The 134,968-nt window shown below is 41.5% G+C and overlaps 2 protein-coding genes across 5 annotated transcripts; one reads left to right on the forward strand and one right to left on the reverse strand.

Moving 5' to 3' along the window:
- Positions 1 to 17,042: 17,042 nt before the first annotated feature.
- On the reverse strand, positions 17,043 to 75,560 carry atg4a (autophagy related 4A, cysteine peptidase). Of its 4 annotated transcripts, none has more exons than XM_087991903.1 (13): positions 75,296 to 75,560; positions 72,319 to 72,429; positions 60,972 to 61,043; positions 49,965 to 50,063; positions 47,078 to 47,179; positions 40,387 to 40,459; positions 36,486 to 36,565; positions 32,957 to 33,141; positions 31,810 to 31,888; positions 30,338 to 30,483; positions 21,792 to 21,848; positions 20,160 to 20,271; positions 17,043 to 18,410 (listed from the first exon to the last, which is right to left on the reverse strand). In XM_087991903.1, the coding sequence occupies exons 1-13, from the start codon at positions 75,324 to 75,326 to the stop codon at positions 18,346 to 18,348; spliced, it is 1,212 nt and encodes a 403-aa protein (XP_087848029.1). In that variant the 5' UTR covers positions 75,327 to 75,560; the 3' UTR covers positions 17,043 to 18,345. The 4 variants fall into 4 exon arrangements, with proteins under 4 accessions (XP_087848029.1, XP_087848031.1, XP_087848030.1 ...); XM_087991905.1 differs by having other exon boundaries at positions 60,972 to 61,039; positions 75,216 to 75,296; XM_087991904.1 differs by having other exon boundaries at positions 75,216 to 75,296.
- Positions 75,561 to 75,999: 439 nt separating this feature from the next.
- psmd10 (proteasome 26S subunit, non-ATPase 10) lies at positions 76,000 to 117,194 on the forward strand. The gene is made up of 5 exons (XM_087991906.1): positions 76,000 to 76,153; positions 88,911 to 89,009; positions 92,878 to 93,024; positions 111,244 to 111,410; positions 116,448 to 117,194. Exons 1-5 carry the CDS (start codon positions 76,040 to 76,042, stop codon positions 116,599 to 116,601), a joined length of 681 nt encoding a protein of 226 aa, XP_087848032.1. The 5' UTR covers positions 76,000 to 76,039; the 3' UTR covers positions 116,602 to 117,194.
- Positions 117,195 to 134,968: the final 17,774 nt, after the last annotated feature.

Raw genomic sequence — 134,968 nt, forward strand, 5'->3', positions numbered from 1 at the left:
TCAGAATCTTGTAAACCCGATCGGCAACATCCCGGGAACCGGGAAGGCAACATACCTTTCAGGATTCCTGTTCCTGACCACAAAATCTCCTGTCAGTCCGTCTAACTATTGAGTCCCCTACCACTAGCACTTTTATATTTCCCCCCCTTCCCTTCTGAGCCACAGTGTCAGGCTCAGTGCCAGAGACCTGACAACTATGGCTTTCCCCTGGTAGGCTGTCCCCACCAGCAGTATCCAAAACGGTATACTTATTGCTGAGGGGAACGGTCACAGGGGATCCCTGCTCTGAATGTCGGTTCCCTTTCCACCCCCTGACAGTAACCCAACTGTCCTTATCCTGTGTCTGGGGAGTGACCACCTCCCTGTACATCATCTCAATTTCCCCCTCAGCCTCCCGGATGATCCTTAGTTCATCCAGCTCCAGCTCCAGTTCCCTAACTCGGTTTTCGAGGAGGTGGAGTTGGGTGCACTTCCCGCAGACGTGGTTGGCAGAGACATGTGAAGTGTCTCTCACCTGCCACATTCTGCAGGAGAAACATGCAACTGCCCTAACATCCATATCTAGCTATTCTGAAAGCCTGCACAGAACTAAACAAAGGAAGAGAAGGAAAAAAAGAGAAACCTGAAAACTTACCTGGTTTACAGACTCTTAGTAAGGTTAGAGGAGATGGGTCGGAGGGAGGCCCTACGATGTAGGGTCTCGGGTTTAGATCTCACCCACTTAAAACCTTCCCAGAAGTCCTTTGCTCCTCCCTTGCACCTCTCGGCAATGGTAAGTAGTAAAGGATAAAAGGACAGGTAACAAGTTTCTCAAACTAAAATAAGATGGCATCAGAAATGGCTAAAGGTGTCCTACAGTTAGGAGAGGTACCTCTGTTAGACTTACAGGAATTAACAAAAGCCAGACTGACTTAATTGGCAAAATAAATTAGAGGTAGAATTGCCCGCTCGAACCAAGAGGAAAAGTTAATTAAAATATTGACAATGAGTCTGAAACTGGTAGACATACAAGAGATACACAAGGAAGGAGAGGAGTGAGTCACTTGAGTTGTCAAAGACGCACTTACAGTGAAAGCAATTTGAACATAAAAAGAATTGAGGCAACTTGAGCTATAAGAGGAATTTTTAAAAAGCAGATGATTGAGAGACTTGAACTTGAGGAAAAAGAGAGAGATTTAGGAGGCTGGAACTAGGCATTCAAGAGAGAGAAAGTGATAAAGAAAGTGAAAAGGATAATAAAAGAGAATTGAGGAAGGAATCCAGATTTAGGAGAATTGAGATCAAAAAGCAGAACACAGATACAGCAGAAGGCCTTAATGATGAAAAACTTAGTCACAGTCTAAAGTCCATTGGGAAATATTTATGTTTGTACAGATACTGCTAAAATATGAGGAAAAAGATGAGGAGGCATTCTTCACGTCTCTAATAAAATAGTGAAACAAATGAAATAACTGAAGGAAAACTTGACATCGCCTATGCAGCGCAAGTTGACAAGTGGAGCCAAGATGTTTATATGTTACTGTCACAGGAGCTTTCTGCTGCTAATGATCAAGTAAATGTAGCTATTCTAGATGTGGATGTGCTGGTTCTTCAAACATTCAGGCAAAAGTTTTGTAATTTGAAGAATCAGTCTGGGCAAACCTATATTGAAAAGCATAAACAGAAATTGCTGAGAAATCTCAGCAAGTCTGGCAGCACCTGTGGAGAGAAGTGAGATTGAACGTTCCAGATTCAGTTCCTTCAGAACTGATGGTAGCTTGGAAAAGGATGATATTTGTGCAGAAGATGGGGTGGAGGGATGGGGAAGAGTAAATGATAGGGGAAATAGAGCCCAAACAGAGGAAAAATAGTTGGACAGACAAAGGAGTAGGTAAATGTCAGACTGGTGGATTGACTATCTGTGAATGGGGACTATTAGTGGCTGAAAATGGGTTGTGTTTGGTAGATGACAAGGTTACGAGAAAAGACATGGGAAAAGATGCCTTCAGCCCTAAAATTGTTGAATTCAATAAGAAAGCCAGAAGGCTGCAGAGTTCTGAAGCAGAAAATGAGGTGCTGTTCTTCCAGCTTGCACTGAGCTTCACTGGAGCACTGAAGCAAGCCTGAGACAGATGTTGGCAAGAGAACAGGGTGGTGTGTCAAAGTGGAAGGCAACTGGAAGCTCAGGGTCTTTGACCCTGCACTCCTCAGGGAGTGTAAAGCAATCACCTAGTGTGCGCTTTGTTTTCCTAATGTAGAGGAGACCATATTGTGAGCAGCAATACAGTAAACTAGATTGAGTGCAAGTAGAGCATTGCTTCATTTGGAGGGTGTGGTTGGGTTCCTGAACAGTGAGGAGGGACAAAGTAAATGGGCAAGTGTTACATCTTCTGTGATTGTAGGGAAAGGTGGCGTGGGACTGTGGGGGAGGTTTTGGGAGTGAAACCAGTGGACCAGGATTTCACAGAGGGAACAATCCCTGTAGAAGGCTAACAAGGGAGGGGAGGGAAATACGTGAATGACCTGTATTGAATTTGAAAGGAGAAAGCAAAGTAGTTTTAACAGATGGATATGGGCATTAAGTACAATTTAAGCACATTCACAGAGAAATTATTTTCTGAGGAGAATTTAAAAACTCACTAACTTTGGTAAGAAGAACCCACGTAAGACCAGAGTGTTCCAACTGCTATACGGCCAGCAGAAATGGCTGACAATTATGAGCTGATCAACAAAATAAAGCCTTTTCTTTATCACCCCCATGAAATTGAGATTGATAGAAGGTAGGAAAATGAAAGGAAGCCAAATAACCAGGGTAAGGAAAGTACTGCAGGGCATGCCCCAAAAATCCCTTCCTCCTCAAACTAGAAATCAAGGTGCTGAGGATTGAGATAAAAATCAAAGGCCAAAATATTTCTATTGTACCAGAATGAATACCATCATCCCACCACCTCTAGTTGGCCTCTCCTATCAGTGGACAGGGTATACTTAGGGTTGATAATAGTCATGTTGGGAGATTATCTGTAAGTAGAATTCCATTGTTATACTCAATGTCAAGTTGTTGTTCAACAGGTCTGTGGGCCAGCTCTCCTAATATTGACACAAGCCCCTGGATGTTGGTAAAGGAAGACTTTGCAGGGTTGAGAGGACTTAGTTTGATATTGTTATTTGTGGTTCCATGGTTGATGTAAAGTGTTCTGTCTGCTATCATTTCTTTCTTTGGGATTTTATAGTGATTTGATACAACTGAATGGCTTGTAAGACCATTTCAAAATAGATTTAAGAGTCAAACAATATTACTGTGGACCTGGAGGCACATGCAAGCCAGTCCAGATAAGGCTGGCAGATTTCCTTCCTTAATGGATATCAATGAACTAGATCGTTTGTTAAGACAATTGACAGTGATTATCTGATTGCCACTAGGCTCCCCTTTAATTTCATGTTTTATTGATTTCAAATTTCACATCCACTTAAGTATGATTTGAATTATGTCCTTAGAACATCAGCTTGGGCTGCTGGATTATTGGTGCAATTACATTACCACAACGATTAGGAGGTAATAAAATTACCTTTTCTTTAACTCAAGGAACCTTACAATTGGCTCCTTAATCCTTACAGTGCGGAATATGTATTATTATTTTTGAAATCCAGATATTTAACATCAGAGTCAATTGGATTATTATCGGTTCTCTGGAAGCATTTCTTTTAATAAAGGTCAGAATATATATTTGGAACAGTGATCTCAGTAAGTTTATTCCAAGAAAGATTTTCAATGAATGAATGAAAGTAGTTTTTGGAACTCAGCACCTTGGAAGAACTCCTAAATTATAAATGAACATAGAACATAGACCATTGAATATAGAACAGTACACGCCCTTTAGCCTTCGATGCTGTGCCAACCTTTTATCCTACTCTAAGATCAATCTAACCTACCCACCCTTCATTTTACTATCATCCATGTACCTATCCAAGAGTCATTTAAATGTCCCTAACATATCTGACTCTACTACCACTGCTGGCCGTGCATTCCACGCACCCACCACTCACTGTGTAAAGAACCCACCTCTGATACCTCCCCTAAACCTTTGTCCAATCACCTTAAAACTCTGCCCCCTCATCCCCTCATGATACCCAGGCTTTTTCCTGTCCGGGACAAGGAGACACAGCGGAGGTAATGTGGAGACCAGGAGAATGCCGGGAAGGGAAGGACTGAGTATATATTTAGGCAGCGGCTAAACCTGAGATACTATATGTGTAGTATCTCCCTCCCATCCCCCCTTCCTCTAACCAGAAGAAAAAGACTCTGTAAGGTAAGGTTTTTATTTTTTCTTCTTTTTTCTTTTTCATATATTTAAGTGCATTGTTTGGTTTTAGTTAGTTGATACAAAGCTAAGCTTACAATGGCAGGGGACCTCAGACGCTCCTGACTCTTACACTTGCAAGAAGTGTGTCCAGCTGCAGCTCTTGTTTGACCTCATGACGGCTCTGGAGCTGCGGATGGACTCACTGTGGAGCATCCGCGATGCTGAGGAGGTCGTGGATAGCACTATTAGTGAACTAGTCACACTGCAGGTTAAAATTGCTGAGGGAGACAGTGAATAGGTGAACAAACGGCAGAAAAAGAGTAGGAAGGCAATGCTGGTGTCTGCTGCGGTCATCTCCCTCCAAAACAGGTCTATCATTTTGGATACTGTTGGGGGAGATGGCTCACCAGGGGAAGGTAGCAGTTGCCAGGTTCATGGCACAGTGGCGGGCTCTACTGTTCAGAAGGGCGGGAAAAAGACTTGTAGGGCCATAGTCATAGGGGATTCTATTGTAAGGGGAGTAGATAGGCAGTTCTGTAGCCGAAAGCGTGACTCCTGGATGGTATGTTGCCTCCCAGGTATTCGGGTCAGGGATGTCACCGATCGGCTGCAGAGCACTCTGAAAGGGGAGGTTTAACAGCCAGTTGTCTTGGTGCATATAGCACCAACGATATAAGTAAAAAACGAGAAGAGGTCCTGAAAGCAGAATTCAGGGAGCTAGGAGAGAAGTTAAAAAGAAGGACCTTAAAGGTAATGATCTCGGGATTACTACCAGTGCCACATGCTAGCCAGCGTAGAAATGAAATAATAGGCAGGGTGAATATGTGGCTTGAGGTATGGTGTTGGAAGGAGGGGTTCAGATTTGTTGGACATTGGGATTGGTTCTGGGGAAGGTGAGACTATTACAAAGTAGATGGTCTACATCTGAACCAGACTGGAACCAATGTCCTTGGGGGAGTTTTTGCTACTGCTGTTGGGGAGGTTTTAAACTAATGTGGCAGGGGGCTAGGAACCAGAAGAGAAAACAAGTAGGCAGCGAGTTGGAAACTGGAGACTGTAAGAATCACGAAGATAGCATTAATAAGGGGAAGAGTAGGCAGAGAGCAGATGAACATAAAAGAACTGGTGGCCTGAAGTGCATATACTTTAATGCAAGGAGTATAGTGGGTAAGACAAATGAATTGGTGCCTGGGAGTATGACATTATTGCCATCACAGAGACACGGTTGAAGGGATGGCATGATTGGCAACTAAATGTTCCAGGATATAGATTAGATTTAGATTAGATTAGATTACTTACAGTATGGAAACAGGCCCTTCGGCCCAACAAGTCCACACCGCCCCGCCGAAGCGTAACCCACCCATACCCCTACATTTACCCCTTACCTAACACTATGGACAATTTAGCATGGCCAATTCACCTGACCTGCACATCTTTGGACTGTGGGAGGAAACCGGAGCACCCGGAGGAAACCCACGCAGACACGGGGAGAACGTGCAAACTCCACACAGTCAGTCGCCTGAGGCGGGAATTGAACCCGGGTCTCTGGCGCTGTGAGGCAGCAGTGCTAACCACTGTGCCACTGTGCCGCCCACTCTCGGCCTGGGAGAGAGGGAATGGTTCAGGCAGAGAGAGAGAGAGAGAGAATGGTTCAGGCAGAGAGAGAGAGAGAGAGAATGGTTCAGGCAGAGAGAGAGAGAGAGAGAGAATGGTTCAGGCCGAGAGAGAGATGGCTCAGACAGGACAAGGTGGGAAGTAAAATGGAGGGTGAGTTGCATTGCTGGTCAGGGATGATATCATGGCTGTGCTAAAGTAGGACACTATGGAGGACTTGAGTAGTGAGGCATTACGGGTGGAGCTGAGAAATAAGAAGGGTGCAGTTACATTGTTGGGGCTGTATTACAGGTCTTCCACCAGTGAGCATGAGGTAGAAGAACAAATAGGTAAACAGATTATGGAATGATGTAGAGGCAATAGCGTAGTGGTGATGGGAGATTTTAATTTTCCCAACATTGACTTGGATACACTTAGCGTCAGAGGTCTGGATGGGGTAGAATTTGTAAGGAGTATCCAGGAGAGTTTTCTACAGCAATATGTCAATAGTCCGACAAGGGAAGGGGCCAAATTGAACCTGGTGTTAGGGAATGAGCCAGGGCAGGTGATAGAAGTTGCGGTGGGGGATTTCTTTGGGAACAGTGACCACAATTCTGTAAGTTTTAGAATACTCATAGACAAAGATGAGAGTAGTCCTCAGAGAAGGATACTAAAATGGGCCAAGGCCAGTGATATCAAAATTAGGCAGGAGCTGGGATACGTGGTTTGGACACAGCTATTTGAAGGCAAGTCCACATTGATATGTGGGAGGTTTTCAAAGATAGGTTCAAGGTAGTGCAGGATAGGTATGTCTCTTTGAAAATATGAGATAGGAAAGGCAAGATTCATGAACCATGGATGACAGGAGAAATTGTACGACTAGCCAAGAGGAAAAGCGAAGCATACATTAGGTCCAGGCAGCTAAGAACAGAACGGGCCCTGGAGGAATATCAGAAGAGTAGGACCAGTCTTAAACAAGGAATCAAGCGGGCTAAAAGGGGTCATGAAATAGCTTTAGCAAGCAGAATTAAGGTGCCTTTTATTCTTATATAAGAAGCAAGCGGGTAACTAGAGAAAGGATTGGTCCACTAAAGGATATGGAAGGAAGGCTGTATGTGACAGAATGAGTGAGATTCTGAATGATTACTTTGCATCAGTGGTCACTGAGGAGAGGGACATGATGAATGTTGAGACCAGAGATAGAAGTTTGATAACTCTGTATCACGTTGACATAAGTAGGGAAGATGTGCTGGGTAGGCTAGAGGTTATTAAGGTGGACAAATCCCCAGGACTGGATGGGATCTATCCCAGGTTGCTGAGGGAGGTGAGAGAGGAAATAGCTGGGACACTGACAGATATCTTTATGGCATCCTTAAACACAGGTAAGGTGCCAGAGGACTGGAGGTTTGCACATGTTGTCCCCCTGTACAAGAAGGGTAGTAGGGATATTCCAGGTAACTACAGACCAGTGAGCCTGACGTCAGTGATGGGAAAGTCAGTGGAGAAGGTACTGAGGGATAGGATCTATTTATATTTAGAAAATAATGGGCTTATTAGTGATAGGTAACATGGTTTTGTGCGGGGAAGATCGTGCCTTACCAACTTAATAGAGTCCTTTGAGGAAGTGACCAAGTTGATAGATGAAGGAAGGGCTGTGGATGTCATATACATGGACTTTAGAAAGGCATTTGATTAGTTTCCCCATGGTAAACTAATAGAGAAAGTGAAGTCACATGGTGTGCAGGGTGTTCTAGCTAGGTAGATAAAGAACTGGTTGAGCAACAGGAGACAGAGAGTAGTAGTTGAAGGGAGTTTCTCGAAATGGAGAAAGGTGACCAGTGATGTTCCACAGGAGTCAATGTTGGGGCCACCGTTGTTTGTAATATACATAAATGATCTAGAAGAGGGCATTGTTGGTATGATCAGCAAGTTTGCACATGACATGAAGATTGGTGGAGTAGCAGAAAGCATAGGGGACTGTCAAAGAATACAGGAGATTATAGATAGACTGGGCGGAAAAGTAGCAGATGGAGTTCAATCCAGGCAAATGTGAGGTGATGCATTTTGGCAAGTGTAATTGTAGAGCAAATTATACAGTAAACAATAGAGCCTTGGGAAAAGTTGATGAGCAGAGAGATCTGGGAGTGCAGGTCCATTGTACCCTGAAGGTTGCTGCACAGGTGGGTAGAGTGGTCAAGATGACATATGGTATGCTTGTCTTCATCGGACGGGGTATTGAGTATAAGAGCTGGCAGGTCATGTTAAAATTGTACACGTCTTTGGTTCGGCCGCATTTGGAATATTGTGTACAGTTCTGGTCATCACATTACCAAAAGGATGTGGACACTTTGGAGAGGGTGCAGAGAAAGTTTACGAGGGTGTTGTCTAGTATGGAAGGTGCTAGCTATGAATAGAGGTTGAGTAGGTTAGGTTTGTTTTCATTTGAAAAAAGGAGATTGAGGGGGGACCTGATTGAGGTTTACAAAATCATGAAGGGTATAGACAGGGTGGATAGAGACAAGCTTTTTCCCAGGGTTAAGGATTCAATAACAAGAGGTCACGCTTTCAAGGTGAGAGGTGGAAAGTTTAAGGGGGATACGCACGGCAAGTAATTTACACAGAGGGTGATGGGTGTCTGGAACGTGTTGCCAGCAGAGGTGGTAGAGGCAGGCACAGTAGATTCAGTTAAGATGCGTCTGGACAGATTCATAAGTTGGTGGGGAACAGAGGGATACAGATGCTTAGGAATTGGGTGACAGGTTTACACAGTAGATGTGGATCGGCTCAAGCTGGGCCTGTCCCTGGGCTGTAAATTTTCTTTGTTCTTTGACAGCCATTTCTGCAGTGGGAAAAAGTCTCTGGGTATCCACTCTATCTATGCTTCTCATCAACTTGTACCCCTCTACCAATTCACCTCTCATCCTTCTTCGCTCCAATGAGAAAAAGCCTTAGTTTCCTCAACCTTTCTTCTCTAAACTTCCACATCCTCCTTATAATAAGGTGACTAGAACTGAACACAATATTCCAAGTGTGGTCTAACTGGGGCACCAAAGAGCTGCAGCATAACCTCACGGCTCTTAAACTCAATCTCCACTGATGAAGGCCAACACACCATATGCCTTCTTAACAACCCTGTCAATGAGGTGGCAACCTTGAGGGATCTATGCACATGGACCCGAAGTTCCTTCACACTGCCAAGAATCCTGCCTTTAACCCTGTAAGCTGCATTCAAATTTGATCTTCCAAAATGAATCACTTCACACTTTTCCAGGTTGAGCTCCATCTGCCATTTATCAGCCCAGTGTTGCGTCCTGTCAATGTCCCATTGCAACCTACAACAGTCCTCCCCACTATCCACAGCTCCACCAACGTTTGTGTCATTGGCAAAATTACTAACCCACCTTTCACTTCCTCATCCAAGTCATTTATAAAAATCACAAAGAGTAGAGGTCCCAGAACAGATTCCTGTGGAACACCACTGGTCACTGAGCTCCAGGCTGAATACTTTCCATCTACTACCACTCTGTTCTGTGAGGAAGTTTAGACAATTGATAGGGCAAAGTTGCAGTCAGTATGATGGGTTGAAGAGTGTCAGGAATAAGGGTTATGAATTACAGTAAAGGTAATTACCAGATAAAAGCAAGAGAAACAAGAATGAATTACTGGTAGTAAATTTTATTTATACATACCAGTATGAAAATTTAACGTCAAACATTCATTGAAATCCTGCAAAATCACACTGTTCAACGTAGTCATGGCCTGGTATAATGGCTCACTTAATATTAAACATTTATTAAATTCTGAATGTGTAAGCATCTTGAACTTTCCTGCCCAATTCTTCCGTTTCTCTCCCATTTATTCTCGTTATGTTAAGAACCTCAGCAACATTAACAAAGATATTAAAAGAATTAAAGATATATGTAGCTAATATATCTCACTTTTATTCCGATATAATGGCACAAAAAATGGTTACCTTTTTAACAATATTAACTTTTGGATGTGTAGTGAACAAAGTGTAATAAGTACCATAGACTGAGTCCCGGTCTGAATGAATAAATGAATCAAAATGTGCTGTGTTAACCAAGTGGACTCAGGAGAGGGAGGGAAGGAGGGATGCATGGACGGAACAGTAAACAGAGTGATGAGTAGAGTTAACGGTATGAATGAATGAATGCGATTTAGTTTAAGTGGGTTAATGGGAACATGCAGTTTTTTTGTAAGAGGTGTATAATGCGATATAGTAGGTTCAATGTTCACACAAGATATATGGAAATACATGATTCTTTGGCCAAAAATAAGGGATCAACTTTTACATGAGATTGACTTTTACTTGAGTATATATGATATCTTACATAATTTGGAGATGCCGGTGTTGGACTGGGGTGTACAAAGTTAAAAATCACACAACACCCAGGTTATAGTCTAACAGGTTTAATTGGAAGCACTAGCATTTAGAGCGACGCTCCTTCATCAGGTGGTTGAAGGAGCGGCGCTCCGAAAGCTAGTGTTTCCAATTAAACCTGTTAGACTATAACCTGGTGTTGTGTGATTTTTAACTCGGTATCTTACATGTAATTGATTAGATTGATAGACTCAGTTTTGTTAATTTGTGAATGTCACCTTTATCATTTTATATCAGAGCATCAGAATTTATTTTTTCTACACTAAACCTTTCAATCCATTGATTTTATTGGCATTTCATTTCTACCCCAACTAACTGCAAACTCATAACCTTTGTAGAAAATCAGTAAGGAGATTTCAACTCATGATCTATTTTTGGAGAAAATGCTATTAACAAGGTTGTTACATTAAATGAATTGTATAATGTCTGGCAGGCATTCATCAGCCTTAAAGGGTAATGATTGTTTTCCACAGTTGAGCTGGTTTCTTCCCCTTATGTCACTGTTAGATGAGTTGCTAGATAGCTGGAATATTATTTCCAAGTTAGTAAGATATATGTAAGTATTAACTCCAGGCAGAAAGTTGCTGGAAAATACCCAATTTATCACCCCTGAAATATCCATGGAAATTAAGAAGAGCATTAACCAGTTCCACGTCTGAAATGAGCTCAATGAGGCAGCCTTGCATTTGTCATCAGTTGAAAGTCAAGCAGCCAGACTGCCAGCACTCAGGTACATAGGGTAGAGGCAGTGGCCAATTGTGACACTCTGTGGCAAAAATTCAGAACTTCCTTTATATAATCTGAAGGAAGTTATTTTTGAGGTCTTCATTAGGAGGTTTCACTGGTAGCAGTGGCCACAGCAGTAAGAAATTACATTGGGCTGCTTCTATTCAATGATTTGCCCATCACAGTTCTACAGCCCAGCCAAGGAGTTATTTTGCTGTCAGCCAGACACTCTCTGGCTTGCTGGATTTTGTACCAGCCTGCATTTGACAAGCTACATTGAGATGGCCATTTGGACTTTGTAACAGAAACTGGAGCCAAGAGCTGTGTATGAACAGAGCTTTGGCTGACAACAGTAACTGATGGGCCTGAGAACTAGTGACCACTTGTTGATGACAAATGCTTATTTAGATGAGACCCAACCTCACTGTCTTGTGTCCATTTGCTACAAAGCTGGTTTGTTTTATTAATGCATCAATCAACAGTCAATATACATTTCTTGAGTCATGAAAAATCCCTTAAGAATGTAGGAGAATGTTGATAGTAATAGTCAACATCCATCAGAATTTATTAAATGATTGCAATTGATGTGAATACAATTAAAAAGATGTCACTGATGATATAGTGGTAAATGGAAAACACGTGTCCTGCTGAAATTTAGGCAGAATCCTCTGGCAACCTGAACAATATGGGCTGTGGTGAGAAATGTGGCAGACTTAAACAACTGAACATCGGGAACAACTCACTGCATCTTTTAACAAGGTTCCAGGCATTGAGGCAAGATTCCTACTCAGCAGTAATGAGGTGCTTAATATGGATGGTTGTTGCTCGTTAAGGACTTGATTAAGTACAATCTTGCTTCAATAAAATGTAGTTTTCTATCGCACCCACTCACCAAACTAGGTGCTGAGAATTCTTCACATAGAAGTCAGAGCAGGTACCTTCAGTGGACCACTTTCTCCAAAGAGCCTCCACGTTGGAGAACGGGCATCAATGTCTCAGGATATGCTGCACGGGCACCAGCCACACACATCCAACCTTAAGATCATTTAAGTCTGATATACGTCAGCCTCTAACAACCCTTATGGTACAGCTCATCCACTTACATTGTGCTTCTGAATGTCATTGCTGTACTTCATAGCACTTTGCAACAGCAACTGTCTTGTATTACTGCTGCACAGACACTGGACTCAGAGTATTGCACCTAGCTCATGGTCTGGACCAGGCTGCATCACCAACCTGTTCACCGTTCTCTTAGCATTCATTCATTTTGTGCCTATCTGGATCTCACAGAATCTCTGCCTTATCTTGCTTTCTTGCACCTTGCCACCTCAGCCAGTGATGCCAGGCTTACAGTACAGCTGTATTACGTAAAGACAGTATCTATCCATTTCATTTTCTGCTTTTTTGATTGTGGGCTGAAATTGAGAAAATAACTATTTTAAAAGTCAAAAATTGTTAAAAGGTCTCTGCATTTTTTAAAAGCAAGTAACCTGACACTCAGGGTAGATACTGTTTGTACAGCTGCTTCTTCAAGCAGTAGTGGGAGCCTAGTTTACAGATGAGCTGGAGACAAGGCTGATGTATCAATGGAGCTTTTGCTGGCAAAATGTAGCTGATTGACCTGTGGACTAGTGGCCTGTTATTGATGACAAAGGTTTTCTGCTTGCTGCCAACTATTCTGTGATTTGTGCTCAGGTGGTTGAACAGCTTGTGGATGTGAATATTTTGTTAGAAGCAATTGGAACACTATAAATTCAGAAAATGTCTTTTTTTCCACAGTGATACAATGTTTCAAGCTAGAAGATAGCCAGTTTATTCCTTCTTTCCAATTGCTATAAGAAGTGACCATTAATTAATAAGTCAGAGACCTTTATAAGTATGAAGTAGTCACCCTTCTGCAAAGAGGTGAAAGTATTTGGAGAAGGAAGATCACAAAGCAGCATCACCACAAACCCTGTGGACAGGGATCACCAAATAATCTTCCCAGTCTTCCTGCCCATAACACCCGTGTTTTTTTTCCTATCTGGTGGTGTATGGGGCATAGTTCATTAGGGGGTTAAAGTTCATATTTGTTTACCCCTGTAGTGAGAATCAATTTATTTGTAATAAAATCATTCTTGTTAAGTACAGTATACTACAAAACTTGACTCTTGCTTTCTATCAACATGAATCTGAAAGACAGGTAAATTAGGGAATTCTGTGAACTGATTAATTTTTTTTAAAACTTTTGTGACTCTAGGAATAGCGGGGTTTGTTACCAGAATGCTATCCCAGTGAGGTATAATAATTGCTGTGCAATTTAGTACACACACACACACACACACAACCATAACAATCTTCTTGACTCTGTGTGTGTGTGTGTCAGTAGTCCTCAGTCAACTCGAGAATATTGCCTTTGGTCAAGGCATCCCAACAGGGTCAGTCAAGCCTGGCCTCCAATACCACTCCCAATGTCTTGGACATGGTCAATCTGGAACTTGGAGTGGTCAGAATCAAGATGCTTTCCACAAAGGGTGAGGAGTTAAATGTTGAATGGCTCACCAGACCTCTTGATTCATTCTGCCTTATTGTGTCTACTTTCCTCCTAGATTGAGAGAGGGAGAGATTGACAGAGAGATCGAGAGAGAGAGAAAGATTAAGGGGAATGAAAATTGGAAGCACAGTTGTAACTTTTGGTGCAGGTGGGGAGGTGTTCTGGGCAAGTGAGTAGGCAATGCAGAGAGTAGAAAGATTTAGTGGTGTTGGGGTGGGGCTGGATGACAGCAAAGCTATTGCAGGCAATAGTGAGAGTGATAAGGCTTGGTGCTAATTTGGAAGTGGGTAGAGTAGCAGAGATATAGCGAATGAGAGTTTTGGAAAGAGGTTGGGGGCATACATACTGTTTTTGCACTGGACTGGAAAAGTCATTGGCCTTCTTTCTACATTGCTGTGCATTCTTACAGATGGCTGAGACTTTAACACAGATGGTAATCTTGGCCGTGGTGAGTTGATCAGAGTATGGCAAACAGTAAAACGGAGCCAGCGCATGGGCATGGTAGGTAGTGAATGAAGTGAATTTGATAAGATGTGAAAACTTGCTCTGCTTCACAGAGAGAAATCTTCTGTGATAGTCAAAAAAACTGACACAGAAGCCAAAGAAAAATTTAGCCCTTCATCTATTTTTGAATACGTGCTGTATGAGGAAATGAAACCAAGTGCAATTGGGTTTTTTGTGGTAATGTTTCACATTCCTTTCACTCGGCTGACAATACTTATTTCATAACACAAGCTCTGAAAGATTAGAGAAATATTGCATTTCTAGCCTTCCATTATCCTGGAATGGAATTCTAACTATGTGTTTCAATACACTTGATCTCCCTTCCAACTATCCCAATCACATGAAATTGAACTTCTCAAATGGAAAGCTATAATTTTATCATGAGCATTTAGCAATTCAGGCATTTTGATGAGCTTCATCTGTGATGGACTGTTTGATCACTCTTTCAGTTCATCTCTCAAAATACCTGCTTCAAATTATTCATGTTCCTCAACACTACCTCAATTCTCCCTCCATGACCAGATTGGTCTCATAACACTATGTCAACTTCATTTGTTTGGATAGCTGCTCATTATTTTGGGACCAAAATAAGTATATTTCCATAACTTATTGACAGTGTCACGGTTGCATGTAGAGACTAAATATCTTTTTAAAAAGATGCAATTCTAAAATGACAAATGGAAATAACCAAAGACAAATTTAATATTTGAAGACTCTCTCTGCAACAAACTATTATCTATACAGATTACCATTAACTAATGGCAACTAATACACAAAAGTAAAGATTAGATACTTTTCCTTTAACAAGTTGCTAAATTGTAGCTACATTGCGCCAGAGTCACACAGAATGGCAACAGACCGTTCTGTCCAACTCATCTGCACTAACCAGACATCCCAATCTGACCTCGTCATACTTGCCAGTGTTTCATCTACATCCCTCAAAACCCTTCGTATTCATATACCCACCCAGAAGTCTTTTAAATATCACACTTGTATCCGCCTACACCATTTCCTCTGGCAGCTCTTTCCATTCATGCACCACCTTCTTTTCCTTCTCACCTTAAATCTATGCCCTCTACTTCTGGACTCCACCCCCCCCCCCCACAGATTTCACATTTCCTATGGGTTCTTGGTGCCACACTCCTTCAAATGCAGCTTTTAGAATCATAGAATCCCTACAGTTGTGAAAACAGACCATTTTGACCAAACAAGTCCACACCAACCCTCCAAAGAGTATCCCACCCAGACCCATTCCCCTACTCTATTACTCTACAGTTCCCCTGATAAATGCACTAACACATCCCTGAACACTATGGGAAATTTAGCAAGGCCAATTCACCTAACCTGCACATCTTTGGGTTGTGAGAGGAAACCAGAGCACCCGGAGGATATGGGGCAAATATGCAAACTCCACATGGACAGTTACCCGAGGCTGGAATCAAACCAGAGTCCCTGGTGCTGTGAGACAGCAGTGCTAACCACTGAGCCACCGGGCTGCCACACATTATCTAAGGAATCTTTGGAGGAGGGCAAGAAGGATCATCCGCTCAGTACTTTTTGCTGAAAATTGTTACAAATGCCTACCTTTAGCACCGATGTTCTGGGTTTTCCCATCATCCTCCAGCAAATTGTGTAATTGTCCACCACCATTCATGACTGGACATGGCAGGACTGCAGAGATTAGATATGATCTGTTGATTCTGACATTACTTCACTCTATCACTTGCTGCTTATTCTGTTTGGCATCGTTGCTTGTTTTACAGCTTCACCATGTTGACACTTCATTTTTAGATATGCCTGATGCTGGTCCTGGCATGCCCTCCTGCACTCTTCATTGAACGAGGGTTGATCCCCTGGCTTGATGGTAATGGTTGAGTGGAGGATGTGCCAGGCCATGAGGAGCTTGAGTACAATTCTGCTGCTGCTGATGGCCTATTAGCGCCTCATAGATGCCCAGTCTTGAGTTACTAGACCTGTTCAAAGTCTGTCCCATTCAGCATGGGGATTGAACCATATAACACAATGTAAAATATTTTCAATATAAAACACAGGACTTCATCTCCATGTGGACTCTGCGGGAGTCATCTTGCCAATACGGTCATGGACAAATGCAACTGCAGCAGGTGGATTGGAGAGGACAAGGTCAAATATAGCTTTCTTTTTTGTTGGTTCCAATACCACCTGCCACAGACCCAGCCTAGCAGCAACGTCCTTTACAATTAGCAGTGCTGCTACCAAACCACTCTTGGGAGATTGAAATCCCTCACCCAGTGTACATTCTGTGACCTTGCCAAGTTATGCTCAACATGGAAGACTTCTGATACATCAGCCGGGGTTCAGTACATGACAATGAGCAGGAGGTTTTGTAACCCATGCCTGGCCTGACGCCAACTGAACATAGGATGCTGGTGAAACGTAGGATCTTCTTGATCTATTGCTTATTAACATAATTTAACACAGCAAACTGCTGGACAAATGTAGTTCTGATTTATACCAAACAGGGAGTCACAAAAACAGGGAAAATATCTAAGTATTCAAGGTAGACAATGCATTTTTTCATTTTCTAAGGATTATTTTGCCTAACATTGAGTTGAAATGTTGTGCTTCCTGACACTTCACTCTAGTGGTATGTAAAATACCTCTCCATGCAAGGCATTAAAGTTCATTTTCACAATCCATATGAAACTGTAACAATTGTTGAATAAGTTGTTTCTTGCAATGATGGTATTTTCCAAACAGTGCGCAGTTTGATTATTATATTCCAGGTACTGTAGCATTAGCACGGATATTAATATAATATCCGCAGCCTTAACAGTAGTTTCTTTTCTTAACATGCATTTCACTACCTCTGCACCTTGATCACAGACCCAAAGATCATTTCAAACTAATCTGTTTTACTTCTCCTGAGCTAAATGTTTATTAAATATTATTAGCGGTACATCACCCCTTCAGAAATTTCTCAGCAAGGTTGACAGGGCTTAAAAATATTTCAGAAGCTGCTAAACACAGTTTATTTTGAGGTTATTTAATGTGTAGTCGCTTGCATCCAGCATTGTTTAAATAAGATAAATCCTTTTGCATTCGGAACAGCTAAAGCTGCCCAATACAGATAATGTATAGTACATACTTAGTAGCTGACTAATATTTAGATGCATGGTATAAAAGCATGGCATTATAAAGCCTAAGGACAATGCAATGCCAACTCTTGATTGCACAAACTAGTTAATTTGCATGTCCATCTTAAAAATGGAGCCAATATCTTGGGTTAGGACAGACAATGCTGTCATGTGAAAAAGCTGGAGCTGATAGCTAATATCTGAAAAGCTACATGGGATAAGTTTTTTTTAAAATGGCTGTGTATTTCCTATATTTTCAAGCTGACATATAGCTCTTATATGACACTTGCTTTGTGCAGGCATCACTCTAAAATAAATAGTTTTGTACTGGACAGGACTGGTATATTGTTAGTTTCTAAGTTCACATTAATCAAATGAAACTTAAAAGTTTTTTTGAGGGAAATTTAAAAATTAAAATGTTACAATGCACACTGCAATGTTGTGGCTTACACAAAGATTTGGACTTTTTGGGGCAGTCAAATGAATGCACAATACTAATAGTACACAAAAACAATACTGGGCATGAAGCCATAAATACATTGGAATTTTATATTTGACAAAAAGTGGAAAAGTCCATACATGAAGTTGAAAATCACAATGATACCCTCAAAAAAACCCAGAAGATTTGAAGTGGGAATGCAGCATTGACGATAGACTCAGTTATGGGACACACATCCCCTATTTCAGGTGGATAAAGAACAGATAAATAGGAGGATACTCATCTCTCCAAGACATAGGCTCCAGACGATCCGTAGGATAATTAACAGTCAGAAGCATTGAGTAGAGCATAATGCTACCATCTTGTGCATGAAAGGTTCTCTTCATCTAAAAACCAGTCACTTTCTTTGAATGTTGTCCTGCTCATATTGCCACTTCCTCTCAACAACATCTTTTTCTAAATAACACTTGCTTCCAGATGATCACCAAAAATGAGGAAGATCCATTTGTTAGAATTTTCTGTCTCTTCTGGTTTTGTTCAAAAAAAAAATGAGGTTGCGAGTCAACTACGTGGAAGCAACTTGCTTGTTAAGTGGGAGTTATTTCATTATTTTCAAGTGTGCTGCAAATTTTCCCATGTCCTTATGAAATCAGGCACTTGTCTTGTTAAAAAGGCTGCTTGAATGATAAAAATGGTTGACAGTCTCTGCTGTAATCATTCAGCAGCAGTAATTGGAGGTCCAACCGGCTGCTTTAAACGTTGAGAATTTCAAATTCTTCCTCTGACTCAAACAGCTTGTCAGCTGGCTCAACAAACTCTGTGGCCAAAGACAAAAGAAAATTATTAATGGTACAAAAACAAACACAGATTATTACTTCATTATAAGACCTATAGGAAGGGTTTGGAGGGATACGGGCCGGGTGCTGGCAGGTGGGACTAGATTGGGTTGGGATATCTGGTCGACATGGACAGGTTGGACCGAAGGGTCTGTTTCCATGCAGTACATCTCTATGACTCTATGACCTCAAGAAATAGGAACAAGAGTAGGCCTTTTGGTCCCTTGAGCCTGCTCCGCCCTTTGAAAGGATCATGGGTGATCTGACATTCCTCATGTCCACTTTCCTCCCCCTTTCCCCATAACCCTCAATTCCCTGATGATCAAGAATCTGTCTATCTCAGCCATAAATATACACAAGGATTCTGCCCACAGCTGTCTGTGGCAAGGAATTTCAAAAACTCTCAAACTTCTGAGAAAAAAAAATCTTCCTCGTCTCAGTCTGAAATTGGCAACCTTTCATTTTGAGATTAGGTACTCTGGTTCTCGACTCTTCTGTGAAGGAAATATCCTCTCAGCACTTACCCTGTCAAGCCCCTTAAGAATCTTGTCTGTCTCAATGAGATCATCTCTCATTCTTTTAAACTCCAGGGAGAAGAGTCCCAATCTGTTTGGCCTTTGCTTATAAGATCATCCTTCCATCCTAGAAACCATCTTAGTGAACCTTCTTAGTGAACCTTCTTAGTGAACCTTCTTTGAACAGTTTCCAATGAAACAACACCTTGGCTTAAGTAAGGGGACCAAAATTGCTCACACTATTCTAGACAGTCTCACCAGCACTTTGTACAGTTACAGTAAGACTTCCTCATTCTTATACTCCAACTCCCTTGAAATAAAGGCCTGATTACCTGCTGTGCCTGTGTGCTAGCTTTCTGTGTTTCATGCACAAGTACCTCAACGTCCCTTTGTATTGCAGCTTTCTCCACTTAAATACTAAGACAGCAGTGAAATTATCGAAAGGCAAACTTTAGAACAGATAAAGGTAAAATATTTTGATTCAAAGTCAACAGTAGAGCTTGAACAAGGACACAGAGGTAAAATCATTAGGATTATTCAACATACAATTAGATACGATGGAGTCATGATGCACCACAGCACTGAGCTTTAAGTAGTCATTTAATCAAACCTTGCTCAGCCCTAATTTTTGTTCATAATTGTTTCGATGCAGCAAAATAGAAACAATTTTTGTGTTTTAAATATAGAGGTATGAAAGGAACACAGTCACAAAAACAACTTACAATTGTATTGAATCTTTTATGTAACAAACTATAACAATGCATTTTAATGCAGAAAATATAGAAAACTTAAGAAAAGCTAAGAGATGGGAAAATAAAAATATTTTTGGAAGGCTTCTGAAGGAGAATAAAAGAGCAACAAGCCAAAGATACTTAAGGCACAAGTTCTGCCAGGCTTTGTGGAGTGGAAATAATACTTCAGACCAGAATTAGAAGCATGCAGTGCTTACAGAGATGTGGTAGTGGAAAGAGAACTGAGCCGCTGTGGATTTAAGTACTGAAGGAAGTGAGAATTCATAATCCTTTTTCTGGGGAGAAGACAGTGAGCTAGTCAGGCCAGGATAATAGGCCAGATATTATACAAAATAGGATGTGAATGCAATGCTAGTAAAGGCTGAAACCAGGGAGATTGGTACTGAGGCTATAGGGAGCGTTGAGGTGACCATTGGGCTTGCAGGGATAAAATTAAGAAATAAAGTTTTAGCATAAATCTTACCTGCTCCTGTGGTCTGCACTTCAGGTTTGGTCGCAGGGACAAAAGGAGGCCAGTGTGGAGGGTGTTTCTCAACCAATTCAAACATTCGGAAGTTACGCGTCTTCAGAATTTCCTATTGTTTTGTACGTTAACAACATTAGGCATACGTCAATACACTTTTTATGTTACAGCCCTCTCAGATGTCAATGCTTATGACATGAACATAGAAAATCCCACAGAAGATCCTTTTTCAAAGGTAAGATCTCTATTTTTGAAAAAGACTTTCCCTTGTCATTAATGCAAAGAACTAATAATTATGCCCAATGAACAAGGCGGCTGTAATCTGCTAAATGTTTTCTCTATTTTAAGAAAAATAAAATTACCTGGAAGAACATGGAGCACAAATAACACAAATCTCAGTGCTAAATTAAATCAATATCAAATTCACCCTGTGGATAAACCTAAAAACTTTCCAAATGGAAAATATGACATCATCTCAAAATTCACACCTAAAAAGGATTGCATTTTCTACAAAGTTCTCACATTGGCAATTTTTAAAATGTTTTCATGGGATGTGAGCCTGATTGGCAAAGGCCAGCACACATTGTTCATCCCCAATTGTCCTTCAGAAAATCCTGGGGAACTGCCTTCTTCAACTGTTGCAGCTCATCTGGTGCAAATTCACCCACCATCCCATTATGGATGAGAGTTCTAGGATTTTGACCCAATGATAATGAAAGATCTGCAATACAGTTCAAAGTCATGTGGAGTCTGGCCTGGAGGTGAAATTGTAGGTGGTGTATTGAGAATTAAATAAGATTCTAAAAATGAGTGTTTCAAACAGAATAAGAGACACTTTACAAGCTAGTATTGTACGGTATATTTAGCAGGCAAAAACATTGAAGACCCAAAGCCCCCATGTCAGCAGGAATTACTGGAGAGGAACTTTGTATCCCCCAAAGACTATCAACCTTGGGAGCAGACTAGAGAGTATAAACAGATTTCTGCCATGGAAGATTTTATGTTTATTGCATAAGAATGAAATGTAAATAGTGTATGTGCATGTGGTCATGGAGGGAAGAATATAAAGGTTGATGGTTTTCTGTATGTGTTGGACAGAAGTTAGACAGAGTATCAAACTGAATCTGGTTTAGACAGTCAGGCTCTCACTCTGAAGTTGTTTGAACAATAACAAAGTTAATCAGCATTCTCGAATCTTCTTAAGTTCTGTGTCAGAGAATTAACTAAAACAACAGTGTATTCAACAAGGATAGTTGTATTGGATCGTTGGGATAGTATTATTGAGTATTGTTATGTCCAAGTGTCCAATGGAAACAAATATTGGCATTGGGCACAGACATCTGGATAAACTAAATTGCCTTGGCACTTATATCTCGAGGCAAAATAAAATAATTTGCACATTTTAAAAAATAAATAAATGATCTTCTAAGCCTTGATGTTGCACAGTAACAGATTATTCAAACATGGGAGGATCATGGTTACTTCAATTCATTCTTAATTCATTGCCTTTTTGGTCTTAACCGAATTTCCTTTGATCGCATGTAATCTTCACAGATTTCACCTTGAAGTTTAATTCATAAAAGAGGTATCAGAATTCAGAATAAAACTGAAAAAAAAAGTTTAATTTTGTACCTTTTGCACAGAATTGCACCAGCTTTCAAAATCTCTTTCAGTGTTGCAAAAGAATCCCTGCAATGAGAAACAAACATCGTGGAATACATTAAAAGGAAGACGGAGTGTAAGCTCATGCAATTAGACATGAAACATATACAGAAAAACACTTTGACTTAAAGTGTTTTAAGTTTGATAATGACTTGGATGAATGTTCACTCTGTCTCATAGACAAATTCCCAGCAAGGTGCATTTATGTAACAGAATTGTTTACCCCCAGGAAGATAAGTGGGAAATACAAAGATAAAGAACAATAAACTCCAAGTCAATCTTTGATCTCAGCCCTCGCTTCAAAGTGATATTTTTGAAGATCTGAAAGCAGTTAATGATCGTTTTTCTTGAAGGTACCCATATAGAACAAATCTATGGTGCATAATGTATTTCTCAACCAGGTTTCCTCATTGCTCAGAACTGCTCAAACTGTGATAACTCTACATGTTACAGGGATTTTTAAAAAATTCTTTCACTTGATGAGAGCCTCACTGATGAGGACAGTGTTTATTGCCCATCTCTAATTGCCAAGAGGGCTGTTAAGAGTCAACCACATTGCTGTGCATCTGGACCAGGCAAGGATGGCAATTTCTCTCCCTATAGAAAATTAGATTGTTCTGTAAGTTATGGTCTAGCACATAGGGTTTTCTTTGTTGAAGAAATCTGCAGTTTCCCATTATTTGTCCACTAGACTTTATTGTTCTCTTCCTTCATTTGTGGTTTGTGGGCAGTGTCAAGAAGGCCAACATGTATTGCCTGTACTAATTGCTCTTGAACCATGCAGTCCATATAGAATAGGTACACTCACTGCTGTTAAGAAGGAAGTTCCAGGGTTTTAATCCAGCAACAATTAAGGAACAGTGATAAAGTTTCAGGTCAGATCGTGAGTGACTTGTAGGAGAGAGGCCTTTTTTAAAAAAAAAATCACTCATGGAATGTGGACGTCACTGGTTTGCCAGTATTTATTGCCTATTCCCAATTACTCTTGAGTAGGTGGTCATGAGGTGCCTTCTTGAACTGCTGCAGTCCACATGCTGTAGATTGACCCACAATGTCTTTAAGGACGGAATTCCAGGATTTTGACCCAGTGACAGTGAGGAAACAGTGATGTATTTCCAAGTCAGGATGGTGAGCAGGGCTTGGACGGGAGCTTCTAGATGCTGGTGTTATCATGTATCTGCTGCACTTGTCCTTCTGGATGTAAGTTATTGTGGGTTTGAAAGGTGCTTTCTAAGGATCTTGGTGAATTTCTGCTGTGCATCTTGTGGATAGTACACACTGCTAATACTGAGTGTGGGGGCTGGAGGGAATAGATGCTGGTGAATGTGGTGCCAATCGAGAAGACTGCTTTGACCTGAATGGTTTCAAGCTTCTTGAATGTTGTCGGAGCTGCAGCCATCCAGGCAAGTGGGCTATATTCCATCACACTTCTGATTTGTACTTTGTCGCTGGTGGGCTGCTCTTGTAGCTAAACTATGTTTATGTGGCAAGAGTCCAGTTGAGTTTCTGATTAATGGTTACCCCAAGTATATTGATAGTGAGGAATTCAGTGATGGTAACACCACTGACTGTCAAGCAATGGTTTGATTGCTTCTTATTGGAGATAGTCAACATCTGGCTATCACCAATGTGTTGTGAAAGATGGCAGTAGCTTGGAGTTTGTAAAGTACTGTCAAAGGAGCCTCAGTGAATTGATGCAGGGCATCTTGTAATGGTATATCCTACTGCAATTGAGAACTGATATTGGAGGGGATTAAATATTTAAGGTGGTAAATAGCATGCCAATCAAACCGGTTGTTTTATCCTGAAAGATGTTAAGCCGATAGTGCTTTTGGAGCTAGATCAACATCCAGTCAAGTGGGAAAAATGCCATCAGAGACAACTTGTTCCTTGCAGGTGGCAAACAGATTTTTAGAATTCAATAAGTTAGTTGCTTACTCCAGAATTCTCAGCCTCTGACCTGCTCTTGTAGCAACAGCATTTATGCAGCTGATCCAGTTAAGTCTTTGATCAATGGCAACTTCAAGGATATTATTGTGAGATTTTGTGATGGTAACGTTGTTGGATATCAAGAGATGGTCATTGCCTGGCACAAATTTTGCTTTCTGCTTAACAGCCTGAATGTTATCCAGGACTTCCTGCGGGTGGGAAGAGACTGCTCCATTTTGTAAGTAGTCATGAATGGATTTGAAAACTGCAATTATCAGCAAAACTCCTAACTTCTGACCTTAAGGTAGACCAAACGTTTATTTGAGAGACAGCTGAAGATAATTGGACATTGGAGACTGACCTGAGGAATTTCTGCAGTGACATATTGGTTGAGATGATCGACTTCCAACTACCACAACCACCTTCTTATGTGCTAGGTACGACTCAACACAGTAGAGAGCTTTTACGCAGATTTCCATTGACTTCAAATTTATGGTGTGAAAAGCTGATATATTTGATTATAATGCTGCTTTGCTATCAGGAAGATTCACACTCACCTCACCTTTGGAATTTAACTCTTCTGTCCACGTTTGGAACAAGACTGTAAAAGGAAATCTGGAGCTGAATTATCCAGGCAAAAACTACTGAGGACTAGTGATCATGCTGTTGATGTCACTGTTGTCAAACCCATCATCATTCTTATGAAAAAGTAGACTGATGGAGTCGTAACTGGTCAGCTAGGATGTGTACTGCTTTTTGAGAACAGGATACAACTCCAGTTTTCCACATTCTTCCAGTAGAATGGCAATTTGACTAAGGACACAACCAGTTTTGAATAATATCTTGAGTACTATTGCTGGGATATTGTCAGGGCAATCAGTGTTTGCTGTATTCAGTGTACACAGCCATTTCTTGACATCACATGGAGTAAATCAAATTGAATGAAGAGGCAGAGATGGATTATCTACTTAGGACTTATGGCCAGACATTGTTACAAGTGCTTTAGCCTTCTCTTTTGGATTGACTTGCTGAGTTCCTCCAGCATTGAGCCTCTTCCTCGGACTAGTTATTTAAGTTGTTCACCTTCATTCGCAAACAAATGGAACTAGTTTAGTTTGGGAAACTTGGTCGGCATGACTGAGTTGGACTGAAGGGTCTGTTTTCGTGCTGTATGACTATGACTGAGTGCAGCAGGCTTCAGAGATTTTTTTGATACCTTGATGGTAAAATTGCTTAGTTCTATATATTGCATGCATGGGACCTTGTTTTGTAGAATTTCATATTTTGATATGCCTGTTGCATACTCTGTCAGGGTTAGTTCCATGGCTTGATGGTGATGGCAGAGTGAGGGTTGAGCTGTGCCTTTAGATTGTAGTTGAGTAAAGTTCTGCTGCTGTTGATGGTCCCTAGTTCCTCATGGATGCCCAGTTGAGCTGCATGATGAAGAATGTCCGCAGTGTGAAGACAGGACTTATCTTCACAGGACTCAGTGCTGGTCAGTCCCATCAATACTGTAACAGACATCTGTTACAGGTAGATCAACAAAGACAAAGTCAACTATGCTTCTCCTTGTGTTGTTGCTTTTCTGTCCTTGGCCAGCTCAGTCAGTGGTAGTCCTACTCAGCATTCTTGGTAATAGACGCTAACGTTTCCAACCCAAGTATTTTCTGAACCTTTGCCACTGTCAGTGCTTCTTCCAAGTACATTCAGCAAAAAGCATGGATTACTAAGGTGAGGCTGAGCATTAGTTAGTTTTCAGCCCATGTTTGCTCTGTTGCTTTGAGTTTTTAAATGGGGTTTGAATTCAGTGTTCAGAACTTCCAGGCCATTCCTTCACGACTGCCACATCAGATGTGGAGACTTAGAAGTCTGAGCAATTGGCTTAAGTTATAATTCTGTGTATATGACTATGTCAGACTTGGAGCGATACAGGGAACGTCTTTATTGTTTTGGAACCTGTCAATGATGGGTGGCCCATCAGCTTTTATTCTGACTCAACATTTCTATCACAATTTGATATAACTGACTGGCTTGGTCGTTAAACCAAGAGTAAACCACATTGCTGCGAGTCTGGAAGCATTCATAAAGTAAACATGGCAGATTTTTTTCATAAAGGACATTAATGAGACAGAGACTTTTTACAATAATCCCATAGTCCAAACCAACAGATTAATTAACAGTTTAAATTCCCAGTGTCTATCATGAGATTTGAATTACTATCTCCACTGCATTAATCTAAGCATCTAGACTGTTCAATGACATTATCATCTTGCAACTGTCTCTGATAGAAAGGTTGTGATTCTACATTATTCCACAAATGGGAACATTGTTCCTTGATTGTTGCTGTCTTGTGTTCAAATTGTTTAGGCTTACTCAATAGAAAAAAACAGTATACACTTCATTTTGAGCACTTCATTTTCTCAGTAACTTAGAGCAAAAGCTTCCCTTTCATAAAGTTTCACTGGGGTTGGGGGGTGGGGGGTGTGTGTGGAGTAGGCATATTAGGAAGCAACTAACTTGCCACCGCGTGATGGAATAATGGACCAGATCACCAGAGTCTCTCGCCCTATCACATGCCTCAACACCAGTGACCCAGACCTACTCTTCAAAGGACCCAACTGCAAGAAAATGTCATGCTTTTCTTCTTGATGTGGGATTGGGCTCATGGGGAAAGGGGTCAGGGATAGATGGAACTGGATCAGGAAATACACGGCAGCTCCCCAACCAAGATAATCTGTGCTTACACCAGGATTGTTTCCTAGTCAGGAAATTAGCCACTTTTGTTTGCCTGCTGGGAGAAGGTATTTAGGAAGATGGTGAGTTGAGGACCTTAAGTGGCTATTAATTGGCCAATTGCTGACAAGTCAAGCAAGTGCCCAATGGACCTTCTCACCCAGCACTTAACTGAGGTGATGGTGAGAAGGGTGGGAATTGCTCTTCAGGTCTGACACATCCAATTATTTCTCCTTCCACTATCTTTGGGGAAGGGAAAATTGCACTCTTACCACCATGACTCTCGAGCTTAGTGAAGGGTCTCTTTATAATCAAACAAATGGTTGGAAATGGGCACTTATTATCACCACATTTTCAGTATTGACATGTGACTCAGATAGAAAAGCAGACAGAATTTATCCTCAATGCTAGGACAAAGTAAAGAACATTCATTTGAGAATATTCATTTTGTAGGCCACAAAGTCTTCCTGTGGAGATTTTCTTGTTTGTAACTGGGCTGTGTGGCTGTTCTCAGACCAAGAACATAGGAAGCAAACTTGCGGCAAGGTGCTTTCCCAGGGAGTACTTATTAAAATCTGCTGTAAATCAACTGACCCTGTACTTCCGAACAGCTGGTGTGCAATAACACTGACAGAATGTAAACAATGGTGTTCCCCAAGGGTCAGTGTTGTAACAGTTACAATATGTATCTTTTTCGTATACAAATATATGATAAAGGCTCTGGAATTGTGGTAAAGAGGAGACAATAGTGAAATATTCAGGTGACACAAAAATAGCAAGTACAATGAGGATTAGGATTTTAATAAGTCATTTGGGAAAACAAGTTATTTCTACTCAGAGTTGATAAACTAGGAGGGCCAATTTTTAAGATCATGAAAGAAACAAAATGAATATTTCTCATTTTAATTCATAGGATATGAATGTCTGGCAAGGCTGTCATCTATTGTCCATCCCTAATTGTTTTGGAAACACAGTGGCTTGTCAGGGCAGATAGGAATCAACCAAAGTGCAATGGATTGGGAAACACATGGATTAAACTGAATAAGAATGGTAGACTTCTTTCCACAAAGAACTTTTGTGGAACCAGATGTGTTCTTTCGATAAGCCAGTAGTTTCTATTACTGGCACTAGCTTTTTATTGCAGATTTATTTGATTAACAGAATTCAAATTCCTTGGCTAGTACAATGGGATTTTAATCCATGTTGAGAGTTAGAAATATTCTTACATCGACAGTTATTAGGATATAAAACACAGTCCCAGAAATTGTGATGGAAATAAAATTACTTTTTTTTAAAATGAGGATGTGAAGAAATGGAAAAGGAATGGGACTAAATGTCTTGAGAGACAGCTCAGCCACAGTGGGCCAGATGAAGTCATACGAAAATTCTGATTCAGTGAACTTAACAATGTAACACAATCTCAGTTTCATGCCCTACCATTAAGTGTACACCAGGATGCCCAAAGCTGCAGATGTATCCTAACTGTCTTGTCAATCAATATTATTGCAAGAAGTTCAGAGAGAACCCACTTTGGAAATACAATCTTTGCTTCACCTGGGGGCACATAAAGTTCTCCTAGAATTCAAAAAATTAGGTGGAGACAAAATTCTAGCTTTCCTGTTCAGTGCAGCACTACAAATCTTCCATGCTATAACTAGCCATTAAAAGGTCAAGGAGAGGTGATGGAATACTGATTTATTACTAGACTATTAATCTAGAGACCCAGATAATGTTTTGAGACCCAGGTATGAATCCTACCATGGCATATGACGGAACTTTGAATTCAATAAAAGTCTGTAGCCAATTGTTGGGAAAAACCCATGTAGTTCACTAATGTCCTTCAGGGAAGGAAGCTGCCATCTTTACCTGGTCTGGTCTACATGTAACTCCAGACCTACAGTACAGGCTGACTCTGGGTAATTAGGGATGTGCAATAAATGCTAGGTTAGCCAGTGACATCCCCTGACATCCCCATCCTGTGACTGAATAAAAGAAAAACTCATCAAAATATATTTTGAGGTCATCACTGCTTGTATGCCATCTAATATCACAGCCTACTCCTGTTCCTATTTTTTGACATGGAGTAAGGTTTTTGCATAATTGCATCACTATTTTACCAGCAGATGGTGCTACGACACTTTTGTAGAGGTCTAGAAATGTATTCCTTGCTTCACAAAGAAAAGTGGAAATAAGTTTTCTCCTCCCATCTGAACATTTTAAATGTTTACCTTTTGTTGCAAAGTTAGCTTGGTATTACCCAACTACAATGTATTAATAAGGTAGAATGGGTTCTCCAAAATGTTGTAAAGAAATTCAGTAAAGAACAGGAAGCAAAAGGCAGATGAATAAAAAAGGTGAGAGCAGCCTATCGGGAGTTCCAAGATGAGATACCAAGAAATTCACAAGATCACCACTCCTTTGTGGTAAGGCTTTATTTCAAAATTCTTGAGTAGGCCGAAACAGTTGAAAGGCCAGATAACTTGGATGGGATATTGGAGAAATAAAAAGATTTGCACTATGCTGAGGAAAAATTAAAACAAAGTATATATTTAATAAATTTTAAAGCCTGCAAACAAACAAATCAACAAAGCATTAAAGGAAAACTTCTGGAAGAAGTAAATCTATAAACAGGGGGTATTGATTCAAAAATTAAACAGCAAGGATTAGAACATAAATAGGAACAAGCAAAGATAATTTGGCTCTTTGCTTGTTCCTCCATTCAATTCAATTATGGCTGATTTTCCTCCTCACTCCACTTGTCTGTCTGCTCCCCACATACCTTGACTTCTTGACAGATCAAAACTCTGTCAATCCAAGTGTAAAGTATACACAAGAATGGTGAGTTCACAACTATCTGGAACCCAGAATTCCAAAGATTCACAACCTTCTGAGGGAAGAAATTACTCCTCACCTTGGTTCTGAATGATCAACTCTTTACCCTGAAACTGTCCACCCCCTTCTAGATTCCCCAGGTAGTAAAAATAAACTTCATTAAAAATGTTCAGAAATGTCAAATTAAAAGGAGACATTAAAAGTAGTTGTTACAACAAGGTATATCTGTTGCAGATGTTTTAAACATGAAAGTCAGATACTGTTCAAGGCATCCCCCCTCTGAATCAATTTTTCTACTGAGCAAAAGACTAGAAAATCTGGGCACGTGCTTTAATTTTCAAACAAAAGACAACTGAGCAACATTACACAAAATTCTACCAGTTAAGCTTACAGTTTTGATGACTGAAGACAAATATTGTGAATAAATATGAAATTGACTGAAAAAAAAAACAAAAAACTATAGTAGATGATGTTCAACATGAACTACAGATTAAGAAGAAAAGATTAAACTTAGCTGTGGGTAAGTGAAAAAGGTATAGGTTTTAGATGATGATGTCTAACGTTCAAGAACTAGACAAAGATTTGGATATCTCATCTGGAAAAGGATGAAACTGATAGGTGAACTCACAAAAGGTAAACATGCAATGGTGACATGAGAAAAATATCTTTTGTGCAACATGTGCTTATTAAGTGAATTATTTCTGCAAAGCGCTAACACGGACACAACCTATGATAACATAACAACAATGATTCTAACCTAGACTTAGCATGTACAATTAGCGTTATCCAGTTGAAAACTGGATCCTGATATATAAATATTTAAATAATTCTCATGCATGTATAACTTGACTAGGATACTGTTATGTATGGTGCTTCCTCATGAGGGAAGGGCTGTGGGATGGTGGGGGTGGAGCTAGAGAAATTGAACATAATACTGGTTCTCATCCTTGTGGCTATGGGCTCCACTTACAAAACTGATCACTCTTGGTTAAGACAGCAAACAATTGAGTAGTATCACTCACTAAAGCTACTGAGGGGTCAAGATGTGTGATTTTCATACGATGTGGTATTCGCTGGCAGTGATAACTGTAGTCATCCACACTCCCATCGTCCTCTGTGTCTACTGCAGCTTGAGTCGTATGAGGATCCAAATAGATTAGTTCATCTCCTGTGTAGACAGAATATTCAGTGCAAGAGCAGATGAATGATGCAAAAAAAATTTAGCAACTGCTCAATTCAAAAGCTTTCAAGAGATAATTTTGCTTCAAATAACTACAATACCAAAACAAAGTGACCAATGTATATTCTCTAAGATCTTGTCATTCCATCCCGTGTCCAATGCACAATAAAAATATTCTTGCTCCAAAACAGGCTGTTCCTAGCCCATTTGGTAACTCAAAAGGAACTCTCAAAGAATAAGAGTGTTACAGTTAATTCTTATAACTATGGAATCCTTGTTCCCTGCTGTTTAATCATGAATTCTCACTCAGACATCTTCAGTCAAGGTATCGACTGTCAGTATACCTATTGTTCCAGTGAAAGTCATTATTCATTGTCACATGGATGTACCTACTTATCTCTAACAGTGGGGGCTTTTGCACTTTCTCAGTATTAACAATAGTGAGCACTACATCAGCATGTGATCAAAGATAAAATTGCTCAATAAAGAGGTAGGCAGAGTATTTAAGAATAGCATGTTACTTTAATGGAAAAATTCAATAAATGTAATATAAAATAGTTTAGAGTCACAATTGACTAAATATCATACATGACTGCTTCATGGTCTACATCATGACTAGGAACCAAATAACAAGAGGAAATAACTTTACAAAAGAGGGGGTAAGCTTGTACAGTACTACAATAGTAATATTTAAAAGGTATAATGCCTTGCATACGACATAAAGGCATATCAAAACCTGACTATCTTAGATTAAAATAAGGTAATATTGGATGAAGAAAAATGACAAATTATAATGTCAAAACTTCGACAAACATTGTAGGGACGATTACAGAAAAGGTAAAAACAGGTCAAAAGGAATGATCAGGTAGGCAGAGAGCCTTTAATGCACAGCTGCTGTGACTAAATATAGCAAAACAAAAAAAACTACATGACGAACAGTTACAGAAGATGTTTGTCAGTGTGGTGAAGGGGAGAATTAAAATGACAGAATATATAAGCAGTAGTTATTCAGCAAAGATTATCTGACAATTATCAGTAACTCATCCCAATTGGCAGACCAGGAAAATGTTACATTCTGAATGGAATACGACACCTTGTTGTACCAGAGCTCTAAAGTCATGTTTATAAAAATCACAACGTTGTACAATACTCGAACAATTCAGTACTCTGTTCTGATTTGTCCACCATGCAATATGATTTGACTACAAGCAAGTTGCGGAGTTTACTTTATCCTTTCGCATTACTCAGTGCCGACATTATAATTTTGAACTGCTACTGAAACTGGTAACTCAAGTAATTACATTCAGTACTTACCGAGAAATCCTATAAAATAATAAGCATTGTTTGGTTTTCCACCTAAGACTCCTAAAGACTGAGGCATTTTAAAACATTCCTGAAACAGACAAGGAAGAAAAGATTAAGAGAAGTGAAAATAAATGTTTTTAGTTACTAGGAGAGGGTGGCGGACCTCAGCTTAACTAACATGATTAAAAATTGATATTAAACTATGAATACTGGAAGTCCAAAGTAAAAAAGAGATAATGCTGGATGTATGCAACATGTCACCCAAACTCCAAAGAGAAAATAATAAATTAATGTTTCAGATACAAAAACAGAAATTGCCTGAAAAGCTCAGCAGATCTGGCAGCATGGCAAAAGTGAGGACTACAGATGCTGGACATCAGAATCAAGATCAGAGTGGTGCTGGAAAAGCATAGCAGGGTCAGGCAGCATCCAAGGAGCAGGAAAATCAATGTTTTGGGCAGGAGCTCTTCATCTGATCTGGCAGCACGTGTGGAGAGAAATCAGAGTTAACGTTTCAAATCGAGTTAGCCTTCCTCAAAACAGAGTTCTGAGAAATGGTCACTCAACCCAAAACATTAACTCTGATTTCTCTCCACGCATGCTGCCATATACCTGCTGAGCTTTTGCTTGTTTCTGATTTACAGCATCCACAGTTCTTTTGGCTTTTATTTAATGTTTCAGATACATGTGGTATCAAGTATTTAAGTATGCAAGTGACTTAATTAAGGTGTATACTCTTAAACAATGTTTTGATTTGAGTTCAGCTCGGAATGTTTTCAGAAGCAAAATTTCTAGTGACCAGTTGGTAAATTTTAACAATCACTGACAAAGCAAAAGTATTCAGAAGCCAAAGTTTTGAATGAGTCATATTTATAAATCGGTTATAGAATTTGAGACCTGAGAATGACGATTGGTTGCTACCAACAAATGTTCGAGAGATAAACTCTTGTTAAACAAAGGGGACAAATAGCCATAGTACAGCTCATATCATTCAGCTGATAGGGCGCCTCTCAGGTTCATCTTCCTCTGGGGCATAAGTCATTCCTTCTGCTAAAAACACCCCCCACCCCGATCTAATGTAAAATCAATAAGCATAAAGATCAAGAAACCACCTGATTAAAAAAAAAACAGAAGGAGAGATGAATTTTCAACTTGCCTTTAACGCATTAATGTAAACTGGATTGATGTGGTTTATTCCCATACGTAGAGGTATGATCAACAAAAGTGGCTTCCAATCCTTACAGTGCACGGATACAGTCTGATTTTTGGACACATCACCTCTGTATAGTGAGGTATCTGTTTGTAACCTGCAATTTTCAGACCAATGTTTGCAAAGTTTTTCTGAAAGAATTTTAAGGAAAACAAAAATTAGTAACAAATGGAGAATGTATGGTGTTAAATAGGCTTTTTCACTGTGTCACTACCAACATACTAATTGTCTTCAGTGTGACAAAACCAGCTTGCACAATTGCATTAATGATGACATTGTTTGCCAAAGGAAAATTGTTACAGTGGAAATTGTCTGGTAAAACAGACAATAAAAGTTAGTTAAAGGAAAACCTTACTAATTTAACCTTTTCAGAAGTAATGGAAGGGAGGAAAAGATGGTCAGTGAGAAAGACACCAAAAAGAAAGGCATGAAACAAAAACATTTCTCCTGACGAGTTCGGGAATGTTTTAATCCAAGAGTTCTCAAAATTGCAGCACATAACAATTCACTAAAATAATGATGGAAATGCACTTCAACATTATGTCTTTTAGAGTCATAGACATATACAGCAGAAAAACAGACCCTTCAGTCCAACTGGTCCATGCCGACCAGATAACCTAAATTAATCTAGTCCCATTTGCCAGCATTCAGTCCATATCCCTCTAAATCCTTCCTATTCCCAGAACCATCCAGATGCCTTTTAAGTGTTGTAATTGTACCAGCCTCCACCACTTCTTTTGTCATCCTTATTACATACCTGCACCACCGACTACATGAAGGAGTTGCCCCTTAAATCCCTTTTAAATCTTTCCCCCCTCACTTAAACATATGCCCCCTAGTTCTGGACTCTCCCACCCCAGGGAAAAGACCTTGTCTATTTACCCTATCCATGCCCCTCATGATTTTATAAACCTCTATAAGGTCACCCCTCATCCTCTTTCCTCAGGGAAAACAGCCCCACCCTGTTCAACCTTTCCCAATAGCTCAAACTCTCCAACCATGGCAATATCCTTGGGAATCTTTTTCTGAACCTTTTCAAGTTTCACAAAATCCTTCCGCTAGGAAGGAGATCAGAATTGCACGCAATATTCCAAAAGTGACCTATCCAATGTCCTGTACAGCTGCAACATGACCTCCCAACTCCTATTCTCAATGCTCTGACCGATAAAGGAAAGCATACCAAATGCCTTCTTCACTATCCTTTCTAACTGTGACTCCACTTTCAAGGAACTATGAACCTGCACTCTAAGGTCTCTTTGCTCAGCAACAGTCCCCAGGACCTTACCATTAAGTGTATAAGTCCTGCTCTGATTTGCCTTTCCAAATTGCAGCACCTCACATTTATTTAAATTAAACTCTGCCACTCCTCAGCCCATTGGCCCATCTGATCAAGATCCCGTTGTACTCTGAGGTAAATTTCTTCGTTGTCCACTACACCTCCAATTTTGGCGTCATGTGCAATCTTACTAACTATACCTCCTAAGTTCACATCCATATTATTTACATAAGTGGCAAAAAGCAGTGAACCCAGCACTGATCCTTGTGGCACACCACTGGTCACAGGCCTCCAGCTGAAAAGCAACCCTCTACCACCACCGTCCATCTTCTACTTTCAAGACAGTTCTGTATCCACATGGCTAGTTCTCCCTGTATTCCATGAGATCTAACCTGCTAACCAGTCTACCATGAGGTACCTTGCCAAACGCCTTACTGAAGTCCATATAGATCACGTCCATAGCTCTGCTCTCATCAAGCCTCTTCATTACTTCTTCAAAAAGCTCAATCATGTTTGTGAGATATGATTTCTCACGCACAAAGCCATGTTGACTCTCTTTAATCAGTCCCTGACTTTCCAAATACATGTAAATCCTGTCCCTCAGAGTTCCCTCCAACAATTTGCCCACCACCAATATCAGGATCAGTCTATAGTTCCCTGGCCTTTCCCACCTTTCTTAAATAGTGACATCATGTTAGCTTTCTGCTGGCACAAATGGTTCTTTTAGAGCTATCAGAATCAAAAAGTGTAAAATACTCAATTGCCATATTTTGTTTTAAACATAAAGATAGCGAGTGATTAGGCTACCAGCCAATAAGGGAAATCACTAACTTAAAAAGAGAAAGCTGAAGTTAATTGCATTGGAACCAAAGTTAACTTACTTTAGTATCGCCACGTAATCATTGTTAATTGTTCACAAATACTTAATTTTTAAAAAACAAATGCATGCTAATAAAGTGTGAAATGATCTTCTACGTTGTGAAAGGAAATACCTTAATTTAAACATAAAACCACGGGTGATGGGAAGCTTTAGTTGTGCAAATTTCAGAACTTCTGATATTGGGGCTTCGCTCTTATAATGGCCTGCAGGAGATAGGGTCAAAGGCACTGAAATTCCACCATGGGAATAGGAATTCAGAGAAATTCCCCAGTCCAATATTTTATCTGATGTTCATATTTTTTACTCCTTTAAATGAATACATTTTTAGAAAAAATAATGAACAGGGCTAGCAGACAGCTTTATTGTCCATTCCTAACTGCCCATCAGGAGGAGGCAATGTGTCCCTTTCTGACAGTACATCCAAAATGTTATTAGGCAGGGAGTTTGAGGGTTTTGACCAGGCTGCAATGCAGCCATAAAAATAGCATGAAGGTATTTTAGATTCTCTGCTTTTGAAGACAAATTCTGTAACACCAAAATATCCCAACATGTTATGTTTGTAATTTTGAATCCGGTAAAAGAGGCCATTATTGAGGTATTAGGGTTGCAAGCAAACAGAAATCTTGTTGAATAAGAGACTTGAACTATTTGTAGGAGAAAGGTGAGGACTGCAGATGCTGGAGATCAGAGCTGAAAATGTGTTGCTGGAAAAGCACAGCAGGTCAGGCAGCATCCAAGGAGCAGGAGAATCGATGTTTCGGGCATAAGACAGATTCCTGAAGAAGGGCTCATGCCCGAAACGTCGATTCTCCTGTTCCTTGGATGCTGCCTGACCTGCTGCGCTTTTCCAGCAACACATTTTGAACCATTTGTACACTAGAATACAAGTCTCCCGCAACAATATTTTTATGAGGGAAGGTAATCCAATTGCTATGATGTTCCATGGGCATTTAGAATATGCTCAACAGAAACAGGAAGCTTTGGAAATCCCCAAACTATACTGTTAGCTGTTGAAGCATCAACCACCATCAGTAGCTACTTGTTTTTAAAGAGGTGTTCCTACTTACTGGTTCCCCATACACTTAAAAAAAAAATGAAAGAGTAGGAAAATGAATTCACACTCAAAAGTATTTTTTCATAATTCTAATCAATTTTCCATAACCTTGCAGATGTTATGGCAGAGAGTGGTGCTGATCTCCACATTCTGCAACAGAATTCAAACCATTGTTGGCCAGCTCAAAATAATTAATCAAATTCCCATCACTCTGCATTAATTAATTGAGGAATCATTGTTAATGAAGAAAAATATTAACACTCACTGATATCCTCAATAACTACAGTATTGTCCATGGAAATGTAAACTGCCAGTGCATTCCAGTCATCAAATAAAGCAAGCTTTCTGTGGAAAAAGAAACAAACATTCTTTACTTTCATGTTTACATTTCAATTTGAAGAACAGGGAAAAGGATCTGAAGTTAATTGCACTAAGCAGAATAAATCTTAGACTGAAGGTGGTAGTTTAAAAATTTACATATGACGTTTGAAAAAAATGCTTCATAAAATGCAACAGTCAGAACTTCCTTTACATTATAGCCTCGTAGACATGCTTGGATATTGTATTACACCACCAAGAATACTGCAGAGAGTGTGTACAGCATATGATCTTTATAAAACAGCAAGCTAGAGAATATGTAACTCCATGAGAATGTGACGCTTTGTATTGTTTACTCAGAAGTTGCACTACACTAAAGTGGAATGATTTAGACCATGTTGCTGGTGTCCCATTAACTTTCTTGTATTTGGGGATGACTGCAAAATTTGGTCAGGAAAAATTACAGCTCCTTGTGTGTGTGCTGGCAATTTGCATGAGCAACTCATTTAGTGCCAGGCCCCATTTCTCCAAAGCCTTGAAAATGTTTTTGCTTCAGATAGTTATCCAATTCTCTATTTCCTTCTGAAAACCACGACTAAATCTGTATCCATTACACACTCTCAGAAGGAGCATTCCAGAACTTACCCAAGGAAGGAAGAGAGGGTGATGACATTAAATTCCATCCAATTTTACGGTTGAGGCTGAACCTTTTTTTTAATCAAACACCTTCTGGAAGTGCATTTACAGCAGATAAACTGCATTATCTACATTAATGCTAACTGTTATTTCATCAAAAAATATAATTAGTTAAATGAAAATTTCCTGCAACAAATCCACATTGACTTTCATCAATTAATTCACCTTTGTCCAACTGAATGTTAGAAATGATCATTTTGATCAGACTAAAAACTTTCCACTGATGTTAAACAGATTGACCTTTAGTTGCTGGGCTTATTCTGACCCTTTTTTTGATCAAGGCTGTACCAGCTGCAATTTTCCAGACACCTGGAGAAACCCCTGTATCTCAGAAGGATCAGAAGTACCTCTGCAACTTCTACCAATAATGCCTTTAGTTGTATTTGAATTAGTTCAAGTGACATCAATTTAAAGCACAGCCAGCCTTCCTAGTAATGCCTTTGTATCAATATTAGTCTATCCAGTATTTAATCTATCTCCATCTATCTCACTGTGACTTTGGTAGCATATTCTTCCTTGATAAAGATAAATACAAAAAACACTTACACACTTCAATCATGACTCCTTCCTTGCAACCATTTCATCCATAAATACCCTTTTTGAACCCTCACTGGCACCAGTCCTCCTTAAATCCCTTAACTGTGTACATGCCTATCAAAGACTATTTGCTTCCCTCTATGTCACCTGGTTGTCCCTTCTCATTCGCTCACTTGGCATTTCTTATTTCTTTCTCAGTTCACCTCTAAACTTACTATGTTCAGCTTGGTTTTCACTTGTACTCTGGTGGCATCTGTTAGTCTCATTAGACCATGGATCTGCACCTAGGAAGTCTTGCTTAAATCTTTGTTGGGACACCACAGTTTGTTGTGACTGTAGAGGTCCACACAGGAGTGGCAATCTTGGCTGCAGCGACTGCATTTGAAGGCATTATCCTCCGGTGTTGTCTTGGTGCTCTTTTTTCGATGTGTGTGCTTTTCTTCAACTGCAAGTCTCAGCTTCTCTTCTCTTTTCAGACCTCTACATAATTCCAGCCTCCAGCGAGAGCAATCGTTTGCAATGTCTTCCCACCTTTCAAAGTTCATGTTCAGTGACTTCATGTCTCCCTTGCAGACATCTTTGAAACGAAGACAGGCCGCTCTTGTGCTCTCTTGCTAAAGGCCAGTTCCCCGTGCAGCAGGACTTTCAGGATCCTCCCGAATGACATGCAGTGTACATTGCCCAACCACGTGGAGATGGTGTTGTTGGAGCAGGGTGAAGAGGCTGGGTATCTAGGCATGGGCCAGGACCTCACTGTTGTTGACTCAGTCAGTCCACTGATGTCCAGGATGCGAATCAGGCTGCAGAGGTGGAAGGCGTTGAGACGCCCTTCTGCTTCATCGTACTCTGTCATCCAGGGGGATTTGGCTTTGTTTTTAATACCAATTCCCCTAGTGGGAATTAATCTCAACTATATCCAAACCACCTCTACTTTAAAAACATCTCTTTATTTGTTCACCACCATTACAGACTGGATGTGGCAGGACTGCAGGGCATAGATATGCTCCAATGGTTGTGGAATCACTAAGCCCTGTTTATCACTTGCTTATGCCGTTTAGCATGCAAGTAAACTTGCTTTGTAGCTTAACCAGGTCTACACCTCATTTTTAGGTGTGCAGGATGCTGTTCTTGACATGTCCTTCTGCATTCTTCATTGTCATTACCATCAAGCCACGGATCAATCATAGTTCAAAGTAGTAGATATGCTGAGCCATGAGGTTGCAGATCATGTTTAAGTATAATTCCACTGCTAATGATAGCCCACAGTGCCTCATGGATGCTCAGTTCTGAGTTGCTAGACTGGTTCAAACTATCATTTTTCAGCAAGCTGATAATGGCACAAAACATGATACTGGAACTTTGTCTCAACAAGAACCTTTTTCTGTGCTGCAGATCTCTACCACTCCATGACCATGAAAAAGCAGAAAAAGACCCTTCAGCCTATTGTGTCTGCACCAGTCAAAACTACCACCTAACCATTCTAATCTAATTTTCTAGTTCTTATGCCATCACCTTATCTGCCTTGGCATTGCAAATGCACATCTAAGTACTTCTTAAACGTTGAGGATTTGTGCCTATACCATCCTTACAGGCAGTGAGTTCCAGACTTGTGTCACCCTCTGAAAAGGTTTTTTCCATCTTATCTCCTTGAAAATTTCTGCCCTTATCGTAGATCTATGCTCCTTGATTCCTCCATCAAAGGAAAAAGTTTGTCTGTCTTCCTTATCTATGCACCTCATAATTTTATACATCTCAAACACGTCTCCCCTCAATCTCCTCTGCTGTAAGGAAAATAACCCCAGTCCAATATCTCTTCATAACTGAAATTCTCCAATCCAAGCAACATCCTGGTAAATATTAAGCACTCTCCCCAGTGCTATCACATGCCCCCGATAATGTGGATTCCAGAACTGCACACATTACATTAACTATAACCTAGTCAATGTTTTACACAGTTCCAGCATAACTTCTCTGTTCTTAAACTCTATTCCTCAGCTAATAAAGGCAAGTATACAATATGCCTTCTTAAACATCTATCTACCTGTCCTAATCCCTTAAGAAATCAGTGGAAACATGCATGGTAAGGTTTCTCTGATCCTCGGTGCTTTCTATTGTCCCACTATTCATCACCCATTCCCTTGCACTGATTGTCCTCAGGTGAATGTCAGAAGTGGGATCTGTAACCAGGACACAGTGTTTCATCTTGAAAGTGGTTCAACAGGAGACTGAAGGCCACTCATCCACATTTCCAAGTCTCATGCTGAGCTGAGCAACACTGCCATCTGATAGGCCTGTCATTTGGCCATTATGATATAACAGCAGTTGAGATATTGACTGATTTGATGGTAGTTAGTTGTATTGCGTGGGAAGGAGGGAGAGAGTAGAACTGTAAAGCAAATATTGGCATACCAACTTTTTAAAAAACATGTTTTTTTTAATGTAGAATTCTTGAATTAAATTTGTGTAATTACACTGACTTACACAAATTTAATTCAGTGGTCACTTCCATCATTCTTCTCTTTTACAGTTGGACCATTTCCAATTTTCCCACATTACAATCCATTTACCTGATCCTTGAAGGCAGATTCCCTTCCATTTTCTGAATTTTCACTTACTTTAGTACTTGGGCCACTGTGTTGGGTCCGTACCACTCCCCTACAGATTTACCCTCTCCCACTCCCATCTGGGCTGTAAAGAAAAATAACAGAAAAAAGGTTTGGGAATTCAGTCAAAGCAACTATTAGTATACATCACAATCATACCCTGACACAAATCCATGCATTCATCAGTCTTTGCATTTGGCTGGAATCAAAAAGGTACTATATTGTACATTACTAAAGATCTGATTTTGTGTTAACCATTTGAACATACCAGAAATAACAAATATACATTCTAAAAATTATAAATACCTTCCAACTCTGAGTAAGAAATCAAACTTGCATTCAGTATTCAGAGGTCATGCAAATGCTTTGAATGATACTCAAACTGAAATTTCCACAGTGAGTTGGTTGTAGGGCTAAGTTACATGCACAGCATTTTGGGTTTATAATGAAACCCATCATGATCAGTACAGTAGGAAGGTGACTAATTTTCTAATGAACTGTGTTAAGCCACTGAAATCCAGCAATCCAAAAATACATTTAACTCTGAGCAGAACAATAAATATTGATGTGAATCTTAAGATTTTGCAGAAGATTTGTAGCTGAGGTTGTGGATCTTTGGCTAGGGTGATGTTTATTGATGTCAATAGGGTCATCATGTCAAAGGAAACCATGACCTCGTAAATAAACATCATCCTGGCCAAAGAAACACTGGCCTCAGTGCTAGACGAACTAAGGACATAAACACCTGACAGCATCAACTCCATCAGCAAGGACAGGATCCTCAAACTACTAGACCTGCGCTTCACTCCCCAATTCACCTTCAACGACAAGATCTACAAACAAATCAATGGGACGCCTATGGGATCACCAATATCAAGACTTATTCACATAGTGGACCCAAAGCTTGGGCTGGATCATGGGAAGGGCTGTTCATTCCAACCTCTGCATCACCAGTTCTGCTCTATGTAAATTACACCTTTGTCATCACGAAATGCAACAAATTAGAAGAAACCCACAAACACAAACAACATCCCTACTGGTATAAAATTTACCAAAGAGGAAGAGAACAATAACTGACTCCCCTTCCTGGATGTCAAAGTAGAACGAAAAGCCAATGGAGAGCTGCAGACAAATGTTTACAGGAAAGCTACACACACTGACCAGATACTCCACTACAGGAGTAACCACCCCAATACCCAGAAACAGAGCTACATCAGGACATTATTTAAACAAGCCACAACACAATGCTGCACCCAGGAACTACGAGAAGCCGAGGAAAAACACCTATACGTGTTTAGGAACAACGGGTACCCAATAAGCACTGTCCGCCGATTCCTGCACAATAGACCTAAACAGGAAGACACAAAACACACCCGGAGACTCTAGCCACCATACTATACATCAAAGACATCTCAGAGATGACAAACAGATGACTCTGGCCCATAGGCATCATGGTAGCCCACAAACCACACTGAAACAGCTCCAGATGAATTCAGAAGAACTCTGTACCAACAATGAAAAGAACAAAAGTCACATACAAAATACCTTGCAAGGACTGCAACAAACATTACATTGGACAAACGAGCAGAAAGCTAGCCCTCAGGATACATGGGCACCAACTAGCCACCAAAAGACATGACCAACTATCACTAGTATACACACACAGACGAAGAGGGACACCAATTCAACTTGGACAATACATCCATTCTGGGACAGGCTAAACAAATACATGGGCAGGAATTCCTAGAAGCCTGGCATTCCAACTAGAATTCAATTAACAAACATATAGATTTGACCCTTTTAAAGAGCAGGAGCAGCAGGGGGAAGTGACGAAGACCGGAGGGGCAGCCGGGTAGGTTTTTTTCCCTTTAAAAGCGCACAGGAGAAGAACCCGAGGCACTACAGAGGTAGTGTCTCCCACCCGCCCTCCTCCTCTAACCTAAATAATAAGACCCGTTGTGGTAAGTAGGTAAGTGCTGCATTTTGCTTGTTGTATTCTTTAGACCCAGTTTTTTTATAAAAAGGTTACTTTCAGAGGGATGGCAGTGAAGGCAGTGCAATGTTCCTCTTGCAACATGTTTGAGGTGAGGGATGCCATGGCCGTCCCTGCTGATAACACTTGCAGGAAGTGCACCCATCTCCAGCTCCTCCAAGACCGTGTTAGGGAACTGGAGCTGGAGTTGGATGAACTTAGGATCATTCGGGAGGCAGAGGGGGTCATAGATCGGAGCTTTAGGGAAGTAGTAACTCCAAAGATGGCAGATAGATGGGTGACAGTGAGGGGGACTGGGAGGAAGCAGCCAGTGCAGGGACCCCCTGCGGCCGTTCCCCTCAAGAACAAGTATACCGTTTTGGATACTTGTGGGGGGGACGACTTACCAGGGGCAAGTAACGGGGCTCAGGCCTCTGGCACGGAGCCTGTCCCCGTTACTCAGAAGGGAAGGGTGGAGAAGAGCAGAGCAATAGTAATTGGGGACTCGATAGTTCGGGGCACAGATAGGAGGTTTTGTGGGAACGAAAGAGACTCACGTTTGGTATGTTGCCTCCCAGGTGCAAGGGTACATGATGTCTCTGATCGTGTTTTCCGGGTCCTTAAGGGGGAGGGGGAGCAGCCCGAAGTCGTGGTCCACATTGGCACCAATGACATAGGTAGGAGGAGCGCTGAGGATGTTAGGCAGGCATTCAGGGAGCTAGGTTGGAAGCTCAGAGTTAGAACGAACAGAGTTGTTGTCTCTGGTTTGTTACCCGTGCCACGTGATAGAGAGTCGAGGAATAGGGAGAGAGAACAGTTAAATGCGTGGCTACAGGGATGGTGCAGGAGGGAGGCATTCCGGTATTTGGATAACTGGGGTTCTTTCTGGGGAAGGTGGGACCTCTATAAACAGGATGGTCTACACCTGAACCTGAGGGGCACCAGTATCCTTGGTGGGAGGTTTGCTAGTGCTCTTGGGGGGGGTTTAAACTAACTCTGCAGGGGCATGGGAACCCAGACTGTAGCTTTAGGGTGCAGGACCTGGAGTGTAGGGAGGTTAGGAACATGGCATCAATTTCAAAGGAGGGTGCCTGTAAACAGGAAAGTGGTTTGAAGTGTGTATACTTCAATGCAAGAAGTATACGAAATAAGGTAGGTGAACCTGCAGCGTGGGTTGGTACCCGGGACTTCGATGTTGTGGCTATTACGGAGACATGGGTAGAACAGGGACAGGATTGGCTGTTGCAGGTTCCAGGGTTTAAATGTTTTAGTAGGGTCAGAGGTGGGGGTAAGAGAGGGGGAGGTGTGGCATTGCTTGTCAAAGATAGTATTACAGCTGTGGAAAAGACGATGGATGAAGACTCGCCATCTGAGGTAGTTTGGGCTGAGGTTAGGAATAGGAAAGGTGAGCTCACCCTGTTAGGAGTTTTTTTACAGGCCTCCTAATAGTCCTAGAAACGTAGAAGAAAGGATTGCGAGGATGATTCAAGAGAAGTGTGAAAGTAATGGGGTGGTTGTTATGGGGGACTTTAACTTTCCTGATATTAATTGGGAAAGCTATAGCTCAAGTTCATTAGATGGGTCAGTATTTGTCCAATGTGTGCAGGAGGGTTTCCTGACGCAATATGTAGATAGGCCAACAAGAGGTGAGGCCATACTGGATTTGGTTCTGGGTAATGAACCAGGCCAGGTGTTAGAATTAGAGGTAGGTGAGCACTTTGGGGACAGTGACCACAATTCGGTGACTTTTACTCTAGTGATGGAGAGGGATAAGTGTGCACTACAGGGCAAGAGTTATAGATGGGGGCAGGGAAATTATGATGCTGTGAGGCATGACTTAGGATGTGTGGCCTGGAAAAGTAAGCTTCAAGGCAAGGGTGTAATTGATATGTGGAGCTTGTTCAAGGAGCAACTATTGAGTGTCCTTGATAAGTATGTGCCCGTCAGGCAGGGAGGAAAGGGTCGTGTGAGGGAGCCGTGGTTTAATAAGGAATTGGAATCCCTTGTTAAATGGAAGAGGGCGGCCTATGTAAAGATGAGGCGTGAAGGTTCAATTGGGGCGATTGAGAGTTATAAGGTAGCCAGGAAGGACCTGAAGAGAGAGCTAAGAGCAGCAAGGAGGGGACATGAAAGGTCCTTAGTTGGTAGGATTAGGGAAACCCCTAAGGCTTTCTATAGGTATGTCAGGAATAAAAGAATGACTAGGGTAGGAATAGGTCCAGTCAAGGATAGTAGTGGGAAGTTGCGTGTGGAGGCTGAAGAGATTGGGGAGACACTGAATGAATACTTTTCGTCAGTATTCAATAAGGAACAGGACATTGTTGTCAATGTGAGTACTGAGTCACAATTAAGTAGAATGGATGGCTTTGAGGTATGTAGAGAAGAGGTGTTGGAAATTCTGGAAAGGGTGAAAATAGATAAGTCCCCTGGGCCTGATGGCATTTATCCTAGGATTCTCTGGGAAGCAAGGGAGGAGATTGCAGAGCCATTGACCTTGATTTTTATGTCCTCTTTGTCTACAGGAGTAGTGCCAGAAGATTGGAGGCTAGCAAATGTGGTTCCCTTGTTCAAGAAGGGGAGTAGGGATAACCCTAGTAACTATAGGCCGGTGAGTCTCACTTCTGTTGTGGGCAAAATCTTAGAGAGAATTGTAAGGGATAGGATTTATGAACATCTGGATAGGAATAATGTGATCAAGGATAGTCAGCATGGTTTTGTGAAGGGCAGGTCGTGCCTCACAAACCTTATTGAATTCTTTGAGAAGGTGACTAAGGAGGTGGACGAGGGGAAAGCAGTAGATGTGGTGTATATGGATTTTAGTAAGGCGTTTGATAAGATTCCCCATGGTAGACTACTGCAAAAAATACGGAGGTATGGCATTGAGGATGAGTTGGAGGTTTGGATTAGGAGTTGGCTGGCTGGAAGAAGACAAAGGGTAGTAGTTGATGGCAAAGGTTCATCTTGGAGTGCCGTCACTAGCGGTGTTCCGCAAGGATCTGTTTTGGGACCATTGCTGTTTGTCATTTTTATAAATGACCTGGAGGAGGGGTTAGAAGGTTGGGTGAGCAAGTTTGCGGATGATACGAAAGTCGGAGGAGTTGTAGACAGTGAGGAAGGATGTGGCAGGTTACAGCGGGATATAGATAAGCTGCAGAACTGGGCAGAAAGGTGGCAAATGGAGTTCAATGTAGCTAAGTGTGAGGTGATTCACTTTGGTAAGAGTAATAAAAAGATGGGGTACTGGGCTAACAGTCGGATACTTGGTAGTGTGGATGAGCAGAGGGATCTTGGTGTCCATGTACACAAATCTTTGAAAGTTGCCACCCAGGTAAATAGTGCGGTGAAGAAGGCATATGGCGTACTGGCTTTTATTGGTAGAGGAATTGAGTGCCGGAGTACTGAGGTCATGTTGCAGTTATATAAGACTCTGGTGCGGCCGCATCTGGAGTATTGTGTGCAGTTTTGGTCGCCATACTATAGGAAGGATGTGGAGGCACTGGAACGGGTGCAGAGGAGGTTTACCAGGATGTTGCCTGGTATGGTAGAAATATCGTATGAGGAAAGGCTGAGGCACTTGGGGTTGTTTTCATTGGAGAAAAGAAGGTTTAGGGGTGACTTGATAGAGGTGTATAAGATGATTAGGGGTTTAGATAGGGTCGACAGTGAGAATCTTTTTCCACGTATGGAGTCAGCTATTACAAGGGGGCATAGCTTTAAATTAAGGGGGGGGTAGGTATAGGACAGATGTTAGGGGTAGGTTCTTTACTCAGCGAGTCGTAAGTTCATGGAATGCCCTGCCAGTAGCAGTGGTGGACTCTCCCTCATTATGGGCATTTAAGCGGGCATTGGATAGGCATATGGAGGATAGTGGGCTAGTGTAGGTTAGGTGGGCTTGGATCGGCGCAACATCGAGGGCCAAAGGGCCTGTACTGCGCTGTATTCTTTTATGTTCTATGTTTACCAACCCCTCAGAAACAGAACGGGAAATGATTGACTTAGTACAACAAACAGATAGATAAATAGCAAATGGGACATAACACCAACACTTTACCAGAGGCTCTCTGATGTTGCCTGGCATGGTAACGAAACGTCTGAGAACAATTCCACAAACTCAGCAAGCAAACTTACAACCTGATTGACATGAAGCCTCCCAAAAATATTGACAGCACAATATTAATTTGGAACACATTCAATTGCTATAAATTCAAATCCTATTCAGAGGAATAACAAGTCTAATCCTTTTTACTTTTCTCTCATTTTCCTCTTCCACCCCACCCTGGTCATATTGCTGCTGTATATCAAACCTCAGAGTGGCATACCGGTCAGTTTAAAGGCATTGGCTCAAGTCAACTACTTAACAATACAAATGATGCACAGGCTAGCGCTGCGTCTGTTTCATGTTTCCCATGAAGATTAGGTGAGCATTATGGAAGGAAAATCTGGACTGATCCAGAAATTCACCACATGATGCTAGTATGATGGTGGTTTGCTCCACCTAATCGAAACCCACTCCTCTGTTCACTATTTATGTCCTTTCTTCTTTCTCAAATCAACCACTTTAAAGTGTTTTAAAAATATATGGATTCCGCATCAAGAACCATCTGTAGCTGAGATGAACATTGTTTACAGTCAAGGATAATTACACACTGCATGAAAAGCAGAATTAAATGTTTTCACATTTATTTTGGAGGATGGGATTATTGTCCAATATATTTTTACTAATAGTCTTACCCATTTGATGAATTGAGTAACAGCTGTCTTTTCTGTCTAGAAAACATTGCAGAATCCGGTGATACTGTTCAGGCTGCCATTTGCCTTTCTCCCAGCGCCAATCTGCAATATTACCATTCGATTAATCAGCTAAACAAGCATGTATAGGCAAACAAAATAATAATTCAAAACAAGAGACTGATTGCAAATAAAAAACACATTTGTTAGAGTAGAGTAATGTATAATAACACAATTAAATCTAGTAAAATAACTTTTTGTGATTTTAAATAGAAGGAATAATGGAAGAGTTGTGGAATTCATGTCAATGCAGACAGTTAATAAGACAAGATTTTGACTGAAAGGGGTTAATAAGCCAGTGTGAAGCAACTACCTAAAGTCATTGAAAGTATCATCAGTCATTAACCTGGCTGAGTAACTGAAACCGTATTGTGCATCACAGCATTCAGATCAATGCTTCCTGTTATGGCATTGCATATGGCTTGAAACAAAATATTTTTGTTTTAAATGAGAGTTACTGGAAAGTCCAAAGACAATAGCATCAGCCTTCATAATCATTAACTGGACGAAACTGTGGCTCATCCATGACCAGATTTTGGATAAGTACCTGATTAAAAAAAAGAACAATGGACAAGAGCAGTAATGGAGGTGGGGCTGAGAGTCATCAGGGTGCATGTGAAGCTTGATCCCAGCAGCATGCAGATAACAGAAAGGGAGCCAAGGAGGGATTTCATTTGGGAATCCCATCTTTGCAGGGCACAGACATAAGTGAAGCCATTGCCAAAGGTTCTCTGATTGTGACTGGATGAATAAAAGTGGAGCCACCAAGTGAGTGCAGTCTTATTGAAATAGATAGCAGAGGAAAGGCACTGGAGAAGAATGATGCTGTTCCATGTATCAAAGATTCTATAGAAATTGTGAAGGATGAAGCAGGATCTGTATAACAGTCTAACGGAATGATACATGTGAAGTTGATTAGTTTTAGTGTTGTGGCAGGTCAAAGGAGAGTCAAACATGGAATTATGGAAAAAATGGATTTGGGAGAAGTTAAAAGGATTTTTGGAGAGGAATGAATAGGTTTGCAAAGATAAAAGATTGAGATTTTTATAAGGGGAATAATAATGACTGTATAGAAAAAATAAGAAGTTGGAGAACTGAGAGTGAATTATTTATGTTATTAACTAGCATGGGAGCCAAGAGGAGATGTTGGCTGGTCAGCCATCTATTTGGAACAGGATCAAAGGCAAGAGATAGATTTTGTGGAAAAGCTGAACTGGGAGAGCCAGAGGAAAGATGCCAGAACAAAAATTGAAAAAGACTCAGATTTGGAGCTAAGTCACTGGCAATATAGCACAGGCAGTTGAACAGATTGTACTGTTCTGCAATGAGATTGAGAAGGTAGTTCTCTGGACTTATTGTGGCTAGGGGAGGGTGAATAGGAGAGGGCGGAGAAAAGAACCTGGAATTACCTTTACTCTGGAGTTATCATTATTTTCCAGGATGATTCTGATCAATAAGCAGGTTTAGTAGAGAAAACCAATTCCTCGTAATACGGGATGTCATAATGGACAAGTGAGCCAATTGCCCATCAAGTATGCTAATTACTAAACTCCTTGAATTTGAAGGAATAAAGCTAGGATCACATCAGAATCAAAGAGAACAAGGAGTTACTGGGAACAAATGCATTTGAAGATGAATACTAGGACGTAAATGAATAAATCGAAGGATGTAGAAATATCGTGGTGATTGGAGGCCCAAAGATTAAAGAGCCAAAATTCCGGAAGTGTAATTGTAAGTGACTTGTTGGAAGAAAGGGAAGATTTGGAGTTTTCCCCAGAATTTGGAAGGGACTGAGGAAAAACAGCCGACGAAGCAGATAAGGGACTAATTCGAGACTATCTTGTGTTGTCAAGGAAGTGGTTGTGAATATTAGTAAATTAAATGCAGTGGGAGGATATCTGGATGGCATGGACGAGTTGGACCGAAGGGTCTGTTTCCGTCCTGTACGTCTCATGACTTTATACTTTCTTTCTGTATTAGTCATAATGAGGGGAGAAAAAGGAAGGTGAATTTGAGATGAAGACTAAAATTACAGAAGATTCGCATTCACATAGTACAAAGGCTGTTGGAGAAAATATGGAATATATCTTGATAATGAATTTTGACAGCAGGAATGGAGGCATGGTAGAGAACAAGGTCTTTACAAAAGCAGCTAGGTAAGGTGTTAAAGAGGGGAGAAAGTGCCTGGTGAGTAGGATGAAAAACATCAGTATGCAATGCAGTGTTAAAGGGCCATACCATCAATTACATCAAAACACCATCACCTGCAAGATATCATTCAAGTTACAGCTGTTCTGACTTGGAACTAGTCTATTGATTGTTCACAGTCCCCTTGTCAAAACCAAGAATTCTCCACCCACTCCTTAACAGCAATATGCAGCTACACAGCATAGACTACAATGATTCAAAGCAGCAGCTTACCTTCACCTTTCCCCAAACTCCTTAAATTACTTTTAAAAAGGTAAGTGATGCAAAGTACCTTTACAGGGTAAGGCAGGAGAAAGCTGCTTCCACCCATGAAGAAAGCTAATGAATTACTCACAGTAAATTATGGACAGGTACCGTTCCTTGAGAATGAACTGTCTATTAATGTACCTTCGTTCTCATTAATCAGACATCCCTGAGTGACAGGATAACCTACTCTAGGCTACTTAAAAAGATTTGTGTTCGGATCATCCTCTCCTTCTGGAGAGTGATTAAAAAGAGGGAGCTGCTGAACTTCATTTAAAATTCCTTTAAGTACTGAGACGATTGCCTTACTTTGTAATGCCTCCAAAAGTACAACCAATCCCAAAGCTGCTTTGTGATAAGGGTTTCCATGAAGACTCACCCATTCCTAGGTGTCTGCATATTAATGCTTGTGCCAGGATCATCTGTCCACAGCGCAGCATACATCCCCAGCCAGCATCAGATGAGGGACCAGTTCCTCCTGTTTGAATAACAATAGAATTCATTACAACTTTCAGCATCTCTACCCAAGTGTGAACAGGTTGTTGTCAATTTGATACATTGGTCCTGTTTATGATTATTTTAGAAGACAATTTAGTTTTTAATATATAAGACACAAACATAACATAAAAGTATAACATTCATGATGCGTGGTTTGAATTTTTAAAAGCTGTATGTTATAGAAACAGTGAAAAATATATGTTGGTTCATTGAAACATTATACGTTTTAACAAAATGCCAGTTACTTGGCAAGGTACACTCAATGCTTTGATAGAAAATGATTTATATAAACTTTGTATATATGTATAACAACACCATTATATCTCTCTGAACCTTCTCAAATGGTTTCACACACCATTTTGAACTCTCATCCATGCCAACCAGATATCCTAAATTAATCTAGTCCCACTTGCCAGCACTTGGCCCCATACCTCTCTAAATCCTTCCTATTCATTCACACATCCAGATGTCTTTTAAAATGTTGTAATTGGACTAGCCTCCACCACTTCCTCTGGCAGCTCATTCCATACACGCACCATCCTTTGCTTGAAAAAGTTGCCCCTTAGGTCCCTTTTAAATCTTTCCCCTCTCACCTTAAACCTATGCCCTCTAGTCTGGGGCTCCTCCAACCCGGGAAAAGACCTTGTCTATTTACCCTATCCATGCCTCTCATGATTTTATGAACCTCTATTAGGTCACCCTTCAGCCTCCAATGCTCCAGGGAAATTAGTTCCAACCTACTGAAGCTGTCCCTATAGCTCAAACCCTCCAACCCTGGCAACATCCTTGTAAATCTTTTCTTGTATTACCACTTTGAATATTAACAACTATTCTGTTGTGGACAAAAAGACATTTTGCACAAAGATAGGTTCCACAAACAGAAAATCGGATGAATGAATGTTTGCGTTCATTGAAGCACAAATGTTGGCCGGGAGACTGTGCTCATATCATGAGACCTTTTAAGTTCACTTGGATTCCTAAAGTAGGCAGACTGGTCTCAGTCTAATTTCTCTTATGAAGAAATAGTTTAAACTCCAAACTAAGTCAATCTTCTATTACGGAACGTTCCAGCTCAAAATTAGTGCTGTTTTGGAGCAGTTTTACAATGAGATTACAGATTTTATGGTCAGCTTTGTGATAATGACAAAGAATCAGACATTCACAATTAGTCACAATGGTACTCGTTGATAACAATTTAGGAAATTACTATGCATACATGAAAGAATTATGGGTCATTATTAGCAAAAAAACTTACATGGCAAAGCATTCCTCTTCCGTGCTAGTTCAAGAACAAGTTCAATTTCGGATACAATAGTCATTCTTAATTATACAAAAGTGAAAATAATCTGTGGTGGATTAAATAACTGGCAGGATCTGGCATAGAAATATACAGAATCATAGTGAAAAATAAAACATCACATATATAACCCATACCAGTGTTTTTGCTCCACACAAGACACCCCCCATCCACTTTTCTATTATCAACATAACCTTCAATTCCTTTGTCACTCATATACTTGGTCAGCTTCCTCTTTAATGCATCTACTGCTTGTGTCAACTATGTCTGTGCCCCATAATCCCTAAAGAAACAAGGTGCGCCTGCCAATCATCATGACATAAGCCATTTTAACTTCCATTTGTATTTTATAGTTGATTAAAAACAGGTTTGTAAATTGACTTCAATGTTCTTGGGGGAGAACCAGGAAAGATAAAACAGCCGTTTTCACACCAGCAGACTTATGGAGGTCGACAGCACAGGAAAAGGTCCTCTAGCCATTAAGGCAAGATTTCTTTGTAGCTGGGTTTCCTGTTCCATAACCCAAAGAGTTGGTAGAGAATTCATCAGCACCAATCATAGCAGCCCCAGTCATTTAACACTTTGAGGAGCATCAATTGGCTGCAACCTGATCTTCCACACAACATTCAAGCAGATTTTTCTCTTTCATACACAAACTCCCACTAATTCCAAAATTGTACCAAATGTTAAAATTTTTTAAGCTATGTAAAGTACTACATTTTATCTGATTTTTAAACCAAGGTTGAGGGAAAGCACAAACCTAGCTTATGAACGAAACAAGAATTATTACTTATAAAAAAATAGACAATAGTAACAAACGAATACTTCTTTATCAGCAATCTCTTGCTAAAGAATATGATTATCCACCTAGAAAATTGGGTGTCTCGGGTCACGGGTTCTGTTGGTCCTCATGTGACTGATAACCCTGATCCTAAAGCCACATTTCTGACCATATATTTGGAAGATACTTCCAGGAGGCGAAGTGGCCCTTGGCTTCAAGATCTTTTGCATTCCTTTTCCCAGTTCTTTTCCTGTACCTACTCTTGCTGTCAGGTGTTCTCAAAGAATTGTTTCTTGTCATACAGGAGTATTCTCCAAGTCAGCTTCTCCTGAATGAGGAGTGTCTCCCCTGATGTCTCATGTTGCATTTCTTGAGGGAAGCCTTCAGGAAGTCTTTGAAAAGTTTTCTTTGTTGCCCTCACATTCAAGTGCCTTCCCTGAACTAAATGAAGATGATTTGCTTAGGTAGTTGGAATTCAGGCATCCTAAGCACATGGTTAGCATGGCGGAGTTGGTATCGGGTGATTATGGTTTTGATGCTAGTGCTATTAGTTGCTTCAAGGATGCTGATGTTAGTATGCCTAACCTTCCAGGTGATCAGAAAAATCTGCCTTAAACAACACGATAGTAATTCTCCAGGGTCTTGAGGTGATGTGTATACATAATCCAAGTTTCAAAACCATGTGGAAAAGTCAGGCAGATGACTGCCTTATCCACAAGGATCTTGTTATCAGCATGGAAGTCACATCTGAAGGCACTCATCCTTAGGTGGCCAAAGGCGGCGCTCACAAATTGGATGCAATGCTGAATCTCCACATTGATGTCAGCCTTAGATGAGAAGAATGTTATATTGAGCTATTTCTCAATTAAACTTAAAATATAAGCTATAAGTATTAATTTAACCTGAAGCAGTGTTTTGTAGAGGAATAAGACAGTGCTATTTTCTGGGTCTGTAGGTTGAAAGAAGCAAAAATGACCCTTAGTAGAGTGATATGCTCTCAGGGATGGACAGGACTGGCAGCTTAATGTTCCAGGATACAAATGCTACAGGAAGAACAGACAGGGAGGCAAGAGAGGAGGGGGAGTGGTGTTTTTGAAAAGGGATAGCATTACAGCTGCACTTGGGGAGGATATTCCTGAAAACATATCCAGGAAAGTCATTTGGGCGGACTGAGAAATAAGAAAGGGATGATCACCTTATTGGGCTTATATTATAGACCCCCTAATAATCAGAGGGAAATTGAGAAACAAATTTGTAAGGAGATCACAGTTATGTCAGAATAATAGGATGGTTATGGTAGGGGATTTTAACTTCCCAAACATAGACTGGGACTGCCATAGTGTTAAGGGTTTAGATGGAGAGGAATTTGCTAAGTGCGGACAAGACAATTTTCTGATTCAGTAAGTGGATGTAGCTACTAGAGAAGGTGCAAAATTTGACCTGCTCTTTGGAAATAAAGCAAGGCAGGTGACTGAGGTGTCAGTGGGGGAGCACTTTGGGACCAGCGACCATAATTCTATTAGTTTTAAAATACTGATAGAAAAGGATACACTAGATCGAAAAGTTGAAGTTCTAAATTGGAGGAAGGCTAATTTTGACAGTATTAGGCAAGAACCTTCAAAAGTTGACTGAGGGTAGATGTTCGCAGGTAAAGAGGTGGCTGGAAATTGGGAAGCCTTCAGAAATGAGATAACGAGAATCCAGAAAAAGTATATTCCTGTCAGGGTGAAAGAAAAGACTGGTAGGTATAGGGAGTGCTGGATGACTAAAAAAAAGTGAGGATTTGGTTAAGAAATAGAAGGAAGCATATGTCAGGTATAGACAGGATATATCGAGTGAATCCTTAGAGGAGTATAAAGGCAGTAGGAGTATACTTGAGGGAAATCAGGAGAGCAAAAGGGGACAGGAGATAGTTTTGGCAAATAGAGTTAAGGAGAATCCAGGGTTTTTACAAATACAGGGTAACTAGGGAGAGAATAGGGCCCCTCAAAGATCAGCAAAGCGGCCTTTGTGTGGAGCCGCAGGAGATGGGACAGATACTAAATGATTATTTTGCATCAGTATTTACTGTGAAAAAGGACATGGAAGATATAGAATGTAGGGAAATAGATAGTGACATCTTGAAAAATGTCTGTATTACAGAGAAGGAAGTGCTGGATGCCTTCAAATAAAAGTGGATAAATCCCCAGGACCTGATTAGGTGTACCCTAGAACTCTGTGGGAAGCTAGGGAAGTGATTGCTGGGTCTCTTGCTGAGATATTTGGATCATCGATAGTCACAGGTGAGGTGCCGGAAAACTGGAGGTTGGCAAACGTGGTGCCACTGTTTAAGAAGGGTGGTAAGGACAAGCCAGGGATCTATAGACCAGTAAGCCTGACGTCGGTGGTGGGCAAGTTGTTGGAGGGAATCCTGAGGGACAGGATATACATGTATTTGGAAAGGCAAGGACTGATTAGGATAGTCAACATGGCTTTATGCGTGAGAGATCATGTCTCACAAACTTGATTGAGTTTTTTGAAGTAGTAACAAAGAAGATTGATGAGGGCAGATCAGTAGATGTGATCTATATGGACTTCAGTAAGGTGTTCGACAAGGTTCCCCATGGTAGACTGATTAGCAAGGTTAGATCTCATGGAATACTGGGAGAACTAGCCATTTGGATACAGAACTGGCTCAAAGGTAGAAGACAGAAGGTGTTGGAGGAAGATTGTTTTTCAGACTGGAGGCCTGTGACCAATGGAGTGCCACAAGGATCGGTGCTGGGTCCACTATTTTTCGTCATTTATATAAATGATTTGGATGTGAGCATATGAGATATAGTTAGTAAGTTTGTTGATGACACCAAAATTGGAGATGTAGTGGACAGCGAAGAGGGTTACCTCAGATTACAACGGGATCTTGACCAGATGGGCCAATGGGCTGAGAAGTGGCAGATGGAGTTTAATTCAGATAAATGCGAGGTGCTGCATTTTGGGAAAGCAACTCTTAGCAGGACTTAGACACTTAATGATAAGGTCCTAGGGAGTGTTGCTGAACAAAAAGACCTTGGAGTGCAGATTCATAGCTCCTTGAAAGTAGATAGGATAGTGAAGAAGGCATTTGGTATGCTTTTCTTTAACGGTCAGAATATTGAGTACCGGAGTTGGGAGGTCATGTTGTGTATGTACAGGACATTGTTTAGGTCACTGTTGGAATATCGCATGCAATTCTGGTCTCCTTTCTGTGGGAAATATGTTGTGAAACTTGAAAGGGTTCAGAAAAGAGTTACAAGGATGTTGCCAGGGTTGGAGGATTTGAGCTATTGGGAGAGGTTGAATAGGCTAGGTCTGTTTTCCATGGAGCACCGCAGACTGAGGAATGACCTTATAGAGGTTTATAAAATCATGAGGGGCATGAATAGGATAAATAGACAAAGTCTTTTCCCTGGGGTGGGAGAGTCCAGAATTCGAGGGCATAGGTTTAGGGTGAGAGGGGAAAGATATAAAAGAGACCTAAAGGGCAACGTTTTCTCTCAGAGGGTGGTACATATATGGAATGAGCTGCCAGAGGCTAAAATCAACGAAGTAAAAACAATGACTGCAGATGCTGGAAACCAGATTCTGGATTAGTGGTGCTGGAAGAGCACAGCAGTTCAGGCAGCATCCAAGGAGCAGCGAAATCGACGTTTCGGGCAAAAGCCCTTCAAGGCATCTGGATGGGTATATGAATGGGAAGGGTTTGGAGGGATATGGGCCAGGTGCTGGCAGGTGGGCCTAGATTGGGTTGGGATATCTGGTCGGTATGGATGAGTTGGACCGAAGGGTCTGTTTCCACGCTGTACATCTCTATGACACTCTAAGGAAAATATTCCATGTTTGGGAAGATTACTCTGTTGATCTTAATGGAGGGATGAACTGAAATTTAACCTGAGATGGATTGATAAAGGATTTGAGTCTTCTTGAGGGCGAGACTGAGGCTGAGATGAATTCCTCGAAATGGCTCCTGAAGGTATTAGGTGTAGACTCTCTTCAGAGAGAGTAGAGATGACATTGTCATCTGCAGACTAAAGCTCCACAAGCAAGATTGGTGTCAGTTTCTTCTTGTATTTCAACCGGCTGAGTTTAGAAAATTTTCCATCCAGCCTGTAAACAATGTGCACACTATATGAAGCTTGTTCTTGACAAAAGTAAGGTGGAGAAAAGGGTAAGGGTGATGACACATCTTTGCTTGACCCCTGACGTGACCTCATAGGATTGTGATAGTACCATCAGTAAGGACTGTTGCTGACATAGTATCATGAAGGATGTCGCCAAGAGAGAGAATGTTGATGAATTTCACTAGACAGCCAACATTTGACTGGGTCTTCCTGACTGACTGAGTCAAAAGCCTTGATCAGATCAATGAAGGACATGTAGAGTGGTTGGTGTTATTCCTGGCATTTCTTGTGGAATTGCTGGGCAGTATAAAACATGTCCATAGTTCCACATTTTGCTTAGAAACCAAATGGGCTTTCTGGAAAAAGTGCCTCAGAGACTGGGAGAAGGCAACGAGAGAGGATTGGGTGATGATCTTCCCGGAGATGGAGAGTAGGGAAGATTGCTTGGTACTTCCCACAATTCACTTTGCCTTCTTTCTTGAAGATGGTGGCAATGGCTGCATCCAGGGTTGGCAGGGATTCCTTCTTTGTCACATTTTTTTCAGGTACAGTTGAAGATGATGACAAGTTATGCTCCCCCAAGTCTGAAATCTCCACTGAAATCATGTCTACTCATACAGCTTTTCCATTCTTCATGTGTCTAATCGTGGCTCTAACTTTGAGCACACTGAGTATAGCCCAAGATTATCTTTGATGTGGAGTTGGAGGATTTCCACAAACACAACCTTGTCAACGATTGTATCATGGTTTAAGAGTTCTTTGAAGTGCTCTCTTATTGGAGGCCTTTTATTTCTGTTTCTCAAAAGGGTTCCATCCTTACACTGCAATAGTTTGAGACTTAAGGGTGTTGGTTCTCTCCATTGTCTTGGTAACACTGAAGAAAACCTGGGTCTCATACTTATCAGCAAGGAGTTCCAGCTCCTTAGCTTCCCAGACCACTACTGGTTCTTTATTTCCCTTGTTCTTCTTTGTAACTCTGCCTTTGCTGTTTGATGAATTGTCCTCTTTGCCTTAATGGTGTTGTTTTGCCAGACATGAGAGCTTTCCTGTTCTTGTTGATGAGGTCTTGGATGATGTGATCATTCTTACTGAACCAGTCTTGATGTTTCCTGGTCTTGTAGGTGATGGCTTTTTCACAGTAAAAGATGATAACTGTCGTTAGCTCTAAATTTTCTCCATTCCAATAAAATGAACAATAAAAATTTTGATGAAAACATTGTTGGAATTTTATTAGTCTGCTTGGCTCTTGAAGCTGATCAATGTTGGTTTCTTTCTGAACTGTTTCTTTGTCTTCAGCTAATTGTGGTGGTATTTGATGAACATCAAGGAGCTGATGAGCTGGCATTCTGTACAGCAGTCATCTATACTGGTCATCACTTGAGGCCAGATTGAAGTCCTCATTACCAATGCGGTGATCAATCACATTCCAGAGCTTTGTTCGTGAATTTCTCCAAGTCGTCTTGAAATTGTCTCTTTGATGGAACAATGTGTTGGTGAGGACCAGCTAGTGTTCCGCACATTTGGTGATCAGGAGAGTCTCATTGGAATGGCAATTTCTAACTCCAGCAGTGAAGCCCCCACAATGGTCATTTTACTTTTCTTAGGGGTTTTGGTGAGTATGATGTTCAGGGTTGAGTAAAAGCCTTCTTTGGTAGAGGGATTGGAGCATAGGCACTCATAACTATTGCCTGCTGGTTAATAGCAAGTTGTAGATGAGAGTCATGAGGTGCTTGATGTCAATAGGGAGCTCCAAGAGTCAGTTGATGAGTTCATTCTTGATTGCAAATCCATTTCCTTGCATCCAGGTTTGATCCTCGGGTTTTCCTCTCCAGAAGAAAGTGCAACCATCACCTTCTTTCTTCAGCTGCCCTTCATATCTCCTCAGGGCAGCAATAGCGATGTTCAAATGCCTGAGTTCACAGGCAACAAGTGCAGTTCTTCCTTCAAGACAATTGTCTTGTTAGATATCCATAAGGGTGCATATAATCCATGTTCCATGATGGAGTTTGATTTATTTTCAGATCCCAGGTAGATGAGCTCACTGGATGCAGTTTTCCAGACGATTGGTGACAAAAAGACTATTTTTAGGGCATTTTTTTTCTAGTTCCTTCCGTGTGGAGATTAGCAGAGTGAATCCTGAAAAGGGCTGGTCAGTTGTGAAGAAAACTGCTGAACTGTTCCTATTTCAAGAGTGAAATGACTGAGTCAATCTCCACCATCCACCTGCTGTTCTGAAGCTAAGGACATCCAGACTGCACAATCCTGTTCCCTTCACTTCTCAGCGCTAACCACTGGGCTTATGTTGTACTCTTTTTTTGGTTGGAGCGGGGAGTTCCTGGTGCGGCTTGCATTCCTCTAGGCAGGCAGCTTGTATGGCACATCTTTTTATGTGGGAATGCTGTTGCAAATCAGCACACACTATCTTTTACAGAAGGCTGATATAATTACAGTGGCAAGGGAACTTCGATGACTGTGGATCTCCCTATTGCTGCAGCTTTTGTCCGCTGACACAGCAGTTGACATCACATGAATATCCTCTGCCTGGATCGTCATTGAAAACTTGTTATGGATTGCACTTTTCTGGTTCCTCCCCTCCAACCGTTCTGTCATGGGTGGCCCTGCCAGGAGTTTCAAACTCCTGACATTGCTCTCAGGATCAATGGAACACTCAAACCTCTCCACCACAGCAAGATGGCAATCCAAGAAAAGGAAACAGATCTAAAACACTGGCATATAACACTACTAACTGAAATTCGAACTCCCTTACAAGTTTTCTCTGTCTCTCATAAAAACAGACAAATAAGTCGGGAAAACAGATTACCAGTGAAGGTAGAATAAAATGAAAAGTCAAGTCAGTGGTCTTTGCTTTGTAGTTCCAATGTTGAGATGATCCTACTTTGGCTAATCATGCTCTTGGTGTTGAGTAGCTTTTCTCTGGAAGCTTCCTCTGGCTTGTAAGAAGTAGAGAGCAATTGATTTACAGGTAAAATGTCTCTTGATTTATTGATTCAAAAGTCATAGCTCACAGCAACTACTGCAGGAAAGGTAACTCATTTTCTTCAAATTTAAAATGATTTTTTTTCCCTGCAGAGAACAGGCAGCTTCTGCTGGGGGGAGCAACAATACACCCTTCTGTGCCTTTTTCTCTCTGTAACTTGTTTCCAGTTCCAACCTGTTCACTCAGCTTTCCTTGTAAACAACTCTTTCGCTCCTGATAACTTGCATAATTGCAGGGAACCCACAGTCACAAGACAGGATTTTTAATAAATATCAAACTCCTTGCTTTGAAATTTTGCAACCATCCTGGTAAACCTGTGTCTTAAAAACAATTCTCCCTCATTGTATTTCTCAATTTTTAAAGATACATACATAACAAAGACATGGTTCTGATAGTGGTCTTAACAGTCAGCTTAGTTGGTCTAACAAACTATTTGAAATCATGCGAGTAGGTACCCATCAACACCACTACCCCAATCCACTCTCTATGAGAATTGCCTGAAAGCAGGACCATGGCATTAGGTTAACACACCATCCTCTGGTTTGCCTCTCATCCTGTGTCTGCATTCAAATAAGTGCTGATTATTGAGCATTTACTACAAATGGAAGATGCCCAAAGACACTAGATATCTTGAACATATCATTCCTAACAGCAGCATCCTTTTCTTAGGTGGGGAAAGTACTTGGGTTGGAAATGCTATAGATAGGAAGGTGGAAAACTGGGAAAAGAAAATTATACAATTTTAAGCCTCCCCATGTTGGGAACATTTTCTGGAGAGTTTTGACACCCAAGTGCCCAAAGAAAATATTAGGAAGTTGGATCCGATGCACACAGTTGTAAAATGTCAGGTTCAAGTCTCTCTCTCGATCCTGAACACACAAACTCACCCCAATTTTCATCCCCAATACTTCATTCTTTGAAGACAATTATGCATCCAGTCATGGCCTTCAGTACCTTGTCTGAAACGTTGATTCTCCTATTCCTCCAATACTGCCTGACCTGCTATGCTTTTCCAGTACCACACTCTCAACATTGTCCTGCGTGAGCCTATTGAATGAGTACTGTGAGGTTATTCAATTGTGGGGACTGCCATAATTCAGTGCCATTCTATTTTAGCATGCCATTTAACCAAATGCATTTATAAAATTTATCCCTTCTCTAGACAATGATCAATAACAGTCACGTTAGCCAACTCGTTACATTTCCTGGTCCAGAGATACCCAAGCCACCACCATCTTTGCTGAGACAAGTTGACTCGGTGTGGCATTAAAAACTGATAGCTCCTGGTGATAAAGCCAAGCAAGGTGACTGCAATCTAGATGAGGCAAAAACAAGCCGTGATATTAGGAGGAGGACTATGTGACGTTTTGCTGGTGCTTCAGGAAGAATCTCTCGGACAGAGTACAAGACACAATATAAATTGGTTGATTGTGAGAAGATTATCTGTAATGGGCTTCACTTCCTACCATAGTATGGTTGGACTAAAGGATTTGCCCAGAAGGTAAATGTTAAAAGATGCTTTATAAATGCTGGTAGCTATCTAGTCTTCAGAAAGGAGCACTCCAAAAGTAGCATCAGTAGTAGGGAAAAGGGGATGACAGTCAGCCTCTCCACCTGAGCCTTTGATTGTTACATCACACTACCAATGGACAGTGAACCCCAGCCAAAATACTCACCTATTGGGGAAAACTTCTTCCTGTAAGTAAACCAAAGTCTTGATCTCACATCTGACAGGAGTTCAGATCTTTCTGTTGAAAGAAAAAGAAACATTAGATACTAGATAACAATAATAAAGCAACACTGTTTTTCAAGTGATGGAGTAGGGGGTAGCAGATTTAAAACAGATTTGAAGAGGAATTGCACCTCTTAAAGGGTTGTGAATCTATGGAACTCACTATCCCAGAATGCCACGGATGTTAGGACACTGAATAAGTTTACGGAAGAGATAGACAGATTTTTAATTAGTAATAGGTTAAAGGGTTACGGAAAATGGGCAGGAAAGTGGAGTTGAGGCTGACATGAGATCAGCCATGATTGTATTAAATGGCAAGCAGGCAAGAGGGACTGAATTACCCACTCCTGCTCTTAATTCTTTGTATATTAAATCTAATAGCTTTACAGAATTACTATTAAAATAACTGCAAGGCCAAGTGAATTCACAAATCGATGCATTAAGGACTCAGAGAAAAACATGACCACTGAGGTAAATCTCACACCTTTAGTGTGGAAGTACCACTACGTCCAGAGATGTACAGGAAAGTTGTGCCATTGACCCCAGGTTTTGCTGGATATTATTTTTATTATTCTTGCAGTTATCTCATCTGTCATTCTGTGATTTAGTGCTGAGAATACTTAAAACTGTTGAGGGAATTTCTGAAATTAGAGGGTTAGAACTACAGATTACATAATGAAGAACAATAAAGCATTGGTTGCAATTTTTAAAAAATTGTTCTCAGAAGATGGACATCACAGACTAGGTTGGCATTATCCCTGAGATACAAACAGGTATTTATTCATTGTGAAGCAGCTTCAAATTTCCAGATTAAAAAAAAGGAATTTCCACCTGTCTTGACGGGATTTGAACTTTCAATCTTTAAATTATTACTCAGATCTCCAAATTACCATCCAGAAGTATTACTACATCATCTTTTCTAAATTCTAATCACTGCTTAAACAACCTGAAAAAAAACTTCATTTTATTAAAATTTCACTACAACAGAATAGCTGAATAGGGAAACAAAGAAGTATTGCTTTGTTTAATCCATTCCACAGATTAAAAAAAACAACTTTCTAAAAGACTTGGCCTTCTATGGTTCACTAATTTGTATTACCTATGTAATGACAGGTTGAGAAGTTATTTTCTTGATCCTGATACAATTACCTAGACCACAGAACTCAACAAGACATTTGACCCAACCAAGTATTTGATGGTAGACATTCACCACAAGTTTCTCTCTATTCTAATTATCTCCTGCCATTTTTCCCTCGCTAACCCATACCGCCACTTCTAGTTCCTTCTAGCCCCTTTGGTCATGTATATCAAAGCTTCCCCTTAAATGCCATCAATTTTACATACCTAATTCTTTCCATTTGACATCAACACAGAATGGTGAGATTATAAGTTTCTCCCAAAATCTTTATTCAATCTGTACTGATATGCATGCTATTCTAGCCAATTGTTAGGCAAATTAATAAATCATTCTAAAGCAGTGGAATTTTATTTTATGATGACTTGGCCGGTTATTTTAAAATTAAGCCTTTGGGGATGAACCTGAAATTACATTTTCTAAATAAAGAGAGATTTTCCTTCTTTCCTGCTTCTTTATATTCTCACTGCAACTTTCAAAATCCTTCTAACTCTGATCCACTTACTCCTCCACTTTCAGCTGAAATAGGATTTTAGTACTGAATACTTCAAATTGAATCACTATTCATTGGGATTAATCAATTCCCTGGGTCCATTTTCTAGCTTGTGGTTCTAACTCAGAGATTTGCCTCAAATCTTGAGCAATATTTCTTCCTTTGGCAAAAGCAAAAAAGGACATTCAGTTTTCTCATGGTTGTCTGACATTGCTGCCATGCAATAATTCCTCATTTGTGGATTTAACAAGTGTCATTGCTTGAAAATGTAGTGAACAGTATTTTATAAGTGTGCAGTAAAATGCCAGATTAATTATAGCATTATCATCAAATTACACCAAAGGTTATACTTAGTTTCTAGGTTTCTCAGTTTATGATTACAGTCCAATGTGCGGAAGGTAACTCAGCAACTGAAAGAGAAGCATATTTCATGTAGGAAAGTTCAGAAATATCACACCTACATTGCTAAGCCTATCTTTCCATTAAAAGTACAGAACAACTTCTGGCATTTTCTGGTTTTATTTCATCCCTCTATGTCTCTTCCTGATTTCAAACAAATATGCTTAGTTTTACAGACACTGCATTAATTTTCTTTTAGAACAAGGAGACTAAAGAACAGTACAGCACAGGAACAGGCCCTACGGCCCACTAAATCTGTGTGGTCATGTTGCCTTTCTAAACAAGAAGCCTTTTGCCTCTAAGTTATCCATATTCCTCCATTCCCTGCCTGTTCAGGAATTGGTCAAGTTGGTTCTTAAATGTTACAATTGCACCTGCTTCTCCCACCTCCCCTGGCAGTGCATTTCTGGCACTTAGTAGCCTGTGTAAAAAAAAACTTGCATTTCACATCTTCTTTAAACTTTCCCCCCCTTTACTTTAAACCCATGTCCCTTAGTCATTGACATTTCAGCCTTGGGAAAAATACTCCAGCTTTCCATTATATCCATGCCTCTCAATTTTGTAAACATATCAGGTTGCCCCTCAGCCTTTGAATGTTCAAGTGGAAACAAACAGAGTTTGTCCAATCTTGCCTCATAATTCAGACTCTCCAAACCAGGCAACTTCTTGGTAAACTTTTACTGTACCCTCTCCAAAGACTCCACACCCTTCTGGTTGTGTGGCAACCATAACTGTACACAATATTTTAAATATGACCTTACTAAAGTTCTATACAGTTGCAACATGACTTGTCAATTTTTTTACTCAATGCTCAACCAATTAAGGCAAGCATGGTATATGCCTTCTTGACCATCTTATTCACTTGCGTTGTCACTTTCAGGTAACTGTGGATCTGCATGCTTAAATCCCTTTCGGTATGAATAGTGCTAATTTAATACATACTTCTGCTATTTAGTAAATACTTCCCTCCTGCATTTGACCTTTCAAAATGCATCCCCTTGCATTTGCCTGTATTAAGTTCCATCCGCCATTTCCCTGTCCAAGTCTCCAACCTGTGTATCCTGCTGCATCCTCAGAATCCTCCTCACTACTCAAAGCTCCCCAACCTTTATGTTGTCTGTAAACTTGCTTATCAGACCACCTACATTATTTTCCAAATCATTGACATGTATTACAAACAAGACTGGAACGCCACTGGTCATAGATTGCCAGTCAGAGAAACATTCTTCCACTCTGTTTTAAATTAAAAAGCCGGCTCTGTATCCATCTTACCAGCTCACCCAGATCCCCTGTGACTTCACCATCTATATCAGCCTGCCACTTCAAAGGCCTTGCTAAAGTCCACGTAGACAACATCCAGTACTCTGCCCTCATTCGTCCTTGTCAGCTCCTCAAAAACTCAATCAACAAATAAAGGTGCATAAATCCCCAGGACTTGATCAGGTGTATCCTTGAACTCTGTGGGAAGCTAGGGAAGTGAACACTGGATCCCTTGCTGAGATATTGTATCATCAATAACGACAGGTGAGGTGCTGGAAGACTGGAGATTGCTAACTTGTTGCCACTGTTAAAAGAAAGGTGGTAAGGAAAAGCAGGAAATTATAGACTAGGAAGCCCAACATCGATGTTGAGTAAGTTGTTGGAGGGAATCCCGAGAGACAGGATTTATAAGTATTTGGAAAGGCAAAGTCTGATTAGGGTTAGTCAACATGCTTTGTGCGTAGGAGATCATGTCTCACTAACTTCAGTTTTTTTTTGTAAATATATTTATTAGCAAGAAAAAGAAATTTTTTTGATTTTACAAAAACAGTTATTGAAAATATAACAAATATCAGTACAATAAGGAAAAACACAAATTACAATACAACTACTGTCTACTAACTACTAACCTACTCTATAATACGAAACAAAACCTAACATTGTGCAAAACACCACCAATAAATAAATAAGTGACTAATAAATCAAAAAAAGACAAAAAGACACAAAAACATAAAATAGCAATGCTCGGTGCAAAGCTCCCAAACAAAAGAACGGGAGCGTTGTATTAACCTGTATTAACTCAGGAGTGCCTCCTCCAGGGCCCAGAGCTCAGCAAAACTAACTACCCTGGTTAAACAAACGTCCTAGTTAAGATAGCTGACAAATCTAGATCCAAATAACTCAAAAAGGCCTGCCATGTCTTATAAAAAAGGTCTGTTGTATGCACCATGTTTGTAAAAAAAACCCAAGGGAATGTGCTCCATAATTAATTTCCGCCATCCCAGCAAGCCCGGCAAGGTCTCAGACACCCAATTCATCAGAATATTCTTCTGTGCACAGTATGCAAGAATACTAAATAGTTTCTTCCCATGTCCGTCTAAAGATAATAAATTCACTAGACCTAGGAGGAGAGATCTCAGGTCTACTTTAACTTCAGTCCTCAATACCCTCCCTATATCTCCTGCCACAGCGCTCCAATAAACACGGAGCCTGTGCATGTCCAGAAGCAATGGGTAACAGTACCTACACTTATTTTACATTTGAGGCACATTGAAGATGTCCCTTTTTTAAACTTCGCCAGACGGTCCGGTGCCAGATAAACCCTGTGCAGAACTTTTAATTGTATAGCACATGTCCTATTACAGATTGAGATCTTTTGCACGTTCTCCATATGTCCTCCCACGTTTCAGAAGAGATCTCCACTCCTAGCTCTTGCTCCCAGACCTCATATAACAAGTTAATATCCTGCCAGGCTCTGCCACCCAGCAGGTGATAGAGGGCACTAACCGAGAGGGTGTTTGTGGAACGTAGCAACAAACTCTCTGTATTGGGCTTATAGGGCTTAGTGAGAAGCATAGTCTTCTTCTGGATGAAATCCCTAATCTGAAAAAAAAACGGAAACGATCTCGGCTGGGCAGCCCATATTTGCAGTTCAATTGCTCGAAAGACATCATAACCTTCCCCTCAAAGAAGTCTCCCAAACTGGAAACTCCTCTCGCTACCCATAGTTTGAATCCTGAGTCCATCATCCCTGGTCGGAACCTCAGCATATCAACTATGGTCGTAAGTGGTGAAGTCTTGGGTAATCAACCCTTACCCTGATGCATTGCCCTCCATGCCTTGACCATACTAATGACAATGGGGTTCCAGCAGTGGAACTATAACTATCCTCATCTTATCCATGAACAACAGGTTAATAAGGAGGCACTTTGCCTTGGAGGCCTCGCCATCCAGCCATATTGATCCTGGATGTTTACCTATCCAATCGCACACAAAGGATAGCAGGGAACTGAATTGATACCTCCTGAGGTCTGAGAAATCAACTCCTCCCCATCCTGAGGCTACTGCAATTTAGTAAGATTGATGAGGGGCCACCCATGATACCAGTCGAAGGAATTAAACCAACCCATAAGTTTCTGCAGCGTTGATCTGAGAAACATATAGGGAGCATACGCATGGGATAAAGCAAACGAGGAAGGACATTCATTTTGATGAGAGCTATTCGGCCCAACCATGAAATTGGAAGAGTCTCCCATCTCTGGAGATCTCTCCTAATATTGTCGAGCAAGTGAGTAAAGTTAATCGAAATAACCGATCAAACATGGGGGTAATAAAAATGCCTAGGTATCGGAACGCTGCCCGTGACCACTTAAAAGGGAACCTAGGGCCACCTTCAGCCTCTGGCACTTCCTTGAAGTTCCCCAAAGGCATAGCCTCCGATTTTACAAAGTTGATCTTATATCCTGAAATAGCCCCAAATGAATTGACACATTGTATCAAAAAGGGGTACGGAGGTCATCAGGTTGGTAAAAACAGAAGGATATCATCCGCATCAGTGTAATCTTGTGTACCCCCAGTCCCACTTCCAGAGCGGTTATGTGGATGTTCTGACGAATGGCCTCTGCCAGCAGCTCTACCACCAACATAAACAATAACGATGAAAGGGGGCAGCCTTGAAGACTACCCCTACCAATCTGAAAGTTCCGAGACTTAACCCCGTTGATGATGACCACGGCCAGAGGGTGATGATATAAAACCTCCACCCACCTAGCAAAGACCCCATCCAACCCAAACCGCTCTTAGACACAAAAGAGATATGGCCATTCCACCTGGTCAAATGCTTTCTCTGCATCTAAGGAAATCACCAACCCCTGAATCGATCGTTGCTGACATACTTGGACCATATTCAGAAACCTTCTAATATTATTAGAAGACCTACGGCCCCTTATAAAGCCTGTCTGGTCTCCTTCAATAATACCGGGCAACACCTTCTCCAATTTCAGCACCAGGATCTTAGACAGAATCTTGAAATCTGAATTTAATAGAGAGATGGTCCTGTATGAATCACAATCCTCAGGAACCTTTCCCTTCTTAAGAATGAGGGAAATATTAGCTTCTCTCGAAGATGGTGATAAGCATTCATGCATATAAGAGTGATTGTACATCTCCAACAATCAGCCTTGACAAAATCCCCATAAACTCCTGAAAACTCACCTCGGAGACCATCAGGGCCAGGCACATTCCCACTCTGAAGTTGCCTAGCTGCCTCCTGTATTTCCTGAACTGTCAAGGGGGCATTAAGAAGAAAGTCCAGTTCCAAGGTTACCCCAGGAAGTCCAGGTTCTTAAAAAAGGCTTCCATTTTAGCCGACCTGTCCTCGCAACTCTCAGACCGATACAATTCAGAGAAAAACTCCAAAAAACCTCATTAATCCTTTAGGCATTGTATGTAAGGACCCTGGCGTAGTCACCCTAGGCCACACGGTGGCTCAGTGGTTAGTACTGCTGCCTCTCAGCACCAGGGACCCGGGTTCAATTCCCACCTCAGGCAACTGTCTGTGTGGAGTTTGCACATTCTCCCAGTGTCTGCGTGGTTTTCCTCCGGGTGCTCCGGTTTCCTCCCACAATCCAAAGATGTGCAGGCCAGGTGAATTGGCCATGCTAAAATTGCTCATAGTGTTAGGTGCAGGGGTAAATGTAGGGAATGGGTCTGGGTGGGTTGCTCTTCGGAGGGTCGATGTGGATTTGTTGGGCCGAAGGGCCTGTTTCCACACTGTAGGGAATCTAATCTAATAAAAATATACTGCCTTGGCGGCTTTCAACCATGTCTCAAGTAGACACTGCTGTTCCCACTTCTGTCGTTTCCAGCTAGCTGAATAGGAATTAGCTAATCCCTGAACAAAGGCCTTAGTGGTCTCCCATAGCATACACAGACTACTAGCTGTGCTTGAGTTGATAAGTCAAGAATTCCTGAAATTCATTCAAAATGTATTCCACAAATTTGGAATCCTTAAGGAGAAAAGCATCCAGACACCAGTGCCGCAAACTTAGCCCCTCACTTTTGGCCTTAACCTCCAAATATACCGCCGTGTGATCAGAGATAGCTGTGTTCTCAACCCATAATCTAATCCAAAAGGGTCAAAGGAGCCAGAAAAAAGATCAATCCTCACGTGACATTTATGTGGGTTTGAAAAAAAGGTGAAGTCCCTGCCAGTAGGGTGAAGACATCTCCAAATGTCCACCAGCCCCAACTCTCACATAAGTCAGCCACCTGATTGGCCTACGAAGAAATAGTTGGGGTCCCACTAATCATCCCATCTACTGTCTGATCCAAAGGGCAATTGAAATCTCCCCCCTATAATAATGTGCCGTGTTCCAAAGGCACTCAACTGAGAAAAGGCACTAGCCAAAGATTTGCGGGAATGCTCCTGAGGACAGTAGACATTGAAAATCCATTTTCCTTCCCCTGTATCTGAGCCTGAAACATCACAAACCACTCTTGCTCATCTTTCACCTGTTCTAATAACGTGAACGGAAGATTTTTCTGGATAAGTACCGCCACTTCCCTGCTTTTAGTGGTAAAGGATGAAAAGAATACCTTCAGGTGTTCCCCATTATCAAGATGGTTTTCCTGCAATAGGGCAATATCAACCCTTGCCCTCTTAAGGCTAGAAAGCACTTATTTCCTTTTAACATGCGAATGACTTCCCTTGATGTTCCAGGTACACCATTTAACAAGACACTTAGCCATATCCCCTTTCAGAGACCCTTGAACCTCCAGGAGGGAGAACGCTGCTTACAATGCACTGAGCACAAGTAAATAAAGATTCAGAGTCGCAGAATTGTGTACATAAAAATACTGTATCATAACTACAAACAACTATTGCTACCAAAAAACTACAAAGAAGCCAACTATAAAACCTTGAACAGGAGACTCTCCATCCTTGCCACAGGGGGCACTCACCCGACCCAACCCCTCCTTCACAGCTCCTTCAAGCCCGGACTACGCCCCAGCCTTAGGCAAAAAAAACTAAACAAGGAGATGATCCTAAGTGAGCAAAGCAAGAAGACAAAGTCAGGATAAGCACTCCGCCCATCCCCAGCTCTATTCCAGTTATAAAAATATAATAGCAACAACATATTCCAAGTTTTTTTAATTATTAGGGAAAGAGAAGGGGAAAAAAGGGGGCAGAAGGGAAAACACAGAAAAAAGGAAAAGATGATGAATATTAACTGTATTCTTCAGAGCAGTTGGTCTATTTTAAAGAGTCTACAAAATTCTAAGCTTTATCAGATGAGTCAAAAGTATAAACTGAGTCCTCGTGGCTGAAACGGAGCACTGTAGGGTACTTCATGGAGTACTGGATGCCCAGGTTCCTCAGCCTCTTTTTAGCTTCATCGAATTACAGCTGCTGAGAAATCCTGGAAAAACATGATTTTTGACCCCTTGTGCAGCAGTGCCTGTGGGTCTTTCCCCAGTGATCTGGAGGCTTCTATCATTTTTTGCTCGTCCTTGTATGTATGGAAGTGCTCTAGGACCAGGTAGGGGCATTGTACCGACCCAGACCCGTGCACTGTGAACTGATAAGTTCTTTCAATCTGCAGTCGACTAGACTTTATTTGAAGGTCTAGGAACTGCTGCACAAAGAAGCTGACTGGCTGCCCACCTTGCTCACCTTCCGGGAGCTTGACAATCTGAAAATTCATCCTTCAACCTCGATTTACGAGGTCGTCATCCTGGTCTCATAAGGCCCGCACCTCCCGCTCCAGTACCTGGATCTGACTGGATGAGGACTCGATTGCCACTTCCGAGGCTTTGGTTCAACCCTCCATCTCCTCACCGCAGCCCTGGAAGCCCCGTTCATGCTTCTGCAGCATGGACACAATGGGTTGAACGTGGGCACGGATCTCCACAATCGCAGCCCCACCCTTCGCGGTAGGTCTTGCCACTGTCGGTGCCAATTCCTGAAAGTCTGTCAGGTCCCCAGGGGTTCGGGAGAGGCTGATGCTGCTGCCTCTGGTGTGCCTAGTGCTGCAGGGGAGTGTCCTCCTTGCTGCTGTTGCTCTCTCCTTTTTCTTTTGGTATCCTTCCCACTCCCAAATATTAACGAATACGTGTTCTGTAAGGTTTTAAACTAATACTTTCTCCACATAAGTTAGCCAGGGATGGCAACAAACACCAATGTCCCTTGGCTGATAGGTGGAGCCTCCAAGGTAGCAGAATCACTGCCAGCTTGCCGAGAACAACTTCAGTTTTTTTGAAGAAGTAACGAAGAGGATTGATGAGGGCAGACCAGCGGACAAGATCTATATGGACTTCAGTATGGCGTTCAATAAAGCTCCTTGTGCTAGAATTGTTAGCAAAGTTGGATCATATGGAATACAGGGAGAACTAGGCATTTGGATACAGAACCGGCGCAAAGGTAGAAGACAGAGGGTGGTGGTGGAGGATTGCTTTTCAGACTGGAGGCCTGTGACCAGTGGTATGCCACTAGGATCAGTGCTAGGTCCACTGCTTTTTGTCATTTATACAAACGATTGGGATGTGAACATATGAGATATGGTTAGTAAGTCTGTAAATGACACGAAAGTTGGAAGTGCAGCGAAGGAGGTTACTTCAGATACAACAGGACCTTGATTAGATGGGCCAGTGGGACAAGGAGTAGCAGATGGAGTTTAATTTAGATAAATGTGCTGCATTTTGGAAAGGCAAATCAGAGCAGGACTTATACACTTAATAGCAAGGTCTTGTGGAGTGTTGCTGAACAAACAGACCTTGGAGTACAGGCTCATAGTTCCTTGAAAGTGGAGTTGTAGGTAGATAGGATAGTGAAGAAGGTGATTGGTATGCTTACCTTTATTGGTCAGTGCGCTGAGTATAGGAGTAGTGAAGTCATGTTGCAGCTGTATAGATCATTGGTTAAGCCACTAGTGGAATGCTGCATGTAATTCTGGTCTCCCTGCTATAGGAAGGGTGTTGTGAAACTTGAAAGGGTTCATAATAGATTTACAAGGATGTTGTCAGGGTTAAAGGGTTTGAGCTAGAGGGAAAGGCTGCATAGACTGGGGTTATTTTCCCCGAGGCTGAGAGGTGACCTTATTGAAGTTTAAAAAATTGTGAGGGGCAGAGATAAGGTAAATAGACAAGATTTTTTCTTTAGGCTGGTGGAGTCCAAAGCTAGAGGGCATAGGTTTAAGGTGAGCGGGGAAAGATTTAAAAGGGACCTAATGGGTAACTTTTTCATGTAGAGGATGGTGCATGGATGAAATGAGCTGCCAGAGGAAGTGATGAAGGCTGGTATCATTACAACATTTAAAAGGCACCTTGATGGGTGTATGAATAGGAAGGGTTTAGAGGGATATGGAACAAATGTTGTCAAATGGGACTAGAATAATTTAGGATATCTGGTCAACATCGACAAGTTGAACCGAAGTGTCTGTTTCCATTCTGTATAGCTCTATGACTCTAGGTTTGTGAGACACAACCTCCCCTCTACAAAGCCATGCTGCCTGTAGCTGGAAATCCATGTTCTCCAAATCTGAATAAATCCCGTTACTCAGAACCTTCTCCAATAATTTCCATACCATTGACACAAGGCTCAGTGGTCTGTAATTTCCCAGATTATCCCCATTGCTCTATTTAAACAAGGGACCAACATTGGCTATTCTCCAGTCCTCTGGGACCTCGCCTGCGACTAAACAGGGTACAGGATAAAGAGGTCATTCCAAATACTTGATTTGGATGAACTATTTCCTTCACTCTTAACATCTTTCCTTTTATCCGATTTCTAAAAGTACACATTTACAGAGATCTCTCATTGAATTGCAAACTCTCAATCACAATGTATTCTGGCACCCAGGTTTATTTGTCAGTAATATTTTTGCTCTCTACATGTCTGGACCAAACAGCCAGTTTGACAAACAACTTCAGCCTGGAATAATCTTACCTAGCATAGGTAAGAACAGGGATCCAGTATACTTGCTTAATTTACTACATTAATCTCACCTGTTTTTAAGTGATACTGTTTTCCCAGAATCCAAGTAGGCTCTTCAGTGTCTGGAAAATCTTCAAGCAAATCAGAGAAGCCAGGTATTTGATTTTCACACTTGGCCAGAACTGTTGCAATATAAAAGAGATAGCATAGTAAAGACAGCATAGAAAACAACAAAAATACATTTCTGAACATTCTCGTTTAACAAATCAGGATGTTTTTAAAATGTTGGCATCGCAGGTGACAACAGCAGGCTCAAAAGGCCAAATTGTCTTAAGCTTTCAGGATCATCAATAATCTTTAGGGATGAGAACCTGGTTCTTTGCCTATCTCATGAGTGACTTAAGGTCCACACCAATGTCATTGACTTGTGACTATTCTACTAAGTTCCCAAGCAAGCTAATCAGTTATATCAAACTGATGTCATTTTCTTAAAAACTAAAGATGGGCGACATCACTACGTTCCAAGAATCAATGTTAAGATAAAAACTCTACCAGGCTGGACAGAAAGAGAAGTAGTTGTGGAAAATTAATTTTTTTGTTACTTGCATTTCCAAATGAAAAGTCTTGCTTTAGTGGCAACATATTAAACTAGTAAGGAGATTATGTGATCAAGCCACACTCTAAAGACTTCAGCACATCATTTAAGTTGACACTTTGTTGCAGTAATGAGGAAGACCTACACTGCTACTGGTGACATGCTGCCTTTTTCAACAAGCTCTCTGAGGTAAATACAAATATAATTGTATACCACTATTTGAAGAATTACAACAGTCTTGTAATTGGAGCAGCAGAACTGGCTCATAAGTTCAAATGGCTTAATCTTGTTCCTACGTTCCTATTGCCAGCCTAGTTGGCTACAGAAGTTCCGACTGCAACATCTTCCTTTGTCCTCACTCATGATTCACATCCATGCAATTTTTTACATTAATCATTGAACAGTAATTAACAATGTGGAAAACTAGACTGGCCTCCTACCTCGGAGTTCAGAGTTGAAGAGTGTGGTGCTGGAAAAGCACAGCCAGTGAGGCAGCATCCAAGGAGCAGGAAAATCAATGCTTTGAGCGTAAGCGCTTCATCAAGAATGATGGGGCAGACCAAGGGGACTGAGAGATAAATGGAAGGGGGGGTGGGGCGGGGATAGATGGCAATGGGATAGGGAGCTGAAGGCAAGGGTGAAGATGATAGAACAGAAAGGAGGGTAGAGCAGAGATGGACAGGTAGGACAGTTCAAAAGGGCATGTCGAGTTGGCAGATTGGAGGGAGGGGAAATGAGGAAACTAGTGAAATCCACATTGATTCCGTGTGGTTGGAGGATCCCAAGGCAGAGGATGAGACGCTCTTCCTCCAGGCATTGGATGGCTAGAGTTTGGTGGTATAAGCGACCCAGGACCTGCTACTGCTACTGTGTCCATTGCTCTCAATGTGGTCTCCCCTACATTGGGGAGACAGGACGCCAACTAGCAGAATATTTCAGAGAACATCTCTGGGACACACGCACTAAACAACTCCATCACCCTGTGGGATTGGGAGTTAAAACATTCGGCCGCAGAGCCTCCTTCACACTAAATTCTAGCCATCTTGGGACCCTCCAACCACATGGAATCAATGCGGATTTCATCAGTTTCCCCATTTCCCAGATCCAACCTTTCAACTCGGCCACCCTCTTGAACTGTCCTATCTGTCCATTATCCTTCCCACCTATCCGCCCCACCCTCCTCTGCCACCAATCACCTTCACCCCTAAATTCATATACCTATCGCATTCCCATTTAACTTACCCCTCCAGCCCCACACCTCTCCAATTTATCTCTCAGACCCCTTTGGCCACCTCCTCATTCCTGATGAAGAGCTAATGCTCAAAATGTCAACTGTCCTGCTCCTCAGATGCTGCCTGACCAGCTGTGCTTTTCCAGCACCACACTCTTCGCTTCTGGTTTCCTACCTCTTCATCAAGGGTAGCACAACAACTGCAGCATTGTCCTGGCAGAGATCAGCTGGCTCACTAGTGGAATTTGAGAGTTTGTTAGTTCACAAATCATAAAAATTGTTAATCACAAAGTCATCAGGGTTCAACTTGGTTCAAATTGTGTTTTTTTCTTGTTCCAGATTCAGCATGTAACATATCTATTTCTGTAGATTCCTTGTCGACCTGCTGTGTTTACTTTATCACTGTAAACATACATCAAGATATTTTCTACTAAATAAATGTTTCAAAAAAAAACTCACCACTCAGAGTTGCAACACACCACAGACACATTCACCAGTGCATGTCCTAGCATTTTTGTTTAAACCCTGACAAGTTTACACTGAACAGGTTTTGATTCGGTAAACATTGGCAAGAACGTGGCACTGGGACAGCTGTGGTCAATCCTCACAAGCTGTCAAAAGGGTCAACTCAAGGCACCAAGAATCAACATAGGATGTCATTCCTATTTAGATCCAAGTCACTTTATTTTAAGACAGGGTTTCATGTCATTGTGTAACGGGTAGTCAACAAGCTTTCATTAACTTGACATCACGAATGAACATCTTACGAGCTTCGCCTAACTTAAACAAACTATACATTTAAATGTATACTTGACCAAACAAAAAGTTGAGCAGGCGCCAAGCATTGATAAGAAGGAACTCCTTTGAACGTTTTAATAAGTAACAGTAACAAATAATTCGACATCAGCTAAATTCCAAGCCCACGGTACTTCTTTCAGTTTCTGAACAGGTAATAGCGTAAATAACGAATTATAAGATTCAAACAAATGCCAGCAGCAATTAAACTACAAATTGATACCATCCCCCACAACACTAATTGTTACAATATTTATTATAGCCTCGAAACAACCATAAATGCAGTTACACTCACAGCTTTTACCCAACCACCGACCACTCTGTTAACTAGCACTGAATCAACTTACAAACGACGCTTAACGAAGGGAAGGCTGAGATAGTTTTGGGAATGCATCTATTAGTTTTGTTCCAACAGCTAAGACGTTACCTGCGTCCATTCTCAGTCCTGTCAGTGTCATCACAGGATCAAAGCGATGAGCCTGCGCACAGTACGCAGTGGCTTTTGGTCAATGTAGTCCTCCTGCGCTCCGAGCCTTTGTCTCTCCCCAAGACATGTTGGACTACAGTTCCCGGAATGCACCGTACCCGACAATGATGTAATTCCGCTGTGAGCTGGCGCCGGCTAAAGGCCGGCCTCCGTTGCTAGGGCCTAAAGCTCAGAGGAAGGACGAGAAATGGCTGTCTCCTTCGGTCACTAACTGTGAGCCTGTATCTCCATTGACCGCTCCTGAAGAGCGGAAGGTAACAAGGACACTCAACGAGTGAATCAGTACGGCAATGCCCAGTGTGTTTTCCTTTCATCTAATTGGTCAGCTACGCTTTGAATGACAGCCGTTTAGGGGTTGGGACAACGCTATGATTGACAGCCGTGGGGAGCGGAGACAATGCTGAGGAGGTTCCTGGCTGGGGGCGGGATCAGTGGCGTTTGCCTTCCCAGCCGGAGGCGATACCACTGATGTAATGAAAAACAAAGGGGGCGGGGCCAGTGATCTATCTGATAGACACTTGAATCGGGGGTGGGGTAAATGGGACAGGGGAGGCGATCATTGGCGCAGGAGGCGGGGTCAGGTCAGGAGATGTGTGTACGGGGCGAGCATGAAGAACCGGAAGGAATATTGGTTTCTGCGGAAGTGGAGTCTCTTTTCGGTTGCTATGAGAGTGAATCAGCATCATGGATGGTTCAGTGTCTAATGTGGAGATCTGTAACCTGGCCTACACAGGGGAGCTGGAGCAGCTTAAGACGCTTGTCCTGTCAAATAAGAGTTTGGCTACCATAACTGATCAAGTAAGCTAAAATCCCCCTTTTACAATTTATATTGTCAAGAGGCTGTGCTGAGACGCTTCTCCATAGTGAGGGTCGGTTTGGGATCCCGAGAGGTTCATTTGTAGTTCCATTGGGAAAACATATTCCACTGATTTTGTCCAAATGTCCTTTTGGCTCCTTGCCTGCACCCTTCAGAGCAATCCATTCCGCATAGCATTGCAGGTTTTTTCTGAGGTTGAATTTAGATGCTGTGGAGGTGCCCGTGTTGGACTGGAGTGGACGAAGTCAAAAATCTTGATTTGATTACATTTATTATTGAAATACAGTGAATAGTATTGTACTGCGTGCTAACTGGACAAATCATACCTTACATAAGTACTTTAGGATAATAGAATGCAAAAGGCAATGTTACAGTGAAAGTGCAGAGAAATATTAACTAGTATTTGAGAGGTCTGTTCATAAGTCTGATAACAAGCTGTTCTTCATTGCAGAATGGATATGTGCTAATAGATGGATTATGTGGTTAGAATAACAGGATCAATATCTTTTAGCATGGGTTATTAATGACCTTTTGAGCAAAAAATCTGCTCTGCTTACCTGGCCTGTTCTACATCAGACTCCAACCCACAACAGTACTTGAGTTCAGAAGAACTGAACTGGACTTGAAACATGAGCTCTGTTTCTGTCTCCACAGATGCTAGATCCTTCAGCATCTTCTGTTTCAGATTTCCAACATCTGTGGTATATTCCTTTTAGTTAATGGGCTGATTCTTATCTGTCTTCTGGACAAAGAATGCTGGTGTAGCCACATCTCATAGTCAGCTAAAATACAAATGATGTTGTATTAATAATGAACCTCACGCAAATGCTCTGAGCACATGGGATTGGATCCTGCCAAAGCAGATGGTGAAATTTTAATTAAACAAAAACAAAAAGCTTGGTTACAAAAAGTTAACCTAATAGTGACCATGTAATCACTGTCATTGTTGTTTTTTTTAAAAATCTAGTTTGATAATGACCTTTAGGGAAGGAAATCTTCCTTCCTTGCCTTGCATTTGATTCCAGACCCACAGCAAAAAGTAATTCTTAGCTATGTTCTTGGAAATAAGGGATGGGCAATGTCTAGCCAGTGACACCCCCATCACTTTTTTTTTAACCATATGAAATAAGAAAAACATATTTAGAATGTGTATAGGGTATGCGCAAATAGGGAAAGTGTTAAGTTCTGAGTTTTGTGAAACAAGTTCAGCTGAGCATGATTCAGATCAGATAAGAACTTGCTGTTAACAATGTGGTACTGGAGACAATGGCAATGGGTTATCAAGGTGGAAAAGCATTCATTATGTAGAGCCATTTAACAATATTGGAAGCATTCAGTATGCAAGGTCAGCTAACCAGGGGAAAAGTATCCATTGTATGAATCCGGTTAAGGTCATTCATTGTATAACAGTAAAGGGCTAGGTCTGTTCTATTGATACTTGCTGATTGTAACGGTCACCCAATTAATATGTATGTTGCCTTATTTGGATATTCCTTCCTATAAATTGACTCTATAGTTCAATGAGAAACTGTTCTTCGAGAGAAGACCGAGAACTCATGTCCCTGTGCATGTGTGCGATCGTTCTCTCCTCCTCCAGGGCTGGAATAAAGATGGAGGTAAAACCATGCTGTGTCTCTGAGCATTTTGCTTCAGCTGAGGGGGGGATATTGGCATAGTTGACAGGATCCAAACGGATAGTTATGATTGGACAGTGTTGGCGGCTGCCCAGAACATTGGTGTCTCAAGAGGGACAGGCCCACGAGGTAAGTTTGTAAACCTTGGTCCCTCTTGATATTCCTGTGCCGGAGATGGTCCCCTTGCTCAATTGCTGTCTATTTTATGAATTCCTCCAATGGTAATTCAGTCGAGAGACACAGTTTCACAAGTGCGTTAGCAGGCAGAGGTTTGAGTCCTCTGCACTGCATTGGGGGGTAGATGCGTGTGATAGAGGCTAGAGTTTTCTGCATGGTACTGGGGTTCAAGTCCCAGGAGGAGTGGGGCAGGGGGTGGTGATTTGTGGTTCGGGTTCTCTGCACAGTACTGGGGTTAGAGTCCTCTGGGGTGGGCTTGATTGAGATGTCAGTCCTCTGCGCAGTACTGGAGTTTGAGTCTATTGGGTGGGTTGATCTGAGGTTCAAGTCCTCCACACTGCTGAGGTTCGAGCATTGTGTTAAAGTGAGCTTCGAGCTCTATGTTTAATTGGGATCGAGCTTTCTGTGTTTAAGTGGGATTCGGGTTCTCTGAGTTCAATTGGTGTTCGTGCCTCCATGAGGAGTAAAGTGAGAAAGGGGTTAAAGTCCCCTAGTGGTGAAATTTGAGGGTCTTAGTCTTGTTCTGGGGGAAGAGAGTGGCTTGGATTGTGGCGCCATGTGGTCTGCTGCAAGGGCTTTCTCTTGTTATAAGTGTAATATCAGTGAGAGGATGCAAAATAAAAATGAAAATGCTGAAATTAAGGTTGTACTAATACTTGGGTTGAAAAAGGAAAGTTTCAATGTAAATTGTGCCATGCTGAGAGTGTTTGATGTTTAAAAATTTTGGTTTGTTAAAATACTGGTTCAGAAAATCCTTTTAAGTGACTGTTTTGCCTTGTTTGTATCAGGAACTCAATTCAATGTGTTTTGTGGGCTATGTATAGGGTCAAATTTTGTTTTTACATTGAAATTGTACACTGTTATGTCCTCATCAAAATTAGCATACTTGTAATCTTAAAACAAATTGATTGCCTTGAGCCCCTGAATTGTTTCAAATTCTACAGTGCCTGTTTCAAAAAAACTGCTGGGTCACTGGTCATGCTTTAGCCAGATGAGAGAATTGTATTATAGTATCTTTGCTGCTGTGTTTTTTGATGCAGAGTGTTCACAAAAAGAAGAGTGCATTTTAATCTTGATGTTTTGTTAAGATTTTAGAGAATATTAGAACTTGAGGCTGATCTGTTTTAGTTCTGTTATTATTAAGACTTTATTGGTTCCCTTCATACTGCAAATTCAAAGAATGTTGATCTCTACCAAAATTGCCACTGTAATTCAAACGGTTTTATTTGGAGAACATACTTTAAAATATTCAGCATTTGTTTCCCACGAATATTTGAGATTTAAATCTAAACTGAAACTGCCTCTTCAATTGCTAAAGCACAGGAAACATTTTGTTGGTTTCTTGCAGTTCCAGACTTTTGAAATACTTTTCCTGACAGCTTTCACATTAGCCAAGTATCAATTTGTTTAAAGAAAATAATTTTTGAAAACCTGAATGTGGTACCTGAGGGTTTGATTTTAGGACCGACCATTGCTTGTTGTTGTCTAATTGACTGAATCATTTAGACAGTACAATTTAGAAGTTTCTGGATTGTATAAAACTTAATAATGTTGTAAGTAGTGGACAGAATAACAGGCTTCAAGACGACTGAGAATGTTGAAATAGGCAGACACAATTTAGTGTAGTTGAATGTGTGACTGTCTTCATACTGATAACCACCTCGGCAAGGAAGGAACGAGAGAGGAAATGCAAAGCTCACATTGTCTCTAGATTTTCTCCATTCACAGGTAAAGCATGCCTTCGGACCACCGCCCACCCCTCCACAACCTGATCCAACAGATTCAATAGCTCCCCAGTCATGAGCACAAAAATGAAGAAACCAACAACAGTGAAGAGTTAAAGGTTTAGATGGAGAGGAATTTGTTAAGTGTGTACAAGACAATTTTCTGATTCAGTATATGGATGTGCCTACTAGAGAAGGTGCAAAACTTGGGAAATAAGGCAGGAAAGGTGACTGAGGTGTCAGTGGGGGAGCACTTTGGGGCCAGTGACCATAATTCAATTCATTTTAAAATAGTGATGGAAAAGGATAGACCAGATCTAAAAGTTGAAGTTCTAAATTGGAGAAAGGCTATTTTTGACGGTATTAGGCAAGAACATTTGAAAGCTGATTGGAGGCAGATGTTCGCAGGTAAAGGGACGGCTGGAAAATGGGAAGACTTTCAGAAATGAGATAACAAGAATCCAGAGAAAGTATATTCCTGTCAGGGTGAAAAGAAAGGCTGGTAGGTGTAGGGAATGCTGGATGACTAAAGAAATTGAGGGTTTGGTTAAGAAAAAGAAGGGAACAGATGTCAGGTATAGACAGGATAGATCGAGTGAAACCTTAGAGTATAAATGCAGTAGGAGTATACTTCAGAGGGAAATCAGGAGGGCAAAAAGGGGACAGGAGATAGCTTTGGCAAATAGAATTAAGGAGAATCCAAAGGGTACTTACAATATATTAAGGACAAAAGGGTAACTAGGGAGAGAATAGGGCCCCTCAAAGATCAGCAAGGCGGCCTTTGTGTGGAGCCACAGAAAATGGGGGAAGATACTAAATGAATATTTTGCATCAGTATTTACTGTGGAAAAGGATATGGAAGATATAGACTGTAGGGAAATAGATGTTGACATCTTTCAAAATGTCCATATTGCAGAGGAGGAAGAGCTGGATGTCTTGAAACACAAAAAAGTGGATAAATCCCCAGGACCTGATCAGGTGTACCCGAGAACTCTATGGGAAGCTAGAGAAGTGATTGCTGGGCCTCTTGCTGAGATATTTGTATCATCGATAGTCACAGGTGAGGTGCCGGAAGGCTGGAGGTTGACAAACATGATGCCACTGTTTAAGAAGGGCGGAAACGATAAGCCAGGGAACTATAGACCGGTGAGCCTGACTTCAGTGGTGGGCAAGTTGTTGGAGAGGATCCTGAGGGACAGGATATACATGTATTTGGAAAGGCAAGGACTGATTCGGGATAGTCAACATGGCTTTGTACATGGGAAATCATGTCTCACAAACTTGATTGAGACTTTTGAAGAAGTAACAAAGAAGATTGATGAGGGCAAAGCAGTAGGTGTGATCTATATGGACTCCAGTAAGGCGTTCGACAAGGTTCCCTATGGGAGACTGATTGATTAGCAAGGTTAGATCTCATGGCATACAGGGAGAACTAGCCATTTGGATACAGAACTGGCTCAAAGGTAGAAGACAGAGGGTTGTTTTTCAGACTGGAGGCCAGTGACCAGTGGAGCGCCACAAAGATCGGTGCTGGGCCCTCTACTTTTTATCATTTACATAAATGATTTGGATGCGAGCATAAGAGGTACTGTTAGTAAGTTTGCAGATGACACCAAAAATTGGAGGTGTAGTGGACAGCGAAGAGGGTTACCTCCAGATTACAACAGGATCTGGACCAGATGGGTCAATGGGCTGAGAAGTGGCAGATGTAGTTTAATTCAGATAAATGCGAGGTGCTGCATTTTGGGAAAGCTAATCTTAGCAGGACGTACACACTTAATGGTAAGGTTCTAGGGAATGTTGCTGAACAAGGAGACCTTGGAGTGCAGGTTCATAGTTCCTTGAAAGTGGAGTCGCAGGTAGATAGGATAGTGAAGAAGGCATTTGGTATGCTTTCTTTTATTGGTCAGAGTATTGAGTACAGGATTTGGGAGGTCATGTTGTGGCTGTACAGGACATTGGTTAGGCCACTGTTGGAATATTGCGTGCAGTTCTGGTCTCCTTATCGGAAAGATGTGAAACTTGAAAGGGTTCAGAAAAGATTTACAAGGATGTTGCCAGGGTTGGAGGATTTGTGCTATAGGGAAAACAGGCTGGGGCTGTTTTCCCTGGAGCGTCAGAGGCTGAGGGATGTTTTTATAGAAGTTTACAAAATTATGAGGGGCATGGATAGGATAAATAGACAAAGTCTTTTCCCTGGGGTCGGGGAGTCCAGAACTAAAGGGCATAGGTTTAGGGTGAGGGGGGAAAGATATAAAAGAGACCTAAGGGGCAACTTTCTCACACAGAGGGTGGTACGTGTATGGAATGAGCTGCCAGAGGATGTGGTGGAGGCTGGTACAATTGTAACATTTAAGAGGCATTTGGATGGGTATATGAATAGGAAGGGTTTGGAGGGATATGGGCCGGGTGCTGGCATCTGGGACTAGATTGGATTGGGATATCTGGTCGGCATAGACAGATTGGACCGAAGCGTCTGTTTCCATGCTGTTCCTCTCTATGACTCTAAGAGGAGGTCCATACGCTTTTTGTCAGTGGCCTTTCTACAGACATTAAACCACGCGAGTTTTACCTTTGCCTTTCAATCATTTAAGGGATATGAAGGTTCATTGATCAAGCTAACATCACAACAGGCTTTGTTACGTTTAGCAGCAGAGCAAGAGCAGAAGCAGCAAAGAATGCGGTTATTCACCTAGCCTGCTGCACCACTGCACACTCATTTGCGCTGGTATCTTCCACCTGAAGCACCTCTGCATGGACGGAAGTCTCATCAGTTTTGGGAAGCATTTAACTGCCCTTATCCAAGAATTCAGATTTTTCTGACGAGTGATGCAAGGACAGACTGAATTTTGTTTTCAGGTTGTACTTTACCAAAGGAGATTTTGGAGAACTAGCTTGTTTCCACTTGAATTGGAGGGGATGGAGTGGCCACTAAGGACTGTGGGTTTAAGAACTTTACTGGTGATTTTTTTTTCCAAATGGTAGGATTCTTCAAACTCTTAATTTCTGTAACTGACAAGTAACTTTTTTGTTATAATCATTGTAAGCTGTGTGTCAATTTCTTGCTTAAATACTGGCTGTCAGAGTCTTATGAAAGCCGGTAATGCCATTGGTTATCATGAAATGATAAAAAGAGGGACTGAGAATGTGCATAGGGTATGATCGAGTAGGGAAAGGGTTAAGTTCTGAGTTTTGTGAAACGAGATTCAGCTGAGTATGACTCCGATCAGGTAAGAACTTGCAGTTAACAATGGGGAGGCAAGGGTAATGGGTTAACAAGGTGGAAAAACGTTAAATATGTCGATCCATTTAACAAGATGATGTAGCATTCAATATATGAGGTCAGTTTAATAAGGTGAAAAGTATTCATTATGTGAAGCCAGTTATTCATTGTGTAATAGCAGATGGCTTAATCTTTACTATTGACTAGCTGATTGTAATGGTCACCCAATTAATATGTATGTTGCTTTATCTGAATGCTCCTCCCTGTAAAATGACAAGATAGTTAATTGAGAAATTGCTGTTCCAGAGAAGACCTGTGCACATGGGTGATCGTTCTCTCTCCCTCCGGGGTCTGGAATAAAGATGAAGGTAAAACTGCTGTGTCTGAGCGTTTTGCTTTGACTGAGGGGAGGAAACGGGATGCCAGTTAGATTCAGAAAGGTAAATGAAGATACCTGCATTGAGGAAACATGTCCTTGGGTACACAAGATTGTAATGGTGTTTTAATTTTCATCTTGTGCAAAATGAGTATAGATAAAGAATTTGAAACTTACTGGGAAATTCAGCATGCTATGATTATTCTTCCCTGAAAGTTATTTTGTAACAGAACTACTAATGAGTCCTTTCTCATTGCATAACACTGCCTCTGAAATAGCTTGATCCCTAATTCCTTTCTTGATGTATTGCTCTAGAAATGTTTCAATTATAAGGAAAGACTGGATAGGCAGGAACTTTTTTCCCAGGAGCATTTAAGGTTGAGAGGTGACCTTATGCCGATTCTAAAATCATGTGGGGCATTGATAAGGTGAATAGACAGTCTTTTTTCTGTGGTAAGTGAGAGAGCATAGCTTTGAAGTGAGGGGGAAGATTTAAGAGATCTGAGGGCAACTTTTCCATACACAGTGGTGTGTATATGGAATGAATTGCCAGAGGAAGTGATAGATCCAGCTACAGTTGCAACATTTAGACAGGTATGTGAATAGGAAATGTTTACAAGGAAATGGGCCAAAGGTGTGTGAATGGGACGAATTTATTTTGGGAAACTGGTAAACGTGGATGAGTTGTATTGAAGGGTCTGTTTCAATACTGTATGATTCTCAACAAATTAATTTGTTGCCTAGGAAATGGTGAAGAAGGAGTGCTTTTAAATTCTGGCGGCAAGAAAGAACATCGTTGCTTTAATCGATGATCTATGTCAGTAGTCTGGCTCCTTGTTCCTGCATGCTATGACATCCTAAACTACAGCCCTGTGACTCTATTTTACAATGTATAAATTTTATTTACAGTGCATTCCATATTTTGTAGTTAATGGTCCACAGCAGTAAAGACTTACAGCAGTGATGGTAAAATATTATGTATCTTCAATATGCTTTTTTTTACCCCAAGAAGAACTTGAATGGCTTTATTTCAACTTGTATTAGTGCTTTGACTCCCAACCTATCTGAAAAAAAATTACCATTTGTTGCCAGAATTGTGTATTATCCTCTTCATTAATCTCTTAGCTATTCTAATAACTAACTTTTGTTTTCTTCAATTGTGCAAGGCTTTTATATTTATTTGCCTCTGAGTTATATATACCTGGGACTGTCATCAGTTTAAGTACTCCTGATGTCTCTTAGCATTTCTGCTGTGATATGTGACATGGCAAAGTAAAGGAGTTTTTTTCCAAAAACAATTGGTTGACCCTTCACACAGATATTAAGGTTGTTGTTGATTGCTGCAAGGGTTGCTTGACTGAAGGTTATAATTAAAGTAAGACATTTTAAATATAACCTAGCCTGAATACTCAGCACAATACTGAAGGAGTGCTGCCCTGTTGTTGGTGCATGTTTTGAGTGAGAAGTTACATAGAGCCCCCATTTATTTTCCCAGATTTGATATAAACCATCCACAGGTTATTTTTGTGGAAGTAAATTAAGATGTGAAATTGTATAGTGACTTTCTCAACAGCAAGTTATGACGAAGCATGTTATAGCCAATAAAGGACTTTTCATGTCTTACCACTTGCTTAAGAATAGTGAAGCCAATCTGCACACAGGAAAATCCCCAAACTGCAGTGTGATAATGGACTTCAAGGTTTGTGTAGTAGTTTTTAGCTTGGGTGCTGGTTGCTGTATCTGTGGTTATGTTTGCCAAACTGGGAAGATGATTTCCAGACGTTTCATCCCCTGTCTAGATGATATCTTCAGTGCTTTGGAGCCTCCTATGAAGTGCTGCTGGACTGTTATCTGGAATTTATTTGGTTCTGCTCCTCTTGTTTCCAGTTTCAGTCATTTGTTGTAGTGGCTGGTACATTGGGTCTAGGTGTATATATTTGTTGATGGAGTCCATAGTTGAATGCCATGCTGCTAGAAATTCTCTAGCTGTCCTCATAAGTTCTTTAGCTTGTCATATGATTGTGTAGTCCCAGTGGAATTTGTGGTCCTTGTCATCTGTGCGTTTGGCTGCTAGGGACAGCTGGTTATGCCATTTAGTAGCTAGTTAGTGTTCATGGATGTGATTGCTAGTTGTCTCCCTGTTTGGCCTATTTTAGTAGTTCATGCAATCTTTGCATGGAACCTTGTAAATTACATTAGTCTTGCACATGATGGATGTAGCGGCTTTTGTTCTGGTGAGTTGTTGTCTGAGTGTGGCTGACATGAATCAGTTGTCAGAGAAGATTGACTGTTAGTTCTGAGAGGTTTTTTATATAAGGTAGCATGGCTTGTGCGTTGTGTTGTGGTATGTCCTCGTGGTGTTTGTCTGCTAAGCATCTACGGATTAAGTTGTGGGAGTGTCTGTTCTTGGTGAAGACTCTGTAGAGATGTTCTTGTCTTCGCAGGATGGGAGTGCTGCAGTGTGTTGTAGCCTTTTTGAACAGGGTCCTAATGCAGCTTCTCTTGTGTGTTTGTGTAGAATAAACAGCACACTACAGAACCTACAAAAACATGGACTGATAGCCAGGATTGATTTACAAAGGCTGAAACCAGAAGGTCACAGCACCCCAAGATTTTATGGATTACCCAAGATACACAAACCAGACATACCACTTGGACCCATTGGTGGCACTTCCATCACATACAGTGGCAAAAGAACTCCCAATAAAAATTGAACCATCCAATCAGCAGGTCCAAGCACTCTATACAATCATTCCTAGACAACATCAAGAGCAATAAACATAGACAAGGACGAAGCAATGGTCTCATTCGATGTAAGGGCACTGTTTACTTCGATTGACAAAACTCTCTAGCTAGAGAGACAATAGCCAACCTCCTGGACAAACAGAACAGACAACATGACGGGGAAACTATCAACAAGGTCTACATACTCAAACCAGACCTGTGCTTGCTTGACGATGCACTTCACGTTCAACAACCAAATATGAACAGATTAAGGGGATACTAATGGGCTCACCTATCTCCGGGCTCACAATGCAAAGATTGGAACAAACAGCCGTCCCACAAACCATACCCAAACTCTGAATCAGATACATGGACAACACTTTTGATATCATTAAGAGAACAGAGATCGAGAACACACACCTGATTATCAACACCATGCTCATAGGGATCAAATTTATGAGAGAGCAGGAAACAACCAACTCCCATTTCTGGATGTGATGGTAGAAAGAACACCGAATGGCGAATGCACTACAAGAATGTACAGAGGAACCTCGATTACCCGAGTGAAATGGGCAGGCACTATTTCGTTCGAATAATTGATTATTCGGTTAATTGATTCAATGCCTCTTCTCTGGGGCTCAGTTTTCTAAAGTTAACATTTTCCACTTTTATGCCTACCTTGTTCCCCCTCGCTGTCTCGGGGGTTTGTTTCTGAGCAGACACACACTTGTGTGTAAGGGACCTGCAGCACTGCTGAAACCTCGCACCCCCAATCAGTTCAATGGGATTGACACAATGAGCACTTGCTAAGTCCACTCCCTTATCAGGAGAGTAGGCAGCAGCACACCATGTATGAGCCACTGTTTACCCCCCAACCCCTTACCCCCGCCCGACTCCCAGCCCCGTCCAACTGTCTCACCCAGTTTGTCCCTGCCCATCCGCCCCCTCCTTTCCCCCCCCCCCCCCCCCCCACCTTCATCCACCACCACCAAACCTGTCCAACCACACACACCCGTTTGCCCCTGCCCCCACCAACATTCCGCCCAGCTGGACTGGACACCACAAGTAAGAATATTGCTGCCTTTGGAGTGGTGAGTCTCCAAATAGCCAACACACAACACACTCCACCGTCCATGTTGGAAGGATTACCTGGGGAAGGAGGGGTTCAGGGTACACGCCCGTGTAGGACTCCAGGGAAAGTGTGAGCAGAGAGTGAGAGAGGGTGGGCAGTCAGTCATTTGGAGAAAGTGCTTGGGCTCCCATCAGTGCCCAGGACTGTTCCTGGCAGCATTTTACTGAGCCAAGTTCATTTTTAAACATTCTAAACAAAAGACGCGATCAGTGTTGGAAACATCTCTTTGTAGTGTTTCTATTGGGACCTTGAAATCTCCTTCAGGTAATCCAGTATTCAGATAATCAAGGTTCCTCGGTACAAGAAAATCTCACACACCAACCAGATCCTGAACTACAACAGTAACCACCCGATCGCACAAGGAGTTGCATTAGGACCCTGTTCAAAATGGCTATAATACACAGCAGCATTCCCAACCTGCGAAGAGAAGAACACTTCTACACAGTCTTCACTAGAAACTGATATTCCCGTAACTTCATCCACAGATGCTTAGCAAACAGACAATGCAACAAGGACATGCCACAATCCAACATGCTAGCCATACTACCTTATATGAAAAGCATCTCAGAACTAACAGCCAGGCTTCTCTGACCACTGCAATTCATGACAGCCCATAAACCGACTGCCACGTTCAGACAACAACTCACCAGAACAAAAGACCCTATACCCATTATGTGCAAGACTAACAGGTGCAAAGACTGCATAAACCACTATAATAGGATAAACAGGCAGACAACTAGCAATCCGCATCCATGAACACCAACTAACCACCAAGCACCATGATCAGCTGTCCCTAGTAGCCATACACATAGATAAAAAGGACGACAAATTTGACTGGGACAACACAACGGTTATTGGACAGCCAGAGAATTTCTCGAAGCATGGCATTCATCCATGGACTTAATCAACAAACATAAAGATCTAGGCCCAATATACTGACCACTCCGCCAAACAACTGGAACCGGAAACTGAAAGCAGCAGGAACAGAACCAAATAAATTCCAGAAGAGACAGCACAACAGCGCTTCACAGGACACTCCAAAGCACTGAAGATGTCACCTGGGCAGGTGACAAAACATCTGCAAATCAACCTCCCAGCTCGGTGAACCTACCCACAGCTACGTGATAATGGACTCTTAAACCTTAGTCATAATCTGTTTTTTAGAGATACCTTCAATGAACTTCAGATATAACTTTGTGTTTTTTACTCCACAGATACTGAGTACTTCCAGCATTTTAAAATTATTTTATATATTGAAGGGGTTGAGTTAGTTCATTTGGTTGGATGACTGGTTTGTGATGCAGAATAATGTCAACAGCACAAGTTCAATTCATGCACGGACTGAGGTCACTATAAAGGTCGCACCTTCTCAAGCTCACCCCGTACCTTAGGTGTGGTGACTCTAGGGTTAAAACCACACCAGCTGTTTCTTACGCTCTGTCTAGTTTGAATCCAAGTAGATCTGCCTTACAGCCAGGTGAGTTGTACTCACCGCTCCTAGGAGTCGTAAAATGCACGCATCATAACTTACGTGTGTTGTAGCTTTGAGCTATGGATAAGGATAGTAGAAGCTCTAATTTATTTTCATCGCATATTCTGCTTTTCAACTACTGGCTATTTTTAGCTTCAGTGTCCTTAAAATGATTTATAATAAATCGGTGAAGGTTATTTATGTGAAATCTGTGGACTCAAAAAAAAAAAAAAAATTTATGCCAATAATTTTATATTTCCTTCTCATGTTTGCTCAGGATAATAGGACAGTGTTGCATTGGTCATGTTCAGCCGGGCACAAAGACATTGTAGACTTTCTGTTAAGTCTCGGAGTACCTGTAGATCCTAAAGATGATGTGAGTAGAGTTGGTTAATTCTTCAAGTTATTTCTTATTGTTTACTGTTGCAGTGAATTTTAAATTGCTTTTTCTTGTGTCAGACCTTTCTATTGCTACGTCACCTCTTTATTTGTAACTGCTTCTTGCCTTATCCTTGCTCTGCTTCTCTTCTCCATTCCAAATGTCTGGCTGTCTACCTGTTTCTTTCACTTGAGATTGTTCTTTAAAAACCTTTAACACTCTGGACATGGTTCTTGTCACCTGTCCTCGTCAGTTTTACGCCTGATAAGGAACTTTTTTTTGTACTCCAGTGAGGTTGCTGCCTAAATGAAAATATGCAGGCCTGTGTTTTCACAGGTTACATGATCATCATAAAATCAGTGCGACTGGGAATTTCTAAATTATTTCTTCAGTTAATGTACAATCCATATAAAAATATCAATAACACAACTCACTAAGGCCTGGAGGTTGGTATGGGAATCACAATGAGCACTTAATTTGCAGCAATTGCTTCTGAGGTAGGATGCACGCAAGCTTCATGCCATGTGTGGTTGCATACCTGAGCAGGGGCACAAAACTGAGGGGCTAGCACAAGTTCAAGGTAGTGTGTATCTCCAAAAAGGGAAGTTTATTTTGATTCGAGCTGCAAGTCATTTTAAAGTGAACTTGATCTGCAAAAGATAATAAAATGGCACAGCATAGCAGATAACAGCCTTCTAGATTCTCTGAAAATGTACTGGGGGCATAGTTGCAGGAGGGGACGGGCACTCTATGACCTGAAGACAAGGAGGCTCACCCGAAAGATACTAGCCATTGCAGTGGATGCCAGCAGTATTGCTTTGAGGATTTGGATGCAGTGACACAGAGATTAATGACTTCAGACAAATGATGCATCGTCAATTGTCATATCCTCATCTGAATTTGATTGAACTAATCAGTTCATCAACATCACCTTCCTCCACTTCACACCATCACCATTGACACTCACTTTGGTATCCGTGTAAGTGACATCAGAATCAGTGAAAAGTTTTTCAACTACGTTCAGAAAAAGAAGGTGACCAGCAGCAATGTTGTCCACTTGAAACTCCGATTAATGGTGACATTGTTGGTGAAAATAAAAACTCAATTAGTTTGCATCTGAAAGGGTCAGTGCACTAGACATCCCAAGCACCATTGATTGTGACAGGAACTCTCACAAGTTGTTGAAAGCAACGTAACAATGGATTTTTAAAAACTAGCACTAAAAAAAACAAATCTTGAGGTGAATGTGAGAAGGAAATGGATGAGACTCTCTCTAGTTGGATCCTTTTTAGATTCCCAAGTAGCAAAGTAACATATACAATTTTGCAAAGGGAGAGAGGGAAACCGGAGAGTCTCAGACCAGTTAGTCCAACATCTAATGTTAGAAAGTTGCTCGTGTCTTTCATTACGAATAAAGGACTGAACATTTTGAAAATGTCCTGCTGATCAGAGAGAGCCAGTGTGGATTTGTAATGGTAGGATATGCCCTAGAAACCTGATTGAATTTTCTGAATAGGTGATTGAAGTGATGGATTAGGGAAAGACTACATAAAATTGGAGGTGCAGTGGGTAGCAAAAAAGGTTACCTTGGAGTACAAAGGGATATTGATCAGATGGGCCAATGGGCTGAGGAGTGGTAGAAGGAGTTTAAGTTAGATAAATTTGAGGTCCTGCATTTTGGAAAAACAAATCAGGGCAGGACTTATACACTTAATGGTAAGGTCCTGGGGAGTGAACAAAAAGACCTTTTTGAAGTGCAGTTTCATAATTCCTTGGAAGTAGCATCGCAGGTGGATAGGATAGTGAAGAAGGCAATTGGTATGCTTTCCTTTACTGGTCAAGCATTGAGTATAGGAGTTTGGAGGTCATTTTGCAGCTGTACAGGACATTGGTTAGGTCATTGTTAGAATGTTGTGTGCAATTCTAGTCTCCCTCCTAAAAGAAGGAAACTGTGAAACTTGAAAGGTCTACAAGGATGTTGCCAGGGTTGGAGGACTTGAGCAATAGGAAGGGGCTGAATAGGCTGGGGCTGTTTTCCCTGGAGCATTGGAGGCTGGGAGGTGACTGTATAAAGGCTTTAAAATCATGAGTGGGACTCCCCCCAGGATGGGGGAGTCCAGAACTAGAGGGCAAAAGAGTATGGTGAGAGGGAACGATTTAAAAGGGACAGAAGGGGCAACCTTTTCATACAGCAGGTGGTGCATGAATAGCATGAGCTGGCAGAGGAAGTGGTGGATGCTGGTACAATTACAGCATTTAAAAGACACCTTGATGGGTTTATGAATGGGAAGGTTTAGAGGGGTATAGGCCAAGTGCTGGCAAATGGGACTAGATTAATTTAGGATATCTGGTTGACATGAATGAGCTGGACCAAAAGGTGTGTTTCCATGCTGTATATCTTTATGACTCTCTTTTATATGGATTTCTGAAAGTTATTGGATTAAAAGCTCACATGGCAGACTGTTGGTAACTTTGAAACTTCTGGAATTGAAGGCATATTGTTGACCTAGTTAGAACATTGACTGACAGGAGGTAGAGTGAAGGGATAATGGGCAGGTGCTTTAATTGACAGCATGTAATGATATGCTACTCAAAGAGCAGTTCAGGAGCCTTCAAGTTTCAATATTGATTTGCTACTTTGGCAATGCGTTGGAAAACCATGTGTCCAGACATGCTGAGGATATTAATCTAGGTGATAGGCAATGTATATTTGGAAGCATAAACTCACAAAGAAAACAGCGATAAGAAATGATTATTTCTGCTGGGTTGATTAAAAGGGATATGGTTTTAAATTTAGTGGGAGACCTCCCAGGAGTGAACTTAGAAAACGTTAAATGCAGGCAAAGGATGGCAGAAGTTTGCAACACTCTTCCACAAATGACATTTGAGGCTCGATCAGTTTTTATTTTGAATCTAAGACATTAAGGAATCTGAGTCATAAGCAAAGATATGGAGTTAATTCGCAAATCAGCCATGATCTTTGTAAATCCCGAAACAGGCTTTAGAGATTGAGACAAGGTTCTGTTTCCGTGTTCAAGTTAGTTATTTTTTAAAGTGAATCACAAATCAAATTAGAACCTGTAACACTAAGAAACTGAATATACTTCCAATTTCCAACAGTATCACATAACACTGCTTAGCTTATTGAATTGGAGCATAACATTTCTTTTACTGTGCTAAGTTAATATCCTTTAATTCCAACTTCTGAAGTGCAATCTTGCTCTTCCTGTATCAGGCTTCTATTTTCCAATGTTACTATTTTTATGATTTCTCTTGGTGAGCTGGCTAAGTGGCAATTTGTACCAAGTAAACTGGTGTTTGGGGAAAAAAAAGTCGTACACTCTTCAAAAACTACTAATATATGCAGTATTTCACTTGTACCCTTTCACATCTTCTCAGTTGTTTCTCTACTGGCAATAAAGTCTAAACCAATTTCCTCCTAAAAGTGCCCAATTAAAGAGAGAGAATCGCCTAGGTTATTGTCTACATTTACACCATAAGAGGGTGCTCATGCAAATGAAATCGTGTTGTCAGGACAGATTGCAGAGAAGTCTTGATCTTCCATTTTAGGGTTAGGTTTTAAAATCTGGCTCTAAATAGTACTAATTTTCAATTCTTTGTCATTATTTAAATGTGTCTAATAGAAATTATAAAATATGGAATGTTGGAAAACAGATGGAAAATGAAAATGTTGGCAATTCACAGGACAGTCCACAGCTGTGAACAGAAGGTGATCTGATCTGTTCTGTTAAATGTACCCCTCCCTCAGGTGCTGACTGAATTGTGTATTTCCAGCATTTTGTTTCCTAATACTCTCATATGACTGAGTCCCTAAATTGGTGTTCTGGCAATGTTGATTTTGCAGGTTGGCTGGACACCCCTGCACATTGCTGCATCGGCAGGTCGAGAGGAAATCGTAAAAGTGCTGATTGGTAAAGGAGCACAAGTCAACGCTATCAATCAGAATGGTTGCTCGCCACTGCATTATGCTGCATCTCGAAACCGTTATGAGGTATTGAATTACTGTTTCAACATGCGGCCATTTCTGTCTAAATTTCAGTTTTTATTGTTGTTCTTCTGTTCATCCATCCTCGTGCAGTCAATATTCATTGTGCTTGTTTGTGATTAAGGATTGAATTATTTTGATCAATATTTCCTTCCCATTTAAACCATTTTGCATTCATGTAAATGGATCCCAGGTCCAAAAGACATAAATATCATTATGCAACACCAGTTTGTTTTATGTTCAAGTTGAGTTGCTAAGTTTTACTTAGTGAAAGCATTTACAGGACAGAGAGAGCAATTATATGCAATTCCTGCTATTAGTTAATTCACTAGATATGGATATCGCTAGCCAGGCCAATTATTTATTTCCCATCCTTAATGGCTTTTGAATTGAATTGAATTTATTGTCACGTGTACCGAGGCACAGTGAAAAGCTTTGTTTTGCAAGCAATACAGGCAGATCACATAGTTAAGTAGCATAGATAAATCAATAATAGGTAAACAGCGGCAAAAAGAAAAACTCACATACAAGCGAATGTTAAGAGTTTGAGAGTCCATTCAGTATTTGAGCAGAAGGTGATGAATCATCTTCCCAATTATGGGCTTACTAACTCATTTCAGAGGGCAGTTCTGAGTGAACCACATTGTTGTTCAAAGTTAAAAATCACACAACACCAGGTATAGTCCAACATTATTGTTGGTCCAGAGTCACTCACAGTCCAAAGCGAATAAGAATGGTGAAATTTCCTTCCCAAAAGGGCAGTAGTGAACCAGGTAGGCATGTTTAATAATTGAGTGGTTTTAGAGTTACTGATACATGCTTTTATCATTTAATATGGATAATCCCTAGTTTGGTAAGATTTGAACTCTTGTTTGAATTGTGGTATCTTTACAGTGCTGAAGGAGGAGGCCATTTGGCCTTTTGTGCCTACGCCAGTTTTCTGATCATGTGACTTAGTGCAATTCTCCTGCTCTTTCCCCTTCACTCTGCGCATTAACTTATGTATAATCATTTAATGCCTCTTGAAATCTTTGAACCTGCCTGTACAACACTTTCAGGCAATGCATTTCAGACCCTCACCAATTTCTGTTTGGAAAAGTTGTTTTTACTCCCCTCCTATTTATTTCTTTTGAAAATCACGTTAAATCTGTGCTGTTTTATTCTTGATCCTATTATGAGTGAGAACAATTTCTCCAAGTTCACTTTAACCAGATCTTTTCATGATTTTGAAAACGTCAGTCAATACTTTTCTTGGCTGTCTTGTCTCCAAGGAAAGTAGTCCCAATATCTCCAAAATTCCCATAAATTTCTGATATACTCTGTCTAATGCGTTCACATTCTTCCTAAGGTGTGACACCCAGAACTGTACTCAACGCTGTGCTGTGATCTAATTAATTTGTTAGTCCTTTTTATTGCAAATTTTTTAAGAAGTACTTGACCCTTCAGCAAGAACCAGTTTAAAGTCAATTTCTCATTCCACACACTTCAATGTGGCTTCTGAAACTGTTTGGTGTTGTGCTGAGCTTGCTTATTTGCTGACGTACCTGTAGTTTTCTCCTTGTTTTGATCAAATCACTATAAACAAAGCAATGTAGATTTGCAGTATTCATTTCTTGTCTGTCTTTTCTGGTAGTGTCTGTCCTACAGAATGGATCATGTTTCTGACATGATTGTTTAACATGTCAAAGCAGTCTGAAGTTTAGAATTCAGAAGCATTCACAATGGTCCTTTAACCAAACATATATATTGACCATCTTAACATTTTTTAGGTACAAGATAAAATCTGGCTTAGTTTGTACATTATGCGGAAAATGTTTAGATTTGACAACTTCCTCCCATCTAAAGTTATACTGTGGCCTAACCACTGAAGCTTTCCTTTCCATCAAATGCAGGCTTGCAAACATCTACAGTCCTCTGATATTCGGCTAAGTAGCCATCTAGCACATGTGAGCAAATTGACATGTCTATGGGCTACTCAGTCATAACGGCATTACTGCATTCCTGTCCTCACCAAGTATCTGCCTGGACATTTTCTAAGAACATTAATGAGATCATTAACATACAAGGGGTCTGACATAATCTTTGTTCCTTGCAATGTTCCGTCTTGATTATTGGCAGTGGTGTGTCACAGAATCACTGTAAATGTATGAACAAGAGTAGACCACTTGTCACTTCAAGCCTGCCCTGCCACTCAAAGCAATGATCTGACTTTAACTTCAACTCTATATTCCCACCTCTGATAATCTTTTGTCCCTTTAGCAATCAAGAATTACAGCTACTGTCACTGTCAATCATTAAAATATTTAGCAATTGTAGGCATTGGTGAATGCCTATAATTGTAACCTGATTGAACTTGAGAAGCTTAAATCATTGCAGGCTGCTTGCAGAAACATTACAGCAATCAGTATCGCAATGCTAAATATTTTAGTTTTTGAGCCCCACTGTCATAAACTGTACTTATATCTTCATTTCGCGAAGAAGCCGATATGGTGTTTAAAAAGTTTTTTTAATACAGGTATGTTGAAGTGATTTCATCCAAATGTCTTCACTGGTAGATGTTGCTTCACAATATTTTTTTTTTTAATTTCAGCTTCCTCCTCCTTTGCATGTTCCCTATCTTTCATTGCAGAAGCATGAGGTTTGGCCTTGTACCTACAAAGACTTTTCATTATGTTCTTGAAATGAAGGAACAAATACATGCTTGCCAAACTTTTCATCCAGAAAAAGTGATATTGCTCACAATTAGCCAGATAATGTTAGTTTGAAATGAACTCAACTACCGCATATACTATTTTCAAGGTCAAAGTGTCATTGCTAAGGAAGCAACACTTCTGGTCAGTAATGGTTTCATTACCGGTTGGTTAAGGAACTTTGCAAATTGGTTTCAGGCTTCATATCATAAATGACCAGTATTCTTAAGATTATTTCCAGTGTGTTTGTTTTGCTGAGCTTTTTAAAAATTTATTGCAAGTGGATCTCTTGTGGCTATTTTATATGGCCATAAATATCATTATTGTGTTATATACAATCTAAATTCTTCCACTAAATCAAGATTGGTCTTTACCAAAGTCACTTGTTCTATAAACATTGAGTGAGCTGAGACTTTAGTTATTCTTCAGGCTACACTTGTATTGAACTTTTAAGCACATGCCAAAGTGCTTTGCGATCTTTTGGATTACTTTTAAATATGGTTAATATTGTGAAAGCAAATGTGGCACCTTCTAGGCAGCAAACAACACACCCCATTGTAATACTTGTTTGAGGGAGGATGTCAAGAGAATGCCCATTTTCTACCCTGAGCCCTCCTTGATTTGTCCCATTGGATATTTTATGTTACTGTAGTAGATTGACAAGATTAGACAGTGATTTCAGATATTCTAACTGAACTGTCTTTGTGGATGTAGGTTTGCTCGCTGAGCTGGAAAGTTCATTTTCAGAAGTTTCATCACCATGCCAGGTATCATCATCAGTGAGCCTCTGAATGAAGCATTGGTGGTGTAGCCCGCTTTCTGTTTATATGTTTGAGTTTCCTTGAGTTGGTGGTGATATTTCCTGTGGTGACATCATTTTATATGGTGATGTCATTTCTTGTTCTTTCCATCAGGGGGTAGTAAATGGGATCCAAGTCAACGTGTTTGTTGATAGAGTTCCCTTTGGAATGCCATGCTTCTAGGAACTCTCATGTATGTCTTTTTTTGGCTTCCAAGATGGGTATGTTGTCCCAGTCGAAGTGGTGTGCTTCGTCATCTGTATGTAAGGATACTAGTGAGAGAGGGTCATGTCATTTTGTGGTTAGTTGATGTTCGTGTATCCTAGTGGCTTGTTTTCTGCCTGTTTGTCCAATGTAGTGTTTGTTACAGTTCTTGCAAGGTATTTTGTAGATGACATTAGTTTTGCTTGTTGCCTATAGGGTCTTTCAAGTTAATTAGCTGCTGTTTTAGTGTTTTGGTGGGTTTGTGGACTACTATGATGCCAAGGGGTCTGAGTAGTCTGGCAGTCATTTCAGAGATGTCTTTGATGTAGGGGAGAGTGGCTGGGGTTTCTGGACGTGTTTTATCTGCTTGCATGGGTTTGGAGTTCAGGAATTGGCAGACTATGTTCATTGGGCACCCGTTCTTTTTGAATACACACTGTACAGATGATTTTCCTCTGCTCTGCGTAGCTCCTCTGTGCTGCAGTGTGTGGTGGCTCATTGAAATAATGTTCTAATGCAGTTTCGCTTGTGGATGTTGAGATGATTGCTTCTGTAGTTCAATATTTGGTCCGTTTGTGTAGTTTTCCTATAGATGCTGGTTTGAAGTTCCCCATTGGCTGTTTGTTCTACTGCAACATGTAGGAATGGCAGTTTGTTGTTGTTTTCCTCCTCTTTAGTGAATTTTATTCTGTAAGGGTATTATTGGTGGTCCATCCATGTAACGGACCCAAAGTTTGGGTTGGATGGTTGGCAGAGCTTCAAGTCTCTTCTTAGCAGAGGCAGTAATGCATCCTGATATCTGAGATCCCATGGGTGTTCCGTTGGTTTGTCTGTAGGTTTTGTTGTTGTTGAAGGTGAAGTGGGTGGTAAGGCATAGGTCCACTAGCTTGACAATACTGTCCTTGCTGATGAAGTTGGTGTTTGCCATGTGTGTCTTTGGTTCTTGTAATAGTGTAGTCAGTGTAGGCCAGGTTGATGTTGATGGATGTGAACATGGCTGTTATGTCAAAGCAGACCATTATTTCATCCTCTTCTATCTTGGTGTCTTTGGTCTTCAGGAATTAGGTGGAGTGGCGTGAGTCTTCTACTAAGTGTTTTAGTCTTTGATGTAGCTCCTTGGCCAATCTGCAAGTTGGTGTCCCAGGTAGCGACTCTATGGGTCTGAGAGGGGGGACTCCTGGTTTGTAAATTTTGGGTAATCCGTAGAAGCATGGTGTGTTGGACATGACCCACTCTCACTATTATCCTTACATATGGATGAGGAAGGACACCACTTCATCTGGGACAACACATCCATCTTAGGACAAGCCAAATAGAGACACGCACAAGAATTCATAGAACTCTAACAACAAACTCATTGACTTGGATCCCATTTACCACCCACTTTGGGGGGGGGAAACAGGAAATGACATCACCATATGACATGTCATCACAGGAAATGACATCACCAACCCAAGGAAACTCAAATATATAAATAGAAAGCAGGCTATACTACCAGTGCTTCATTCCAAGGCTCGCTGAAGAATGTCTGAAAACTAACCTTCCAGCTTAGCAAGCAAACCTACATCCAGAACCTGAGCCAAATCTTCTCAAAACTCGTGAACTGCCTTTGTATCCATTTTCAAAACAAAGCACAGAGCTAAGTCTGATATTTAGATCAATTAGCATTCATGGTACAAAAAAAGTGCAGACAAAAATCTCAATCATTAGAGCTAACCTAAATTTCAGAAAGCAAACTGTATTAGAGGAATTTGATTAGAATTATTTGCCAAGGATACAGAGTTGGTGGATATGGACATTCCAAAAAATGAGAAAAAAGCTGCACAGAAGACTGTAGAATTTTTAAAGGGTGTGGACTTGAAGGAGCAGTAGCATATGAGACTGAAAACTGGTTAGAAGGACTAAATTAGGGCTACTTTCTTAGTCATTTGAAGTGGGTAGCAGTACTCCATGGATCTGTTTAGAGATTGCTTCTGTTTAGAATGCCAGATAGCATCCTGCAGTTCTCAAGGTTGCTAATGATAACTAAGTAGATATTGAGAAGTTGGAATGAGCACCAAGGTGGGATACAATTCTGTGTCAATCCAAATGAGTTTGTTCATCTGACATTTTATGCCAAAAGAGAACAGAATTGAAGGCTCCAATTCACAAAATGTTAAGTTCAATACTTTAACAATCTAATCAAATATTAATCTGAATGTATAAAATATAGAAAACTAGATGTAATGGTGGTGGTGTATAAAATATTTTTTGAATTCTAAACAAAGAATGTTGAGAGAGTATAGCACAAGTTTCCTAGAATAATGATCAAAACAAAATCCTCTTTCTACACTGATGATTCTACTGATCTTGATATTTCCTGGGACCACGTCAGCTAATTTCCTACTGCCCTTGCAGGCTGCTCTATTCCCTTTACTGATTTAATTCATGGCCACATTTCATTTGAAACAAAACTTTTTTTTTATTTCTCTGGATGCCCTGCTGTCCTGTTATTGATGGCTTCTTTTCATGAATTTCTTTCTCTTCCTCCCACTGTACTATTGATAACTTGATTTCTTGCAGTTCTTCTAGTGGCGGTGATGTCCATAACTGATTCCAACAAACCCAGCAAACCACAAAAGTAAGATAACACCATTATTGCATGCCCTCAGAGTCAGAATTTAATAGTTGTAACTTTGAATTGCATTAATCACTGGTTTGGTGATGATTTCCCCAACCCACTTGTGGACTATTTGACTCATACTTCACGTATAGGAATTTTGAGTAAAAACAGAACATTTTATCCTGATACACACGAGTGGTGTGAATAACAAGGGTGAAAGCTTTAGACCACAGGAAGACAAGCTAGTCAGATGAGCACAACAATGGCAGATCACATTTAACCCGGAAAAACGTGACATGATGCATTTTGGGAGGATTAACATGGTATGGCAGTACATGGTGAATAGTGAGACCCTGGGTAGAATTGATGATCAGTGGGATATTAGTGAGCATCTACTTAAATCCTTGAAGGCAACAGGCCAGAGAGTTAAGGCGGCATTTGGGATGCTGGCCTTTGCTAGGCAAAGAATTCAAAAGCTGGGAGATTATGAAATAGAGGACATGTCATAAGTCACAGCTGGAGCACTGTCCAATTCCGGTGACCACACTATGGGAAGGATGTTATTGCAATGAAGAGGGTGCAGAAGAGAAGCACCAGGAGGATGTTGCACTGGCTGGAGTGTTTCAGCTATGACGAGGGACTGTTGTAGGCTAGAGTCGTTCTCCTTGGAGCAAAGAAGGCGAGGGAGGTCCTGATTGCAATGTTTCCAATTATGAGGAACAGAGATAATGGAGAAAGGAAGAAACTTCTCTTAATATAAAAGAGTTAATTACCAAGAAGGCATAGATTTAACGTACAGGACAAAAGGATTAGAGGGGATTTAAAGAGAAATCATTTCACCTAGAGAACGGTGGATAACTGGAACTCAGTGTCTGAAAGGGTGATCGTGGCAGGACGGATGTTACAACATTGAAGAAGTGTTTAGCTGAACACTTAACACCATAGCAAGCAAAGCTATAGGCCAAGTGCTGTGAAATGGAGTCAGAGTGAATAGGTGCTTGATAGCTAACACTGACATAATGAACCCTCTTTTCATGTTATAGTACTCTCTGACTCCATCCTGGAAATACAGTTCCTTGCAAGTAGAATTGCAGGTAGATAGGATAGTGAAGGAGGAATTTGGTCTGCTTGCCTTTATTGGTCAGTGTAGCAGTTGAGAGCTCATGTTACAGTGATACAGGACATTGGTTAGACCACTTCAGAAATACTGCATACAATTCTAGTCTCCCTCCTGTAGGCCGGATATTGTGAAACTTGAAAGAGTTCAGAAAACATTGACAAAGATGTTGCCAGGGTTGGAGGGTTTGAACTATATGGAGAGGCTGAATAGACTGGGGCTATTTTCCCTGGAGCATCAATGGCTGAGGGGTGATCTTGTATAAGTTTATGAAATCATGAGGGGCATTGGGTGAACATATAAATGATTTCCTGTGCCCTGTAAGATTAAGTGGCACTAATTTCTCTCTGCTACCTCTTAATCACAAGGCTGTCATTCACTAAATCTGCCACTCTGCATTCCAAATCCTCATGCATGCTGTGTGCTCAAAAGACTCACACCCAACTCATTCTCTTAAAGAACTAATGCTTCCTGCCATCTGGGCTGCCTACACACTGGGCACCTGTCATCACCTCACATTGATATGTGATGGAATGGGTGAAAAATCAATCGTTACTTTTATTTCAGTACCGAATAAATTGGCACATAACAGGACCAAAAGGCTAAGAACAATGCAAGATGGTGCACGTCAAACTGCTAAACCCTCTTTAAGGACAGAAGTTAACAAGCTGACCAGAGAAGACCAGGTACATTCTGGAGGTCATGGTAGACTGCCAGAGACCATGCACCTGCTCAGCCCCCATGCAAAATGTGTGCCCTTGTTCTGACCATATGTGACATGGTAAAACTGGAGGGAGAGGCACAAGAATATCAGTTGAGTGTGTTAGTTGGAGCAAGCAGAGAAATTCATAGACATTCTCATTACTATGGTGCCTCTAGCATATCAAGAGGCTAATTGCCTTAGAGTCCAAAACCAATGGAATGTTCAGTAGCTGCTGGATATGCATTTGGATCTGCAATCTAGCATCAATGGCATAGTAAGAGAGGGGCTACAGACCTCAAAATCATTTCAGGTGCCCATTCCTGTCAAGGAGACAAGGTGTCATCCTCGGGGAGGATGAGGAGGAATGACAGACTGACATCTTAGCAGCAGCTGCTTCTTGGGACATTCCAGAAGTGCCCCTATCTCTCCACATTCCTACCTGTGACTCCAATGCTTCAAGCAATTCGAGAAAGAGGAGGGTGTTCCTGTATCTGGGCAGGAAACTGAGGGACAGAGCTTCAAGGACTTCAGTCATTAGGGGCAACTGCCCAAGTTTTCAGAGTCAACAGGATCTACCACGCAGCAGGCTCCCTCCGTCCCAGCTGAAGAAATCAGACTTTCAACGTGACGTAGAACATAGAACAATACAGTGCAGAACAGGCCCTTCGGCCCTCTGGTACGCCGACCTATGAACTTTTCTAAGCCCATCTCCCTACACTATCCCACCATCATACATGTGCTTATCCAAGGACTGTTTAAATGCCCCTAATGTGGCAGTGTTAACTACATTGGCAGGCAGAGCTTTCCACGACCTTACCACTCTGCCTGTGACACCTGTCTTAAATCCATCACCCTTGTCCAAGCCGACGTCATCATCCTAGGAAAAAGACTCTCACTATCCACCCTATCTAATCCTCTGATCAACTTGTATGTCTCTATTAAATCCCCTCTTAGCCACCTTCTCTCTAATGAGAACAGCCTCAAGTCCCTCAGCCTTTCCTCATAAGACCTTCTCTCCAGACCAGGCAACATCCTGGTAAATCTCCTCTGCACCTTTTCCAATGCTTCCATATCCTTCCAGTAATGGAGTGACCAGACTGTACACAGTATTCAAAGTGATGCTGTATGAGCGCTTTGTACAGTTGCAGCATGACGTCATGGCTCCGGAACGCGATCCCTCTACCAATGAAACCGAACACACCGTCTTAACAGTACTATCAACCTGGGTGGCGACTTTCAGGGAATCTGTGTACCTTTACACCAAGGCCCCTCTACACGTCTACACTACCAAGAATAGTTCCATTGACCCAGTATTCTGCCTTCCTGTGGGCGGCACGGTGGCACAGTGGTTAGCACTGCTGCCTCACAGCGCCAGAGACCCGGGTTCAATTCCCGACTCAGGCGACTGACTGTGTGGAGTTTGCACATTCTCCCCGTGTTTGCGTGGGTTTCCTCCGGGTGCTCCGGTTTCCTCCCATAGTCCAAAGATGTGCAGGTCAGGTGAATTGGCCATGCTAAATTGCCCGTAGTGTAAAGTAAGGGGTAAATGTAGGGGTATGGGTGGGTTGTGCTTCGGCGGGTCGGTGTGGACTTGTTGGGCCGAAGGGCCTGTTTCCACACTGTAAGTAATCTAATCTAAGTAATCTATTCTTCACAATGTGAAACACATCTCAATTATCTGCATTGAACTCATTTGCCACCTCTCAGCCCAATTCTGCAGTTTATCCAAGTCCCTCTGCAACCGTCTTCCACCCTGTCTACCACTCCACTGACTTTAATGTCATCTGCAAACTTACTAACCCATCAACCTATGCCTGCGTCCAAGTAGTTTATAAAAATGACAAACAGCAGTGGTCCCAAAACAGATCCTTGTGGCACACCACTGGTAACGGATTCCAGGCTGAATATTTTCCATTATCCACCACTCTGCCTTCTTTCAGAAAGTCAGTTTCTAATCCAAACTGCTAAATCACTCTCGATTCCATGCCTCTGCATTTTCTCCAAAAGTCTACCATGTGGAACGTTTACTGATGTCCATGTACCCCACGTCAACTGCCCTGTCCTCATCTACATGCTTGGTCACCTTCTCAAAAAAACTCAGACCTGTCCTTGACGAAACCATGTTGACTATCTCCAATCAGATTGTTGCTTGCGAGATGATTGAGTCCTATTTCTTAATCCTTTCCAAAACTTTTCCTACAACAGATATAAGGCTCCCTGGTGTATAATTACCTGGGTTATCTCTACTGCCCTTCTTGAACAAGGGCCTATCATTTGCAATTCTTCAGTCATGTGGACAAAGACAACTCAAAGATCAAGGCCAAAGTCTCAGCCATCTCCTCCCGAGCTTCCCAGAGAATCCACAGATAAATCCCATCTGGCACTGGGGATTTAACTAATTTCACAGCTTCTAGAATTGATAACACCCGCTCCTTACTAACTGTCGTCAAATTAAATCAACTCGACTCAAATGCTAGCAAGAGCAAAGAAAAATCTTCATTTTTTTAACCTCTGCATGCAGGGTGCCAATACACTTGGCAAAGGCGCCTTTTGTAAGGGCCCTGAACAAATTTCACACATTCTTTTTATACTATTCTTATTACACGCTCAAGGACAAGAGGTGGGAAACATATTTTTTCATTCCCTTGCCGTGGATATAATTGCTTACTGTCTTTATGTTTCCCTTAGTTTTTGCTAAATTCGACTATTCGCAAGGTCAGGTTGAATGTTTGAGGAGAAAGTGAGGTCTGCAGATGCTGGAGATCAGAGCTGAAAATGTGTTGCTGGAAAAGCGCAGCAGGTCAGGCAGCATCCAAGGAACAGGAGAATCGACGTTTCGGGCATAAGCCCTTCTTCAGGAATGAGGAAAGTTTGTCCAGCAGGCTAAGATAAAAGGTAGGGAGGAGGGACTTGGGGGAGGGGCGTCGGAAATGTGATAGGTGGAAAGAGGTCAAGGTGAGGGTGATAGGTCAGACTGGGGTGGGGGCGGAGAGGTCAGGAAGAAGATTGCAGGTTAGGAAGGCGGTGCTGAATTCGATGGATTTGACTGAGACAAGGTGGGGGGAGGGGGAATGAGGAAACTGGTGAAATCCGAGTTCATCCCTTGTGGTTGGAGGGTTCCTAGGTGGAAAATGAGGCGTTCTTCCTCCAGCCGTCGTGTTGTTGTGGTCTGGCGACGGAGGAGTCCAAAGACCTGCATATCCTTGATGGAGTGGGAGGGGGAGTTGAAGTGTTGAGCCACAGGGTGGTTGGGTTGGTTGGTCCGGGTGTCCCAGAGGTGTTCTCTGAAACGCTCCGCAAGTAGCCGGCCTGTCTCCCCAATATAGAGGAGGCCACATCGGGTGCAGAGGATGCAATAGATGATGTGTAAGGAGGTGCAGGTGAATCTGTGGCGGATATGGAAGTTTCCTTTGGGGCCTTGGAGGGAGGTGAGGGGGGAGGTGTGGGCACAAGTCTTGCACCTCCTGCGGTTGCAGGGGAAGGTGCCGGGAGTGGAGGTTGGGTTGGTGGGGGGTGTGGATCTGACGAGGGAGTCACGGAGGGAGTGGTCTTTACGGAATGCTGATAGGGGAGGGGAGGGAAATATATCCTTGGTGGTGGGGTCCGTTTGAAGGTGGCGGAAATGGCGGCGGATGATGCGCTGTACATGGAGATTGGTGGGGTGGTAGGTGAGGACCAGTGGGGTTCTGTCCTGGTGGCGGTTGGTGGGGCAGGGCTCAAGGGCGGAGGAGCGGGAAGTGGAAGAGATGCGGTGGAGGGCATCGTCGACCACGTCGGGGGGGGGATATTGCGGTCCACCTCACCTTGACCACTTTCCACCTATCACATTTCCGACGCCCCTCCCCCAAGTCCCTCCTCCCTACCTTTTATCTTAGCCTGCTGGACAAACTTTCCTCATTCCTGAAGAAGGGCTTATGCCCGAAACGTCGATTCTCCTGTTCCTTGGATGCTGCCTGACCTGCTGCGCTTTTCCAGCAACACATTTTCAGCTCAGGTTGAATGTTTGCAAAGTTCAGCAAAACCAAGCTGTCTTCTTGATTGCAAGATTCAGCAAAGCATTAAATTTTGTTAATTTTCCATTACACTAACCTCAATTCTTTCTAGTCTAATAGTTTAGGGTGTAGGTTTGCTCGCTGAGCTGTAGGTTTGATATCCAGACGTTTCATTATCTGGCTAGGTAATATCATCAGTGGCGACCTCCAAGTGAAGCGAAGCTGTTGTCTCCTGCTTTCTATTTATATGTTTGTCCTGGATGGGGTTCCTGGGTTTGTGGTGATGTCATTTCCTGTTCATTTTCTAAGGGGTTGATAGATGGTATCTAGATCTATGTGTTTGTTTATGGCGTTGTGGTTGGAGTGCCAGGCCTCTAGGAATCCTCTGGCATGTCTTTGTTTAGCCTGTCCCAGGATAGATGTGTTGTCCCAGTCGAAATGGTGGGTTTTTTTTCATTCGTGTGTAGGGCTACGAGGGAGAGAGGCTCGTGTCTTTTTGTGGCTAATAGTCCATATCTCTGTCTTCACCTCTATAATATTCTCCTTTTTCCTGAGTGGAAAAGATGAGAAATATTCGTTTAGCACCTCTCCAATCTCCACAGGGTTCACACACCACTTCCTTCTTCTGTCTTTGACTGTCCCTATTCATACCCTAGTCATCTTTTTATTCCTCTCATACCTCTCGAAAGCTTTAGGGTTCTCTTTTTATTCTATTTGCTAAAGACTGCTCATGTCCCCTCCTTGCTCTTCTTAACTCTCCCTTTAAATCCTTCCTAGTTAATCTGTAACTCTCCATTGCCTCATCTGAATCATCTCATCTCAACATCACATAAGCCTCCCTCTTCCACTTAACAAGAGACACCAATTTCTTTAGTAAACCATGGTTCCCTTACCTTATCACTTCCTCCCTGCCTGACCGGGACATACCTATCAAGGGCACGCAATATCTGTTCCTTAAATCAGCTCCACATTTCCATTGTCTGTATCCCCTGCATTTTGCTACTCCATTCTATGCATCCTAAGTCTTGCTTAATCGTATTACAATTGCCCTTCTCCTATCTATAATTCTTGCCCTATGGCATGTACCTATCCCTTTCCATTGCCAAACTAAATGTAACTGAATTATGGTCACTCTCTCCAAAATGCTCACCTACCACCAAATCAAACACCTGGCCCGGTTCATTACCAAGTACCAGATCCAGTGTGGCCTCCCCTCTTGTTGGCCCTTCGACATACTGTATCACCGACACACATTGGACAAAAACTGATCCATCCGACATACTAGAGTTATAGCATTTCCAGTCAATGTTGGGAAAGTTTAAAGTCCTCCATAATGGCCATCCGGTTCCTTTCACTCCTACCCAGAATCATTTTGCCAATCCTCTCCTCCACATCCCTGGAACTCTGCGGACGTCTATTTTTAAAAACAAATCTCCCAGCAGTGTGACCTCTCCTGTTTCTAACCTCAGCCCTCAGTAGATGAATACTTGTCAAAAGTCCTTTCGGCCACCGTTATGTTGTCCTTGACTAACAAGGCCACACCTCCGCCTCTTTTACCACCTTCCCTGATCTTAATGAAAGATCTAAACCCTGGAACCTGCAACATCATTCCTGACCTTGCTATATCTATGTCTCCGAAATGGCCACAACAGCGAAGTCCCATGTGCCTATCCATGCTGCAAGCTCACCTACCTTGTTCCGGATACCCATGGCGTTGAAGGAGACACACTTCAAATCAGCTTGCTGTCTGCCAGCATACTCCTGTGACCGTGGAATGGGAGAGAGAGGCAGAAAATAAATTGAGGGCAAATTGTTTACACTGTTGTTCAGTCATTGAATGAAATCTGTTCTTTTGTACAGATCTGTTCACTTCCACTGTTATAATGTCTGCTGTAGTCCTAGCATTCTACAGGATGTCACATCGTCACAGATTACATGGAATACTGTTAAAAATGTGTAGTATCTTCAACCAGCAAAAGAGTGTGTTCCATTGCAATCATCAAATATTGATTCCCCTGTCCTAATCAACAAAGTGGGTGACTGCAGTTAGCCTCATCCATCAGGGAGCCACCCATCCATGAAGATTGAGCAAAGATTGCAAGATGAACATTGGGAACACTGAGGCTAAAGGTGAGGTTTTAGGTGAGGAGTCAGGGCCTGGGATGTCCAAATCGTTCACCCCCAACATGCATGTCATGCGATAGATGGTGGAATTTATGTTTCCACACATTTCAGCAAAGAAAGGTTTGTCCTACGTCTGGGTTTCTCAAATGAATACTATAACAGTTAAAGTTGAGAGATGGCCAATGGGTAATTCGAATGTGCCATTTTTCACCATTACACAATGCTCTGGCGAAAGCAGACGTACGAATCAGTGACCATTACACTATAGGTGCTGTCATAGAAGATGTCTGGGTGTGGCAAGAGTGCAGTGAAGATTCCCAGCATTCTGAAGCTTTGAAGAGATAGTGATGTACAACACTCAGAAACATCCTCTGGATAAGTGACAACCTGGTATTGCACAAGAGGAAGTATACTCGACATGACTTGTTTGTCTCTGGCACAAGGATTGTTTTTGTACTACCATCTCGGAGTGTTATGTGGTGTACCACAACTGTTTTGTCTCAAGTATTGGTCTGGAGTAATGTTTGTGCAGTCATTTCAGCTTTCACAAGAGATAAGTGGTTAGCACTGCTGCCTCACAGCACCAGGGTCCGAGGTTCGATTCCAGCTTTGGGCGACTGTCTGTGTGGAGTTTGCACATTCTCTCCATGTCTGCGTGGGTTTCCTCCAGGTGCTCCGGTTTCCTCCCGTGGTCCAAAGATGTGCAGGTTAGGTGAATTGGCCATGCTAAATTGCCCATAGTGTTAGGTGCATTAGACAGAGGGAAATGGGTCTGGGTGGGATACTCTTCGGAGGGTTGGTGTAGACCGGTTGGGCCAAAGGGCCTGTTTCCACACTGTAGGGAATCTAATCTAATCTAATAATTATATGGAAAAGTAGTCAACATAGTCCTGCGGGACCGTAGAGCTGTGCATCATTAGAGAGATGACTGGGCTGGTTTAACCTGAGGGAAAATGAAGACTACAGATGTTGGAGATCAGAGTCGAGAAGTGTGGTGCTGGAAAAGTACAGCAGATCAGACAGCATCTGAGGAGCAGGAGAATCGACGTTTTAACCTGAGGGTCACTAACCCTCAGGTGAATGGATATGTTGAGAAGGACAGTCCTTCTGAGGACATCATATCCACATCTAAAACAATATTTTGTTATGCAGGGTAGTGAACAATGTAAATCAAGTGACCAGCCTGCCAGGCCTGAGCAGCTTTTAGTTGACTGCAAGCACTGAGACCCAATCCTTGGACTGCAGCAGTGTGGATCCGTAGACTTGTATAAGACCAACTAACAGTTGCCACCACCCCCCCACTTTTTCTCATTAAACACTCCTTCCTTTTGGCTTTTAAATATTTCAATTCTCTTCAAGCGCATGTGATATGCATGCTATATAATTCATAAGCACACGCTGGACCTCTGGTGTTGGCGGAGCGCCATGCTATGCAGGGACATATCTTGCCCACCACCCCACGTGACATGATCTGTGCACTGTGTTCAACTGCTACAAGCTGCCCACTCTTTCATTTGCACTTAATTTCCATCAGCCAGAGGCTGCTAGCTTGCTCTCTGCACTCAACCCTACCTCTGAGCTAAAGGCTGCAGACTGCTTCTGTCTGCTATTAGGAATGAAGGAACAGGAATAGACCATTCAGCCCCTCAGGACTGCTCCATTGATTTTTGTTTATTTGGGACTGTTCCATTGTTCAATATCATGACAGATTCTAGACAGCTGCACCATCTCTATTGCCCTTAATGTCATAGGTAACTAGAAATCTTATCTATCACTTCTTAAGCTTAATGCCTAAGCTTCCAGGCATTAAGCTTCCAGCTTAGAAACAGGAGAGGAGAGGTCATACTGCTTGGAGTTTTTTATAGGCCTCTGCAGAGTTCCAGGGATGTGGAAGAGAAGATTGGCAAAATTATTCTGCGTAGGAGTGAAAGGAATAGGGTGGTCATTATGGGGGACTTTAACTTCCCCAACATTGACTAGAAATACTATAACTCTAGTATGTCAGATGGATCAGTTCTTGTCCAATATGTACAGGAGGGTTTCCTGACACAGTATGTCGAAGGGCTGACAAGAGGGGAGCCCACACTGGATATGGTACTTGGTAATGAATCAGGTCAGGTGTTTGATTTAGTTGTAGGTGAGCACTTTGGTGAGAGTGACCATAATTCAGTTACGTTTAGTTTAGTGATGGAAAGGGATAGGTACATGCCACAGGTCAAGAGTTATCGATGGGGCAAGGGCCTGGTCCTTCTTTGCATTGTAAAATTCTCCCAGTCCTCAGACTTGCAATTCTTCTTGGATGTGTGTGAATACTGCAAGTCAGATGAACGTGACGTCAGATCTCATGACAGGAGTAGCTACAAGCGGCAGCAGCAGCAGTAGATAATTTTATCAGCTGAGATGGTATAATTTAATCTTTATTCAGATCATTGTAACTATATGTTGACTGATGACTCTGTGACCACACAGCCCATTTAATTCTATTTGTTTTCTACGAGATGATTGACCTCATTTTTACATGAAAAAAGGAAACATAATGAGCCACCACAAACTTTAGCATCTCCAGCTCCAATTTGTATATTGTACTGTAACTTTATGACTATCTTTACTTAAGACTCCAGTATATTTAACTCTGAATATTTCTTTACATTTTACATGTTTGTCCTGTCCCTTCCATGCCCAACTCGATATGAAGATAAGCTTATCCTTCTAAATCTAGCACTGGAACTTCTGTTCAGAGATCTAAAGACTTATTAACATATCATTGTTTCATTAATAATCTCAATGGTCCTAACTATCTACATCTAACTTCATTAAATTCGTCAGTGTGACAATGATCATCTAATCAAATCTCCATTCATGGTATGTAGCATAATTTCCACCTTCAGTTTGCATTCATTAGCGGCTAGACTTCAGTACCTTTTTCCATGAAGAGCAACCGGAAGAACTTTTGATCTGTTAAGTCAGTTCTCAGCAGAGATCTGGGCTGTAATTCTCAACATTTTAAACTTACATTCTCATGGAAATTGCACCATTACTTGTGACTTGTCAAGAGACTCAAAATGTGTGGCTCTGAAGCACTATTTGTAATGAGGCGCAGTTTTCATCAGTCATATATCTCGGAATTTACTCATCATATCCACAGCCAGCTCAATATTGTAGAGATTGTTAAAAATCTCAACACCTGGTTATAGTCCAATAAGTTTATTTGGAAGTACTAGCTTTCGGACTACTGGTTCTTCATCAGGTAGCTTACCTGAAAAAGGAGCAGTGTTCTGAAAGCTTGTACTTCCAAATAAACCTGCTGGACTATAACCTGGTGTGTGACTTTAACTTTGTCCAACCACCCAACACTGGCATCTCCTCCACAACACTGTAGAGATCGGAGCAGCTGATTTGAATATTTAGTTTAAATGCATAGTAAAAGTAACCTGAGTATACATGTCTTTCTACTGTCAATTTTTGTCCATAATTATTTAACGTTGTAGATTTATTTAAAATCCTAAGCAAATTTGATTTTGGATGAGAAAGCGAAATGGGTTGTAATTACCCTCCAAAATCAATTTCGCTCTCCTATATAAAAATGTCTGTAGTTGCTTGCTCCATTGAGTAGGTGGTGTGGTAGAGTAAATTTCTAAGTAACTAAACATTACTCAATTTAATGGTGACAATACACCAGAAATCTGCTTGTTGCATTACTTTTAATTTTAAGGGGTGACTATTCTCTTTTTGTTATGATTTGATTTCTTCATTCTTGTAGAAGTATTCCTGGATCCCCTTTAATTGAGTGTGAGGCAAATCTTTTGCCAGCCAACTTCTAGTGATATTATTAATTCCTGCATTTGTTTTTTGTTCCGTAAAGGGTGTCTGCAGAATGTAGAATCAAACTTGTATTCCATCATTTAATGTCACAACTGTTCAATGTTGTTTTTCTTATTGTAATAAAACAAACTGTTTCTTAAGCCATATTTCTATTCGCACTGTCTCCTGTAGATTGCTTGCATGTTATTAGAGAATGGAGCAGACCCCAACATTACAGACAATATCCACTCCACTCCTTTGCATAGAGCTTCAGCCAAAGGAAACTTCCGCCTTGTACAGCTGTTGCTGAAGCATAATGCCTCTACAAATCTCCAAGATATGGAGGGAAATACACCACTGTAAGTACCTCACTTTTTAAGGGGTATAGTTCATGTGGGCTAAGAGTATTTATTTAAAAAAATGAAAATCAAGAGTTAACTGAACAACTTTTGTTTTCTCCACCTCTACATACATCACTAATAAGTCAATAACTATTATTTAAAATAATTGACAAAGTTCACAAGTTTTAGACTTTGTTTTAGCAGATCTTTTTCATAAGATATTATCAAGTGTTTACTTTTTGAGAGAATGACAATGTAGTCACTTAAGATTTGGCATAGTTCTATTGCTTTAATTTTCTGTTGTTCTTGAAACTTGAAAGTAATGGAAAAACAACTTTCCAGGATCCAATTTAAAAACACGTTTTAATGGTTCCAGAACCTATATTAACAAAAGACCATTTTCCCCAACTACTGGAATATTTTACATCCTTGTTCACCCTCTGACCCACATAACTAACTGAGTAACACTCTGGAAAATCCATCAATCTTATTTAAAACTGAACATTTAGATGCACATGCACAATGCTTCTTATACTTGTAATACTTTGAAATTGCTTGTTGCTTCTTCTCTACATTTCTTACCTCTGGCATCAAACTCATAGCTTATTTTGATCTCCCACATTTTCTGACTAAATAGTAATTAAATTCAATAACCTAGACCTCCAAATTACTCCAGTTTCTGCCTGAGCTGCTATGCTTTTCCAGCACCACTAATCCAGAACCTGGTTTTCAGCATCTGTAGTCATTGTTTTACCTGAAGCCTTACAGGTCACGGCATTTAAGGTACAGATCTAGGTTCCTTTCAAATACATTGATGGTTTCTGCATCAACCACAAATGGTGAATTTGAGACATCTGCCACTTTGTGCGTGAAAACATTTTTCCTTGTGTCCACTCTAATCCCTCTACCAATCACCTTAAATCCGTGCCCCTGCAAATTGACCTCTCTGCAAGGAAACCGGACCTTCTCTGACAACTCTATCCAAGCTTCAATAATGTTGTACTCCTCAATTACTGCAGTCCTTTGGGTGTAAAGAACACTCAGTGTTGTAAGGAGGTGAATTTCAGGACATCTACCCACTGACAATGAAGGAACCACAATATATTTCCAAGTCAGGAAGATGTGTGACTTGAGAGAAACTTGCAGGTGATAGCAATTCCATGCATCATCTGCTTTTGGCTTTTTAAGGTTTGCGGTTACTGGTTTGGAAGATACTGGTGGAGGAGTCTTGGTGAGTTACTGCAATAATCTTCTAGATGGTGCACACTGCTGTCAGCAGGTGTCAGTGCTGAAGGGAATGAGTTTTGAAGGTTGGGTTTGGGATGCCACTCATGCAGGCTGCTTTTGTCCTGGAACTTGAGTTTCTTCTATTGATGGAACTTGTCCAAGCAAAGGCTTGTGACCTCTACCACCTGAAAGAATAAGAGTAACGCACATTTTGAAAGACCACCATCTGCAGATTCCTCTCCAAGTGTTGTTATGCTGAATGGAACTATATTGCCATTCCTTCAGTTTGAGTCAAAAGCCTGGAACCTTCTCCCTAGTATCACAGTGGTTGTTCCTATTACATGGACTACAGCAGTTCAAGGAGAAAACTCGTCACCACCTTTTCAAGAGCAATTAGAAATGAGCAGAAAATGCCTTTGCCAGCATTGTCCACATCACGTTTACAAATGGATAAAAGATCTGCTAGAAGTCGAGAAGCAAACCAAGAAGTAATTTTCATATCAGCTAATATTCAACAATTGAACTAGCATCATGAAAGCAGACTAACTGGTAATTTTATTCTTTTTAATATTTAAACAACCTTGCTGTATAGAAATGAAAATGTATCTACTGCTTTTGACCACAACTCTAAAGATTACACTTCAAAACAATTAATTTGCTCATTCTTTGGGACTCTTGGCTATATATCTGTGCTTTCATTCAAATAACAAACATGTAGTATAACAGAAATATTCGGGCACCCCATAATCTCAAACCACAACTTTCTATTACAATTGTAACCTGGGTTGGTGGTTTTGATATCTGTAATCTCTTGCGCCAGAGTGCTGAGGTTCCTCTGGTAATGGCCATTCAGCCATGTTATTCTGACAATGATGTGGCATTAAAACAAAACCGTGAAAAGTTTGCACTAAAAACAAAATGTTGCAAATGATGGAAATTTGAAATAAAAACCAAGTGCTTGAAAGGCTGAACAAGTCTGGTAAAGAGAAAGTTAAATGTCAAGTTAAATCTGAGTCTATATGCAACTTCTGGCACTGCTAGACTCCCAGAAGGCTTGAATTATGAGATCAGGATTTTGGGTTGGGTCCAGAAATCCCTAAGCCAGTCGGGGAAAATGGATGAGTCGGATTAGGGGAGCAGGTTGGGGGACAGAACTGTCAATCATAAGGGATGAAAGGTTTACTTTGCAGCTCTACATTCAGGTAAGGTGTTGACAATTTGCAGATGATTCCTTGAGCTACACTTCTCAAATAAGTTCTGTGTAAAGCAGTTGTCATCAGCAAGGTACACCTTGGTGACCCTCCCACTCCCCACTTCTCCTGTTTTTGGCTCTCAACAATTTTGACAGTCCAGAATTCCAGTATCTGACCCCATTGAATGGTTTAGTCAACTCTGATAAAGTTGCTTTCCCAATAGGGAACTTTATTTCTGTTCTTCACTGTTTCCTTTGGAATAGCAAGAACCTGATGCTGGAAGAATGCTCGTTTGTCTCCAGCCTGTGTCTTAACAGAAGATCATCTTTGTTTTGGGAGATACTGTGAATGATGGTATAGCTGGCATTTGATACCACTGAGTTTTTGTTGGAGTTTCCTCTCTCCATTGCAATCTGGACATTTTTTCTGAACTGAGGTTTCTTAGTAGGAATTCATCTTCTCTCTCCCCACTTTTTTTTTAATATTCAGCTTCACTTTGGGTTAAGGTACATCTTAAAACATAGTTGTCTTGTAAAGCTTATGATTGTTATCAAAATTGTGGCTCTGCATCATTAGTGATTAAGTTAATGTTGTAGATGGCATTTTAACATAAAATGTCACTGAATCATTATTTTAACCAGTGCAGTGCCATTTCTTGAAGGGGAAAAAAGAAGAAGCATCAACATTTTTCACATTATTTTTGTGAAATTGCCTGGAACCAAATTCCACATGAGTTTCCTGGGATATAGCTGGAAAGGATTGTGGCATTTAAAACACTAGCATCATGATAATTCTACAAAGTGAGATCAAATTCAGCTGAGAAATTCCACTTAAACTAATAGTGAACAGTAAGTGGTTTGATAGTGTTGAAAGTTTCATTTCAAGTTCTTTATTTAAAGAGTAGTCAAATTATTGGTTTGGAACTAACAGCAACAGTAATATGGGTGATGTGCCATAAGTTAGACCACTGAGTTTGTCATACTCCTCCTGTGACATATTCATGTCACAGTTTTCTAAAGAACTGAGTAAAATGCCTTTTGTGAATTAAGCTGTACAGCTAATGTGCAGAAAAGATCAAAGATTGTATCTGCTTTTGCAGATAGGGCTACCGAGCGAAACTAGTATTTAGAAATATCTAAAGTTTACCCCCTAGCTTCACAAACTAGTTCCAAATATTTTTAAGCATTACTATAATTAGGGGAATTTTGGTTGTTTTCACTGTAAATGTATTGTGTGACACTAAGAATTGTTTCTTTACAAAAATCAAGTCAAGATGACCACTGTGCAGCAATTTGCAGATAGAATGTTCCAACCCAATTGCTTAATAAGGCTTAAATTTTAACTAGAAAATGTCTAATAGTGAGAAAAGTATGTGCAAAGCTATGTGAATGTTGACATTCGTACAAGTGATGAAAGCTTTTCAGATCTACAATTATTAATACTATTTAATCACGTCTCTGAGAAATGTCAAAAATCTTCCAAAATGGACAAAAACAAAACTTCAGTTTCTAACTGTGCATGTTGTATTATTTTAATGGGAATAAATTTTCTTCATGTTCACCAGATGTCAACTTTATTGCTAATTAATTTTTAATGTGTGTAAGATTGTCAATGATAAAACTTCTGACTCTGAGCAAAAATTAGCATTTATTTTGGCAATTTATGATCTCAATATTTCATTGAGCTTTGAAATTGATTTATGAGAATGGACCTGAGGAGTCTTCGGGTAGATTTTTTGTGTACATTAAATAACTGCTAAATTCAAGAATCCATCTTTTAGAATAAGCAATTCACACTGCTGTTAGGTCTCCATTGCCATAATTGTTAAGTTGAAGAATTAGAGACCTGAACTATTCAATGGTTGACCTGAAATCTGGTGTAGAGATGTATCTGTGGTCATCTGGTGAGCGACATTTTGGGCCAGAGTCTCCTTGGGGCAATACAGAAATCCTAATACAGTACACAACAACAGGGTCGAATTAAATCATTTATGTCATGTGTTCCTGTAATTTCTGCTGCATCTTAATGGCATGTAATGTGGATGCTTCATTATCATTTTGACCATTTTCCTCAACTTCAGATTCTTTTTTTCTTCTTAAATCAGCTCCAATATGTAGTGGGTGAATATGTTACTACACTATACAAAATCTGATTCAGTCTGTGGTCTGTGCTGAGTAGCTAACGTCAGTTGGAGCAGTGATGTCTTTGCCTTGAATATGTTCAGAGCTAAGTGATAAAACCTGAGAGGGTTAATAGTTATAACTAGTTTCCAGTGAACCCTATTGTAAAATGCACATATTTATCCACCTTTCATGTCTCCAAATTCCTCCCCATAGACTTGTCACATACCAAAGTTAACTGCTAATGTTTGCTCATGCAAATATTTGTCAATGGAACTAAAGATCCTCTTAAAGTGCTAAAAATGTACAGTTGCTATTGAATGTGGTGGAGATGGCCTGTTTATAAAATAGTAAAGATAAATATGCTCTACGGCTGAGTGATATCAGACAACAGATACTTATACTTTTTTGTTTAAATGGAATGTCTGAAAATGTGCTGCATGAAGTGGCTGATATTCCTCACCATATTTGGACTGAATGTGAGATTGATCTTTGATTGAAACTTCTCTCTGCAGGCATTTGGCGTGTGATGAAGAACGGGCTGAGGAAGCCAGGCTTTTGGTGGAAAATGGAGCAAGCATTTACATCGAAAACAAGGAGGAAAAGACACCCTTGCAAATGGCTAAAGGTGGCCTTGGCTTACAGCTGAGGAGAATAATAGAGGGTTGAAAATGAACATTGATTTATGATGCCAGCCTAAACTGTGTTTTTTTGCCTCAAAACATGGAATATGAGTGAGGTGGGGAAGCTGGATTGAGTGCTTGTATTGGGTTGTGTACTACACACTATCTCTCCAAATATGTACATAACAACACGTGTTGGATTACCTGCAACTCTCAATGTACATAGACTTGTCCATGAAGGAAAGTCCCTTTCCCATAGTCTTATTCATGTAATATACTTTGATCTTAACAGTTCTGCCAATATGAAGCAGGACGTGTACAATCGAGTGACTTGTCATTGATCACAGAACAAATTCGCTTTCCACTTTCGGTGCAGTGTCTAAACTATTCATTGATCGAGATCGAGAACATCCGAAAACAACAGCAGTAGTCACTGTAAACAGATGGTTTGGGTTTAGTTGTGAAAAATGTCATTGGAAAACGAGAGATGTGAAAATATAAAAACGGAAGTGTGATCAGTAATGCTAATGAATCTCAGTCATAGGATATGTGGTCTAAAATGTTATAATTAGTGACTAAAATTTCTAAGGATTGTCATTGAGTGATGAGCATTCCAATTAAAATTATTTGTGAATCATTTTTCCATGGTCTCTGTTCTACTTTCCACACTAAATTTGCTGCTCAGAACTTTATTGATTTGTTTTGTACATATTCTCTTCGTCTCATCCTCTTCAACCCCCTGTCCGTCACTGCCATGTGCCTAACATTTTGAAATGTCACTGTCTCTTTTATGTGTCAGCGTTAATCCTATTGCTCATTAAGGAGTAATAATCCATACTCAATATTGTTATGAACAATTCAGGAAGACATTATGTTGAGTAATTCTACAAATGAATGCTTACAATTAGCAGAATTCTAAGCAGATGGAGTAGTGGTCTTGTCCTCATTATTGGTTAACGTTCAATTGGGTACAGTCATTAAGTGACTTGTGGCTGTCTTCATTTCGGGCTGAGATCCTCTGTGATTGCTTTGGCAAATTGGGACAGTATTAATCCACATATGGCAGTAAATTTAATAGCCTCTTATTTTCATCTTGCTGAGCTCATTAAACATACTGTTTAGCGCAATCGTAGATTGTCCAGTTTTCTTGTTGAATCTATTATGGTGGAATTTGAAGAACTGTCTTGTTTTTTGCTTTTTTTATAGATATTTTTATTAGAAATTTAACATTTTTACAAGTTTACAAAAATAAACAAACTCTCGAGTACAAATATTGACATACAATTAAATCTTAAATATATAATAGCCAAAATTTAACAAAAGAAAAATACAGAGAAAGGAAAAAAAAACAAAACTCCACTAACTACTATTCTAACCTACAACTAACCAAAGTGTATATTTAAGTCTCTTACATTATTCAAATAAGAGAAAGAGAAAAAAAACAATGGATAACATAGAAATTGGATAGTGAGACATATGTTCGGAATGTGTTAACATCAAATGTAACAAAACCCGTATTCGTGCTGGATTCCTCTCCTAAGGGCCCCGGACCAGCCAGGTTCATAATCTCAATTAAATAAAAGCCCTTGTTAGGATAGCCGAAATATCTGTATTTATATAATTCAAGAAGGGCTGCCATATTTTATGAAATAATTCGGTCTTTCGGTGCACCATATTTGTAAGGAAGTCAAGGGGAATACATTCCATAATTAATCTGTGCCAATTTGAAAGTCCAGGGGGGCTCTCAGCTACCCAGTTTACCAAGTATTTTTCCTCACACAGAAAGAGAGAATAGAAAATAGTCTCTTCCTGTGCATGTCCAAGGAGGGAAAGTTCGAAAAGCCCAAAAGGAGAGATACAGGATCCACTTTAATTTCTGTTCCTAAAATTTCTGTCAGGGTACTTGCTACTTTAGTCCAGTATCTATGGATCTTATGACAGGTCCATAGACAATGTACAAGAGTACCCACCTCTACTTTACATTTGGGACACATTGGAGATGCTCCTGCCTTAAATTTTGCCCATCGATCCGGTGCTATATGGGCCCTATGAAGTATCTTCAGCTGGATAGCCTGAGTTCTGTTGCAGATGGTGATTCTTCTGGCATTTTCCCAAATGTCATTCCACGTTTCTATAGAGATTTCTAGTCTCAATTCCTGATCCTATGTTTTAAGCAGATTGTCCATATCCCGATACTTCATCATGTAGTAAATGATAAATAGTACTGCTGGAGGATACCCCCATTGGTCGTAGTACTCTACATTCTCTATCTGATTTATCAAGACTATCTAATAACGTAGTCTTCTGTATATAGTCTCGAATTTAGAAGTATTGATAGAGGTCTCCATTAGGTAATCCGAATTTCTGACACAGCTGTTCAAAAGACATCAGGACCCCGTCTTTAAATAGGTCCCCTAAACATGAGATACCCCTGGATCTCCAGAGTTTAAAAGTGGCATCTGTAAACTCCGGTTGAAATCCCCATGCTCCCACTATCGGCGCATAGGGGGATGTTTTATGTGAGTTGCCCTCATTTTGCCGCATTATATTCCAAATTTTAATTGTGTTTAGTATTATAGGGTTTTTACAGTGATCCGTAATGATTTTCCTCTTGTCTGAAAATAAAAGGTTAATAAGTGGGTATTTTACTTGAGAAGCCTCGATGTCCAGCCAGATTGATTGTGGATCAGACAAGACCCAATCAGCTATGTAACTTAATAGGGAACTTAACTGATATTTCCTAAAATCTGGGAAGTCCAATCCTCCCCTTCCCTGTGGAAGCTGTAGCTTCTTCAGCTTAATGAGGGGCCGTCAATGATTCCAGATAAAGGAACCCAACCAGCCGTATAATTTACGTAGTGCCAGCCTCGGTAGCATCACCGGAAGCATTCTCATAGGGTATAGGAGACGGGGAAGGACATTCATTTTAATTAGTGCTATTCTACCCAGCCAGGTAATTGGAAGGTTCCCTATCGCTGGAGGTCCTGCCTTATCCTTTCCAGTAAATGCACAAAGTTATCCTTGTATAACTGACCAAATACTGGGGTAATAAAAATGCCTAAATATAAGAAACCCTCCAGGGACCAACGAAAGGGAATATGGGATCCGTCCACTAAGTGGGGTATCATAGCAAGGCCCCCCATTGGCATAGCCTCTGATTTTGAGAAATTAATTTTATAGCCTGAGAATGCGCTAAATGTACTAATAACTTGGATTAAGCGAGGTACAGACATCAGAAGATTACTGAGGAATAGAAGAACATCATCTGCATAAAGGGTAATTTTATGTTTACCTGTACCAATCCTCGGGGCTGTTATATTAGGATCAACCCGTATAGCTTCTGCTAGTGGTTCAATTATTAGCGTAAATAAATGGCGAGAGAGGACATCCCTGACGGCAGCCCCTACCCACACTGAAGCTATCCGAACCTAATCCAATGGTAACCACAACTGCTTTGGGATCACTATACAATGTTGAGACCCATTTGGTAAACACCTTTCCAATGTGTAAAACAAATATGACCATTCAATGCTATTGAATGCCTTTTCCGCATCTAATGAAACTACTACTCCTGGTATCTTTCCCTGATGGCAGGCTTGAATCATATTCAAAACCCTTCTAATATTATTGGATGATCTACGGCCCTTAATAAACCCCGTCTGATCCTTCTTTATGATATGTGGCAGTACCCTTTCTAGTCTCAATGCTAACGTTTTAGAAAGGATTTTAAAATCTACATTTAGCAAGGATATTGGTCTGTATGATGTACAATCTTCTGGATCCTTTCCTTTTTTAAGGATGAGAGATATTTGCCTTTTTCAGCGAAGGCGGGAGACAGCCCTGACTATATGCATAGTTATACATGTCCATAAGTGGACCAGCCAATATTTCTGTAAATTCTTTCTCGAATTCAGCTTGAAAACCATCTGGGCCAGGTGTCTTACCGCTCTGAAGTTGCCTGATTGTGTCAAGTATTTCTTGGACTGTTAGGGGAGCATTTAAGACCGATACCTGTTCCAGAGTTAGGCCCAGAAAGGTCAAATTTTAAAAAAATGATTGCATCCTCCTAGTCCTGTCTTCACAATCCTGTGATTTATATAAATCAGAATAAAATTTTCTCAAGATTGCATTAATCTTTTTATGATTATGAGTCAAAATACCCATACTTTCCTTGATAGACGTGATAGTTTGAGGGGTCTTTTTTTTCTTTGCAAGAAATGCTAAGTATCTACCCGGTTTGTTGCCAAATTCATATAACCTTTGTTTTGCAAATAATATTTCCCTCTTAGCCGTTTGGGTAAGCGTAGTGTTTCAAGCTGTCCTAACGGTCATAATCCTTTGCAATTTAATAATAGAAGGTCTATCAGCGTATGCTGTTTCAGCTGCTTTTAAACGAGCTTCGAGCAGACGCTGTTCTCCCTTTAATTTCTTCTGGGTCGCTGAGTAGGAGACGATCAAACCTCGCGTGTAAGCTTTGAAGGTCTCCCACATCATTGATGGGTTGCTAGCCGTACCTAAATTAATTTCTAGAAAAGTTTTAAATTCTTGAGAGAAGTACTTTACAAATTTACTATCTTTCATTAGGAAGGGGTCCATACGCCAATGCCAAGGGGATGTCCCATTGTTCCTCGCCTTGGTCTCTATATATACAGCAGCGTGGTTGGAAATTGCTATACTACCTATTTTACAGGATTATATGGAATTTTAAAAAATCAAGGGGGCAAAAAACATATCAATTCTGGTATAACATTTATGTGGATTAGAGTAAAAAGAAAAATCTCTGCCCTGTGGATGAAGACATCTCCATACATCTACTAATCCTAATTCTTTGTTCAGATCCACCAATTGTCGAGATCTGGGAGATACTCCTGCAGTACTCTTGGGAATCCTATCTATTTCCGGATCCATAATACAATTAAAGTCTCCCCCTATAATTGTATGATGGGCACCGAGAGCCATCAATTTTGAGAAGGCTTCCGTTATAAATTTAAAGGGGTGTGCCGGGGGACAGTACAAATTTAAAATCCCATATTCCTCTCCATTTATAAGGGCTTTAATCAGAATATATCGTCCAGATTCGTCTTTTATCTGATTTAGAATTTTGAAAGGGAAATTCTTACGAATAAGAATAACAACTCCCCTACTTTTTGAGCTAAAAGAAGAAAAAAAGGCCTGATCAAATCCACCCTGTCATAATTTCAAGTGTTCTTTATCCAACAGCTGTGTCTCCTGTAGGAGAGCTATATCAACTCTTTCTTTCTTAAGATTTGATAATATTTTCTTCCTTTTGACTGGCGAATTACACCCCTTGACATTCCAGGTGCACCACTTAACCGACTGATCAACCATAATCATCCGGGCAAATCTGAGACCCCTCGGGAGGGGAAACCCTATCCAGAACATCCCGAACACAGAGCATATAAAATTCACAAAAATAAAGGCTCTCTAATACACTCACAACAGTATAATGAAAAACTATTTCTAAATAATAAAAAAAAATAAAATGTATTTAAATGGAGATTTTCCCCCTTGTTCCCAGGGGTGTCACTTCCTTTCCAAAGTTCCATCGTATCCTCTCCCAACCAATGCCCCACCCTTGCTCCTCAATAGGATGAGGATAATTCAGATATAATACAAAGCTAGAGTTAACAGTGAGCACCCTACCCCCACCAACACCTGGATATATTTGGTAATGTTAATACCATGTATAAACATATTTAGCTATAAAATTACAACCTCAACAAATAATAATTAAATATAATAATACAAAATAACAAGGGAAAAAAACCCCACTCCTGGAGTCAGAGTTAAAATAGTATAAGGTAACCACCTCCCCCCCACCAACATTAACTAAACCCCCCGGCTTATATATATATATACGTACACATACATACACACACACACATATATATATATATATATATACACATATATATATATACATACCCACATACATACATAGAATAATAATTTAAAAAAACCCCAAGGGGGGGAGAAAATTGTTAAATAGAGAACAAATAAATAAATCCCTCTCCCCACCCCCCAAGATAATATTAAACAGTAAGGTAAGAAAGAAAGAAAAAGGGGGGGGGGGATATAAACCGGAGTGGGGGAAAGGCAAACCAACATCCATTATCTCTTACATTTATCTAAGAGAGTCCAAAAATTCCTTAGCCTTTTCTGGCGATCCGAAGCTATACACGGATCCTTCATGGTTAAAGTGTAGTGTCGCTGGGTAGTGTAAGGAGCACTGAATATTTAAGTCCCTTAAACATTTCTTCGCCTCATCGAATACCTTCCTCTTTCGGACCAGAGCTGGGGAAAAGTCCTGGAATAACATGATCTTGGATCCTTTATAGATCATGGCTTGGGAATCTTTTCCAAGGTTTCTAGAGGCTTCTAGGAGTATCTGCCTCTCCCTATAGCTCTGCAGCCAGAACAGGACCGGGTGGGGACGCTGGTTCGAGCCGGGCCCGCGTATTGCGACCAGGTAGGGCCATTCCACCCTTACCTGGCCTGATCCAGCCTCCAGATTTAAAAGCTGTGGCAGCCACTGCTCGAGAAACACTGTAAGCTGGCCTTCCCCTTCCTGTTCGGGAAGGCCCAGCGAACGAATATTTTTTTGACACCTCGATTATCGAGGTCATCAATATGATTCTCTAAGATCCGGACTCGCTGTTCGAGAGTCCGGACCCGATCCACGGCCGATTGCGCTGTAGTTTCGGAGGTCGCGGCCTTTAGCTCCGCCCTTCTGACTCGGCGCTTGATTTCTTTAATGTCTCGGTCGTGCTTTTGCAGCGCGGCCGAGAGTGAGTCCCATCGACTTCGGGATTCTTCAATAAAAGCGTCGATCTTCGCATCGAGTTTAGAGATGATTTCCACGAGGCTCGCCACTGTAGGTAAGTCCCCCGGGGCAGCTGCAGACACCTCTGCTGCAGCTGGAGAGGGTGGGGGAGGGGTTCCTGCTTGCTGAGAGCTGCGGACTCCCTCCCCTTTAGTCATTTTTACTGAAGACTAAATTGTTTAAATTCAATACTAAACAACTAATTAAATTAAACAGCTATTTTAAATGATTTGGTGAGTGTGGTGGGGGTGGGTGACCCACTTTGCCCAAGTCTTCGGAGGAGCACTCAGACTTGCTGGGTCGCCACCATCTTGGATCCCCCCGTTTTTTGCTTTCTAAGGATGTCTATTGATTCTGTGCAGCATTAACATTCTTTTTGATTTTACAACTAGAAATCTGCACTGCAATACTTTGCTATAGAAACTAATGTTAAAACAAACAATAAGGTTAAAACAAACACATCGTCAGAAAAAGAAGCATCCATGGAGTCAAACAGTTAAAGTTTCGAGTCTGGTATGACACAACTTCAGAACTGAAAGGTGTTGGAAAATAGCTTATTTTTTCTAATGTTGACAGGCAGAGGAGGAGCAAGAGTGCACAAAAGGTATAAATTAAGGTAGGAAAGGTCTTGCAGTCCTTGCAGTAGATTCAGTATTGGGCTTGGATTAATAAGGAGCGTACTCACCACCTGAGTCAGAAGGCTAACTGTTCAAGTCCCACTCGAGACCTGGGCACAAAATGTGAGCTGACACTCCAGTCCTGTAGTAGTGCTGTATTATCAGATGTACCATCCTCCACTGAGATAGTAACCTGAGATCCATCTAATTTATATCATTTTAATATCTTTTTCTTTTATCTCTAGCGTTAACGAATCCTTTTGTCATTTGTTTTGGGCATGTATACTATTGCCATCTTACTCCTGTACCTCTATCAAAGATAATCTATTTTCTAACACCTTTCAGTTTTGAAGAAGTGTCCAGATTTGAAATATTTATGTTTCTCTCCACGGATGATAGATTTCCAGCAGCTGCAGCAAAGCATTGTACATTTGCTTTGGCTAATTTTACTAATTCCATTCTCGTTGAGCAAAAGAAGGTTATTGATGGATCAGTTTGATGTGTTAATCAGTTGAAATAATAACAAAGTACTAGATATACTTGGCAGTCTGGCAGTACTGTGTAGCAGCAAGATGAAATTCAGTTGAAAGTGCTCCTTTTCTTCAAACTACTTCAGTGATATGTCTCTGTGTCTGTTGGTTCTGGATCCTATAATAAAGGTGTGTACAGTCATTTTTCTGTCTTTTAATCTGAACAAAAGTCTTAACTCATTCTATAATTACCTGAAATTGTTTTTGCGGAACACTACGCTAAGTAATCTAATCATTCTTTGTTATTCTACATCTGCACACATGCACACACACCAGGGACTTTCCTGGCCTTGGTTGGCTCTGGGGAAACCATGGTCTGAGCTCATTCACAAGACCTGACACTTGATCCACTGAAGGCTTATATTCCTTTGTTTCCTTGGGGTTCTGGGTTATGCTATCTTATTGAATGAAACACTTTGCCTCTCTCGTCTAGATCTTTTACAACTTCCATCAGTTTGAGTGATTTAACTTGCTTTCACTGGTTCCAAATTGATCTTTGCTGCTTTTATTTTTCTTGTTGCCCAATTCCATGTTCATGTGAGAGGCTAGATAGACTGGGACTTTTTTCACTGGAGTGTAGGAAGTTGAGGGGTAACTTTTTAGAGGTTTGTAAAATCATGAGGGGTATAGATAAAGTGAATGACAAGTGTTTTTTCCCTGGTATGGGGCATTTCAAGACTAGAGGGCATATCTTTAAGGGGAGAGGAGAAAGGTCTTAAAAACATGGGGGCAATTTCTTTTCACAGTGTGGAATAAAATTCCAGAGGAAGTGGTGGACATGGGTACAATTACAACATTTAAAAGACATTTAGATAAGCACATGAATAAAAAATATTTGGAGGAATATGGGCCAAGCTCAGGCAGGTCGGACTAGTTTGGAGCTTTGGTCAGATGGACTGGTTGGACTGAAGGGTCTATTTCCAAACTCTCCGATTCTATGCCTCTGAGGATTGTGGCCAGTGCTCTGAACAAATATTCTCTATTGCAGATTCTCAGTGTAAACCTCTGTGCTTAGCTAGTTTCTGGACTTTTCTATACTCCACTACTGGATAGCCCAAACTTGCTGTGAGGGAGGCTATTAAATCCATGTAGAGCTTGGTGTCTCTGCCCAGCACCCCTGTCTGTATCATTGACCCCATTCCAGCCCTGGAGCCTGTAAGTTTATCTCACTTAGTTTTCTTTTGAAATCATTGATCATCGTTTGCTTCCTTCACTATCATAAGTAGAGTATTCCAAGTAATTACCAACTGCTGTGGTGAAAGAACAATTCCTGACATCTAAGACCTTAAATTTCTTGCCTTAAATCTGTGCCATCGAATAATAGGAAAACTTTTATTTGTCTACAATATCTAAACCTGGCTTCATTTATTGCACCTCTGAATCTTCACTCATTCTCCTTTGCTTCAGGGAGAACAGCTCCAGCTTCTCCAACATAACCCTGTAGCTAAATACACTCAATCCTGGAACTGCTCCAGTGAAGAGCCACCTCCAGTTTCTCAGTGCCATTTCTGATTGGCTAATTTTCATCTCTGAGCTTAAGATCCTGCCCTGCTTCCAAAGTACATTTAAGCTACTCTATTGTTTTTTTTTGGGCCTAGTCTGTACTCTTCTTCTGGTTTACTATGCACACGTTCTACCTAGTTCCTGAGCTGGACTGCTACCTGCAACATGGAAAAAACTGGGCCAGTCAATGACAAATCATCATCAAGTGTGATATTATTTGCACCTCCTTGTCATGCTGCAATATTGTCCTGTGAGATGGCAGTATCTTGTGTTGCATCTACTTCATTTTAATAGTCATCCAACAAGAAAAACCAAACTGGGCTGCACTCTCAGTGACGTGAAGATTAATGTCTCTACCTTGGTTTCCATTTCACTCTTCATTCTTATCGGTTTCGCTTAAAGCATCAAATGTTGGAAATCCCCCAACGGGTATTTTATAAAGCTTAGAAAAACAGGACATTCTGCTTTTTATTCTGATACAAATTTTCTTGTATAGAGTTTTCTATTCCTGCTGTTACTGATTTGCTGAAAACATCAAATTTGTACCTAGATGTAGGAACAAATTACAACAGATGCTGGAATCTGTACTGAAAAATAATGCTTGAAATCACAGCTGGTGAGGCAACATCTTAGGAAAGAGGGAGCAAGCTAACTACCTCAGTCATGCACTATCATCAAATGAGCAAATACATTCAATTGTCACACAGTGTAGCTGTGAAATGCATTCCCATTCACAGTATAGGACAATAAAACAAAATATTACAGCACAAAATCTGTTCCCTTGAATACTGCCACAAGGCTACTTCCTGTGTACTATGATTTCACTATAATCAACACAAGTTTGTTGAAGGAGTTCTAATAGTTATAGCTGTCATATCATTTTAAGGATATAGACAATAGGTGCAGGAGTAGGCCATTCTGCCCCTTCGAGCCAGCACCACCACTCATTATGATCATGGCTGATCATCCTCAATCAGTATCCTGTACCTGCCTTATCCCCATAACTTTCGAGGAGAAAGTGAGGTCTGCAGATGCTGGAGATCAAAGTTGAAACTTCATTGCTGGAACAGCACAGCAGGTCAGGCAGCATCCAGGGAACAGGAGATTCGACGTTTCGGGCACAGGCCCTTCTTCAGGAATGAGCAGAGAGTGTTCAGCAGGAGAAGATAAAAGGTAGGGAGGAGGGACTTGGAGGAGGGGAGTTGGAAATGTGATAGGTGGAAAGAGGTCAAGGTGAGGGTGATAGGTCGGAGTAGGGTGGAGGCGGAGAGGTCAAGAAGAAGACTGCAGGTCAGGAAGGCGGTGCCGGGCTGGAGGGATTCGGCTGAGACAAGGTGGGGGGAGGGGGGATGAAGAAACTGGTGAAGTCCAAGTTCATCCCCTGCGGTTGGAGGGTTCCCAGTCGGAAGATAAGACGCTCCTCCTCCGACCGTCGGGTTGTTGTGGTTTGGCGGTGGATGAGTCCAATGACCTGCATATCCTCGGTGGAGTGGGAGGGGGAGTTGAAATGCTGTGCCACAGGTTGGTTGGGTTGGTTCGTCCGGGTGGCCCAGAGGTGCTCCCTGAATCGCTCCGCAAGTAGGCGGCCTGTCTCCCCAATATAGAGGAGGCCACACCGGCTGCAGCGGATGCAGTAGATGATGTGGGTGGAGGTGCAGGTGAATCTGTGGCGGATATGGAAGTTTCCCTTGGGGCCTTGGAGAGAAGTGAGGGGGGAGGTGTGGGCGCAAGTGTTGCACCTCCTGCGGTTGCAAGGGAAGGTGCCGGGAGTGGTGGTTGGGTCGGTGGGGGGTGTGGATCTGACAAGGGAGTCGCGGAGGGAGTGGTCTCTACGGAAAGCTGATAGGGGAGGGGAGGGAAATATATCCTTGGTGCTGGGGTCTGTTTGGAGGTGGCGGAAGTGACGGCGGATGATGCGCTGTACATGGAGATTGGTGGGGTGGTAGGTGAGGACCAGTGGGGTTCTGTCCTGGTGGCGGTTGGAGGGGCGGGGCTCAAGGGCGGAGGAGCGGGAAGTGGAGGAGATGCGGTGGAGGGCACCGTCGACCACGTCGGGGGGGAAATTGCGGTCCTTGAAGAAGGAGGCCATCTGTGTTGTACGTATTTTGAACTGGTCCTCCTGGGAGCAGATGCGGCGGAGACGCCTCATCTTCACCATGGAACCGAACAATTCTTCCGCCGCCTTCGCCTCCGTGCCTTCTTCTTCAATCAAGACTCTCGCCCACCCTCTGACGACCCCTTCTCCCACCTCCAACACACCCCATCCACCTGGACACCCCGTGCTGGCCTCCTACCTGCCCTCGACCTCTTCATAGCAAACTGCCGCCGCGATATTAACCGCTACCTGAACTCCCACACTCCCCCCACCCACTCCAACCTCTCACCCTCGGAACGCGCAGCCCTCCACTCCCTCCGTTCCAACCCCAACCTCACCATCAAACCAGCTGACAAGGGAGGCGCAGTAGTAGTTTGGCGCACTGACCTTTACACCGCTGAGGCCAAACGCCAGCTCGCAGATACCTCCTCCTACCGTCCCCTTGACCATGACCCCACCCCCCACCACCAAACCATCATCTCCCAGACCGTCCATAACCTCATCACCTCAGGGGACCTCCCATCCACCGCCTCCAACCTCATAGTCCCACAACCCCGAACCGCCCGTTTCTACCTCCTGCCCAAAATCCACAAACCTGACTGCCCCGGACGACCCATCGTCTCAGCCTGCTCCTGCCCAACCGAACTCATCTCGGCATACCTCGACACGGTCCTGTCCCCATCAGTCCAAGAACTCCCCACCTACGTTCGTGACACCACCCACGCCCTCCACCTCCTCCAGGATTTCCGCTTCCCCGGTCCCCAACGCCTCATCTTCACCATGGACATCCAGTCCCTGTACACCTCCATCCCCCATCACGAAGGACTCAAAGCACTCCGCTTCTTCCTTTCCCGCCGTACCACCCAGTACCCTTCCACCGACACCCTCCTTCGACTGACCGAACTGGTCCTCACCCTGAACAACTTTTCTTTCCAATCCTCCCACTTTCTCCAAACAAAAGGAGTAGCCATGGGCACCCGCATGGGCCCCAGCTATGCCTGCCTCTTCGTAGGGTATGTGGAACAATCCATCTTCCGCAACTACACTGGCCCCACCCCCCATCTTTTTCTTCGCTACATTGATGACTGTATCGGCGCTACCTCGTGCTCCCACGAGGAGGTTGAACAGTTCATCCACTACACCAACACCTTCCACCCCGACCTCAAATTCACCTGGACAGTCTCGGACTCCTCCCTCCCCTTCCTAGACCTTTCTGTTTCTATCTCAGGCGACCGAATCAACACGGACATCTACTACAAACCTACCGACTCCCACAGCTACCTGGACTACACCTCCTCCCATCCTGCCCCCTGTAAAAACGCCATCCCATTCTCCCAATTCCTTTGTCTCCGCCGCATCTGCTCCCAGGAGGACCAGTTCAAAATACGTACAACACAGATGGCCTCCTTCTTCAAGGACCGCAATTTCCCCCCCGACGTGGTCGACGGTGCCCTCCACCGCATCTCCTCCACTTCCCGCTCCTCCGCCCTTGAGCCCCGCCCCTCCAACCGCCACCAGGACAGAACCCCACTGGTCCTCACCTACCACCCCACCAATCTCCATGTACAGCGCATCATCCGCCGTCACTTCCGCCACCTCCAAACAGACCCCAGCACCAAGGATATATTTCCCTCCCCTCCCCTATCAGCTTTCCGTAGAGACCACTCCCTCCGCGACTCCCTTGTCAGATCCACACCCCCCACCGACCCAACCACCACTCCCGGCACCTTCCCTTGCAACCGCAGGAGGTGCAACACTTGCGCCCACACCTCCCCCCTCACTTCTCTCCAAGGCCCCAAGGGAAACTTCCATATCCGCCACAGATTCACCTGCACCTCCACCCACATCATCTACTGCATCCGCTGCAGCCGGTGTGGCCTCCTCTATATTGGGGAGACAGGCCGCCTACTTGCGGAGCGATTCAGGGAGCACCTCTGGGCCACCCGGACGAACCAACCCAACCAACCTGTGGCACAGCATTTCAACTCCCTCTCCCACTCCACCAAGGATATGCAGGTCATTGGACTCATCCACCGCCAAACCACAACAACCCGACGGTCGGAGGAGGAGCGTCTTATCTTCCGACTGGGAACCCTCCAACCGCAGGGGATGAACTTGGACTTCACCAGTTTCTTCATCCCCCCTCCCCCCACCTTGTCTCAGCCGAATCCCTCCAGCCCGGCACCGCCTTCCTGACCTGCAGTCTTCTTCTTGACCTCTCCGCCTCCACCCTACTCCGACCTATCACCCTCACCTTGACCTCTTTCCACCTATCACATTTCCAACTCCCCTCCTCCAAGTCCCTCCTCCCTACCTTTTATCTTCTCCTGCTGAACACTCTCTGCTCATTCCTGAAGAAGGGCCTGTGCCCGAAACGTCGAATCTCCTGTTCCCTGGATGCTGCCTGACCTGCTGTGCTGTTCCAGCAATAAAGTTTCAACTTATCCCCATAACCCTTGATTCCACTATCCTTAAGAGCTCTATCCAACTCTTTCTTGAAAGTATCCAGAGACTTGGCCTCCACAGCCTTCTGGGGCAGAGCATTCCATACACCCACCACTCTCTGGGTGAAGAGTTTCTCCTCAACTCTGTTCTAAGTGGCCTACCCCTTATTTTTAAACTGTGTCCTCTGGTTCGGGACTCACCCATCAGCGGAAACATGCTTCCTGCCTCCAGAGTGTCCAATCCTTTAATAATCTTATAACGTCTCAATCAGATCCCTTCTCAGCCTTCTAAACCCAAGCGTATACAAGCCCAGTCGCTCCAATCTTTCAGCGTAAGATAGTCCTGCCATCTGGGAATTGACCTCGTGAACCTACGCTGCACTCCCTCAATAGCCAGAATGTCTTTCCTCAAATTTGAAGACCAAAACTGCGCACAATATTCCAGATGCAGTCTCACCAGGGCCCTGTACAGCTGCAGAAGGACCTCTTTGCTTCTGTACTCAATTCCTCTTGTTATGAAGGCCAGAATGCTATTAGCTTTCTTCACTGCCTGCTGTACCTGTATGCTTGCTTTCATTGACTGACGTACAAGAACACCTATATAGTAATAGGATATAAGCCATCACATTTTCTGTGACAGGCAACTACGAAGCTAATGCGCAGAGGTAATTCTTTAACCAGATGTTGTATTTTAACATTGGTATTCAATAGGAAAACGGTTTGATAGATTGTAGTCACACACAGCTTCCTCTCTAAGTTAGTAGCATTTATATACCTCCTGCAAAAACTGCTGAATAACACAGGAATATCAAGACCTCCATTTTTAACCCATTGTGGGATAATGGCCTTCATAGAGCATGTTCTTTATTTGTTCCCAGGACTACTGCTAGATTTCCTGTGTGTTGGTTAGGAAATCCAGGACACTTTGTCGGCGTTAACTTAAAAGTTAAAAAATGAACTGATTTTATCATGGAACATCCTGTGGATCATAGGGATATATGAAGATAGGAGAAAGTGAGGACTGCAAATGCTAGAGATCAGAGTTGAAGAGAGTTCTGGAAAAGCACAGCTGGTCAGGCAGCATCCGAGGAGCAGGAAAGTTGATGTTTCGAGCATAATCTCTTTATCAGGAATGAGGGGGTGTTGGCCCAAGGAGGTTGAGAGATAAATTGGGGGGGAGGGGATGTGTGGGAATGCGATAGATGAAAGTGGGGGGTAAAGGTGAGAAGGGTGGAGCGGATAGGTGGGAAGGAAGGTGAACAGGTAGGACAGTTCAAGAGGGTGGTGCCAGGTTGGAAGTTTGGATCTGGGATAAGGTGGGGTGGAGGGGAAATGGGGAAACTAGTGAAATCCACATTGATCCCACGTGGTTGGAGGGTCCTAAGGCAGAAGGTGAGGCATTCTTCCTCCAGGTGTCAGGTGATTAGAGTTTGGCAGTAGAGGCGACCCATGACTTGCATGTCCTTGGTGGAGTGGGAGGGAATGGTTAGTGTTCAGCTACCGGGCAGTGGGGTTGTTAAGTGCATGTGTCCCAAAGATGTTCTCTGAAACGTTCTGCAAGATGGCATCCTGTCTCCCCAATGTAGAGGAGACCACATCAAGAGCAATGGACACAGTAGGTGAGGTGTGTGGAAGTACAGTTAAATCTGTCAGATGTGGAAGGATCCTTTGGGGCCTTGGATGGAGATGAGGGAGAAGGTTTTACTTCTTGCAGTAGCAGTGGAAGGTGCTGGGAGTGGAGGATGGGTTGATAGAGGGCATGGACCTAACAAGGCAGTCACAGAGGAAATGGTCTCTCTGGAACGCAGTTTGGGGTGGGGAGGGAAATATATCCTTGGTGGTGGAGTATGTTTGTAGGTGGCAGAAATGACAGAGGATGATGCGATGTATCCAGAAGGTGTGGGGTGAAAAGTAAGGACCGGGGAGGTTCTATCCTTGTTGTGATTGGAGGGGTGGGTTTCAAGAACAGAGGTACAGGAAGTGAAGGACATGCATTGAAGGGCATCGTCGACCACGTGGGAAGGGAAGTTGTGCTCTTTGAAGAAGGAGACCATCTCGGATGTTCTACAGTAGAAATAGTCTTCCTGGGAGCAGATGTAGCAGAGGTTGAGGAATTGGGAATAAGGGATAGCATTTTTACAGGAGGCAGGGTGGGAGTCGGTGGTTTTGAAGTAGATGTCCGTGTTGAGTCAGTCACCAGAAATGGAGATGGGGAGGTCCAGGAAGGGGAGGGAGGTGTCCAAGATGGTCCAGGTGAATTTGACATCGGGGTGGAGGGTGTCCGTGAAGTTCATGAACTTTTCAACCTTCTATGGGAGCACGAGGTGGCGCCATCGATGTAGCAGAGGAAAAGCTGGGGAATGGTGCCTGACTGGCTGTGCTTTTCCAGCATCACACTCTTCAACCCTGGCATATCAAGATAGTCTAGTGAAGTGTATGTTAATTGGCTAGTAACCTAAAGTTCATACAAGTTCATGTTCCACCACAGTAACTGAATTTAAATTCATTCAATTAAGGGAATTTAGGATGAATGCAGTAATGGTGACCATGAAACTACGAGATTGGTATAAAAAAAACCATCTCGACCTCTAATGCCCTTTAAGGAAAGAAATCAGATGCCTTTACCTGACCTGGCTATATGCAACTCCAGGCACAATTCAATGTGGCTAATGCTTAATTGCCCATAACGTGACCTAGCAAACTCTTCTTCCAAGCCACCACCACAAAATACTGCACTGGTTCAAGAAGGCAGCTTGACACCATCATCTCAAAGTAAAATGTGGATGAACATTAAACATTGGCCTTGTTGGCAATGCCTACATCTTCTGGATTGACTTTATTTTCTTAAATAAAATTTTTATCTACATTCTTCATACACGGTTTCACTTTGCAATGTCAGACAGGAAAAGACCAACTGATTAATCCAACAGAATCATTTCAGATTACAATACAGACATTTCCTACCCACGTTTGCTATAGTGTGCAAACTGTGCGAAAGGGCAGAGATCTAAGCAAATGAGAATTTTACATTATTTGCCACCAGGAGAAGGAGTTATCACTTCCTCCCAAATATTCTATCAAAGAATGGCACGTTAAGTTATTAGTATCAATTCAGAAGTTAAGATAATGAATAAATGTAGCTATAATGAGAAAAACAGATATAGTTTCTGGATAACAAACAGGAAATTTAAAATCTGATATCCATCAAAAATTCAGATTTTTAGATAGAGTTTAAAAGTAGAATTTAATATTCTACCTATATAGACAGTAGTAAAACTCCAAAAACACCACCTGGAAGTAATATCTAACACTATTTTTGGGAAGATCATCTGAAAGAACTGGGATCACAAACTTTGAGATTTTGGGACGTGTGTTTTGAGACGATAATTTTGTGCTTAGAATGAGGTAATCACTGTTCCAAATAGGACTCTTTCCTACAGTGTTTGTGTAAAAGCTTTCATTCTCTTTCCTATCCATTTCTTTACTCTATCACACCTGAGATTGAAAGTCAATTCGGAGTTATATGGTGGTCTTGCATCATGAGTTGAAACTGCCCAAACAAGAGAATCAGTGCCTCAATTTTGAAATTCAACACCAGTTTCAAGAGCAAGTAATTTCCTGTGCTCAGGAGAACCACCTTGATCAATATCATACAAAAACAGAAATTTCTGCAAACATGTTTTTTTCTGTTTTTGTTTCAGGTCTCTAGCATCCACAATCACTTGTTTTATCTCACCACAATCAGTATGTTCAGTATATTGTCAGCCCAACTCAAAGCATTGTTGGATCTAGGGCTGGGAAGTGAGGTGGACCAGGGAAAAATGTGGGTATGAGCGATTATCACTTCTTAAGACTTAGGATAGAATAGATAAGAGCAAAGGACAATCTAACAGAATTTTAAATTGGAAGAGGGCTGGTTGTAATGCAACGTGAAGAGATCTAGCACTGGTAAAATTGAACCAGAGATGGACAACAGGCTGCAATGGAACAACTGATGCTTTTTAAGAAAGAACTGCTTCAAAAATATTACGTTCCAAAAATTTCAAAAGGTAGAAGAGCAAAAACAGAGCTCCTTTAATGAAGACATAGAGATTACAATGAACAAAACAGGGTGAACGATGCACGTTAAGCAAATTCTTCATGTAAGAAGCAAGTCAAATATAATAGGATGAGAGGGGAAGAGAAAAATAAGCATGGCACAGAGAGAATGGAACTGGAGTGGTGATCACAACACAAGGAAATACAAAAGTCTTCTACCGACACATGTAAATAGTAAGCAAGTAGTAAGTGTTGAAATGGGCTGGGCCAATGAGGCATCTCAGGACAAAGGGAAGTCCTGTCCTGCCAGAATTGTGCTATAATGAAGGCCAGAAATCATTT

This window comes from Chiloscyllium plagiosum, unplaced genomic scaffold (genome assembly GCF_037043375.1).
Source record: "Chiloscyllium plagiosum isolate Xiang-an unplaced genomic scaffold, Cpla_swu_hap1 HiC_scaffold_11, whole genome shotgun sequence".
NCBI lineage: Eukaryota > Metazoa > Chordata > Chondrichthyes > Orectolobiformes > Hemiscylliidae > Chiloscyllium > Chiloscyllium plagiosum.

Bases quoted from the DNA above. Each gene is read 5' to 3' on its own strand.
- atg4a (XM_087991903.1), bottom strand. From the start codon at position 75,326: ATGACACTGACAGGACTGAGAATGGACGCAG. The intron at 36,566-40,386 runs GTAAGTGAAAAT...CTTTTTCCACAG, and splicing joins ACAGTGGCCCAAGTACTAAA to AAAGCTTGCTTTATTTGATG. The intron at 30,484-31,809 runs GTAAGTACTGAA...CTGTCTACACAG, and splicing joins TTATTTTATAGGATTTCTCG to GAGATGAACTAATCTATTTG.
- psmd10 (XM_087991906.1), top strand. From the start codon at position 76,040: ATGGATGGTTCAGTGTCTAATGTGGAGATCTGTAACCTGGCCTACACA. The intron at 89,010-92,877 runs GTGAGTAGAGTT...TTGATTTTGCAG, and splicing joins CTGTAGATCCTAAAGATGAT to GTTGGCTGGACACCCCTGCA. The intron at 111,411-116,447 runs GTAAGTACCTCA...TTCTCTCTGCAG, and splicing joins ATGGAGGGAAATACACCACT to GCATTTGGCGTGTGATGAAG.